This window comes from Colias croceus, chromosome 28, assembly GCF_905220415.1.
Source record: "Colias croceus chromosome 28, ilColCroc2.1".
Taxonomy (NCBI): domain Eukaryota; kingdom Metazoa; phylum Arthropoda; class Insecta; order Lepidoptera; family Pieridae; genus Colias; species Colias croceus.
In genome coordinates, this window is record NC_059564.1 from 4,506,803 (window position 1) to 4,646,096 (window position 139,294).

A 139,294-nucleotide genomic window follows, 5' to 3' on the forward strand; every position below is an offset into this window, starting at 1 on the left:
ATTGAAATTATTTTTATATTTTTTGAAAACTTTACCTACTGCAGCTCTACATTCAGATAAATATTTACTGTTTACCTACTGCTTTCGGTAAAATAGATGTTTTCATTTGATACCTATTGATTATTAATAAGTAAAATGTGATATTTAACAAAAAATTTATATATTTTTTGTTTTGCTAACCTAGCGATGATAACCTAAATATGATATAGGTAAGTATTTACATAAACAAACAGGGAAATAGAGACTTCTTCTTCCATATTGGATTGATTAATAATTTGCATTATATAATATATACCTAACATTAAAGAATACTTTAAAGTGCTGTATCGATTTTGATAAAATACACCTTTAAAATACGAACAAAGTCACAATTAAAACCTAGTCTCAGAGGGTTCAGTAATTAGTACCTACTTTTAGAATGAGAACCATAAAGTAAGATCTATATAAATCTACAAAACAATTATTTCAAAGAAAAAAACTTACCCTTAAAAGAATTAGATGAATTTCGCGAGGGGTTGTTTTTAATTAGTCACTGTCTACTCTCTGTGCTGCGTTTGAACGGGTTAGTGTACTGGCTTGTGAATTTTTACTACCTTATTTAACTTGCAATGTATCTAAGTAATGTACCTAGGTATCAAGGTATGTGCAGATATGTAAATACTAGATTTCCGCCCGCGGCTTCGCCCGCGTTTGCAAAGGAACCCGCATAGTTCCCGTTCCCGTGAGATTTCCGGGATAAAAACTATCCTATGTGTTAATCCAAGTTACACTCTATATGTGTGCTAAATTTCATTGTAATCGGTTCAGTAGTTTTTACGTGAAAGAGTAACAAACATCCATACATCCATACAAACTTTCGCCTTTAAATTTTATAATATAGGTATATTAGATTAGATCTAGGTATACTGAAAATACTCTTTGACCTGTATAAATTTATTTCCCCTCCCCAGTTATTTGCCTCTGTTCCCTTCGTCAATCCTTTCTTTGTCCTCAGATCAATAATTTGTAAAGACGCAAGGGCTGCAAAGAACTTTGTGCCTCAGCAAATGTTCATAGGCGGTGACAGACTTACCACCAGGCGCGTCTTTACCGACGATGCCGAATAAAAGTTGTCTGGAAGAGATAGATCGCTGTATTAGTGATAAGACCGCCTCTTGCATCAGTTTATAGGTACCTAGCTATGTGTATATTTACCTATTTTATCGTTTGGTACACAATAAAGTATTTCTGTGCTTTGTAGTTTTAGGAGAAGACTGCATCTATACTAATATTATAAAGCTGAAGAGTTTGTTTGTTTGAACGCGCTTATCTCAGGAACTACTGGTCTGATTTGAAAAATTTTTTCGGTGTTAGATAGCCTATGTATCGAGGAAAGCTATAGGCTATATATCATAACGCTAAGACCAATAGAAGCGGAGGCATGCGGGTGAAACCGTGGGGCGCAGCTATTAATAATAGAGATGATAACCATAATGTTCATATAATGAATAGTGATATTATATATATATAAAAAAGGAAAAACTGTCAAATTTTTCGCTCCACAGACCATTTTTCATTAACTCTTGTGTTCATGACCAACAACTTTATTACGAAAACTACATTTTAACGACATTATAATATCTACCTATGGCTGGAGAATTTTAGAATGTATCCATTATGTTTCGTGTGATATGTTTAGAGATATTAAAATGAAATGATGCTTTTTTGTATAGGTATATACATATATAACTAGCTGGAGCCCGCGGCTTATATCGTATGGTTACGATTAAAAGTATCAAATACTACCTAGAAGTCCGCCCCGGCTACGCCGGTGTTACCTACATATTTACGTTTTTTTTTTCATAAGAACTATCCTCGTACTTCAAGGAATAGATTCCGCAGCGCACACGATGATAGAATTTTTACTAAGGATTTTTTTACAACTTGGGTTACATTATTGCATTTTTGGTAAGGATCTCTAATTTTTTTAAATTGCAATATAGGTAGCCTATGTTGCTCAGTGAAGATGCATTTCTAATGGTGAATTTGTAAACGGTTGGAACGGATTGGTTTTCACGCATAAACTACTGGTCCAATTTGAAAAAGTATTTCGGTGTTAGATACTTAGCCCATTTAACGAGGAAGACATCGTATAACATCACGCTAAGACCAACAGGAGCGGAGCAATGCGGGTGAAACCGCGGGGCGCGGCTAGTAAATTATAGAAATACACCTCTTTAATAAACAACAAAGCCCCAATAGATTTTATCGTGAGAAGAATTCACAATTACTCACTAATTATAACACAGCAATCTACACTTGAAATAATTTCTAATTAAATATAAATACTAAGCCATAATTAATTTAATTAAATGCTGATAAAAACATGATAATTGTTTAACACATAGTTTAATTATATTTGCTTTCACGAGTCTGTTACATTATCCAAATTAATATTTTATGTTTGTTTGTTGAATCACAAGAACTATGGAGCCGATTTTAATTTTTAAATAATTTTGTTTAAAAATTAATACAACATTTGCTCTATTGATTTTCAATAGATTTATTTTACCCCTATTATTTATGAGAAATTAAAGAATTAATGATTCTAGCGCAAAGACAAATTTTAACCTATTTTGTTTAAAAATGGCACTCAGACATATTTAGGTAGGTACGTAGGTACTTACAGTATTAATAAGTTGATATTTATCACTATAAGTATTCCGCCTGCAGCTTCGCCCGCGTTTTGAAAGGAAAACCCGCACAGTTCCCGTTCCCGTGGGATTTCCTGGATAAAACCTAGCCTATATTACACGTGGATAATGTAGGTACCTAGCTATCGAATGGTGAAAGAATTTTTAAAATCGGTCCAGTAGTATATAAGCCTATTCATAACAATCAAACAAACAAAGTTTTCCTCTATAATATAACTAGCTTACCGCCCGCGGCTTCGCCCGCTTTCTCTACAACGATTTGAGATTTAAACTATCCTATCTCTCAAGTTGGATCGAACTGCTCATGGTGTTTATTACAATCGGTTAAGTGGTTTAGGAGTCCATTGAGGACAAACATTGTGACACGAGATTTATATATATCTATTAAGATATTATTAGCGTAGAAGTGTAGAATGTAGATATAGGTACCTATTTGTAATACCTAATACAGATTTCTACAAGTATTTCTCATAGGTATATAATATATATGTTTAGAATTGTTATTGTGTGTACAAAAGTATGGTCAAAACTTATAATAATTTATACAAATAAGAAAAGTAATTATTTTACTAGATTAGCTTAGCTAAAATATACTACCTAACTAGGTAACTAAGTAATAATATAATAGTTTTAAATCTTAACCCCTTACCGCATACAGAGCCATATATGGACGACGAAGTTTATGAATTTTTTATAGGCTAACTATAAACAATATCTAAAAAAACTACCTTACATCTTAAACAGCATTTCATCGAGAATTGGAATGTAATTAATTTATACAGTGTAAATATTATCCATCAGATATATTATAGATTTAGTCTAGCGCGTGCGACGGTTTGGGTGCGCGGAAAAAACCGTGATTTTCAAATTAAGATTTCAATATCAAAAAGGTGAGTAAAGCCATGAAAAAAAATATTTCTTCATTCTTTAGTCTTTCTAAAATAAGGTAAAACATTTGGTTAGGTTGTTTTTTTGCTTTAATCATGTTTTTTTGTACTTTTCCAAATCTGTCATATTTGGCTTCGTATGCATTCCGTCCAAAATATATTATGTCATATGTGGCTGGGTATGCATTCAAGCACAGCATTCAAGGATACTTTCACTGATTGTTCCAGTATCAATCCTAGACACTTTTATCTCACTATGCTAAGCATGTAAATATTATATCATCATCAATAAATACAGACTCATGCTATATGCCACTGTATGATTTTTAATTAGCCGTTTCAGAGCAAATGCGAAAGTCAGGGAAAGCTCTTATTACCAAAAGACGTGGTCGTCTCTCAAAAACTTAGAAACATCGGCATCTCTGGAGTCTCCTCAGTATTTCTGACTCGCCAATTACCGCAAAAAAGCTACGAAAAACTCCTGCAGGACTTCTAGATTTTCACTTTGATTCTGTACGGTCTGATGGGATTAGTCATTACCGAATTTGGAAGAAGAACGCCCGTCAGCTATGCCTATATTGTTCCAATTTCGTTCCTTCACGTTATGTGAAAAATATAACGTGTTTTTATGTTATAATGACAAACGTAATTGTTTTAAGCAATTTCACGAAGTATAAGTTGGCTGTGATTCTGGGTGTTATTTAGGTATCCATATAAAGTACTAACATTTCGCCCGCGGCCTCGCCCGCGTTTTCAAAGAAAACCCCGCATAGTTCCCGTTCCCGTGGGATTTTCGGGATAAAACCTATCCTATGTGTTAGTCCAAGTTACCCTCTATATTATGTGTGCTAAATTTCATAGAAGTCGGTTCAGTAGTATTTGCGTGAAACAGTAACAAACAAACACATACACATACATCCACCCTCACAAACTTTCGAATTTATAATATAAGTAGGATAGGATTTATGTAAAGTATATGTAGCATATCAGTTGACTAAGCATTCAGGATACAAGCTTAAGTTTAGTTTGGGGCTTAGCAACCGTGTGTGTGAAATTAATCCGGAATATGTTTTTATTTTATTAATTAGTTACTTTTTTCTAATTGCATACGAAGCCATATATGACAGAAAAAATACAACAAACACTGCATACGAGTCCATATATGGCGCCGTTATATATTTTCTATAATATAAGTAAATAATTTTTTTTCTCAATTTGATCTCATAATGTAAGGTCTAATAAACACTTTTTTGCAAAAAAATAATTTTTATTTCATCTCCTTAATAATTCATGCAATAAGGGGTTAAATGTAAACGAGGCATAGATCACCTTACAGCGAAAACATTTAAAAAGTCAAATACCTAAAAGGAGACTGACTTGAAGATTTTTTTAATTAAACTTTATTACGAGTCACTTTTACCTACTTGTTGTCATTGTTACGCAAATTGCGTTCAAAAACTACGTTTGTATCTGAAAATTTTATAAAACTAGCTGTGCCACTCGGTTTTACTTCCAGACGAACCCGCGGGCAAAATCAAGTTTTTCTATAGTTCATGTGAGGTATTAAAAACAGTTTGCAACCTATTTTACACAAAAAGTTTCATAAAAATTGGTCAAGCCGTTTCCAAGGAATAACTTACCACAATGTCTTGATATGAGAATTTGATGAAGCCATAGATAAGTAGATGCTATTTTAATTTTTAGTATGCAGGTTAATAAATGTATTGAAAAATAAACGTTGTTTTATTTAAAACCAACTACATTATTAAACAAGGGTAAAAGTAGTTAGGTACCTACCTATAGTTTTTTAAAGAATACAGAAAAATTGCTCAGAAGTGTCAGAGGAACCGATATTGACGATATTTCCCCTGCCAGGGGAAATATCGTCTGCTGCTGCTGCTGATTTTTTAAACAATAACATAAACATATTAGAAAAAAATTGAATATATACCTAGGTATTTTTATAAAATCATATACCTAGGCACCTACCTACCTAGGTAACTCATAATATTAAAAGTCCTAATAAAAAGGAAGCTTTTGAGGTTTTTATGGAATAAATAAATTCATAAACACTTTAAGTCTAATTGCATAAAAGTACATACCTAGGTAGTTATTAATAACATAATTCGTAATGGAAATCATAATCATAAATAAAATTCATAATAGCTTATTCAATACTTACAAATCACAAGCATGTAAATACACATTACAAAAACCTCCTTTTCTTCTTGTTATCAAGAAATAATTACATAGTGATTAATCTAACTACAATCTGTAAAAAGTACAATCAATACATTATCACATTATTTCTGTTGCAACACGTTGTGTGGCGCCATCTAGCGGTGAGTAGAATACATTAAACAAGACTATTCGCAAAGATAAAAATAAAAATATTTTTTATGCAGAGATAGATCGTTCAGGTTTTTGTTAGCTTTTGAATAATTTTCAATTTTAAATAAACGTTAAATTAAGGAAAAGGAAAAGTTAATTTTTAAATTTACTAAATATCACAATAACAATTTCATAATTCAACATGATAAGAATACTTTAGTCTTTAAACCTTGAGGCTTGCCGCTCTGAATTAATGACAATAAAATATAGCAATATTGAATGATAATTTCATTAATTTTTATTTATTTACCGTAATTACTGCATAATCATTTTGTGTCTATATTTTTTAAGATAGTAAAAAAAATATTTTTTCATATTAGCGCCATCTAGTGATCAGTAGTTGGGCATTTTCACAAAAATGTACCCCCTCCTTGAAAAATATATTTTTTTTTATAGTATTATATTTTAAACTTTTTTTGGTCTCTTTAAAACGGAAATTCAATATACTTCAAGAAAACATATAATATGATGGGTTTAAAATGAGAAAACTGTAAAAATAATAGGACACAATGGAAAGTCTCGCAATTTTATATCAGTTGTGTGACTATATTCAGTAGCTGGAAAAACAGTGCAAAATATAAGAATTTTTAGATATTGTTTATTTATTAACTTAAAATCGTTATTTTGTATATTTTAAACACTCACTATTCCCAACTTTTGGATCTAAGCTAATTAAAAAAAACAATAGTATATTCAGTATTGTGACTCTGGTACTTTAACTGTCATTATTATCTTTACATTTATAATGTTAGATACTTTTTTAGATAAAAGCCAACAAATATTACACTTATGTATTATTCTCCATTAAAGAGACTGATTTGAAGGGCATTAAATGTAATATCTACTGAAATATTTAAAAAATTCAGCTCCGTAATATAGGGACAGTCACACAACCGAATACCCAAAAAGGGAAAGGGTGCGTTTACATGGCGAAAAAAAAGTACGCAGGCACACATAATAAATATAATTATAAACTTAACTTAACTTCAAACTAAATTATCACAATCAGTTCGGGCTTAAGCCATCACATTATTATTATTTATCTAAAGGATAAATTACTATCAAGATTCAAGAATAAGAAGTCTCTTTTATGTTTTATATTGGCACTAATCAAATTAATCAGTCGATAATCAGTCTTCGTGATTCGTTTATAATATTAACCTTAAATAATCTCAATCACCATATTGGATAAAAAATCTTGTTTCAGTGGACGCTGCAAACACGAAGGTTAATCTGTAAATAAAAAAAACCAATGAAAAATATCGTGAAAAAAATTAATTTTTGTTCCCATATTATCTTTAGTACTTACTTATACAAGGCACATTGTCTAGATTCTTAGTTCTGCTGGCTTATTTTGTTTCTTTTTCTGCATAATGCTTCTTTTTTTTCTTCAAAAAAAAATTTTACTTCCTCATGCAAAATGATCAATCAGCTGTTGCGATTTGTATGAGGAAATAATTTTTATTTTTGAAATCTACTTTTTGCCGTAGTTTCCTACTCAGTCAAAAATGTCTTGGAAAAATATTTTTATAGCTCAAGAAAATCGCCATGTAAACATTGCTTTATGTGTTCAGGCATGTTGTGACTTTTCGTTCAGCGTATATGTGACCGCCCAAATAGTCACACAGCGGAAGTCACATTTGATAATCCTCTAGTAATAAAAACGGTTTAAAATATAACCACAACACTTATATTCATCAAAACTTTTGATCAACTTACATATAAAAACATTTAAAACAAAATTAACTAAATACTACAAGATAAATAGATAGAAATAAGCCAAAATATGGTCACATACCTGAATGAAGAATTTGGTCCCTGCGGCTTGCAAACACGCGTGCACTCCTTCTAAGCAGTTTTTTGACCCTGAGGGCTTCTAACCTGATAAGTTGCATAGCAGTAGCTATGGTGTTGACAGTAATGCAAAAATATTTGAACCACAGTAATTTTCTTTTTAGAAAATCGGTGACACAACTGAATGTTCCGGGAAGGACAATTTTTTTGATTTTATTTTTTATTTTTTTATCTTTTATTTTGTTATATAAGGTTATTATATTTTAACTATTATCACAGTAACTTATTATCCTGGACCAAATAAAACCTTAAAAGATGGTACCTTTCTTACAAAAAAGTTAAGAAATAATTTAATAAACGCGTAAAAGTAAGCAGGGGACAGCGTAAAATTACCCTTTTTTCAATTGTTATTTATGATTAACTTAGCTTTATTTTAGATTTTGTCATAGTTTTTGTTAAAAAAACAAAATATTGTATACGTATAATCACTTTGATAACATATATAAATAATTCTGGCAACTACTTCATTATATAGAATTTAATGAATTCGAGGGACAGTTGAAAATCAGGGGGGTATACATTTTTGTGAAAATGCCCAGTTATATTGAGAATTTAGCTATAGAAAATATTTAAATTAAAATATTTTTAATATTAGCGCCATCTAGTGATCAGTAGTATTATTGAATAAGAGAAAATAGAAATAAACTTTTTAATGTTAGCGCCATCTAGTGGCATTTAGTGGCAAGTAGTGATATTAAGTGTTTTATATAAGCGCCATCTATATTTTGCATCATATAACTACAAAGTTTTATAATATAAACTTTGATGCTAGTGTCGCTACTGAATCAGAGATGGCGCTTTAATCAACTTTATTTTAAATACGTTACTCACGACTTTAGTTTCTATTGTACATTTAATCTCTATAAATTAGAACGCTTACCGAAAGTATACTTGTAGTCAGTTATAGGAAATAGGAATGTCATTTGTAATTATGTAATACTTAAAGAGGTCCACGATAAATTATCGTGTGTTCGGTTTAACACAGATGATGTTGATTTAAATAAAAAAATGTTATAATATTTTACTACAGTTTTACATCATGGGTACCTCTATAGTTACTTACCAAATTTCATCAAATATATCTTTTTTCCTCTCATCTTTACAAAGTTCTACAATTTTATTATTTGAGTATTTAAATAATGCTTAATCAACTTCAGTGGATTTTACGTGAGTCAGAAAACAGTCATCCGTACAATCACACATTCATACAAATTTTAATAATATTTGTGGGTAGGTTTTAGGTAGTAAAAATGAAATAAAACTCCATATTATTTATAATCATATTTATTAAAACACAACTTTAATGTAATTCCATCATTAATTGAAAATTTATTTTTCAAGTTAAATCTTAATATATATAAACCTCGTGTCACAATGTTTGTCCTCAATGGACTCCTAAACCACTTAACCGATTATAATAAAATTCGCACACCATGTGCAGTTCGATCCAACTTGAGAGATAGGATAGGTAGTTTAAATCTCAAATCGTTTTAGAGAAAGCGGGCGAAGCCGCGGGCGGTAAGCTAGTACATATATATATTTGCATGTAAAAAATACAAACACTATTTAGCGCAGAACATAAATAATTACCTTCAACAATAGATTTTATTAAAAATATATCATCATCAATGTTTAAAAGCATTATGTGAAGAGCCACAGTATAATATTTTATACTTTATAGTACCATATTACCAATATTACACAATTTTTGAAGTGAAACTTCTTTACGCGCGTTGAGAGTATTATAATAAGGTCGTGTCATGGCAATACCGTCACGTCATTGAGTAAGGCGACGATTTTGGTATTTTTGAAGCTCACCAAAGAAGTTTCACTTCTGACAAGTGTGCTCGGACACACATGCTCTTTTTAGATTATTACATCATTAATTCTGAAAAATTCAATTGTCTTATTAGGTAGTAGGTACCACACGGTGTATGAAATACTTACACCCTGGTGACAGACAAACAACAATCCATACTAATATTATAAATGCGAAAGTAACTCTGTCTGTCTGTCTGTTACTCAATCACGCCTAAACTACTGAACCAATTTCCATGAAATTTGGTATCTATGGGGATATTTTGATACCCGAGAAAGGACATAGGCTATATTTTATTGCGAAATATGTACCACGGGCGAAGCCGGGGCGAACCACTAGTATTAAATATTAACGTAGGTATCCATAAATTCCTGTAAACTTTAACATTGTAATGTAGTGTGTATTGTATGTTAGTAGGATAGTAAGATAAACTAAATAACAGCGAGTTTATTTTTTTAATTAAATAATTTAATTCAAAACAATTGTAATAATAGTAGTTACCAAGTTGTGAAGGCAAAATTAAAGAATTTTATTTAGTACTAGCTTTCCGCCCGCGGCTTCGCCCGCGTTTTCAAAGAAAAACCCGCATAGTTCCCGTTCCCGTGGGATTTCCGGGATAAAACCTAGCCTATGTTACTCGTGGATAATGTAGCTTTCGAATGGTGAAAGAATTTTTAAAATCGGTCCAGTAGTTTATGAGCCTATTCATTACAATCAAACAAACAAACAAAGCTTTCCTCTATATAATATTAGTGTAGATTTAAATTTATAAGGAGCCCTAAACCGCTACATCTGCACATAATATAATCTTTGACGACATTTCGATTGAAACAAATGAAATAAATCAGTTGTTAAACATTTACCGTGCAGGAAAGACGTGTTACAATGTCGAAGGTCAGATTGTTTTTGTATTGATAAATAATATATTATTAGCAAATATTATCTCTATTTACTTTAATAGATAGTATCACTGTATTATGTAATTAATTAGTTCACGTTGTTATATTTAATTTTAATCATATTTGATAAACCGGCCGGATTTTATTATTTTTGTAGTAAATGTAGTAAACTATTGAGTTGGTGTACCTAGTCTAAAATAATATCAATAAGAAGACTAGATATTACATATCCTTCCTATTATCCTATTCTACTCCTACTAATCTATAATAATATAAAATATTATAAAGCTGAAGAGTTTGTTTGTTTGTTTGAACGCGCTAATCTCGGGAACTACTGGTCCGATTGGAAAAATTATTTCGGTGTTAGATAGCCCATTTATCGAGGAAGGTTATAGGTAGGTTATCATCACGCTACGACCAACAGGGGTGGAGCCATCGGGGGTGAAACCGCGTGGAGCAGCTAGTAGATAATATAAATGCGAAAGTTTGTGTGGATGGATGTATGTGTATGTATGTATGTTTGCTTCTCTTTCATGCAAATAGTATTACTGAACCGATTACTATGTAATTGTAACTTGGATTAACACATACTAGGATAGGTTTTATTTTATCCCGGAAATCCCACGTAACGGGAACTATGCGGGTTTTTCTTTGAAATCGCGGGCGAAGCTACGGGCGGAGCTAGTTCAATAATAAGCATTGGAGATAATAAGATAATTTAAATCGATATTTTTAGATAGAATACAAATTAAATACTTAAACGTAATCTATACATAATATAATAAATCTGTAGAAGGGTCAATTCTGTACATTGGAAATATTGAAAAAATAAATAGCAGGGGGTGTTACTGGATCGATACCAAACCTAAATATGTGATTAAAAGAATTTTTGTCTGTCTGTCTGTCTGTCTGTCTGTATGTTCAGGCATCACGTGAAAACTAACGGTTCGATTTCGATGAAACTTGGTATAATTATACCTTATTATCCTGGGCATAAAATAGGATACTTTTTATCCTGGAAAAATACGTAGAAAAAAATAAATTTTAATTTTAAAGCTAGTTTCAAATAAAAATGTATATATACCTAACTCAAGGTTATTTTTTAATACTTACCATTTTTTATGGTTTGCACGACTTCCTTTATCAAGGATCATGTTTATTTTCAAACACGTTGAACTAAATTATTAAAGGCAGTATTAATTAGCAATTTTGAAAATAAATTGCCAAAATGTCGATTTGAAGAATGAAGTAACAATTTTTTATTTTTAGTATGTTCGATTCCCGGTCGAAACAAGTGAATTTTCGGACACCTTTGAATGCAGTTCTATTTCTTTTTAAAAATAAAGGAATGCTTCCTTTCAGAAAAATTTGCTATCTTCAGTATTTCAATTACTTTCCCTCCAGTGCTCATCGAAAATTTCCATACTGTATAGGAATACATATAAATATTAGCAATTTTTTTTTTAATTTCAGGTGAAGATTCCAAACTTCAAGCTGAACAATGGTATGGAGATGCCCGCACTTGGCTACGGAACTTGGCTGGGTTTAAATAAGGAGGTAATTCTTCATTTATCTATGTTTTAGCTATAGTTTACTAGTTTTCTGCCCGTGGCTTCGCTCGCTTTGTCTGAAACATCACAAAATATAATATACCAACCTTCTCATATTATAATTATTCATAATCTACGAATGCAAATTCATGGCAAGTGTAAAAAAGACGTGTGGCACTCGGGGACTGCCGCGGTAAAGCTATTGCATGCTATACCAGATGCCTTCAAGCCACACCTCCGCCCGTCGGAGTGGGGAGCGTGAGGTTTTTTCGTTACGGAATTTTGGGATTCGGTCCCCGCGCTCAAGGCCCGAGATAGAAGCTATGCAATAGCTGGATCGTGTCCATAAACCTGCATTCTAAATTCATGAAAATCGTTGAAGCCGTTTCCGAGTTTCAGAATAAATAATAAATACAAAAATAAGTTGTATCCAAATGCCTTTCTTTTATAGTTTAGTTTTAAAGAATGCAAAACTCGATCTATCAAAAAATATAAACTGTGTATTTTAAAATTATATAATACTAGCTAACCGCCCGCGGCTTTGTCTAAAACCTAATAAATTATATACTAAAACCTTCCTCTTGGATCACTCTATCTATTAAAAAAATCGCATCAAAATCCGTTGCGTAGTTTTAAAGATTTAAGCATACAAAGGGACATAGGGACAAAGAAAGCGACTTTGTTTTATACTATGTATTGATTTTTTCAGATGGAACTGCGCATAGAATACGCCCCGCAGCTTGTCGAGGCAGTGTTGTACGCTATCGACATCGGCTATCGACACTTCGATACGGCACATCTCTATCGTGTAGAACCTGAGTTGGGTTACGCGGTTAGAAAGAAGATAGAGGAAGGTGTTGTTAAACGGGAGGATATTTTTATTACTACTAAGGTTTGTTTTTATAATTATTAATAAACTAATATTATAATGCTGAAGAGTTTGTTTGTTTGTTTGAACGCGCTAATCTCGAGAACCACTGGTCCAATTCTCAAATTTCCATGGGTTAGTAAGAAAGTGCGCGCACATAGCGACACAACTCCCCATAGAGTTGATGGGAGAGACTAATTAGTTGCGGAGACAAAAGTTGCTCTTGCGCGCTAGCTCTAATTAAATAAATAAATATTGAATTGAGCGCCAAAAAAGTGACATTGACATTATAATTTTCAGGTATGGCAACACAACCACCGCCCAGCAGATATCGAAGCGTCGGTTCGCGCGTCCTTGAAACGGATGGGTCTGGATTATGTCGACCAAGTGTTGATACACTGGCCTATGTCTATATCTGTGAGTTTTGTTTGTTCGTGTGTAGGGCCGGAACGGATGGATTAATTTTTGCAAGTTCTTTATTATTGCTCTTTTGCAATAATTATGTACTTCCAAATAAAATACGAGAAAATATTTACATGAAGGATTATTAATTATTATCCCTCTTTATTAAACTGCACCGTTTAACTAACGGCCTGAATAATATCTAGCCGTATCGTATCAATTAAATTTTAATGTCTGATTTATTTTAATTCAAGGCTGTACAGAATACTTACATTCACTTTGTATAGAATATACGTTAGTTATGTTCATATTTTCCTTTACCTCAGCAGTCAGCTAGCCTGGAAGAGATCGCTAATAAGCGATAGGGTGGCCTTTTTCACTACATTAATCTTTCTTTTAATAATTACTAGCTTACCGCCCGTGGCTTCACCCGCTTGATCTAAAACCTAATAAATTATATCTAAAACCTTCCTGTTAAATCACTCTATCTATTTAAAAAAACCGCATCAAAATCCGTTGCATAGTTTTAAAGATTTAAGCATACAAAGGGACATAGGGACAGAGAAAGTGACTTTGTTTTATACTATGTAGTGTAGTGATTATATTTTCAACTCGTATGATACAATATATCAAATTTTATTACAATATTCCAGCAAGATGGCGTCGACGAGAAGATAGATTATCTAGACACATACCGCGGTCTAGAAACAGTTCTAGACAAAGGTCTAACCAGATCCATCGGTGTGTCTAACTTTAATCTGGAACAGATGAAGAGATTGCTAGCGAATTGTACAGTTAAACCTGTTGTTAACCAAATTGAGGTAAGATATTATTATTGACTAGCTGTGCTCTGCGGTTTTACCCGCAGTGCACCGCTCCTGTTCGTCTTACGTGATGATATATAGCCTATAGCCTTCCTCGATAAATGGGCTATCTAACACCAAGAGAATTTTTCAAATCGGACCCTGCTGGTCCGAAGTTGTGAGCAAAAAATATGTTTAAAAGAACATAAAAATATATTAATTTAAAATGATCTTTTGAAGTGAAACTTCTTTATCGGGCATGGAAAAAAAAATGCGTAACATTTTTCGTTACCCGTGACATTTTTCCGTTACGCGCCATCTTTTTCTTATCCCTACCACGCATGATCGACGTATTTCTGTAAAGTTGCATATAGTAAATTATTTTTAGAAAAATAAGGTAATAAAGAAGTTTCACTTCTTACGTGTGTACACTAGTACACGCATACATATTTTTCTTAATATTTTCTCTCATTTCAGGTAAACCTAACCCTGTACCAAACCGAATTAATCAACTACTGCCAATCCCAAGACGTTCTAGTGGTGTCCTTTTCATCATTCGGGTCTATGACCAATAAGATAAAGGATACAGCGCCAGAGCCAAGGTTGGATAGTCCAACTCTTGTGTCTATGGCCAAGAAGTATGGAAAAACTGTGCCGCAAGTTGTGTTGAGGTTTTTGGTAAGTTTATGAAAGAAAAATGTTAAAAGTTAATATATTATTAGGTATATGTGGTAACATTGTGTGGAGGTTTTTGGTAATTTAATTATAGAAATAAATAAATTTTAAAATAGTTTTTATATGGTTATGTCGCGAATAAAATCGCGAGAGAAACTAGTATAGGTTACTTATTCATAATTGTTTATTTTTGCTGTCATAGAAAGCATTAACAACGCCATCTAGTGCTTAAAGAAGCAAAACTTCCAAAATTGAATTAGTTCTGAGAAAAATTCGTAACCAAAAAAAAAAACATTTTTCAATGTTGTGTGTTTCAAATCAGTCAATTATAGACTACAGGCCCGTGTTGAAAAAATTATGGGCCATTTGACCCACCAGGTGACCTATCGTACCTATCGTATGCGTACACGCACACATTTTTTTATTTTTTATTTATCGTTTCTATCAAAATATCCTTAATAAAACTTTCTTTTTCAGTACCAAAAAGGGCTAGCAACCATCCCTAAATCGATAACCAAAAGTCGTATTTTAGAGAACGCCTCCATTTTCGACTTCGAAATTGACAACACCGATGTTGCTACACTAGAAAAATACAATTGTGGTTATCGTTCAGAAACACCTATTTTCTGGCAAAATTATACAAATTATCCTTTTGATAAAGTAAAGGACGCACCTCCTATGGAAATTCCCTTGTCTCTGCGTAAATGGAAAAATGGCGCGAATCTTGACATCGATTAGTAATCTATGGTTAGAAAAGGGCGGGAATTTTGAATTTTGTGTTCTGTGGATTGTTTTATGAATAAAATATTTTAAGCTTGCGTGTGTTTGTTTTATTGTTTATTCTATCAAAAAGATACCTTTAAAAATAACTGACTTTACATTATGATCAATCAGCATACAATATAATTTATAGACATTTTATTTAGATTTATTTTTCTGAACATTACGTTCTGTGGTTTAGAATGTTAGTTATAGGGCAAAGACTCATAATCACAACACAAAACATACTTACTATACACATTTTGGCTTACCTATGAATAAGAATGTAACAAATTAGAACATTGTGTTTTTAATTTTTATTACGTAGAAAGTAATTAATTAACAATTAAAGTAAGTATAATTGATTTAGGCTTAAAAAATGCTCTCTATTTTGTAAAAATATTAAATTAGAAAAGGCAATATTTAGTATTTTTTAGAGGAAGTAGGTAATCTCTGTAATCAATTACAAAAATATCTGGGGAAATTTCACTATATTATATCTGAGAGTCAAAGGTTATAACTATATACCTTATATAACTTATAACCTTTTATTTGTGATTAATGTACCTAGGTACTATAGCCAACATACACAATATGTACCTACTATAGCGAATTAACAATATTGTCAGAATTAAAAATACTTAGGTATAATTAGGTAGAACTACGACTACATACTTATCATTTTAGAGTTTCGATAAAATGATAATTTAATTTAATTAACTAAAATGAATCCTACTGTGTACTTACCTAATATTAATAAATGCGAAAGTTTGTGAGGATGCGTTGTGTTTGTTTGTTACTCTTTCGCACAAATACTATTGAAACGATTACAATGAAATTTAGCACACATATAGAGGGTAACTTGGATTAACACAAAGGATAGGTTCCCGGAAATCCCACGGAAACGGGAACTATGCGGGCTTTTCTTTGAAAACGCGGGCGAAGCTGTGGGCGGAGAGCTAGTGATTTCATAAAACTCTATTTTTATTTGTTTCCTTCAGTTTGCTGCGGTTTTTTTAATAGATAGAGTGATTCAAGAGGAAGGTTTTAGTATATAATTTATTAGGTTTTAGATAAAGCGGGCGATGCCGCGTGCGGTAAGCTAGTTATTAAATAAAGAAATAAATAAAGTGCCTAACTATGCTAAGTCTAGAAAATGCTGCTTAAAAAGTTAAAACCTTTCAAAAATCAAAATACAAACCTATGTGAATAAACGCAAATAACTCGTTTCACACGGTCAATCACGTCTTTTTTACAATTATATTTTCTAATTTAAATACTTAGAATGTATTCATGCAATTAAATTTTTTATGTATAAAAAATATTTGGTAAAGCTGCGTCCACACAGAGGCGAAAGTTTGACAATTGGATTGAATGGAAAATAAGGAGTTGTGCATAATTTGTAGCTTATTCTCTTAGTCTAAAATCCTATAATTATACATAAAATTTTAGGTTTTAGCAAAACAACTATGAATTTCAGGGGAAGCTCTGGACGGATTTTGAAACTACTGTAATATCACTAACTAAATAGTATAAAACAAAGTCGCTTTCATTGTCCCTATATCCCTATGTATGCTTAATTCTTTATAACTAAGTATACAACGTATTAGCTGCGGTTTTTTTAATAGATAGAGTGATTATCGAGGATCATAAAGCTGAAAAGTTTTTTTTGTTTGAACGCGCTGATCTCAGGAACTACTGATCCGTTTTTAAAAATTCTTTCGGTGTTAGATAGCCCATGTATCGAGGAAGGCTATAATATATCATCACCCTAAGACCAACAGGAGCGGATTACTGCAAATAAAACCGCAGGGCACAGCTATTATATTATAATTTATCCCACCAAAAACATAAATGTAAAAATTGGAGCCGAGTTCAATCGTTGACTTAATTTGCCAAAAAAAGAAATGAGATCTAAATGTGTGCCAAGTTCTGCAGACAGTCCAGAAATTTATTTACAAAGATGTATTAAGTTCTTAGGTTGACTGAAAACTCAATTGTTTTATTTTCCCTTAGGGAACAATGTTTATTCCAAAATATAACTTTTTTAATTTGAATAATATAATTATTTTCACAAAGCAAACAACTAATGACCTATTGAACCCCATAATTTGATGAGGCTAGTTTTTAGAACCTCACAAAATATAAACAGTATGTAAAACTAGCCTCATCAAATTATGGGGTTCAATAGGTCATTAGTTGTTTGCTTTGTGAAAATAATTATATTATTCAAATTAAAAAAGTTATATTTTGGAATAAACATTGTTCTCTAAGGGAAAATAAAACAATTGAGTTTTCAGTCAACCTAAGAACTTAATACATCTTTGTAAATAAATTTCTGGACTGTCTGCAGAACTTGGCACACATTTAGATCTCATTTCTTTTTTTGGCAAATTAAGTCAACGATTGAACTCGGCTCCAATTTTTACATTTATGTTTTTGGTGGGATATCATTACTTTTTGTACAGAAAATTACTCTGCGAATTTGATTTACATTATAAATATTTATATACGATTTTTTTTTTCTTGCGGTTTCTCTGTATGGTTTGTTTAGTATTATTTTCTATATTTTCTTGTATGTTATGAATGTCAGCGCACATTGCCCCGTCATTATCTGCAATTTTTTAAACTCGTTTTCTGTTTAAAAGATTACATGATTTTCTAAACATCCAGCGTGAATTTGTACACACACTATTACCAAGATGCAAAGATCGTTGTAGAAGAATCGTCGCCTTACTCCATGACGTTACGGTATTGCCTTGACGCGATCTTGAAATTTTACTCTAAACGCGCCTAAAGATGTTTCACTCATATTAATATTACGCAAATTAAATCATTTCGACCTTCGACGAAGCCTTCTTCCATTACACCATTTATGGTAATTATTTTTGCATGCTTGTATTGGCTAAACATGTTTGTGCTTTATTAATATAATTGTATCACCATTGAATACCATGTTTAAAGCAAAATAAAGATTTTATTTATTTATTTATTTATTTACACTGAAATTAAAACTAATCTAAACACTCATAAATAAAGAATAAATAAATGTGAATTATATGTAAAATTATATATTATTTTCAACTGTATGAGCAATAAAGGCAATACCTATTTTTATTACATTTTTTTTTATTTTACGTCTAATAACAGTTTTGAATAAAGAAATCATGCAATCGAAGTAATCCGCCCTAGCGATACTAGCGCGAGTGAGTGTGATGTCAGAGGCGCTTCGAATCTACAGATATTTCGTCCTAAAATATGTAAACTTCAATAATCTATATCTCAGTCATTTATTGATGGATTTCAAAATTTTTTTCGGCCACTGATTAGTTTTGATCTATTTTTTAAGACTAGTAAGGTGAATATACTATTTTCTTTTTTTTTAAACTTTTCCATTTTTCCATACAAACAAAATTTATGTCATTGAAAAAAAAATTAAATACAAATAAATTCAGTATTTTCTGATTTTTTCCTTTGTACACTCACTATTACCTAGTTGATTACAAAATTTGAACTTTCTAGGTCATCTGGAAGTGGGTTAGGTTTTGTATATGTCTATAAGTCAGTCAGTCTTAAAAATTGCGATTTTTGGATATTAATATCTACGCAACTGTTTAATCTGTATTTATGAAATTTAAGGTTCTTGTTTATCTTGAGGTCCTCTTGATATGTACCAAATTTGGTTTATATAACTTAAATATTTTTCGAGTTATAAGGGGGTGAAAAGTGGCTCGAAATGGTTCGTGTAAATATACACACGGCTGCTGCTCGCCAGTTCTCTTCGCTTGAACTCGGCTTGACACGCTGCCGCGTGTCTAGATTGGGTTTACAAAGCAGGCGAAGCCGCGGATAGCGCTAGTAAGTTATACATCAGAATAACAAATTAACTGTAACTAATAATACTTGGTTTTGGCCGCGTATGAAATTGGGAGGGCTTATTCAATTTAACGCAAGTCAAAATCTCCGCGATCTATTACGATAGATCGCGGCTTGCGTTATCCTTTTACTATGAACAGCATAGGTCCACAGGAGAGCGCCGAGCAACATGTCCTCTCTCTGGAAAGGCTCGCTGCCGACTGATAGGGAAGTGAATAAATAATCGATTATTACTTTAATCGATTATTTTTTTTCCATTTTCGATTTTTTATAATCGATTTTATTAATGGTAAAAATCGATTTTTAATAAATCGATTATAAGAATTACACAGTTTACATCGATTTTTGTAAATAGTGCTATCTGTGCGATGGACGACAAATTATGACACTAAAGTTGACAGACTAAAAATATTAATGATATTTGATGGCAATTAAATTATTATAAAAAAAATGTGTGCGTGTACTAGTGTACTAGTGTACACACGTAAGAAGTGAAACTTCTTTATGACCTTATTTTTCAAAAAATAATTTACTATATTATGCAACTTTACTGAAATACATCGAATCACGCGTGGTAGGGATAAGAAAAAGATCGCGCGTAACGGAAAAATGTCATGCGTAACGAAAAAATGGTACACTACATTTTTTTCCAACCCCGATAAAGAAGTTTCACTTCAAAAAATTAATTTGTGATAAATTTTAAAATTTACACGTGACAGCTAACTTCAGTATTATGAAAAAATTGGTAAGTAAGTTTACTGAACAAGTCGATAAAAAATCAGCGCCATCTGTACTCCATGTATTTGTATATCTATATTCACAAATATATAGGTATATATATTATAAATGCATGGAGTGTTCTGGTACTGGTACATGGTCCGGTATTGGGGCTTTTACCTTACATCGAATAGGTTTTTTCGCATAAAAAGTCGAGGTGAAAAGAAAAATCGATTATTTTTTAAAAAAAAATCGATTTTTCACAAATCGATTTATTTCTAAACAAAAAAAATCGATTATTGAGTAATCGATTTTTCTGAATCGAGGTCACATCCCTACCGACTGATTTTATTCGGGTCGCGCGCAGTGTTTTATTATAGTACTTTAAAAAAAATTGTAGAAAAATAATAGAGGTACCTTAGTTGATTTTTTAAATTTTATCTTATAAGTAAGACGTTCTTTTATTGCAATATATATAAATTATATTCAACTAAGTCAAATATCTTGGTGAAAATAATCATTTTGTCGACTATAATTTCTAAAAAAATTCACATTGTTCGGATTTTAATTTCGTAAGTTAGGAGTCCAAAATAAAAAAAATCTTTTAACTAACTATTTTAATAAGGATTTTTGCAGTTAGTTAAAAAAAAATGTGTGTTAGATCTGTCAGCAATTTCAGATATTTTTAGCTTCGAAATTGACACTAAAAGTGAAATCAAGTAATCATCGGCTCAGTTATCTTGATGGTATCATGGACCCAATAAATATCTAGAGGACTTATCATAGCCATAGTAAACAGCGTAATTCGTTTCTCAGTTCCCAATTTAGTCGATAGATGTCACTCGCAGTATCATTTGGCATTTTTTTATAATTGAATGGTTCTTGTCTCAACTAGATGTCGCTTCTAAAAAAAATCAATGTGCCAAATAGTATCTTGACGTAAAATATAATACGCAAAAAACGTAAACTATAACGTAAAATATAAAACGTAAAATATTATAAAGGCAAGAGGCGGCTCGTGACAAAATTGTACGGGTGTTCAATTATTGAACTAAAACAAAGAAAATACAGTAGCGTAGAAAATTCATAACAAAAAAAATGAGCACCACATTATAAATGTCTATTTAAACACTAAAAATTATAAAGTACAGGCCATTTCAAAACGAATTCAATGATTATCAATTAATAATTAGAAAATCCCCGAATTTGCTTTCGCGAGCGTATTTTTATTGTTTGTTTATAATATAGGAGTGGCAACTGGCAACGTCGCGCGCTTGTCGCGCGCAATTGCTGCTGTCATGCGATGCGGCAACATCGCGGTTTCGCGCAGGACCTCCGCAGGACTCATTGATATTCGTATTGGAGTTTAGGTATACGATAAATTTAATTTTAAATTAAAGATATATTAATTGTTAAATGAATGAGCACAACTTTATTATAATAATTATTTATGAGAGTTCACTGCCCCAGCGCTCCTTAGGATGAACCGCCTATTTTTTCACTTCGATCATCGCTGTTCGAGAGTGACTTCGTGACCACCATCATGGACCACGCTGCTATGAACTGTTTTTATCTAAGAATTACTCGAACAATTAGAGCATAAATTTCAACGTAAGACGTATAAGTGTCTGTAGCTGTATTGACTCAGTCTCGTACTTATAAACTGATGGACGCTGGTTCAAATCATCGCCGTACATCTAGATTTTTTTTTCTTTTCCCGTATTTTTTGCTCATATAAATATGTAATACTGTTTACAAGGGAATAATTAAGAAGAAAAAAGATATAGACATTTTTTTTAACAGAAAATAAAGAATATATTATATACACTACTCTGATCACTATGTCGAATGTTTGTAGTGGGTGTCGAAACCTTATTAAAGGTACTCACTTCCTTAGATGCTCCCTATGTTCTTTAGCGTATGACTTGCAGTGCGCTGGAACCAACGATAAGAGATTTTATGCCATGTTACCTGAAAAGAAGTCTTCTTGGAAATGTCCAGCATGTCTTAGCCAGCGACCCAAACTTGATAACACCAACACAGTCAGTCGCTTACGTCAGTGTGAAGCGTACGTGTTTGATCAAGCGGGTTACAAATTAAATTCAAATCTAATTGAAATAGTATATCTTGTTGGAAGTTTTTATTAGTGGTGCTTAAGTTATCAAAAACAATCTGATTTGTGGACGAATACGCGTTATACATCACGATTTATTATTAAAATTAACATTGGAAACTTTTTGCGTAAAAGTGATAAAAGTGGTTGACGGTATATTAAAAACAAAAGTTACAAAAAAACATTACCCTCCTTCTTTGGCAGTCGGGTAATTAACATTGTCATCTATCGTGACGATTTACCAGATACAATAAGAAACATAATTTCGTTGAAAATTACAAGACATTCGTAGCTCTGTACAAAGTGAACTGGACTTAGAACAGTTAGTAGGAAGATCGATCCTGACAGGGGTCATATTTAATCAGAAATTTATTACTATATTTTTTTTTTCTTAATTACTTAAATTTTCCAATCATTATGAAGTTTGCCTGTTGCAAAGCTACAACAGAAGGCAGCGCTGGGATTTTATCTTGCCCTCATTGTAAACGAAATTATCATATTGCATGTTTGTTCCCAACTGACAAAAAGAAACAATTGACAAGCGAATTTAAAAAAAAATGGTTTTGCCCTGAATGTTCCACTCATCAGTCAAGATCTCTGAATACTGAAAATACCCCAGTACGCTCATGCGCTCAATTATTACAACGAAGTCCTGATAACATTACAACACGTAGAGGTGGCACATCTTCTTTTAAATCCCCTATCGCTGTGAATAATAATGCATTATCAGCTGACTCTATTCGAGAGATTATATCCGAAGAGATGGAAAAGCTGCGGCCGCGGCGCTCACTGGAATCATCAATTATGAATAGGATTTCGTCAGATTTAAATTGTATAAAGCAAGAAATTATTAGTTTAAAAGACAGTATCACATTTATAAACAGCAGATATTATGATGATTTCAGCAAAACTATTTCAACGCTTGAAAAAATTAATAATTCTAATTCGTAATTCTGCACTAAGCCCTGTGAGGAGCATGAACGCTCATAACTAAAAACTAAAATAATTCAAAAACACCGGAGTTTTTAAAACAACGCCCTCTAGATGTAATAATTGAAAATCGATAGTTTGCTGTTTCCATAGTTTTAAAATTGGTCACTAGTGGTGCTTTTAAAGCTGCAAATTAAATAATAAGCTCAAATCAGAGCGCCATCTAGTAATAGTCTGAAATTACGGGGTACGATCTCTAGTATGACCATTACCAGTCCACTAGATTATATTCGTCCATGATGGTATTCACAAATACTGTATTAATTGAAATAAACTCTTAACTAACTATATAGACAATAAAGGAGATTGCCCAAGTGACTATGGCACTTGGTATCGCAATCAAACTTATTGTGTCAAGATGAAATATAGTTCAATTTAAAGCTTGATGTTAGTACTTTTAGAAACGATTAAAGTTTTTATGTAAATAAGCCGCAGTTCACGACAATAAAAATAAAACAAAAGTTTTATTCAACACTTCAAAAAAATACTTTATCGAGTTTAAACTAACCATGAACGTTAAGTTTTACATTTATTACATAGGTAACATTTTAATTTACAAGACAAATGTGAAAAGTAAATAGTAATAAACATTATTTCAAAATAAATTCGTGAGTCGAACACATTCATTCAACATTCATTTCAAATAGAAACTATGACATCTGACGCAGGACGCTTGCAAGAGAGATAGATATATGTGTCAAAACTAAAACTTTTACTTTTATTTCTATTTATTCGGTATAATTACGACTTAATAGTGATAAATATGATCATTATAAATACAAATAGGAATTAACAATATCACGAACACGTGACACAACTAGTATTTTACCGATTCCATACGTGGTCATACATGTTTCAAAACACAAACTTTTAATATTATTTCAATTTATCCGGTATAATTAAGACTTAATAGTGATACATATGATCATTATAAATACAAATAGGAATTAACAATATCACGAATACGTGGCACAACTAAAATTCTACCGATACCACCCGTGGTCATTCTCCTTTCCTAAAATTATTAGTAATTCATATGTTTGTAAGATAAGTGGTTGATGGACAATCTGGTTTGAAAAATCACATATTTGAGCCAAACAGCGCACGGACCGCGTACACGGCCTTATTATTGAAGTTATACTTCTTTTGGCGCGATGGAGAAAATGATGAGAGTGAATTTTTACGATACGCGCGCACACCGACACCTAAATTTAACAGCATGAAGTTGGTTCTAGGTGGTATGAAAATTGATGTTCAAGTTGTATATTCTAGTATTTTTTCCATACGCCAAAGAAGTATAACTTCTAACGCGTGTACACTGTACATAAGTACACACACTCTTTTTTACTATATCTATAAGCTGGGAGCTATGACCTCGACTCGATGTGGACAAAACTTAAACTTCAAGCCTCAAGGCAAAGCAATCACTCAGTACTGTAGCAAACTTTGTGTGATGATGTATTTGGTTTTATTATTTACGTGTTTTATATCAATTGCGGTAAGTTATTGTTTATTTTAAGAAGAAAGTTGATATTTCTCATTAAAAATACAATATTGGGTTAATTATGAATTGATTTCAAAAGAAAAAAAGTTGTAACATGATTTGGCGCCTTTTTGCATCTGTGGTTGTTTGGTTCGCAAATGCATAAAATTTCCATGGTTTCGTTCAAAACAATATGAACGATAAACAACATTTATTTTTATTTTTATTGATATTATCTATATTGCTATTTTTAACAGATTGAGTTTTACTCCAGTCTCATAATATTTTTATTAGATTTTAGTAATTTTTATTACCTTTCCTAAAGGGCAGATTTAGATTTTCGATACTTACCTACCTATTTAAACCTCAGTATACTCAGTTGACTAAAAGAAAAATCGATCAGTGAAACAGATGTATGCATAATGCATCTGCCCCTTACCCCACTACGGGGAAATGGGACTTCACTATACTCAGTTGACAGACTTTTTTTGTATAAAATATATATAAGTATGATATATTTTATGATCATATTGTAACCTAAAGAAAATCAAATACTGTTGAGTAGTTCCCGACTCCCGAGGTTACACCATTAAAACATACAAACTTTTTTTTAGATATGCGACGAAACAGATGGTGGGAAAGCTCCAAGGAATCTCCTCAATGATGGTCACTTAATGCCTGTTCTGGGTTTGGGAACATTTTTAGGTTTCGACGAAGTAAGTTAATTATAATATTTTTTGAAGTGAAACTTCTTTATCGGGGTTGGAAAAAAATTTTGTGTAACATTTTTCCATCTTTTTCTTATCCCTACCATGCGTGATTCGACTTATTTCTGTAAAGTTGCATATAGTAAATTATTTTTTGAAAAAGAAGTTTCACTTCTTACGTGTGTACACGCACACATTTTTTTGGTATCAAGGTTACCTTTTTTCGTTGGTTGCTTGGAAGAGATCAATTTGATAAATTATAGATACTGCTTCCAAGTCATAGTTGGGCGAAGCCGCGGGCGGAAAGCTAGTATACTGTATCTGCAGTTTTATTAGAGACTAGCTTCCGCCCGCGACTCCGTCCGCGCGGAAAAATTAAGATTTATTTTTTTCTACGTATTTTTCCGGGATAAAAAGTATCCTATTTTATGCCCAGGATAATAAGGTATAATTATACCAAGTTTCATCGAAATCGAACCGTTACTTTTCACCTGAACATACAGACAGACAGACAGACAAAAATTTTTTTAATCACATATTTGAGTTTGGTATCGATCCAGTAACACCCCCTGCTATTTATTTTTTCAATATTTTCAATGTACAGAATTGACCCTTCTACAGATTTATTATAATATGTATATAGATTTTCTACCCGACTATTATAAAGAGGAAAGATCCGATTTAAGCTTTATTCCTCTGAACGGGTTTTAAACATTTTATTAGATACTAGTTTTAGACAAAACGGGCGTACCGCTTTGTCTAAAACCTAATAAATTATATACTACCTAAAACCTTCCTCTTGAATCACTCTATCTATTAAAAAAAACCGCATCAAAATCCGTTGCGTAATTTTAGAGATTGCATACGAAGGGACATAGGGACAGAGAAAGCGACTTTGTTTTATACTATGTAGTGATTAATAATAATTATTTATAGCTTATCAAGGATAGGAATACAATAATTTCATGATTTTAGCATCTTTTATAATAGACTAGGTTTCCGCCCGCGGCTTCGCCAGCGTCAAAGAAAAACCCGCATAGTTCCCGTTCCCGTGGGATTTCCGGGATTGCGTCATTTTCCCGGGATAAAAAGTAGCCTATGTCCTTTCTCGGGTATCAAAATATCTCCATACCAAATTTCATGCAAATTGGTTCAGTAGTTTAGGCGTGATTGAGTAACAGACAGACAGACAGACAGAGTTACTTTCGCATTTATAATATTAGTATGGATTATACTATAACAGAGTAGATTTCCGCCCACGGCTTCGCCCGCGTTTGCAAAGGAAACCCGCAAAGTTCCCGTTCCCGTGGGATTTCCGGGATAAAAACTATCCTATGTGTTAATCCAAGTTACCCTCTATATGTGTGCTAAATTTCATTATAATCGGTTCAGTAGTTTTTACGTGAAAGAGTAACAAACATCCATACATCCATACTTACAAACCTTTATAATATAATAATATAGGTATGAGATTCTTCTTTTAGCATCTTTTAATTTTTATTTAATTTTGCATATTACAGAATGGACAAAAAGAAATAAAAGATAATGAAGTAGCAGAACCGGTCACTTGGGCACTTAATGCTGGATACAGGTAAAAAGTTTGTTATAATAAAAGTTTATACATATTAAATACATAATTAAATTTAACTAGCTTTGCCCCGCGAATTTTCCCCCACTGATCCGCTCCTGTTGGTCTTAGCTTGATTATATAGCCTAGCCTTCCTCGATAAATGGGCTATCATAACACCGTAATCATTTTTCAAATCGGACCAGTAGTTCCCGAGATTAGCGCGTTCAAAACTTCAAACAAACAAACTCTTCAACTTTATAATATTAGTATTAAATTCTATATGCATCTAATCTAGATTCTAGGCTGTGTTTTTTCCATAAACTTAATCGGTGTAATATTTTTTCATAAAATATAATAATAATTTATTGTATGTCATTTACGTTACAATTAATTTGTTTGTTCCGGCTAACCTTCAAAACCGTTCCTATACAAAGACCTAAAAAACGTTCCTAAAAAACTCATTAATATTTGTCACGTACAAAATCGGTTCCGATTCCTACTAGCTATGTACATATTATGTGATATAAAAAATTAAATAAGTTTGTTTGTTGGGATGGATGAATGTTTGTAACTCTGTCACGCAAAAACAGCTCATTATATCTGGGTAAAACCACAGATAATATAATATAATACCTACTAGGAAAAACTAAAAACTAAAGAACAATGGAAGAATAATATATAGTTGGTAAAAATGTTAGCGTCTCGAATTATCTATACAAATAATAAATCTGTAGAAGGGTCAATTCTGTACATTGAAAATATTGAAAAAATAAATAGCAGGGGGTGTTACTGGATCGATACCAAACCCAAATATGTGATTAAAAAAATTTTTGTCTGTCTGTCTGTCTGTCTGTCTGTCTGTCTGTCTGTCTGTCTGTATGTGAAGGCATCACGTGAAAACTAGCTGTTCGATTTCGATGAAACTTGGTATAATTATACCTTATTAACCTGGGCGTAAAATAGGATACTTTTTATCCTGGAAAAATACGTAGAAAAAAATTAATCTTAATTTTTCAGTTTTATCCATAGACGTTGTTCCGTAGAACCGCGAACACACGTTGCGTATTATTATAGGCCTAGCCGTATTTGGGAATTGGGTACAATAGATATTTATTATTTATTATTTATTTATTATATATTTATAAGATGTTATTGTCAGAGGTAGGTACCTACTCTAAATGGAGAAATAAACCATCCACGCGAAGACCGACATCCGCGCGGACGGAGTCGCGGGCGGAAGCTAGTATATAATATTATTTAAATAACATTATAATTATAAAGGTTTTAAGATAAAAATCTATTTTAATTAAAGTCATATTATAACAAGACAATAATATAAGAACAGTGTATAGATATTCTTATTTTCAACATAATATTGTTATTTTTAATATTTTACAATCAGGGTTGCCTGGAAGAGACTGCCTTTTCGCCCGTTGTGCCCTGTGTTATTAATTATCTTCACAATGTTTGTCCTCAAATTAGGACTCCTAAACCACTTAACCGATTATAATAAAATTTGCACACCATGTGCAGTTCGATCCAACTTGAAAGATAGGATGAGTTTAAATCTCAAATCGTTTTAGAGATAGCGGGCGAAGCCGCGGGCGGTAAGCTAGTTATTGTATAAAATTATAGTCTAAGTTTGTTTGCTCTGGTATGTAGGATGTACAATAAAGCATAAATAAATAAATATTTTGAGTTAGTAATCTATGTTATTACGAGCGACATATTCGCTTTAATATACGTACTTTATATACCTATTAATTATCTTATTTTTACCCAAAATTAACTAGCTAATTTAATATATTCGTTTCAGTCATCTGGCTGACTCTATTTGATTGAACGACTAGCGCTTTCATTGAATGACGACAGTCGACAGTTGCTTAGAATATTAGATCTCTATGGCGCTAGTCCTTCAATCAAATCAAATCAACGTGATGACGGCGACATATTCAAGCTTTTCTCTATAGCATAATTATTATGTTTTTTAATTATGTAATTAATTTATTTGTATGTTTGTCTCCAGAATGCTAGATACAGCATCAGCATACCACAATGAGGAGCAGGTCGGTGAGGGCATCAGGAAATCTGGTGTTCCTAGAGAAAATGTGTTTATTGTTACTAAGGTAATTTATTGTTCATATTTGTGTTTAGTAGAAAAGATCAACTCTATCTAAGGCTAAGGCTGAAGCTTGGCTGAAGCACTATAAATTCGTTCATTTATTTATGAAACTTGACTTCTTTTGAAAGCTCGACCTTCACTAAAACTTAAATCTTTTATTATCTTATTCTAATATTATAACATCTATATTTCTTTTATAAGCGCTTAATATACTCAAAATTCAAGGTTAATTTAATTTCCTAGAACTTCTTTTAGTCAAACTCAAAAATCCGTACATTCAACTACTTACACTTTTAAAAGGGTTATTTCTCAAACTTAGTCATCAACTAAACTTAATTTGGGATGTAGGCTATGATATATAAAAAAGCTAGATACGTTACCCGCTCTCTATTTTGGCAAGAAAAAACTCAGGTAAGTGCCCGAGTTTCATTTAGTCACGCACCATTCAGCGTCGTGGCTGGACGTTCTTTTTGTATTTTAATCGGCAGTTGTTATTACGAAGTACATGAGTGAGACATGTATTATGTCTCGTGCGTGAGAGTGAAAGAGAGAACAACTGTATTGGTGATAATGCGTTAGTAAGTAGGTATGTATTAATTACGCTGTTTTTTAGTGCAATGATGTTGGCGTATGCCGCGTCTACTAGTATAATAGGTCATTGGATGTAGGTGTGTATTTTACACATTGCCTGTGAAACACCAGGTACTCTATACAATCCCTATGCATTGTATATATCAAGGTAAAGTATGTAATGGAAAAGATTAATAATAAAAAAAATACGTGTGGCACTCGAGGACTGCCGCGGTAAAGCTATTGCATAGCATCTCAATTCTCACCGCTGTGCCGGTTGGAGTGGGGGGTGTTAGGGTTTTCGTTACGGAATTTTTACATTCAGTCGCCGCGCTCAAAGTCTGAGATAAAAGTTATGTATTTCAGACATAGCCTGAACACCCCCGGTATTCTATACATTGCCTAGGTATTGTTTAGGATACCTACCTGGTTAAATAGATTACCGGTAACATATTACCTAAGTCTTAATTTCCCTTACAGCTGGGTCTACATGAACAGAGGAATGTGCTAGATGCCTTGAAGGGATCCTTGCAACGTTTGAATACATCTTATGTTGATTTGTATCTTATACATAATCCTGTCGCTTTGAAGGTAATGAGTAATGACTTAGTTTTAATATTTTGAAAATAAAAGAATAATATTGACTTCTTGACTCTTGTGACTGTTAAAACATTTTACGGCAGTGTTTTGTTATTTTAATAAATGTTAATTTATAACTTTGCTTGTATAAAATACCCACAGAAAATACCGATACATAACATTCAAATCTACAAAAAAACTTGTAACAATATTTTTTTGTTTTATCCCTGGAAATCGGTGTAACAATTTTTTAGGTAGGTACCTATATAAAATTATCAAAATTCTTGGTAAGATTTTTATTTTCTGTTTAAGTGATAAGTAATATCATAAACTAATTGTATTTTAATTTCTAGCCAGACAACTCAGGATTCGACGTGATAGACTACCTAGATACTTGGAAGAGCATGGAAGAAGTGCGAAAACTCGGTCTGGCTAGATCAATCGGTGTGTCTAACTTTAACATCAGCCAGATGGAGAGATTATTGCAAAATTGTCATGTAAAACCCGCTGTTTTGCAAGTTGAGGTAAAGATGATTAAATCCGTTATTTTTTACTAGCTGTGCTCCGTGGTTTCACCTCCGCTCCTGTTGGACTTAGCGTGATATAATAATATAGCCTATATAATAGCCTTCCTCGATAAATGGGCTATCTAACAGAAATAATTTTTCAAATAGGACCAGTAGGTTCTGAGATTAGCTCGTTCAAACAAACAAATAAACTCTCAGCTTTATAATATTAGTAGTATAGATTAGTATAGATTTATTATTTTTGCGCAATGTGACAAACATTTTAAAATATAACATGTTGACAATATGAGTACAAAAGAAATAAATAATAAGTCGCATCCTCGGACGCTATTCAATTATTTTTCTTATTTTACCTTTTTTCATGCTCTATTAGAAAGTGTAGAGTTCCTACTAGGTAGTAGGTTCTTTAACACCAAATAATCTTGTAAAATGGATTAGAAGATTTGATAAATAAACATTCTCACATAGGAACGCGTAACATCGCAACAAAATTCGGCATTTTATACACCTATACTTTTAGTCTTTGAATAATGCTGGTTACGATACATCTGCGTCTATAATTAGATTTCCTTGTATAATTTCTTACTGCTTTACTGTTTATTATACAAATAAAAAACAAAATATATTATAATTCCAGGTGAACCTAAATCTAGCGCAAAACAAATTACTTGAACTAACAAAACGCGAAAACATAGCAGTAATGGCGTATACCCCGTTCGGTTCTCTATTCGCAAATGGCGGCGAACCGGCCCCACGGGTTAACGACCCGGAGTTAGTCAAAATGGCGGGAAAGTATGGGAAAACGGTTCCGCAGATTGTTTTACGGTATTTGGTGAGTATTTAGTTAAATGATGAATACAATTTCAGATATAACGTCATATCTTATTTTGAAGTGAAACTTCTTTAGTCACGTGGAGAGTAAAATAAATACCATTGCGTTGACATGAAGTGAGGCGACGATTTGATATCTTTGAAATGCTTTGAATCTTGCCAAAGAAGTTTCACTTCTGACACGTGTGCTCGACACACGCTCTTTTTTTATGGCAATGAGCAAACACTTTTTGCAAGTGTCAAGTTCAAATGTCAGATCTAATAATCGGTTAAAACTAGTCTTGTCTGCAGTCTGGTCCCAAAAAACAGTCAATGCTGGTTTAGCCTACACATACAATATTATGTAGGTACTTACTACTTATATATTAAGTATTCTGTGCTTGGTTTCTGTTTTTGTCTGCTTTCGAGAATTTAGTTTAAATATTTAAGATTAATTTGCTTTTTTCCTTAATTTTTTCGATATTTTGTTGTTAATTGTATTTTGTGTGTGAAAATCGAAATAAATGGGTATATATTATTTCTTCCTTTTTACAGGTACAAAGAGGCGTTATCCCGATACCAAAGTCAATTCATAAAAACAGAATAGAAGAAAACATTAATATATTTGATTTCGAATTGACTGAAAAAGAAATGATGGAATTAAGTAAGTACATATGTACTTATAATAATTGTTAATTACATTTAATAAGTACCTAGGTGTAGGTACTGTATGTACTTATTATACTTAATAGTACTATGTATTATAATATTACTCCTATCTATAATATAAAAACGAATCGCAAAATTTGTTGGTAAGCGCATAACTCGAGAACGGCTGAACCGATTTCGATAATTCTTTTTTTATTATATTCCTTGAAGTACGAGGATGGTTCTTATGGAGAGAAAACGTAAACATGTACCACGGGCGAAGCCGGGGCGGACCGCTAGTTTTAAATAAAACCAGCCAAGTGCGAGTCGGACTCGCACACCGAGGGCTCCGAACAAACTTACTTTTTATTATTTTAACTTTAAAATGTATGTTTTAGCAATTTTTCCTTTATCTGTGCTATAAGACATTGCTTTTAACAAAATTTTAAGGCTCTGTGTCTGTGTTCATAGGCAGTAGTTACACTGAAGGTTTTGATTCCCTTGCGAATGTCGAAATTTGCGAAAATATGAATATTTTGCAAAAATATAAAATATAAATGTGCTGAAGCACCAACTGCTCCGCGCGGTTTCCCCCCCGTGGCTCCACTCCTGTTAGTCGTAGCGTGATGATATATAAGCCTATAACCTTCCTCGATAAATGAGCTATATAACACCGAAAGAATTTTTCAAATCGGACCAGTAGGTAGTTCCCGAGATTAGCGCATTCAAACAAACAAACTCTTCAGCTTTATAATATTAGTATTATAGTATAGATTTACGGCTGTTTAATTTGATTGTGTTGGCTTATACCTAAGTTTGATTTTTCACAGCATCAAGGGACCGTAGTTGAAAAATCAGCCCTTAGTCGTACCTAATATTAATAAAATTTTGTACCTGCATAAAATAGGTTGATGATTTAATAACACAGTCATAAAATATGATGATTAATATAGTAATTTGACTTTTTTTTACTAAAAGCCCTTAATCACCCTAAACAATGATAATTAAAATTGTTATCTGTTTTGTCCAAGTTTTTTCCCGCTAATCTCTAAAACGGCTTAACCGATTTCGGTGCGGGTTTCTGTAATACACTAATTAATTTGGTAATTTATAATACTTAGCTTACCTACTTATGATTGAATCATATTTTTCAACCAGTTTATAATTTTTTATTTAAGTAGTTAAGTAGCTTTTATTTAAACCTATTCTATGTTCTTTTTCACGTCTCAAACTATCTTTGTCCAATTTTCATCCAAACCAGCTCAGTTGTTTACGCGTCAAGAAGACACAGACAGACAAACAATGATTTTTATAGCTTCGATTCCAAAAATTGAAGTTTCATTTATCATGTGTTTCAATTTTCGTATTGTATGTACCTATGCAGAATAAATATATTTTTTAATCGTGTAACAATAATAATAATTGGTGACCGTGAACAAAAATGTATTAATTTATTTTTTATTTTATTTTATTGATGTTAATAATCTTTTTTTTTCAGGTAAATACAACAAAGACTACAGAGTAGTGTGGCCGAGTTTCTGGCAAGACCATCCTTACTATCCCTTTGAGAAAAAGGATAAACCTGATGCAGACCTTTTTAAGCCGAAACCTAAGGAATAAATTAAATATTAAATTGTAATCAATTGAATTTTAACAAAAAAACAATAAAATTTTTGTCTATCCGTCTATCACAAACCTCCTAAAATGCTGGACGGTTTACCAAACATGTCAATAAAATAAATTTTTAAAACAGAACATTTGTGTTTTTTTGTAGATTATAATTTGCTTACATAATTATATACTTGATTATACAATACTGATACAATATCTTGACGTAATAGATAATTGGGGATAAACAAGGGGATAAACATATAATGTATTTGTCATTTGTGAAATCATTTAAAATTGCGAATTTTTATCAATGACGTCACAATACGTAAGAATCACTTTTTCACCGACTTAAAAAGTATGACGTCATAATAAAGTGATCATCCGATCCGATATCTAAATCAGATACATGTGGTATCGGATAGTAAAAGAGATCCTACTGTGAAATTCCCTGTGGAAATTCCACTACAAAAACTACATACGTATCCCTACACATACCTAAGTACGTAACGATTTTATTTTAAAAGTATAAAAATACATGTTAAAATTAAAAAAGACGTGTGTCACTCGGGGACTGCCGCGGTAAAGCTATTTAATATAATATTTTATGCAGTTATGCTATGCCTTCAAGCCACACCTCCGCCCGTCGGAGTGGGGAGCGTGAGGTTTTTCGTTACGCAATTTCTGGATTCGGTCCCCGCGCTCAAGGCCCGCGATAGAAGCTATGCAATAGCTTAATAAAACTTAATAAATTAAAAATACGGTAATATTTATTTATCTGTGATCTTTAGCATGTGTATGAAACATGAAAAACATTCAACACAGGCAGGTAAGCGTGGAAAATTCTAAATTACTTCCTACTATCGTTACGTATTTAAAATGTGTTCACTAATAAATTGTTATACCTAATCCTATATAATCCCCAACTTATCTTTAGATAAAACCTATTTCTAACGTTTTATGCATGAAATGAAACATAAAAATATACATTTTGTTCGATTAGAATGGATTATCAAACATAATATTACAAACATCCTGGCTAGATTAATTATTTGATGATACTATGTATTATAAAGTTAAGTAATTGGGTTTAGTCAACTAAAAAAGTAATTTGGTTTAGGTATAAAATAAATCGTTAAAATTTGTGTCGTTATTTTCGTATATTTTAATAAATATATATTGCAGATTGCTTCATTCATTTACAATAATAACTTAAAACACAACTAAGTAGGGCACATATTTTAATGAAGAGATTATGCTAGATTATGCTAGAAAGGCTAGAATAATCAAAGTCATAGAATAATAAAAATCTATGCGAATAACGCGAATTTAATTATATTTTTACGATAATGTTGTCATAGCAATAATTAATCCTGTAAGATAACCGATAACAAATTAATTGAATATTTTCTTTTTAAATGATTATTTATCTACAAATAGATAATACTATAAAGTTCAGTAGGTACTTTTCGTTGAACAAAAGCAATTTAATCACAGGTCATAAATTAGGTACAAAGCTTGGCGGAAATTTGTAATTAATAAAAATAATATAATACTAAATTAAAAGTCCCGAGTTCATTCAATTATATAAATATTTATTCGTTGATTTTTATAAAATCGCTCGATATTATTTTTACAAGATTTTTACGTTTTTATTTACAAATAAAGGCATGTTCAAAGCGACATATAAACGTCATTGTTGAAATTTGACACTGACAGTTGGGTTGTTTTCTTTTTTTTTTCTTCTGCGGCCCTGTAAACGGTTAAATAGTATAACGGTTGTAGCGTTCCGTAATTTATCAAATTCAGTGCGTGTTTATTTGTAAACAATGAATTCGGTGCTCAATTCGTCATCTATTTGATCCTCGCATTTAACGTTCGCTTCGAAGTCGCATTGTTGTTTGTATTCGTTGAAGAATAGCCCGTCAGAACAGTATTGCGCTATGGCAACACCTTCTACGCAGCGCCAGTATCTTTGGCAGTCACCGCTGAAACAATTTTGTATTTGATTAAATTTTTGATACATATTTATGTTAAACTACATCTTCGGAAAAAGGAACTGTATTAAACACTCTCATCTAATAACACGAATTCTTACTCTAATCTTCTATTTCCATTTTATAAAAGTTTTTAGAAAACAGCTTGTCTATTACAAATTCAAATTCCATGCCACACACATGCCATATTTAGATGAAAAGCGTTCCAGATTGACAGACACATTGAATTTAAATGTTGTGTTATTGGAATAATATTCCAATTACCATACTATAATATCAAGTCAGTAAAGTGAGGGCACAAATTTAAGATATTGATGCCAAAAAGAACCGCACATCTGAAGCTACAGAGAACGTTTCTTTAACACTAGTTTTCAGTGACGACTGTTAAAGAAAAAAAGTTTAAAGTCACACTCACTTATAAGAGAATCTTCGAGAAGCGACGTTGATGTCGTTACAATTGAGCAGCGTATTTGCTGGCTGTACTTCTGCTAGCTTCTTGACGATTGGCACGAAGGATTCTGAAAAATCATTCCATAGATTAAACACTCCAAAATTACAATTATTTTACATCATTATGTACCAATGTACCAATGAGTAAAAATCAATGATGATGAGCAAAAAATTCAGACATACTAGAATAAACATACCTATACCTACAATGAAAGAATTTCCCTTTACAAAAAAACAACGATAAAATCTCTTATCTATGTATCTATCTTTGTTTTTTTATAATATGTTTTATCATAGACAAATATCTACATAGATGAAGAAATACAATGAAAAGTCAACAAACTCACCGTTGAGAAATTAAAGGCGTTGAGAATATAACGCGATTAATTCATGACATTTTCAGTAAGCGTACAGTTTAAAGGCAGAGCTTTACCGTTTAAAATTTTTAATTTCTAACAGTCTTATCCTTAAAAAAACATTATAGCACATTGAAAGGCTCGCTACAGCATGAATGTTAAAAAATATTAATAAAAGCATTGTAGCACAAAGTTGCTGTATAAACTTATCACTACATCTATATCTATACTAATATTATAAAGAGGAAAGGTTTGTAATTATGTATGTATGTATGTATGGTTTTCACGCATAAACTACTGCACCGATTTTGATGAAATTTGGCACAGACAATCTTTAGACCCTGAGAAAGAACATAGGCTACATTTTATTGCGAAATATGTACCACGGGCGAAGCCGGGGCGGACCGCTAGTCAGTAGTATAAAACCAAAACAAAGTTGCTTCGCTGTCTGTACGTCCCTATGTAGGTATACCTACTTAGATCTATAAAACGATATTTTAAAAGATAGTTTTGTAAGTTTGAGGTAAAGCGGGCAAAGACGCAGGTGGAAAGTTAGTTAAAATATACTTGTAAATATAGCGTGTAATCAGATAAAATAAAACCTACCAGTGTTTGAACTGATGTCAGTGAACTCCTCTTCTCCTGAACCAGACTCGATTTCTACATCATTCCTGTCACGAAGGTAGCATTCAGTCGCCCACGCGTGGTTACAGGACTAAAATAAATTAATGGGAAATAAAATAAACAAGCGAAATAGAAAAGGATACCTACTAGAAAGAGTGTGTACGATCTGAAAAGATATTATAGCTTAAAAATTATTTCGAAATTACAAAAAGGGCGTGTGTGCCGAAATTTCTTTGGCAAGTTTCAAAGATACCAAAATCGTTGCTTTATTCCATGACGTGAGGGTATTACCATGACGCGACCTTGAATCGCGAACCTATCTTTTTATCCGCTAACAAAAGAAACAGTTACGAAATAGGGACGAAATATTGGATACATCGAAAATAAAACATGGAATAAAAATAAGTAGCTGAATAACGAAACTTCGTCTGCTATTAAGATATATTACTAACGATTTTGCAACATTTTTTATTACTAATTAATAGCATTATGCCTTAGGTACTCGATAAAATATAACAAAAAATATTTTTCCTAAATATGTACATGAATTGTTGAAGTTTTAACCTAAGGTTATAACTATAAAAAAAAGTATAAAAAAGCTTAATCGCTAGAAAGCCCTCTCTACCAGGCGAAACCTCTCTCTCTCTCTAAAGTGAGTTATGGATGAGCAAAAACAATTATTAAAAAGAATAGAGCAACAAACCACATTAATTACAATTTTTAAAAATAGGTAAATATAAAATAATATATCTCACAGAGCAAGTTATAGTAAGAGACGGCACTCAGTACTTCGATTTCGAGTTCACGCACACAATATAAGCATGTATTAGTTAGGTTAAATCACAGAACAAATATACTCTAGGGAGGGTTAAATCCACTTAATAAATCTTACCTGGATGGGAAAATCAAACATTGTGTCGCCAGCACAACTCATCTCCACCTCTTGACCGTGGGCACAGATAAAGAATCTGCTACAGTTGGTAAAGTGGGGTAGAAGGAGAAAGGTCTGAAAGTTAACGGTTTAAAATTTAAATAATATGAATATTTGAAATTACATATTTCAACAAAATGTATAAACGATTTTCCACTAAGCCGCTAAAATCGTCAATCTGCAGATAAAAAAATACAAACTGAGGTGATATTTACAATTTTTTTATAGTACAAAGTACATTTTATTTACTTTTAAGATTTCATGATAATATATATGTATGTACCTGTCCTGTTGGATCGCATGATAAGGTGTTCGGATCAACACCATGAAAATCTGCCACGGCACTGCCTAAGAACAGCATAAGAGGTAATATTATTCCTGTAACAATAAACACAAACAATTATTTTCTATTTCAGGTTGGCTTAAATGTATTTCGATAAGATTTCGATAAACATTAAAAAGTGTTTTGATCTCGGTTTTGATTTTACTTTTTTATCTATGTCCACCACTTGTCAGTGTCAAATGTCAGCGATAACGTCAAAAATTACGCGAAACGGCAGCAGTTTGTGTGGTGTACATTTTTAAATTTTAAATTGTTGATTGAGGAAAGTGGTATTAGGTATTCCAACTTGATTTGACGCACTTTTTCAGTCAAAATGTCTTCGTCAGAGTCGGACGATGACTGTTACGGTAACATATCGAAAAAGCTGCAAAACATGAAAAACAAGTACCACGACGATAATATGGATACCGCGAATTTGCTAAACACCTCTACAGAAATCAAGAACGCAGCTCCAAGTGAAACTACTGTAGTTATATGTAATGATAGCGAGACTATTACGTTAGATGATGATGATACGATACTCGATCAAATAATAGCGTTGAATTCTATACAAAAACAGACTACCAGAGGTAGACGCGGTGCAACAAAGTCACCTAGAGGCCGGGGACGATCAAATCGTGGCCGTAGTCGCGGTAAACGAAATACATCCTTAGATATATCCGATAGTTTACTCGATACTAGTCCATCTTCGAACACGAGAAGTGCCGCGAATACAAGTGCAATTACGATAACAGATAGTCCGGTTGGGGGGCAGGCTAGAGGCCAAGCTAGGGGCAGAGCTAGGAGCCGGAGCAGAGCTCGGGGCAATAGAACACCTAGACGAAGCAGGGGCAGCTACATGCACCCCTCCTACCCTACTTATAACGTCGGCAACACAGAAGATTACCCAGATATGTCTGATGATGTCGAATTGTTCACGTCAACGGCGAAAGCGCAAGAAATAATAGATGATATTATTGATGAGAATGAAGAGTTATCAATCAAAGTGTACTGGCAGAGTTCAGATATAATCAAATTCACAATACGCAAGTACCAAAAGCTATCACAGATATTTGATTTCTTTTCGAAACGGGAAAGTGTTGGTATTGATAGATTATTGCTCACTTATAACGATAGGATATTGAAACCTGACGATACTCCAGATAGCATAGATTATAGCATAGCCAAGTTTATAGACGGTGGCATAGTCAACAATCGTGTTCCGATTGTAGAGAATTCTAGTAAAGAAATAAGCGGTATTAAACTCAAGTTCCAATGCCAAAATTTAAAGAAACCGCTAGAGATTATAATTCAACCGGAAGACAAAATGTTACAGGCATTTACAAAATGTGCGGAGCATCTAGAGGTGCCTATGAATAAGTTGAAATTTGAATTTGACGGTGATTGTATTACAGGTAATTTTTTTATGATAATTATATTTTTACAGCTAGCTGTGCCCTGCGGTTTTACCAGAAGTGCTCCACTCCTGTTGGTCTTGACGTGATGATATATAGTCGATATAATATTATTTATAATAAGAGATTAGTGTTTTATGACCGAGTTATCTTTTAGCAATTAAAATGTCCAATATTGTATTGTATTTATAGTTATGAATGTTTGTTTTTATATATTATTATGAGTGCCTAATCAGACATAATGACAGGACGTAAGTGTTAATAAAAAATAATTTTAACAAGCTTATCTTGTCATAGTAATTCCTCTTTTTTACATGCTTTAGCTTTACATGTCTGTTTGTATGTAACCGACTCCTTTAGACTTGTATTTGACCGACTTTAAATGGATAGATGTATTACAAACTGTGTACACTTATCAAGGATCTGTGATAATACAATAATATTATCATAAGTTATTAAAACATGTTTTAAGCTATTGCATAGCTTCTATCGCGGGCCTTGAGCGCGGGGACCTAATCGAGAAATTCCGTAACGAAAAAACCTCACGCTCCCCACTCCGACGGGCTCGGAGGTGTGGCTTGAAAGCATGCTATGCAATAGCTTTACCACGGCAGTCCCCGAGTGCCACACGTCTTTTTATTTCTTTATTTTTTTTAACTAACTTTTTTTGTTTGTTGTAGGTTCGATGACAGCGGAAGAGTTGGAATTAGAAGGTGGAGAATGCATTGATGTTAAAATTATGAGATGATAATTGTTTTTTATTTTAATAATTTGTTAATCTTTCCGAATCTTATTTTTATTGATTCAGCTAATTTAATTTTTTGCAAGAAAAATTAAATGAAATATAGTGTTTTATTGTAATTTGCTGTTTGTTTTATTTGTGTAAATTGATATCTATTTATTTGTTTTCAATATTGTTATTATAGGGTATGTGTATTATCTATATCTATCCTACTAATATTATAAATGCGAAATTTTGTGAGGATACCTATTAAATTTGGCATGTAGGTAGCTGAAAACCCAGAATAAGACATAGGCTACTTTTATCCTGGAAATCCCACAGGAACGAGAACTACGAGGGTGACCTAGCTCGTATGCAATGGCGCAACAAATTTAAATGTATTTTACTAATATTATAAATGCGAAAGTTTGTTCGTTACTCCTTCACGCAAAAACTGTTGAACCGATTTTCATGAAATTGGCACAAACAGGGTAACTTGGATTGGTGTAAAGATATTATTACATAATGCCGAAAATATACTGTAAATTAAAAAAATCTAGATATAATACATATTGGAGTATTTTTAGCAATTGTGTAGAGTCCATACTTCCATAGTTGTTTTTTTTCTTTCTTTCAACTTTCCTTAGTTTGAAACTAGATGGCGCTATTTTTAATATATAAGGCCCAATCACGTTAATTTAAAATATGTTCAAAGTTCAAACTTCAATTATTGAATTAATAAAAGTATAAAATTTATCACTTAGAAGTCAGAGGCATAAAAAGAGTTAACGAATTATTCTCAGATCTATCGAATACATACAATTTCATAAAAATCGATTGAGCCGTTTCGGACAAATGGAATTTTATGTAGGTACTGATGTAAACACGTGATGATGATTCTAGACTAAGGTATTTTTAAATCTAAATACATAGAAATGAATGGTAAATGTTAAAAATGTTTTATGACGATTCAAAAGTGATTCTAGAAGAAGCTTAGAAGTCTAATTAAATAAATAAATGTTTGAGTTTGAAAACCATACTTCATAATTTTGTGTGCCAATCTACACTAATATTAGGTATAAAGAGGAAAACTTTGTTTGTTTGATTGTAATGAATAGGCTCATAAACTACTGGACCGATTTTAAAAATTCTTTCACCATTCGAAAGCTACATTATCCACTCCAGGAAAAAACCACGGGAACGGGAACTAATAGGAACTATACGGGTTTTTCTTTGAAAACGCGGGCGAAGCCGCAGGCGGAAATCTAGTAAATTATAAAGTGCCAATTATTATTATTCTATGTTTAATTCCTAGAGACCTTAATATAATAATAGTAGAGGTAGGAATTTAGGATTATTACAAAATATGATTTAATATGATAACACTATCAACGAAGCGTGATTCTTTGCTGATTTTTTTTTATAATTTGGATGGATTGATAAAAAAATACTCATATACTTAATATAATAATAAATAATAATAATCACTACAACATAGTATAAAACAAAGTCGCTTTCTCTGTCTCTATGTCCCTTTGTATGCTTAAATCTTTAAAACAACGCATCGGATTTTGATGCGGTTTTTTTAATAGATAGAGTGATTCAAGAGGAAGGTTTTAATAGGTAGATATATATAATTTATTACGTTTTAGACAAAGCGGGCGGAAAGCTAGTAGGTATACAATAATATCCAATGCATTTTTTATAAGTACATGATATCAATAATTAATTAAAACTTTTTCGCACATTTATAAAACCGGAAATCGAACCTATTATTTATAATCCTCAAAAGTAAACAAACTTATAAACAAAATTATGGTGAATTAATATTTTAAACTCACCGATCATTTTGTATGTCTGCACTGCACTATCCACAGAATGATTACACACACTAAACTGATTTTGTCGTGTTCTTTAATCCTTTTCTTTTATATAAAGATTAATCTTGATAAGGATATTCTATTGGTTTACACACTGTGTGAGGCGATATCGCGGTGATAATTGTACCTATTTTTGTTGTAGTATTTGCTGGTCATGCAAAATTTATATCCTTTTTTTTTTTTTTTTTTTTTTTTTTATAGTGGGGAAATCTTCTTAGATACCCCCGGCTCCCGGGGATGGAGCCGTGGTTATGTCGGATTTTTACCGACTAAAACCCCACTCTGTTCCATCGCGCTGCTTTGGACGGAACTGCGGGAACGGTTACGACTCTACCGCGTGTCCCGCCCAGCAGATGCCCGTTTCCAGGCCCACCACTAGAACCCCCCTCGCTGGCGGCTGCTGGAACGAAGGCTTACGCCACCAACGCGCAGACAATGGATCTTTCCCCGCTCCATCATCCGCGTTCCCCCGAACCCCCGACCCCAACACCGTCCGGCCGGAGGGTGCACGCCGGAAGGTCCTCCGATGTGTGAAATACACGTCGGGGGACCCTCCGGCGCACTTTTATAGAGATTACCTCGCAGCCCCCACCTCACCAGAGGTGGCGGCCCTCGGTCCGGCCCCACGGACCGGATTCCGAGTTGGCAGACGGCCGTTTTACAGCGGCCGCCGCCCCACACCTCTCTGCAGGAGTCTCCGCGCGTCATCACAATGACGCGTCGGGATCCCGCTTTCCGCTGCACGGCGTGGCTTGCAAAACCAGCGAGCCCGCCGCGCCGCGACCTCTGGCCGCCATCCACCGCCGCATAAAAGCCGGCTCCTCTCTGGTCCACAAACAGGACCTCTGCTGTCGGGTCAGTCGAGGCCTCGCAACCCCGACTGCCGTTCAGCGCCACCTTTGCCTAGCGGACACAGGGTCCGCCAAGCCACGACCTCTGGTCGCCATCCCACGCCGCACACAGCGGCCGCTGGGCCACACCTAGCCCTGGCCGTCGGGCCGGTCGAATCTCCCCGACTCTAGACCAGCCGTTCAGCCCCTCGCTGGTCCAATTTCGCTTCACTCAGAGGGCCATAATTCTGAGCTACTGAGCCCCTCCGCCGCGACAAGGCCTGGACCGTTGGGGGGGAAAAAATTTATTCTTATTCATATTCTTAATACTTACAATTATAAAACTTATTACCTACTCTGTTTTAGAGTAGGTAATAAGTTAATGCTTTAATAGGTACTATGTAGGCGTAGCTGTAGCTATCAAAATAAGTAGGGTAGACTGGGTACGGTTGAAACAAAGGACGGTTGAAACAACACGAATATCTCGCAAACCGTTGGTGGGGGGGTTAGGGGTCCAAGGGGAAAATGAAGCGCACAACTGTTCTAAACACGAACCACAATGTTGCGTCGATCTCCGCGCGCATCAGCTGATTTTATAAGACCCTATTGTGTTTTTATGACCAAAAGTAAGTATTTTTGCTTGGAGATTTTCCAATTATTGGCGTTTCTATTTTAGTGACAGTATTAAGTGTGCGTTTTTGTTTGAAGTGAATCTTGTGGAATATGACATTGTGACTAGTTTTTGTGTATCATTGTTGTTACAATTACTATAACTGTATTTTACCTAAAGTAAGAGTTGGGGACGGTTGAAACATTTTTTTTGGGTACGGTTGAAACATTGTTTTATGTATTTTTTGTATTTTTAAATGCCGATAGTACGTGTAAGAGAGATTTCGGGAAGATAAATAGACTTATCAAAGTACAAAGACGCATATGAGGAAGTGAAAACCGGAGATCATTGCGAAAAGTGGCAGAGAAGCACAATTATTCGCTTCTAAGGTAAATTCGAATGCGAGATGACTCTGGCGAGCAAGAAAATAAAAAAATAGGATATAATAGAGGATATAACAATAGAAGGTACAATAATAGAGGATGAAAACTTAGGAAATCTACTATTTACACTGACACACAAGTTAAGGAAGAGATAAGAAAAAAGCAAGAATTAATATTGAAACGAACTAGAGCTAAGCAAGTGAAGAAGCGATCGGATAGAGGAAAAAGAAAGAAATTTGATGGAGGAAAATGTAAAAGTAACACCGAAGAAGCAAAAAATAAATAAAATACAAGAAGAGATATCATCAGAAGATGAGGAGTAGTTACTTACGTCTTGTTTCTATGTAACCATATTTAGAGAGCAGACCTTATTGTAAAAGAGTTACTTAATTATTGTTAGATTTAAAATAAACAATCAATAAAACATATTTTAATGCTATATTTTGTATTATTCGCATATTTTTCAACTGACCCCAATCACTGTTTCAACCGCCCCTGGTATGGGGACGGTTGAAACAAATCGGATTCATTTTTTTAATTTGATCTATTTTAAAAAATAATACACATGGAACTAAAATCATAGCGCCTATTAGTAGACAGATACATGCTCTTTTATTTAACGTATGTTTTTCATCGCTCGGGTTATAAACAGCAAAGTTATGGTCGTTTTAAGTGAAATTGTTTCAACCGTACCCAGTCTACCCTACGTTAGTCGCAAAATAAACGAAAATTATAGATTGCTCTTGCATATTATGCATGTACAACAGAAAATGGACTGATAGATTGAAGATTTCAATGTTTTTTTTAATATAATTCACTAATCCAACAATTGACAATCGTTATTTCTATCAATCATGAATTTTGGAATTTAAAACGTTTATTTTTAAAGTTCAATCTTTAAATATATTTCGATAATACGATGAAAAGTACGTTAAGTAGGTACCTAATGCAAATGCTTACAGGTAAATAATATTATTATATGATTGAACAAGATTTAATATTTTTGTGTGCTGTGTGGGTGTAAATGAAAATAAATATATATGCATATGCAAGACATTGCTTTATCGATAATGTTACTCTTTGTAGATGCAATGCAGATGATTCATTCATTTATTGGAGTGCATAAAACAGTGATAACAATTAGCACAGTGCGTAAACGCTCTTTGTCGCTAATTCTACATTCCTAAAACTTTTGAATGGAACGCAATATAAATTAATAATCTCAGCCATAAATTTATATGAGGAAGAAATTTTTGTGTAAAAAATATTTTTGCCGCTATCAATTAGTGATAAGCTTAACAATCTATTAATTTGTCAATTGTAAATACATATTTACGCTAAATTATTATAATGTAGTATCACAGACTAATAATAATATACTACGTATACTAGTAGGTACATAGTATATAACAACATCATAGCGTCCATAGACTATATTATACTTATTTTATTTATTTATGCTTTATTGTACATACATACCAGGGCAAACAAACTTAGTCTATAATTTTATACAATAATAACACACGGGCACATATGCACGAAAAGGCGGCCTTATTGCTCAAGAGCAATCTCTTCCAGGCAACCCTGATTGTAAGGAATGTTGAACGAGTACGTGTTGGCGCAAATTCAATGTCTAAATTGATACATTGTACCACAGACTAATAATAATATACTACGTATACAATTGTACTTATTACGATAGCGTCTACATTCTCAAAAATTATAGGTATTTTTTCCCATTTTTCAGTGTTGTTCCGTTCCTATGGTTGACGACGCGGTTTTGGCGACGCGGTTGGCGCAGTGGTAAAGTAACTGCCTACTGAGCCGACGGTCCCGGGTTCGATCCCCGGTCAGGGCAAATATTTGTGTGATGAACTCAATTATTTGTCCTTGGGTCTGGGTGTAACATCTATATATGTATTTATTAAATATTATATTTATCGTCGCCTAGTACCCACAACACAAGCCTTAATTGAGCTTACTGTGGGACTAGGTCGATTTGTGTAATAATTTCCTATAATATTTATTTATTTATTTATTTATTTAAGGTTGTATTCTTTGCTCCTTCCTCTAGAGATGGTTTATGTCGACATCGTAACACAAGATTATGTATATCAGATCGTGTAGTTCCTACTATATTAGTTCGTTCAACTCACAGTTCAACTAATTGCTATGTAGTAACTTACCTTTATTATTTACTAGCTTTCCGCCCGCGGCTTCGCCCGCGTTTGCAAAGTAAAACCCGCATAGTTCCCGTTCCCGTGGGATTTCCGGGATAAAAACTATCCTATGTCATATGTGTTAATCCAAGTTACCCTCTATATGTGTGCTAAATTTCATTGTAATCGGTTCAGTAGTTTTTACGTGAAAGAGTAACAAACATCCATACATCCATACAAACTTTCGCTCCCCAAGCAGACAAAAGCATGAAACCTTAGGGCTTAGATCATTAGTTGGTTTAATGCTCCAAGCATGAAACTATCAAGTTAAAAAAATTCCAAATCTGATCAATACTTCCGGGGATTACCCTGAACATACATACAAATAATCTTTAATGTCGCCGACATCTAAATGAATCATTATTAAATTATATGAGTTATTGCACTTAACCAAACCATTGCACTTCTTATCAAATTCATTTAAAACAATTATCAAGATGTCTTTATTGTATTCATATGAATCAAATTGATTGCAAAATTCCTTCGTCAGCTAGTTTACGCCTGTGACTTTACTCACGTTACCATCTAAGTATATCTTCTATAGTCTATACTATAAAAAATCGTACCTATTTCTATGAAGGTATGTTACGTATGTACATATCATAGTCCTAACCTACTTCCTATCCTACTAATATTATAAATGCGAAAGTTTGTGAGGATGTGTATGTGTGTGTTTGTTACTATTTCACGCAAATACTACTGAACCGACTATATATAAAATGAAATTTAGCACAAATATAGAGGGTAACTTGGATATACATATCCCGAAAATCCCACGGAAACGTGAACTATGCGGGTTTTTCTTTGAAAATGCGGGAGAGCTGCGTGCGGCAAGTATAAAAAGTCTATGCGAGTCGCCTTTTTTACCTGTAAAATTTGTTAAAACTCATTAAAACGAAATATACTTTGCATTATTTTATAGTATGAGTAGGGATACATAACTTTCATATTAATTATTATTATATAGTTTGAATCATACATAGTCGTAGTATATAATTATAGTCTATCTCTACGGTTTGAATTAACAGCTATGACGTCACAACGTGGCGTGCAGTCGATCCTATTTTTAGTGGAATCGTAGTAAGTACAGATAGTACTAAAATAATAACAATTGCTTCATCATTGTTTATCTAATACAAGTAGCGGAAAAATAATAAATTACGTATTAAATAATTCTCTTGCGGATCGAAAATTTACATAGAATTCGGTATCAATAGATTAGGGTTTAAGCAACTATTGATTACTATTATTTATTCGCGTAGATAATTAATTGTTGGCTAGATAAGAATTCTGAAATCCATGTTTTCCGGAATTGTAAAAATAATTAGTTGAAGTCTCATTGTAAAGCTTAGGCCTTAGCATTAGTTGTCCTCTCTCCCGCGCTCCACTTCAAGTATCGCGATGGAACACACATTCGTGAATTCGACACCCGCTTTGTGCTGTGGGAACACGGTATAATCTGAACTTAAACCTACTAATAATATAAATGCGAAAGTTTGTGAGGATGTGTGTGTGTGTGTGTGTTTGTTACTCTTTCACGAAAATACTACTGAACCGATTTCAATGAAATTTAGCACACATATAGAGTAATTTGGATTAACACATAGGATAGGTTTTATCCCAGAAATCCCACGGGAACGGGAACTATGCGGGTTCTTCTTTGAAAACGCGGGCGATGCCGCGGGCGGAAATCTAGTAATATAATAAAGCTGAGAAGCTCAAGAGTTTTTGTAGTAAAACTTCTTGCGGGTTGAGAGTAAAATTTCAATGCCGCGTCATGGCAATACCGTCACGTCATGTAGTAGGCGACGATCTTGGCATCTTTGAATCTTGCCAAAGAAGTTTCACTTCTGACTAACTGATATTTCAGTGTAAGATAGCCAATTTATCGAGGAAGGCGGCGGAAGGGCAAAACGGATAACACCGCGGGAAACCTACAGCTTGTAATTTTGCATTTGTATCAAGCTCAATATTAACTTTCTCTCCATGTTAAATTATCTAGAATCTAGAAAGAACCTAACTACGTAAGTATTCGAATAAAAACTAGTGCCTCCATTTTATTGTTAATTTTTTCGCCAATATTGTAAAAATTCCAGTACTTTTACCATACTTTATTTCGATTATGGAAGTAATCAAATAATAAATTCATAATGTAAAACTATTATGTGTAAAACCAAATGTTTTATTGTTTTACAAATGCTTTTGCATTATTATTGGTATTATAAAAAATAATCAATCAGTTTATTTATATGGCTATAAATTTTAAATGAACATCATTTATATTTATTTGTTGGGCTTTGATAGTCGCCGTTGTCATAACTTTTGACGAACGGATCTTACCGACTAGGATATAGAAAGAAAAAAGAAACTAAGTACCACATAGAAAGAATACACACATGAAAAAAAGGGCGTGTGTGCTGGGCACACGTGTCAGAAGTGAAGAAGTCTTCTTTGGCAAGATTCTAAGATACCAAAATCGTCGCCTTGCTCCAACCTTGCTCCATGACGTGACGGTATTGCCATGACGTTTGTTTTTAGTTACGATGATCTACGACTATCACTACATTATAGGTACTATAATATAGCATAAACAAAGTCTCTTTCCATATTTTTTTTTCGCTGTAACGGTCGACACTGAAAAGTTGAACACCAGTGTACAGAAACTTTTTCAGTAATTTTTACTAACGTGGGGACATTTTTGGCATCATTATAATGTTAAATTTGTATTCTCTATAACGTGTTTATGTTTTGCCAAACGAATGCAATTTGAATTTGTCTGTCTGTCCCTATCTATGCAATTTAAACTACTCGCACAAAACGGATTTTGATGCAATTTAAAAGTTGGGTTCAAGAGGAAGGTTTAGGTACCTACTATTTAACTAAATACATAATTTGTTAAGTTTCAGACAAGGCGGCCGAAGCCAAGGCCGGAAAGCTACGTTATACACGTAGTATATTATTATTAGTCTGTGGTTATACCTACAAATAAAGCCTACTGTTCTACTAATGTTATATTATGTGCTTAGTTAACTATGCATTAAATTTCAATGTCCCCGAACTACTTATTATTCAGGAGATAAAGTCGGTTCTTAATACAAACATTAAAATTTAAAACACAGATATTTGTATTAAGAAATCAACCCTTTTGGCGCGAAAAAATGCATACATTTAAAAATCGAACATCCAATCCAGTCTTCATTAATTGTACAGATACAAAAATATTACTCCACCTTGTACTCCACACTCAAAGATATGGCGTTACAGATGATTAATATTTTTATCGAAGAATATTTATTGTTTGATAATGACCGATTAACTTATTAACACGTCTAATCCGTAGAGATATGATTGAAATGTTGTGAAAACGTTATTTTTATAAGATTGCCAATGATTATGCTTTGTTGCGGGGAAATTTTTATATTGGTTACTACCAATATAAGCCAATATAAATCAGTAGATTGCCGCGGCTTCGCCCGCGTTTTCAAAGAAAACACGCATACCTAGTTCCCGTTCCTGTGGGATTTCCGGGATAAAAAGTAGTCTTAGTCTTAATCTCCAGCTACCTACTCACTAATTTAATTGTTATCGTTTCAGTAGTATTTGCGTGAAAGAGTAACAAACATCCATCCATCCATTCTCAGAAACTTTCGCATTTATAATATTAGTAGGATTTAGAGCATGCAGCCTTAACACATCCATAGCCGCGTAGGACCATAAACATTCTAAGAGTTCAATATATGAATGTAACAACCCATTTAGGATGTTTGGGCCTGCCGCGTTACTGTAGGTGTAGTGCTCCCTTGATGATTATTATATAGGGTAAATGACTTTTATGCAATAATAAGAAAAAGAAAGTCTGTTAACCCCAAGCGCCCCGATTGGTCCACGACACAATAGATTTTCTATTGTGTCTGTGATTCCGGGGCCTGAGTTATTAAGAATTAATGTTGCCCATGGGAAGTGTCTGGGAGTACGGACATCTTATTTTTAACTGTATGTATATTAAAACATAATATGTGAAAAGCAGCCATGAAAAAATATGCAAAGTACTGCTTTTATAAAACTTGATCACCTGATAACTGGAAATTGGCTGATTGACCAAGCTAGCCGGTAGGCGTACGATGGTAGCTCATACAAACACAGTCTGGTAAGACACAGAAGGCTGGTAATATTGCTCAGTGAAACAGCTGTATAATGCATCTGCCCCTTACCCCACATGGGTACATCATACATGGGACTTCTTATATACACAAAAAGTCTTTATTTTACACATACCGCCTATAGGCCTGTGTCCCTGCATTGGGCACAAAATATTCTGACTATGAAGACAAAAATAAACGATTGGTTACATGTTCAAGCTATTTAATGTAAGAGTATCAATCCACTGAGTATTTACTTTGCTAAGTTGTTTACAGTTTTCATTCATTGAACTTAAGTTTTTTCGATATTGTCGTAAATTTTCCAAATATGTCCGCAAGCTGCTATTCAACGCTCGAACAGATTCTATCTCTTGAGTCAATTCCATTGCATTTTTCTGTAAATATAATTAGACAGATTAGAAAATTTAACCACAAATTAAAGTTTGTTTGAAACTTATACAAAATATGATAATTTGAGGCCCAGAGCTGTTTTGATTATATTCTTTTTAACCGACTTCAAAAAAAGGAGGAGGTTATCAATTCGGCCGGTATGTTTTTTTTTATGTATGTACACCGATTACTCCTAGGTTTCTGAACCGATTTACGTGATTCTTTTTTTGTTCGATGGGGGATAGTGTCGAATTGGTCCCATAAAAATTTTATTCGGATAGGCCGAGTAGTTTTTATTTTATGAGCATTTTTGTCTGTATTTGTAAATGTTGCAAGCGCGCGTCGGTTGTTTTTAACGCAGTTATCACTTGTAAATAACAGTAACTATAAATTTATACAACTTATTCTTTGATTATTAATTTAGTAGATACATAATTAAAATACCTATATAACTTTTTTAATTAATATACATAATTACATGAACATTCCTAAACTTTTATACTTTCACTTTGATGTAAAATTATACATACCTCCCGTTTAGATGACGTTAAGGAAACATTTGAAGCAGGCATTATTATTTACTTATTTAATTAGTTCAAAAATCGTGTGAACAATTTAATTGCAGTAAAAATAAAAATACAAACAAAAACCCGCAAAAACCGGTCAAGTTTAAATTTTTGAATTTGACAAGCGCTGTCATCTTTTGAAGTATATTATCTATGACAATTATCGTTTAGAAATAGGTAATATAAATATGAATAATTTCGAATTAAAGAATTAATACTGTGATTAATACCTTTTTAAAAATTATTACATTTAGTATAAAATATTGATCTCGTAGAATTCGTATAAAATGGGCACAGAATACTTTTATAATATATGGATGCACCCCAATCCTACGAAATACATTACTTTTCGATATTTAAATATAAATAATATGAACATAATATTTTATGTCTTTAAAATATCAGAAAATAGGGTACCGTATGATTTATAATATTTTACTCATTTATAAAGAAACACCTGCTCACCCCCGCTTCAATTATTCTTTTACTTCAATTATTTCAGTCAGCAAAATTGCACTCTTATAAAAGCGAGTAAGGAACTAGCAAACCCGGCAAACTCCGTTTCGCCACCGTGTTTAAATACTTACCAAACGAAATGTTACTTAGGGCGCTCTATCTGAAAAATGATTTTCCCGGTTTTCCCGCTTTTCTTTAGAAATGTTTCCTGAATTTTCATTGCTACAAACCTCACGGAGCCAGAGACCTTTCCAACGAATGCAAATCCGTGGAAATCGGTTCGTGCGTTCTGGAGTTATAGCGTCAGGAAGGAAAACCCGACTTATTTTTATATAGTAAATACTAAATATTGATTTTGTACTAAAATCAAGGTGCAACCGGTGCGATATTAATTTATGTTTTATATGGTTAATCTTTATATACTCTTCATGATACATTGAGTACATATACATATTATGTTATGAATTAAATAGTTGATAATAAAACATTGAATACCTAATAATTCTAAAACAGTCATTCAAATCGCATGCGCTTGGTGTAGCGCCATCTGTGTGATTATTTGGAAACACGTCATTCGATGTAAAAGGAACGCCGCCATTTTGACATTTGTTTAGCTTTGTGTTCTGCAATATAAAATTAACATCAAATTAAACCAATTGTTAGCCGTATGCTTTTGTTTCCGTCATATAATTATTTGTCTGGTTAGAGTGAATAAAATCATACGCATCGGTGATTTAAATTTCCCTTTCCCAGCGCATAAATCAATACTGTGCTAGTGCCGCTTTTTTTTTATTTTTGCGATTACAATATCGCAATAATTCTGAACTTATAGTGATTTAAAACATAGTTGTTGGTGTTTTTATATTATTTAATGCACTTGTGAAGTAATAAATTTCCTAAAGTTTATAAATAATGTTGTGAAAAGTGAAAGAAAAAAGGGCGCGAAGCATCGCGCGCCGAAGCGCTCGCACAGCCGAGACGAAAATTATTTTGTAGTTTCTTTTGGTTCGTGATGTATAAATATTTACGTTTATATCACATAAATATTTTAAAGGACACTATCTAACACTACAAATCATGTAAGTGCAAAATCAAGTACGAATCCTATATAAAAAACATTTTCGAATTGGTATAAAAAAAAAAATAAACAATTGAATTAATGTGAATTGTGAAACATATTTCAGATAAATTGAAACCATATCATTGCGATGCGGTTAAGAAGTAAGAAGCGGGAGCAGCGGCTCTCAAAGCGAATTTCACAAAAAGTAACGAAAGTAAAACAAAAATCACTGAATCAAACATTCGTTAAGAAGAAGTGGAAAGAGATATTGAATGATGATAACATCCTATCATCAGATTCCGTTATACACTGCACTCGTTCGAAACGTAATGCACTAGGAGTTAAAACACGTCCAGTCAGAACAAAAATCGTCAAAATGGAGAAACCAGTAGAGTCGAAAAAGAGGGAGGAGGTAAAGAAACCAGTGTTTCAAACTGTCGTCCGCAGTTCCAACAAGGACACAGTATCATCAACAACTGTTAAGCTTAAGGAAAAAGCCACAACATCCAAAAATAAGATCAAAGATGTTCGCACAACTCGCAGTGTTCAACTGCGGCAGAGTTCTTTAAACCGAGAACTGAGAAAGACTGAATCCGTGTCGTCAGCTTTGAGTTCCCCGCGGAAAACTAGACGTATGGATAAAACGGAGAAATCTGCGTCTTTAAACAGTTCCCCAATTCGTAAAGTAAGACAGTTGGGTACACCAACACCACGGCTGAACAAAATCGCCATAAGTTCGACAAACGAGAGCCCTAAAAAGAAAATAAAACCAAAAGCACCCATAGTGCCAGAAGTTAGTTACTCTGAAGACAACGATGTAACAATGTACGAGCCTCACACCACAACAGTTGATTTTCCCAAAGAAGAATCTGATACAGACACACATGTTGAATCAACGGAACTATGCCTGCCTAACGATTGCCTCAACGATTTCATGGCTTTGGACTGCGTTCAGTTGATCAATGGGGGTATTTCCACAGAGGAAGATATTAACTTGCTAGCGGATAAAGCAGCCAGGGTCATGACAACGGAGAAGGAGGATGTGCAACGGAAAGTGTCGACGGATAAACGATTAACGAAACGCAGGAAGTCGAGCAATGATTTAGAAATGTATCAGCCTACGTCAACGACTGATGATTTGGATGTGTGTACTGACTTCTTGAGTACAGATGAAAAATATGCTCAGGTATATCTTATTTTAGTTTTTATGAGTGCTTTTTGTATTGTTAATTTTGTACTTTGCAATTTTTAAATGTTAAAAACCTTGAAACTAACAAAAGGCTATTTATACAAAACTACTCCTTTTAAACAAATAAATTTTAACAATATTAGTTTCTTAAATACACAACTTTCCCCATTCCTTCTTTTTCAACAACACTTTTGCAGAGCAAATATAATTGTAAACATACTGTTGGGGGTTGGGATAAATTACATAGACATTAACATAAAAATACTATATTTCAAAGTGAATATAAAATATCTTTAACATGAAACTTACATTTTTTTATCTATTAAAAACGTTAAAAAAAGTTAACAATTTAATTCCCTTATCGGTAATTGCAGCTAACTTTATGTTTCAACCAATTTCAATGATTTCTTATAATATCACAACATTTCTTACCAAAAATAATAACACCCAACAGCCTGACTTTGTGTCCCTCCTGGAACAAGAGACATACGTCCACGACTCAGAGTGCGAGATATCGTCAACATGTGACCAAGGAACGGCCATCGAGAGTCTAGAAGCGTTATCTGCTAGGAGCCCCAGTAGTGGCTTCCTCGCTGAGATCAGTCAAAGTTTGGCTGCGGAGGCTGGTGGATGGGTGAGTTAGAAAATCGAAATAACTCATGTTTAATAAAGTATTTGGTATTTTATATTGGTTGGAATGATTACCAGTACCTTTATTCAAACTAAGATTTTGAGAATGTGTTTTAAAAACTACCTAACACTTTGGTTTGTTCGTAATTTTTTTTCAATGTGACATTTTATTTATCAATTTATCAATTAAAAACAGTAGTTCTAGATTCAATCTTACATGACGTTAGCAAGTCTTATCTTTCTAATTTTATACTACACATTTTTGTTTACTGTTTATTTGAATTTATAATTTAATTTCAGAGCGCTGACATAGTAACAGATGAAAATTCATTGACATGTCACGATGAAATAACACCAGATATTGAGGTAAGTCCTATATTAATATCTTACTTTGCAGAATAATTATTTGGTCTATTATTTTAATGCAATATAATATTTTCGTAGTTTTATAGCGTTCAATGAAATGCCATTTTCGTTGAAGTTGGCGGTGTTATCCCTGTAGGGTGTATCGGTGTATCCCACGCTGATGAGAATTCTTAAAACAACAGATTTTTGTAAGCAAGAATGATTATTTTATTAAAAAAAACTTACATAAATTATTTTTTAATACTACGTCTTTACTATATATGTTCCTACTTACTAAAATAAATTTTCATTTTACTTACAACAGTATATAATATAGTAGTACTGCCGCGCGGTTTCCATCGCTGACTAAAATCAATTTCTATGTGTTATTCTGAATTTTATTACATATATTACTAGCTGCTACGCGCGATTTCACCCCCGTGGCTCCGCTCCTGTTGGTCGTAGCGTGATAATATATAGCCTTCCTCGGTAAATGAGCTATCTAATACTGAAAGAATTTTTCAAATCGGACTAGTAGTTCCCGATATTAGCACGTTCAAACAAACAAACTCTTCAGCTTTATAATATTAGTATAGATTACCTATACCTAGTACTGTAATGTTTCATCTAAATCCGTCAAGTTTTTGAGACAATTCATTACAAACACACTAATAAACAAATTTATCTATTACTTGTTTAAAATTATTGTTTTAAAGAAAAACTCGCATAGTTCCCGTTCCCGTGGAATTTCCGGGATAAAACCTATCCTATATTACTCGTGGATAATGTAGCTTTCGAATGGTGAAAGAATTTTTAAAATCGGTCTAGTAGTTTTAGTTTTAAGTTTTTCATTACAATCAAACAAACAAACAAAGTTTTCCTCTTTATAATATTATTAGTGTAGATAATAATATAATGTTTATGTTTATTTAGGAAGAAGCGGTGGACGTAATAACATCATGCAGTACCAGAGTGGACGCAGAACAGATTTCATCATGGGCCGAGGCGTTTGATCCATATCTGTTTATTAAACAGGTAAGGGACAAAATATTCTAAGATTATATAAGAACTGTTGTGATGTTGAATTTTATATTTTAGTGTTATCGCATTCATAAATTTAAAAAAATGGAGATAATTCGATCACGAGGCGGGATTCGAACCCGCGTCTTCTGAACGTGTGATGTGATATAATTGTGGCAAGTTTTTCCAATTGAAAATAAATGTTAAAATAAAATACATTATTGTTAATATACTAATTTAATTTTATTCATTTGTCATTTAGTATGCTTAGCTAACGTGTAACTGTGATACATTTTTTTTTTTTACTTTTCTGATGTGATATTTGACTTAACAGAAGAATGATGTAACATATTATTACAATCATAATATGTATCAATTAACATCAGTTTTATGAAGGACTAGGTTTCAAAGAAAAACCCGTTCCTGTGGGATTTCCGGGGTAGCTTATGTCTTATTCTGGGTCTTAAGCAACCTAAACCTAAATTTCATTGTAATCAGTTCAGTAGTATTTGCGTGAAAGAGTAACAAACATTCATCCATCCATACTTACACACTTTCGTGTTTATAATATTAGGTAGTAGGACAGTAGTGAATTTAAATCTATACATATAATAAATCTGTAGAAGGGTCAATTCCGTACATTGAAAATATTGAAAAAATAAATAGCAGGGGGTGTTACTGGATCGATACCAAACCCAAATATGTGATTAAAAAAATTTTTGTCTGTCTGTCTGTATGTTCAGGCATCACGTGAAAACTAACGGTTCGATTTCGATGAAACTTGGTATAATTATACTTTATTATCCTGGGCATAAAATAGGATACTTTTTATCCCGGAAAAATACGTAGAATAATAAATCTTAATTTTTCCGCGCGGACGGAGTCGCGGGCGGAAGCTAGTTAATTAATAAACAAATAAATATATTTCAGTTACCACCCCTAGAGAGCGTGGCTACAGGAGCTCTAAGAGCTAGATATCCAGCATTACCTTTGAAGACTAGAACCAGCCCTGATTTTAGCTTGGTAAGTTTATCGAAATTTAAAATCATCCATCTGGTAATTTAGCAAAACGATTTAAGAAAATAAAATGGGAATGTGTGTCCAAAAAAAAAACTTATTAATAATCAAATAATTGACTAAAAATATTTTTGGAAGATCATCATTTATTGACAAGTAACAATAAACAATAATTTATAAAATTTGACGTGACAACGTCTTATAATTCAATAAAGCTGGCTGCACGCACGAAAAAACATGACTCATGCGGCGTTACCTCGCTCTGAGGCGTTCCATGTAAGGCTTGAAGTGCGAGCGAGAGCGCGGAACGAGCGACAAAGAAGCACAATCGGACGTTGTCACGTTCAACTATCGTCAGTAAACCGACTTTACAGACAACCAATATTTTTTTGTATATAATTAAGCTCTTAAATTATTATATCGTATTCATAGAAATCTATACATATAATAAATCTGTAGAAGGGTCAATTCTGTACATTGAAAATATTGAAAAAATAAATAGCAGGGGGTGTTACTGGATCGAAACCAAGCCCAAATATGTGATTAAAAAAAATTTTGTCTGTCTGTCTCTCTGTCTGTCTGTATGTTCAGGCATCACGTGAAAACTAACGGTTCGATTTCGATGAAACTTGGTATAATTATACCTTATTATCCTGGCCATAAAATAGGATACTTTTTATCCCGGAAAAATACGTAGAAAAAAAAAATCTTAATTTTTCTTAATTTTTCCGCGCGGACGGAGTCGCGGGCGGAAGCTAGTTTCTAATAATTGGATACAGTTTATTCTCTTTATGAGATAAACTGATAATGAAAAACTAGACACCTTATAAACTATGTTACACCATACCATAAAATAATATTCAAGACGAAATACCTAGCTCTAAACAACCATATCCACTTATATATCAGAATAATGAAATTCTAATTACTAAGGAAAAATAAAATAAAAAATTATATTTTCACAGGTTTTAGATTTAGACGAGACACTAGTGCATTGTTCGCTTCAAGAGTTGCCAGACGCAAGTTTCCATTTCCCAGTACTGTTTCAAGATTGTCGATACACGGTAAGAATGTAATGCTACTAGCTGTGCCGCTCGGTTTCACCCGCGTGGCTCCGCTCCTGTTGGTCTTAGCGTGATAATATATAGCCTATATTACTCGTGGATAATGTAGCTTTCGAATGGTGAAAGAATTTTTAAAATCGGTCCAGTAGTTTATGAGCCTATTCATTACAATCAAACAAACAAACAAACAAAGTTTTCCTCTTTATAATATTAGTGTAGATAAGTTATACATATACAGTGTGGAAATTTTCTATGGGCCCCGGAGAGAAAGTACTAGAAATACTGGAGATAGCAAATTTTGCTGAAAGGAAACAATCCTTTATTAAATTGAAACTTCTTTTTCGGGGTTGGAAAAACATTTAGTGTAACATTTTTTCGTTACGCGTGACATTTAACCGTTACACGCCATCTTTTTCCTATCCCTACCACGCGTGATTCGACGTATTTCTGTAAAGTTGCATATAGTAAGTTATTTTTTGAAAAGTAAGATCATAAAGAAGTTTCACTTCTTACGTGTGTACACTAGTACACGTACACATATTTTTTTTAAAGTGTAACATTCCTTTATTTTTGAAGTTAAAATTTATATTAGTTAAAATTTAGATTTATAAGTAAAACTAGCTGGTGCGTTGTGCGCGGGCTGCAAGCAGCCCGCGAGCCCCTTTTGCCCCTGGGTTGAAGCAATAGGGCAGTCATTAGAAAATGTGTTAGAATTCCCAGTCCATTTGTAATTTTCTGCTAACAGCGATCCCACAGTCAGTCGGTAATGCTTATAAATTCCCCATTCAAGTATTTTCCACTCCGGGAGGCTGTCCACCTTCGAGAGAGCTTAGTGCGCGGGCTGCAAGCAGCCCGCGAAGCATCCCAGGACAGAAATCTTCAGTCATATGAAAATGCATTAAAATTCCCCGTCAATTTGCTATTATCTGCAAACAGCGATTCCACAGTCAATCGGAAGTGCTTATAAATTTCAAATTCAAATATTTTCTATTCCGGGGGGCGGTTCACCTTCGAGGGTGCATGGTGCGCGAGCTGCAAGCAGCTCGCGGCTCATCCCAGGGCAGAAAGCTTCAGTCATTTGAAAATGCATTCAAATTTCCTATCCATTTGTTACATCTCCTAACAGCGATTCTACAGTCAGTCGGTAATGCTTATAAATTCCCTTTTCAAGTATTTTCCACTCCGGGAGGCTGTCCACCTTCGAGGGAGCGTAGTGCGCGGGCTGCAAGCAGCCCGCGAAGCATCCCAGGGCAGAAATCTTCAGTCATATGAAAATGCATTAAAATTCCCCGTCAATTTGCTTTTATCTGCTAACAGCGATTCTACAGTCAGTCGTTAATGCTTATAAATTCCCCATTCAAGTATTTTACACTCCGGGAGGCTGTCCACCTTCGAGGGAGCGTAGTGCGCGGGCTGCAAGCAGCCCGCGAAGCATCCCAGGGCAGAAATCTTCAGTCATTTGAAAATGCATTCTAATTTCGTATCCATTTGTTATTACATCTCCTAACAGCGATTCTACAGTCAGTCGGTAATGCTTATAAATTCCCCATTCAAATATTTTCTATTCCGGGGGGCTGTCCACCTTCGAGGTTGCGTGGTGAGCTCGCGGCTCATCCCAGGGCAGAAATCTTCAGTCATTTGAAAATGCATTCAAATTTCCTTTCCATTTGTAACATCTGCTAACAGCGATTCTACAGTCAGTCGAAACTGCTTATAAATTACTTATTCAAATGTTGTTAAATTTTTGAAACGTCTTATCGATAGTGGGCAGTGACTTTTCATAATAAACTGTTCAAGAGTTAACCTAACACGCTCGTCGCTTCGCTCCTCGCTACCTATTTGAATATTTAGGCCGGCCGCTGCCGCAACTCGCTCGCTTCGCTCGCTTGGCTCGTGCGGTAGGTAGTTCATAAGTTAACCTAACACGCTCGTCGCTTCGCTCCTCGCTACCTATTTGAATATTTAGGCCGGCCATTGACGCGACTCGCTCGCTTCGCTCGCTTGGCTCGTGCGGTAAGTAGTTCAAAAGTTAACCTAACTCGCTCGTCACTTCGCTCCTCGCTACTTCTTTGAATATTTACGCCAGCCACTGACGTGACTTGCTCGCTTCGCTCGCTTGGCTAGTGCTGTAGTTAGAAATTTAACCTAACTCGCTCGTCGCTTCGCTCCTCGCTACTTCTTTCAATATTTACGCCGGCCGCTGCCGTGACTCGCTCGCTTCGCTCGCTTGGCTCGTGTGGTAGGTAGTTCATAAGTTAACCTTACACGCTCGTCGCTTCGCTCCTCGCTACCTATTTGAATATTTACGCCGGCCGCTGCCGTGACTCGATCGCTTCGCTCGCTTGGTTCGTGCGGTAGTTCAAAAGTTAATAAATATTTTCTACTCCGGGAGGCTGTCGACCCTCGAGGTTGCGCGGTGCACGGGCAGCAAGCAGCCCGCGGTGCCGTCTTTTGCCGATGCTATTCCTATTACCCTTTCTACTATGGAAATTTCCATACAAAATTTTCGAAAAAAAAAATTTCGCGTTTTACCAAAACTTCTTATATCCCTGGAAGCGGACCAGGTTTTGAAGCATTTTTTACTTCAGCGACCCCGACCTAAGTGCCACCGGTTCAGAGAGCCGTTGAATTTCGTGATGTATGGAAAATGGAAACCAGGGGTCGGAGAGAGATTCTGAGTATGCAGTTTTGTGAATATGGCCGATAAGAGCACAAAAGTCAATTTTCAGACCGATCGTGAAGAAACCGGCGCCACCATCTTGCTTTGAAAAATTGGCCATTTTTGAAAAAAAAATTGCGTCCAATTTGAAATTTCTCGATTGCCCTGGTAGCGCCCCATCTTCCTTATCATTTTTTAGTTCTACACACCCCACCTATCTCGCGCCGTTTCGGAGAGCCGTCGAATTTCGCGTTGTATGAAACTCGGAAACCAGCTGTGGAAACTCAATTATGACTATTCTATCTTAATTTGCGGCTCGACTAAAGCCCCTGTGCCAAGTTTCAGCGCGATCGGACCAGAGATGGCCATTTTAGAATTTGTATGGCGGCGGCCATTTTTTCCGCCATTTTGAATTTTTTTCACTATCTGTGGTAATTGCTCAAGGTCTACTACAAGTTTAGTTTGAGCACCCCGGATGTAGCTGCTACCGTTTGCGCGGGCCGTTGACCGTCTTCGAGAGATGAGGGAAAGTTTAAGATTTCGTATTTTTCTGGATATCCTGGGAGCTGGGCGAGTACGAATGCATCATTGGTGTATTTCTCCGTTGCGCCACCTCGTCTAAATTTACGTTTTTATGTTTGCGCCAAAAATGGAAAAATTCCAAAATCGAGCGTCCCACTATGGCTCCCTGGTAGCGTCCCAGGGTGGTGATCATTTTTAGTTCCGACACCCCCCACCCAACTCGCACCGTTTCCGCGGGCCGTTGGAGTTTACGTTGTATGGAAGTTGGAAACGGGGGCCCAGAGCCACTCGAACGGGGCACCGATCGATTCGCCGGCTCGAACAGAGCACGTGAGCCAAATTTGAGACGTAAGGATTCATAAACGGCGATTTTGGCAAAGTACGGCGGCCATCTTGTTTTCGCGAAAATCCCCATTTTTCCACCTCCCCTGGTAATCGCCACCAGTTCCGAGCATTTTTTGTTCAGACACCCCCCCTCCAGGTGGCACCGTTTCTGCGCACCTCCAGGGGTCCACTCTCTTGTCCAGGGTGTTGGAGATGTCAATATTTTTCCGGTGGTCACTCGGCGCACCTCTACACGGTCACGTCGAAATCCCCCCAACTTTCCGCGTAGTTTCCGAGAAACCCGATGTCAGTCAGTCAGTGAGTGAGTGAGTGGTAGTGTAGCTTTATATATTATAATATTTACATATTTTTTAGTTTTCTCATAGATCTCAACGTAAAAAAAATAATTTAGATGTAAGATACCTATCACTGTTTTTTTTTTTATTTTTTTTTTCCAATTAATCCTTGTATTGTCATAACATGTAACCGTTTTATTTCGCATGTGGTGTTAGCCTATAAGTAGTTATTACATTTATGTAAGTTATTTTGTAATCTTTTTTTCTGTATGTTTGCATTGATGTAAATAACTGTTGGCTAAAATAAATAAATAAATATTTTATCAACAGGTATTCGTCCGTACTCGGCCACACTTCGCCCATTTCCTATCACGTGTGTCCCGCCTCTACGAAGTGATATTATTTACTGCGAGCAAGCGAGTGTATGCAGATCGGCTTCTAGATCTTTTGGATCCGAGACGTCGCTGGATTAAGTACCGGTAAGTGACTATATGTGAGCACCAAGTGACTAAAAGTGACTATAAGTAGGCACCAAGTGACTATAAGTCTCTACCAAGTGACTAAAAGTCGCTTCCAAATGACTAAAAGTCGCTACCAAGTGACTAAGTGACGCTCATGTGACTATAGCTGACTCCTACTGGCTATACACAATTCTCTATAGTCTATAGTATCCGCATAGTGACCGCATAGTTATTATAACGCGTGTGATAGCATTACGCAGTGATATTATTTACGGCGAGTAAGCGTGTGTATGCCGATCGGCTTCTAGATCTTTTGGATCCGAGACGGCGCTGGATTAAGTACCGGTAAGTTAAAAAAAAATGACTATAAGTTAGCACCAAGTGACTATAAGTGTGCATTAAGTGATTATAGCTTATCCCCAACAGACTATAAGTCTGCGTCTAGTTACTACACGACCCCCGAGTAACTAGCTGTTCTAAAATGCACATTTTAGAGGACTCTAACTAGTGATAACTGCGTTAAAAACAACCGACTTCAAACTTGTACTTGCAATATTTACAAATACAGACAAAAATGATCATAAGATAAAAACTACTGGGCCTAAAATTTTTATGGGACCAATTCGACGCCATCCCGCATCGAACAAAAAAAGAATCACGTAAATCGGTTCAGAAACCTTGGAGTAATCGGTGTACATACATAACAAAAAACATACCGGCCGAATTGATAAACTCCTCCTTTTTTTGAAGTCGGTTAAAAAAAAGTGAAGTCCCATGTCCCCTAGAGGGGTAAGGGGCAGATGCATTATACATCTGTTTCACTGATCGATATTCTTTAGAGACAAGTAGGTGATCAGCCTTCTGTGTCCTACCAGACCGAGACATTGTTTTTTCTTCGTCTCCACCGGGAATCGAACCCAGAACCCTTCGGTTCTACGCTCACGCGTCAATCACTGTACCAAGGAGGCGGTCAAACGGAAAATGTCCATAAACAAGAGTGGGTTAAACCGCGCAATTACTATGAACTATCACGCGAGTCGTGAGATATTTACGGATTATAACCATCGATGTTAAAAAATTGACCAATGAAAAACTCTGCCTTGGTGTGTCTTGGGCAGACTTTATTTTTTATTTATTAAAAAGGTTCATCACCAGTTTGTTACATATTATGTATCATTCTCGTTTAACAGGGATTTACACATTATTATGCACAACTATTACAGATGAACACTACATTCACAGAAATCATCATAATATAATAAATCTGTAGAAGGGTCAATTCTGTACATTGAAAATATTGAAAAAATAAATAGCAGGCGGTGTTACTGGATCGATACCAAACTAAATATGTGATTAAAAAAATTTTTGTCTGTCTGTCTGTCTGTCTGTCTGTCTGTCTGTATGTTCAGGCATCACGTGAAAACTAACGGTTCGATTTCGATGAAACTTGGTATAATTATACCTTATTATCCTGGGCATAAAATTGGATACTTTTTATCCCCGAAAAATACATAGAAAAAAAGTAAATCTTAATTTTTCCGCGCGGACGGATGCGCGGGCGGAAGCTAGTTAATAATAAATTAGGCGATATCTATATACAATACAAATTAAACAAAAAAGAAATGTGTGTGCTCTTAACATTAAAGAGTTCTGATTAACTACAACAGGAAATATTAAAAAAGTTATTACATTAAATATTTAATCTATATATTACAGATTACAGACATACTGACAATTGAGTATTTGAATAAAAAATTTTTTTGTGCTAAATGGAAAGATTATATATTAGTTTTATAACAAAACAATTTTTTTAAATTTTTTTTTTTTGCAATAATTCAAAAGTTATTTCAAAATAAAAATTAGTCTTTGAATCCAGTACCGAAAACACACCGACAACTCCCGAAGCGTCACCCGGACGCGTGTGACGTCATAATGTTAGTTTTCACACATTGCAGTTGGTACAAAAACGTATACAACTATAACATTTTGACGTCACATCTATGGTGACCAGTCATGGCGCGTTTATAGTCACGTGATTTTAATTTAAATTTCATCAATTTTTAATTGCTTATAATTAATTGAAAAACATTTTTTTTTTGAGTTTTTTGCATTAAATATCAATATTATTAATAATAAAGTTTTAAAATACATGCAAAAAATCAATAATTTTTTTTTATTCAAATACTCAATTATAATATGTGAATTTGAAAAAGACTTTGAACATTACATCCACGAAATAAAGTATTAATGAATGGTTTAAAACCACTTTTAATATACGATTTAAATAGCACCAATAATATTTTATTATTTTAAAACCATAATTAAATTTATATAAAAATCTTCCAGATTGTTCCGTGAGCACTGTCTCCTCGTGAACGGCAACTATGTGAAGGATCTATCGATCCTCGGCCGTGATCTACGCAAGACTGTCATCGTTGATAATAGCCCGCAGGTAAGAAATAAAATAAAATAAGACGCTCATATAAAATCGTTAATTCTCGCGGATTTTGTTTGCAACAACAATCTTTATGAGACAAAATATTTAAAAAAAATGTGTGCGTGTACTAGTGTACACACGTAAGAAGTGAAACTTCTTTATGACCTTATTTTTCAAAAAAATAATTTATGCAACTTTACAGTAATACGTCGAATCACGCGTGGTAGGGATAAGAAAAAGATGGCGCGTAACGGAAAAATGTCACGCGTAACGAAAAAATGTTACACTAAATTTTTTTCCAACCCCGATAAAGAAGTTTCACTTAAAAAATAAATGATTTTTAATAATAATAATGAATATAATTTGCAGGCATTCGGCTATCAACTTGAAAACGGCATACCAATAGACAGTTGGTTCGTGGATAAGAGTGACAACGAGTTGCTCAAACTGATCCCCTTCCTTGAACATTTGGCTACTGTGAGTTTTTATTTCCTAGCTTTTTAATGTTTAATACATTTTTAATTTTTATATATAAATTATTATAATAAATGCAAAAGTAAATCTGTCTGTCTCTTCTTCACGCAATCATTGAACAGATTTAGATGAAGTTTGGTACAATGTTAGTTTGTGACCTAAGTAAGTACATGGGATAGATACTTATAAACGCGAATGTTTGTTAAAACATACACATAAAATTAGGAGACTAACTGTGCCCCGCGGTTTTACCCGCAGTGCTCCGCTCCTGTTGGTCTTAGCGTGACCATATAGCCTATAGCCTTCCTCGATAAATGGGCTATCTAACACCGAAAGAATTTTTCAAATTGGACCAGTAGGTCCTGAGATTATCGCGTTCAAACAAACTCCTCAGCTTTATAATATTAGTATAGATTTATAAACTTCAAAACTAGTTACAATTAATATCATATTAGCTGTGCCGCGTAGATCGAGAACGAACCCGCGGGCAAAAGCAAGTAAATGTATAAATTATGTCATTCTGGTATATAAGCTACATCTCTGCCAAGTATTATCAAAATCCGTTCCGTGGTTTTCGCGTGAGAGAGTCACAAACTTACATACATACTTTCGTATAATATCACATAATTTGTTGGTTATATCAAGCATGATATTCGAAGGGATCTAAAACTGAAATAAAAGTCAGAAATTACTAGATCGATTTTGATATTTCTCTTACAAAAGTAATGTCTACGAAATACATTAAGTAACTAGAAAAAAATATATTATTGAATAGAATAAGACTTTAATTTGTTTCTATGTTCGTTTGTGTCCATATATAAAATGAATATATATCTTTGTTCACAGAAAGACGACGTACGGCCGTACATACGGGATAAATACAAGCTCTTCAGTTATTTACCTCCTGATTAAATATATAATAGATATTCATATATTTTCAAAAAAAAAATGTGTTTGGACACAAAAAATAAAAATAAATAACAATTTAAACCTTTACAAAGGTTTATTCTACCATCTATGTGAAATTAAAAGAATTGTATAAAAAATAAATGAATACTTAAAAATGAAAAAGGTCAAGCGTGTGTCTGGACACATTTTTTTTAATTAAAAATTTTAATAAAAATCACGTTAAATTTTAGACGATACAAAATAAATTAATTATTAAATTGGCATTTAAAAGTATTATATTGGTGGAGTTTTTGATAATCTGTGATTATTTGTATGTTGTTTTTTTTATTTTTTATTTTATAGCGTATGTTGGTGTGTGTGTACAGTCGGTGGAAAAAGGTTTTTTTTTTTTCAGTTTAAATTACTAAAAATGTGTCTTTTGTGAATAAATATTTAAGATTTGTGTAATTTTAAAAGAAATAATGTTTAAACTGGGTTAAACGTAATTGTTTTGTATAAAAATTATAATTATTTGTTAAAAATTATATGAATCTTAAATTTTGCATTTTTTATTGATTCAAACAATTCTTTCGCCATTGAAATAAAATAGTTTCTTTCTGTAGTCGGTTAAAAAACGACAAAAAGTTACCAGACTTAACATTTTTTTTTACACTAAATACTTTTTTTCATCGTCTGTACCGTCGCAGGTTTTTAGTTTAAGAGCTATATACATTTTTATGTTCTTTATTTTATTTTTAGTTTTTATTATTAATAAATATGGAGGAACATATAATTTTATCCTATATTTTTAACGTCCAGTTTTTATTTTTAAGATTCTATTATTATTGTGACGATATTACAAAAATTACGCGTATTCTCATAGTGATAGCAATAATCTAATGTTTTATTAATATACAGGGTTACTTGTAAAACACCGGCAACCTCGCAGGACAAGATAGCTAACATCATAAGTAACAACATTTGTTCTACGACTTTTGATAATTTGTTAGATTTTATTTTCATACAAAAATAAATATTCATTTAATTTTCCGTTTGAATATTATAAACTCTACGCCTCCCAAAAATTACGTAAACAAGAAGCGAACGAGAGGGGGAAGGGGGCGTCGCGTCGTCCATCCGATAATGAATAGAATATAGACTTACAAATGTTAGGAGAGTACAATATAAGTTTAAAAAATCATTTAAAAATAATTTATTGCGTTATGCCAAAAGTCGTAGAACAAATGTTGTTACTTACGATGTTAGCTATCTTGTCCTGCGAGGTTGCTGGTGTTTTACAAGTAACCCTGTATATTTTGGTTCGGGGTGTAAAGTTGAAACTAGCATAAATAGCATATTCTAAGAAATAACACGCGAGGCCGGGTTAAATATTAGTTTGAATGTAATAAGAATGTACTGCGATTCTACACAGCTACCTAATTGATGTAGGTAGTTGATAACAAAACGCAGCAAGTCAACGACTATTAGCTAAGTGAAGGCTATGATATATAAAAGAGCTAGATACGTTACCCGCTCTCTATTTTGGCAAGAAAAAACTCAGGTAAGTGCCCGAGTTTCACTTAGTCACGCACCATTCAGCGTCGTGGCTGGACGTTCTTTTTGTATTTTAATCGGCAGTTGTTATTACGAAGTACATGAGTGAGACATGTATTATGTCTCGTGCGTGAGAGTGAAAGAGAGAACAATTGTATTGGTGATAATGCGTTAGTAAGTAGGTATGTATTAATTACGCTGTTTTTTAGTGCAATGATGTGTTGCTATGTTGACAACTATTCATCCACAAAAATATTAAATCAAAAGTTACGTCTAACAATATATATATATAGTATACTAGCTCTGCCCCGCGGTTTTACCCGCATTGCTCCGCTCCTGTTGGTCTTAGCGTGATGATATATAGCCTATAGCCTTCCTCGATACATAGGCTGTCTAACACCGAAAGAATTTTTCAAATCGGACCAGTTTCTGAGATTAGCGCGTTCAAACAAACAAACTCTTCAGCTTTATAATGTCATGAAAGTTTTGAACTCTATTATTTTAATTGAAATTAGTTAGTATTAAATATGCATAACTCCTCAGAAATAGTTAAATCGCATCAAAATCTGTAGCGTGAATTAAGAGATATAGAAAATAAACAGACAAACCCCAAGTTTTATACTTCTATTATATAAAATAACCATAGTTTTAGTGAATTTCAAGTTTCCCAGTCTATCATTATGCCTAATTCCATCCAAAATTGTTCAGCCGTTGCACCGTAATTTAATTAAAAATATTAACAGTTAATATTATTTTTTTAAAACCAGTGTTTACAACTTTATACCCCGACTTTGGCTATTCTATCATTAAATAACTACTAGAAGTTAGAAAATGTTTTATTATTAAAAATAATTAAATATAGAGGCTTATGGAAATTACGATTAATAAGAATAATAATGTCTTTTTTTACTGCATCGATTATGATTGAGTTTTATATTTTTAGAAGTTCTTTTTCAATTCACTATTGGATTACCGCCTATTTTTAGGTTAGAATGTCTTTAAATGCAGTTTTTTTATTATTTAAATATTTTACTGCATTTAAAAATGGTCGAACAAACATTTTTAATAATATTAGTGACTAGCTTCCGCCCGCGACTCCGTCCGCGCGGATGTCGGTCTTCGCGTGGATTGTTTATTTCTCCATTTTGAGTAACTCTGACAATGACATCTTATAAAAAGTGTACACACGTAAGAAGTGAAACTTCTTTATGACCTTATTTTTCAAAAAATAATTTACAACTTCACAGACATACGCCGAATCACGCGTGGTAGGGATAAGAAAAAGATGGCGCGTAACGGAAAAATGTCACGCGTAAGGGTGTATTCAGAAAGAAAGCTTGAAACTTATAAGCGCTTATCGTTGCTTGTCAATGCTGGTTTTGACAAGCTTGTCAATGCTGGTTTTGACAAGCTTGTCAATGCTGGTTTTGACAAGCTGGTTTGAGCATTGACAAGCGCCGATAAGCGCTTATAAGTTTCAAGCTTTCTTTCTGAATACACCCTAACGAACAAATCTACTAAATCTTTTATCAACCCCGATAAAGAAGTTTCACTTCAAAAATTTTTAATCACATATTTGGATTTGGTATCGATCCAGTAACACTGGTATTTATTTTTTCAATATTTTCAATGTACAGAATTGACCCTTCTACAGATTTATTATATGTATAGATAATATTATTATTATTATAATAGAAATATGAACACCATCGCACTGTTAAAATATTGATTTTTTTTTATATGTTGTATTTACAGTCATATTTTGATAAAAATGTAAAAATGAACCTTACAGTTACTTACTGAAAAATATAGTGTATTTCTTGAATGTCAGACCGTTTTTTCTAAAATTTAAATCAATATATGAAAAACTAATGAAAATCTAAGAAATTTTCTAGGTCTAAATTACGTTTTTTTGTATATTTTATGTCAAATGAACAAAGAATTATTTATCATTATCAAATTCTGACTGAAAATATAATTCTATTGCATTTTCAAGAGCATTGGCAGCTATTAACAGCTAAAGTCCTATCAGAAATGGTTTAATAATTAACATTTATAATTACATCTAATGTAAAAACATTTTTCCATACATCCCTTATTAATTTGTTGTTTTATATTGAGACGATTAAAAGTTATTTAAATTAAAATTATTAATATAATGTATAGATTTCAATCATTTTCTAATTTTTTCGTAAAAAATATATCTTTGTGGGATAACATTGGAATCCCATAAAACAGTATTTATTATATATTTAATAATTTTATTAAAAAATCGTTTATTTTTCGTTTTATATTAGAATTATAATTAAAAAATAAATCACATTATACTAATAGCACAAAAAATAAACGTAATTTTGTCCTTACAGTAATAAGAAAAAGCCTAAATATTTATTTCAGCCTAATTTTTGCAAAAAACTACATAATATGTACTTCAAAAATATTTTAGGGGCAGTTATATTATCATTTACTAGGTATTGGTGTTTCATTTAAAAAAAATTGTTAAAAAAACGGATTTAAATCGTGAAAAAAGGCAGCTCACAATAAATTACCTTAAAAATCACACAAAGCTTCCTTCCTTAATATGAAGGGTTGCCTGGTAGAGATCGCTACCCAGCGATAAGGCCGCCTTTTGCTTATTTTATATTATGTGTTGTGTGCTTTTCCACTTGTATTTATCTATTTATAAGCAATAAAGAATATTCATTCATTCATTCATTCATTCATTCATTCAAAGCTTAAAATTTTATTTATAAGTATAAAACATAATCACGATTTAAATAATTTAATTTTAAATTTTTTATATCTTATAGACTATCAATTGTTATTAAAAATAGTTTATTTTTGTATTAGACTTGACAATAAACCAGTGTTACATTATTATTTATTGTATCATGTCATATTATTTAGTTATAAATATTTAATGTTATGGAAAAATGTAAAAAATGAAGAAAATCACAAATCTCATTATATTTTTTATGTTCGCGAATTAACTTACAGATTAAAAAACATCTTCTTCTTCTTCTCATAAGATCATGATAGTCAGTTAATAAAATATAATAACATTGACAAAAAATCAATCAATTAATCAATAAAGAAATCAGTGATTTTGCGTTTTTTATAAACACTAATAAAACGAGAATTTTTCTGATTTTTCATAGTTTTGTTTCTATACATAACGATTTGTTATTTTTAATTTTTAAATACTGCTCCTATAAATAAGAAAAAGGCTCTAAAAACAATACCTACATTTTAAAAATTAAAAAAATTCAAATAAAAGTTTCTTGTAAAAACCATCTCATGTCTTTAGAAATAATATTATGCCCAGTTTAATAACTTTTGTGCTATGTTCTGTTTAGTTTATCTGCCAGTTAAAATCATACATAATGTATGAAATATAAGTCGAAAAGTATGAAATAGTATATCGGAGACTTTATCAACAATTTATGAAACGCTCTATGATATCTAAGAAGTACATTAGTTTTTATAAAATTTCCTGTCTTGTTTGATTTATATTGTGTTTTGATCCGACTTCAAAAAACGAAGTATAAATTTTTTAGATTCATATATATTTATCTTTTTATTTTAATGATATGAGATGGTTTACAAATAACTTTTATTTGATAAAAGGCAGTTATCTTTAAGTTCACAATTCGGATGTATGGTGCCTAATTCATGTGTAGTTTAAGATTGTAGTTAGCGCTGTAGGTAGCTGTAGTGTCGTTATAATCGTTTATTATAATAAAATATGTACTTGAATTTGTGTTTTATTTATACCCTAGAAAATGCAGGTGCTTTATTTTGACCCAATTGACCCAAAAACTACAGAAGTTGCAATGCATAGTTTTAGAAATTAAAGATATGAACGGATTTTAAACGCGATTTATTCACTATATTATTATCCCGACGGCCGACGTTTCGCACACCTTGCATAACAAAGACACACACACACACACTTTTAATCGCGTAAAATCAAACACAAAAAACTACTATCGTTTAATTTTTTTAACAATATCACATATTATACTAATATAATATACCTACTGATCTCATATATATTTGCTTCATTTGAGAAAACTATAAAGCATTTATTCTAAAATCCGAACCTTTTAAGTACTCGAGACTATAAAATTACCTACTCATTTTGAATAGCTTTTAGATAGAAATATTATCTCATATACCGTGTTTTTGCTAACATTATTTCTGGAGAATCAACAGCTTGACACTAAGTACAAAAGATACTGTAAGTATAAGAAAAGTTTGTACCAATATAATCATTTATTATATTCAAATATAAAAAAAACACTCTTATTGTATTGTCCAATCCTTGATAAGTTTACAAAGTTTGGGTTAAATATTCTATCCGTTGGAAAATGGTCAAAATCGAGTCTAAAGGTGTCGGTTTTATACAATAATATTAGATAACATACAGGGACGAGTTACGTGTGATAAACGAATACAATATGAGAAATCATAAAAAATGCTGTAAGATTCGTTTGAGCGTAAGCCATAGAACTAAAGTCAGAACTATAAAAATTAAAATTGTCCATGGATAGCCATAGGTTAAAATATGAAAGTTATTATTTCTTATCGTCTTCGTTTGGCAGTGAATCATTACTATGCACACAGAACTATATTATCTCGATATAGTTCTGTGACTATGCACACACTAGCTATTTTTTTTTTTTTTTTCAATCGATAAGCAGACGCGATCGAGATAGTTAATCTGATATATTGTTTTGTCATTTTACTGAAAACTAATATTATGTAAAAAAAGAATTTAACCTGTCCTGACAAGCATATACCACATGTACCTACCTATTTATGTGCTATTTACCTACCTTGGTATTTGTTTCAAAAACTATTGATACCTACCTAAGATTTTGTGACAATAACAAATATGTAATTTGAATCACATGCGACATTCAATCACCTGCATTATTTACAAAACTTTTTACCGACGTTATAATCAAATTCCTATGATAAAATATAATATCATATTGTCTTGATTGAAGATGAAGATGCGACGAAATAGGTATATAAATTCCAATAGATGGCGCTGTATTAAGAATGGGACATACAGTATGACCTAAGAGGACCTAATTTTCTTTGAACACGTCCGATGGAAGTTGGAACATTTAAATTTCACGTAACGTTTCCAAGCAAAGCTAAAAAAGCATATTACCTAGCTGACTATGAGTATAAAGTTAGGTTTTGTAATATGTAGCTATAGGCTATAGCAGTCACTAATTTTCGATGTAGGATAATTTATAGTAACTACTTAAGTAGTTACTTAGTACATATTATTTGCATTTTTATTTGTATTATGTTAATTGAATTTAGAGCTGTTATGAAATAAGCATAGATCATCAAGAATCATCCAAATTCAAGGATGATTTATTGATATGTGTCTTACGTCGACACTAGACGTGATGACATACCTAAGTAGGTAATTTACGAGACAGTAGCGAGTTATAGTCTATACCTAATTGAAAGTGTGGTGCATTGTGAAGTAATATAATTTTTATGCCATCTAGGTATTTATGCTTTAGGAATCTGATGCAATAGAATAGGTACTTTTGGTTTCAAGAAATTTTAGGTTCAAAACCAATTAGATCTATGCATTATTCTAAAATGCTACCCTACCTACTACTGCAGTCTGCATGTATGTCTAATTTGCTGTCTTTGCATCTTAGTGAAATGAATGAAAGAAAAATGAAAGTGACTCCGAGATATATTTAAGTATAGCTCCCTACTCTTATTTCATAGGTAAAAGTATTTATTATTAGGGATTAAATAAAAAACAGTGTCATGAAATAAAATTTTAATAAAATAATCCAATAATAATTAATAAAAAATTGTGGTTCAAATTAAAATTAAATATACATTATTATAAATTAAAATTATTGAATACATTAAATTATTTATAATTGTTGTGTCGCTTCTTCAGTCAAAGTAGGTTCTGTAGGTCCAGCCTTCACAGCTTTTTCTGTAAAAAGAAAATACTCGAATTAGATATGTATCACAAAAAAGTTACAATTGTACAGTTCATTAGTCATTACACAAATATTTTTCCTCGGTAGGAATCGAACACACGACCTTCCTTGAAAGGATGGTCACTACCAACTGAGCCAACCGGTCAGTCAAGTTCATCTCTTCCAGACATTCACAATATCTTAACAGAGGGTATATACTATGTATAGGAACGTGTATAATATTTTTTTTTTACTAGCTTTCCGCCCGCGGCTTCGCCCGCCTTTTCATAGGAAACCCGCATAGTTCCCATTCCCGTGGGATTTCCGGGATAAAACATATCCTATGTCCTTTCTCGGGTATCAAAATATCTCTATACCAAATTTCATGCAAATTGGTTCAGTAGTTAAGGCGTGATTGAGTAACAGACAGACAGACAGACAGAGTTACTTTCGCATTTATAATATTATAGTATGGTTTTGACCGTCCGCCTCGGTACAGTGGTTGACGCGAGAGCGTAGCACCGAGGGGTCCTGGGTTCGAATCCCGGTGGAGACGAAGAAAAAAAATGTCTCGGTCTGGCAGGACACAGAAGGCTGATTACCTACTTGTCCCAAAAGAAAATCGATCAGTGAAACAGATGTATAATGCATCTGCCCCTTACCCCACTTGGGGACATGGGACTTCACTTTATAATATTTACTTTTTGACGTGACAACGTCTTAAATTAGGTTGCGGCTGGGAGTCACTTATGGAAAAGTGTAACGCTCGGTAACGTTACGATGAGTCACCGAAAGAGGCACGCGGGCATGGTTAGCCCGCCTAAGAGCGAGAGAGACAGACATAAAAAGTCGTTGTCACGTAAAACTTTCGCCCGTATACCGACTTTACAGGCAACCAATTTTTTTAACTAATACTAGCTGTGCCGCGCGGGATCACCCGCATTACTCGGCTCCTGTTAGTATGATGATATATTACTCGTGGATAGTATGTAGTAGTAGTTATAGTAGAGCCATTTTCATAGGCAACATTTGACAGTTCAACAAAATTCAACAACGTAACCTAGTAACGACGACATAGAATAACATGATATTTCGTTTTGTTAGAACTGCACATTTGCTTAACTTTTTTCAATTACGATTACATATTTATAATAATAATGACCGATACAAGTAATTTTAGGATTTGATTTTACTGATAAACCATTCTAAACAAAATAAACAATTTCTGATTTAAAGAACTGACGTCGCTACAATTTTGTGTCAATAAACCTTTTTTCTTTTTAAATACCAGAGATGTTACTCTAAAAATCGAAATCCGACATCTAGAATCGAATGCATTGATTGCTTGTGAATAAAAATCATTATAAATTTAATAAATTCGATTGACAAATGTTTCAAATCCGTATCGATTAATACACTTTAATCGATGTTTTTAAGCAGGTTACCTCTCTTCGAAGATAAAATTGATAGACGTCAAATGTTGCCTATTAAATTGGCTCGACTATAATACTAGCTGTGCCGCGCGGGATCACCCGCATTACTCGGCTCCTGTTAGCATGATGATATATTACTCGTGGATAGTATGTAGTAGTAGTTAGATAATGTATGTAGTTAGATATAAGTTTCATATATTGTAATATTTACATGATGTTAAAAGAGCAACTATGGAGTTTCTTGCCGATTCTTCTCCATAGATACTGCTTTCCGAATCGGTGGTAAATGTTAAAAATACTTACCTATGTAATGACGATTCGAAAGTGCTACTAAATAGTAGTCTAATTGAATAAATGAATGTTTGAGTTTGAGTTTGAGTTTGATAATGTAGCTTACGAATGGTGAAAGAATTTTTAAAATTCAGTAGTTTATGGGCCTATTCATTACAATCAAACAAACAAACAAAGTTTCTTTATAATATTAGTGTAGACACTTACCGATAGCACAAACAGAGTACTGCGGTGTATCACATTTCATCCCGTACACGAGACCAGTGAGATGTGCTTCCCGGTCCAGGTTGAGACAGGCGTTGGATGCTGACCACTCTTCACTCAACCATGGGGGTATCTAAACGTTGTTGTTTCGGTTTAAAGAACTTTATTAATCTCATAAACAAGAACAATACAATATGATCTTTTACAAATATGAGAAACTAGCTTTCCGCCCGCGGCTTCGCCCGCGTTTTCAAAGAAAAACCCGCATAGTTCCCGTTCCCGTGGGATTTCAGGGATAAAACCTAGCCTATGTTACTCGTGGATAATGTAGCTTTCGAATGGTGAAAGAATTTTTCAAATCTGCCAAGTAGTTTCGGAGCCTATTCAATTCATACAAACAAACAAACAAACAAAAAATCAAACCTTTCCTCTTTATAATATTTGTATAGATGTATAGATAACAATTTTGCATTTAGTATAACCAAGAGTATAACACAATCAGCTATCGAAATTAGTTAAGTATGTCTTTAATTTATTTTTAAAAATATTTATTGATGAGGATTCTTTAATTGCTTTAGGCAAGCTATTGTACAATTGTGCTCCCTCAAATCTTAAGTTTCTCTTACCGTATAAAGTTCTTATAAATGGTAATTCAAGGTTATCACTCTTTCGTGTGTGGTATTTGTGGGATTTTTTGTTTAGTGTTATTTGTGTTTTTATATTATTAGATAGAATATTTTTAATCAGTATACAAGTGTGATATTTATATAATTTATTTAAATCAAACAATTTGGTACGGAAGTATAGATCCTTAGTTGGCGTTAAAAAATTAAAGTTAAAAAGGATTTTTACTAGTTTGTTTTGCGTAATTTGTAGTTTTTTTAAATTACATTTTATAAATAATAAAACAATGATAATTCGACAAAAAGAAAATCTTAATACCACGGAAGATGTGTAAATGCGAGAAACAATTTATATTTTAGAATAGAATAGAATAAGTATTTATTCGCAGTAAAAATCAAATACAAACAAAAAAAAATACACAAGAAAAAATAACAGTTTACTACGAAAAGGCTATGAACTCAGCATATGGTGGAAACAATGACTAAAAGGCCAGTGCATTCACCATTTTGCTACACTTTAAAATTTTTCGATATTCATAAATTTTATGTTATTTTTATTATTTGCTTTGTGTTAATTTTTTTGTGGCATTTTACACATTTTTATCCCAAATACAGTGTTTTAACATGGATTATTACATTTTTACCCCGAGTATTGCATTTTTAGCGTATTCATAGCATATTTTATTAATTTTTTGCATTTTTAATCACATAATTTTTACCACATTGTAATGTATAATCATTATATAAAAAAATGGAACAATTTACGAAAAAATAAAACAAATTCTTTTCTAATTTTTTTTGTCATTTTTTTCCTTTTTCCCCATTCCCATACTCACATACAAAGCGTCTGCACTCTTGGGGCCGGGTATAATCTTGCCCGTGCTGGGGTTGTACCACGTGTAAGTGAGCTCATCACTCGTGTCACGTGTCACATTCAAACGACCCGATACCCAGATGTGTTCTACCGCTGAAATTATAGGAAATATCTATAATTAATAATAATCTATACTAATATTATAAAGCCGAATAGTTTGTTTGTTTGTTTGAACGCGCTAATCTAGGGAACTAATGGTCCGATGTGAAAAATTCTTTCAGTGTTAGATAGCCCATTTATCGAGGAAGGTTATAGGCTATATATCATCACGCTACGACCACCAGGGGTGGAGCCACGCGGGTGAAACCGCGCGGAGCAGCTAGTACTTAATATAATATTATGAATATTTAGTGTGAAATAATACTTAGGTGATTTGAAAAAAAAAGCTGAAGAGTTTGTTTGTTTGTTTGAACGCGCTAATCTCGGGAACTACTGTTCCGATGTGAAAAATTCTTTCGGTGTTAGAAAGTTCATTTATCGAGGAAGGCTATAGGCTATATTATAAATACGCTCAGACCAACAGGAGCGGAGCCACGCGGATGAAACCGCGAAACGCAGCTAGTGCATGCATAAACATATAAATTACTAGATTTCCGCCCGCGGCTTCGCCCGCGTTTTGAAAGGAAAACCCGTAGTTTCAGTTCCCGTGGGATTTCCGGGATGAAACCTATCCTAAGTTACCCTCTATATATGTGCTGAATTTCATTGTAATCGGTTCAGTAGAGCGTGAAAGAGTAACAAACACACACACACACACACATCCTCATTAGTAGGAAGTAAAAAACTCACGTTCATCCCTATTCTCTCCCATAGCCAACAACAACTCAATCATAACTTCTTGACTGTCCAACCCGGCCAACGTCCCGTTCATTGCCTTGCAGTTATCGAACGCGTGTTGCCAAGTGAACATTTGGCGGACCAACACGTAGTAGTAGTTGTCGTCGCTGAGCGGGGGGATTGTTGTTCTGCGAGCTGGCAATACTGAGTGGAAGGCTGCAACAACAGAATGTGTTTTGCTGTTTTCTCGAATTTTGACATATAATTTACCTAAATTTGCAAATCAAATTTTTCTATTCGATGCATTTACCTAACTGCATCGAAAAAAAAAATTATCTTGAATAAATTGATCAAAATATGTACCAAAACTATAAAGAAATATGCATTGTTGGGTACGTGACAATTTATTTTTAATACAATGGTGACATAGAAAACATTTTATTTACTAGTTTACGCATAATATTATGATTTAATAGAATGCTGTTAAAGGCACTTTAGTTCACGAACCTTTGTAGCAGATAAATTGCATTCTCCGTTCGCATCTTGCTTCCATGAAAATAGGGGATTTTGTTTCGTGTCTATCGATTTGCAGACAACCGCTCTGCTTTACATTTGACGCGTCTCTGTCGAATTTATCAAGAAAATCAAATAAATACTGATTATTACATACCTTTTATTCAGATATTCACAAATACATATTGTGAATCAAATAAATTCTTAATAAAATAAATGTATAAATTTTTATTGTAATAATTTAGCTATCTAAGCAAAACAATAAATAATTCCATGAGTAACACCACGTAAACATATTGCCATATTTTGCAAATAAAATTAATTCCAATTCATTAAAAATTTAATTTTACATCAATTTAAATTAAACTCATTTCATTTATTGAATAATTCATACTATTTAGCTCATTTCATTTAATAAATCTTAACAATTCAATTCATTCAATTAATTGCATTAATTCATTTATTTCAGGCAACAAATGTAGTTACAGTTTTAAAGATCTTAAATATAACAAATACTAAATTAATATTTAATACCCTCACCTCATGGGCGGCCACACTCCATAGTCCCCTTGAGTGAGGTCACTCGACTCAAAGATACTCCTCGCTGTATCGAGCCACTCCCAGCGACCCTCACTACCGCGGGCCCCGACCCATGCGCCCTCTATACCTAAGTAAGTATACATATACTTAGGTTTTAACTCAAGTAATTACTCAAAAATTAATCAGATGCTAAATCAGAATTAAAAAAGAGCGTGTGTCAGAAGTGAAACTTCTTAGGCAAGTTTCAAAGATACCAAAAGTGACGGCATTGCCATGACGTGACAGTATTGCTATGACACGACCTTGAAATTTAACTACGCCTAAAGAAGTTTAATTTAAAAAAAGATGGCAATTGAAAAGCTAAAACAAGTGATAACTGCGTTAAAAACAACCGACTTCAAACTTGCACTTGCAACATTTACAAATACAGACAAAAATGCTCATAAAATAAAAACTACATGGGGCCTATCCGAATAAAATTTTTATGGGACCAATAAGACACCATCCCGCATCGAAAAAAAAAAGAATCACGTAAATCGGTTCAGAAACCTCGGAGTAATCGGTGTACATACATAAAAAAAAACATACCGGCCGAATTGATAACCTCCTCCTTTTTTTTGAAGTCGGTTAGTGAATGTTAACTCAAATGCTGATTGAAATGCTGAGACAAATGCTAATTCAAATGCTGAGACAAATGCTAATTCAAATGCTGAGACAAATAATAATTTAAATGCTGAGACAAATGCTAATTCAAATGTTGAGACAAATGCTAATTAAAATGCTGAGACAAATGCTAATTATTCGAATGCTGAGACAAATGCTAATTCAAATGTTGAGACAAATGCTAATTCAAATGCTGAGACAAATGCTAATTTAAATACTAATTCAAATGCTGAGACAAATGCTTACTCAAACTTGTCAGCATTTGAATTAGTTTTGAGTTAGAGGGAGACAAAATGTTAATTTAAGTCATTATAAAAATGATAACTCAATCTTACCGACAATAATTAATGTAGTATGAAAATAAGTTAACTAGTGGGTTATTGTAAGTTATTATACGTACTTGGTCGTGCTTTCAACATAGTCAGTCCCAATTTTTTCAAACACTTCATAGATCCAATATTTGCTAATCTGAAAATCAAAACGAAAAATTAATTTCACTATTCATTCACTATCACACCATTCATTCATTAAACTATCTAAATGTAAATTAGTTGCGTTGAGTACAACACATTAAACATGAAATAGTTACGTCGAGTAATTTGAACCTGTAATTAAGTTTTTAATAAGTTGGTAAATAAATGCGAAATTACATGAAGCATACTTTTTTTGTTAAACAGTTATTAATTTTGGTCATATCGATAATATTTGTATTTTTTTTATTCAATACTCACGTCATCCTATTCATAACGCAGAAAGCGGCCGCTTGGTGCCAATCGAGTCGTCCCCCGAACACGCGGTACGCACCGCCGCCGCACCGCACTGTGCCCGCTTCGCGAACGCGCACTTGCGTTTGTGCGTCTGTAGTGAGATACATATATCTGTGTATGTACTTGTGTAACAATGTAAGCTATGTCCTGTTGTGTATATTGTGTAAGTAAGAGACTATTTATCATAGAAAGAGACCGCTTTATGCCAGTCAAGTCAACCCCAAACACGTGGTATGCACCGCTGCCACACCGCACTGTGCCCGCTTCGCGAACGCGCACTTGCGTTTGTGCGTCTGTAGTGAGATACATATATCTGTGTATGTACTTGTGTAACAATGTAAGCTATGTCCTGTTGTGTATATTGTGTAAGTAAGAGACTATTTATCATAGAAAGAGACCGCTTTATGCCAGTCAAGTCAACCCCAAACACGTGGTATGCACCGCTGCCACACCGCACTGTGCCCGCTTCGCGAACGCGCACTTGCGTTTGTGCGTCTGTAGTGAGATACATATATCTGTGTATGTACTTGTGTAACAATGTAAGCTATGTCCTGTTGTGTATATTGTGTAAGTAAGAGACTATTTATCATAGAAAGAGACCGCTTTATGCCAGTCAAGTCAACCCCAAACACGTGGTATGCACCGCTGCCACACCGCACTGTGCCCGCTTCGCGAACGCGCACTTGCGTTTGTGCGTCTGTAGTGAGATACATATATCTGTGTATGTACTTGTGTAACAATGTAAGCTATGTCCTGTTGTGTATATTGTGTAAGTAAGAGACTATTTATCATAGAAAGAGACCGCTTTATGCCAGTCAAGTCAACCCCAAACACGTGGTATGCACCGCTGCCACACCGCACTGTGCCCGCTTCGCGAACGCGCACTTGCGTTTGTGCGTCTGTAGTGAGATACATATATCTGTGTATGTACTTGTGTAACAATGTAAGCTATGTCCTGTTGTGTATATTGTGTAAGTAAGAGACTATTTATCATAGAAAGAGACCGCTTTATGCCAGTCAAGTCAACCCCAAACACGTGGTATGCACCGCTGCCACACCGCACTGTGCCCGCTTCGCGAACGCGCACTTGCGTTTGTGCGTCTGTAGTGAGATACATATATCTGTGTATGTACTTGTGTAACAATGTAAGCTATGTCCTGTTGTGTATATTGTGTAAGTAAGAGACTATTTATCATAGAAAGAGACCGCTTTATGCCAGTCAAGTCAACCCCAAACACGTGGTATGCACCGCTGCCACACCGCACTGTGCCCGCTTCGCGAACGCGCACTTGCGTTTGTGCGTCTGTAGTGATATACATATATCTGTGTATGTACTTGTGTAACAATGTTGTGTAACAAAGCTATGTGTTGTGTATATTTTGTAGAAGATTTCATGTTTCACTTTCGATATGATCATCTGGACATGTAAAGGAATAACTGTAGCGTATAACAGATAACTTACGTTTTATCGTACACTGTTCAGTGTACAATTAGAATGCCTTAGCAAATGTTCGCCATGATTACTTAAGGCCGTGTACGCGGTCCGTGCGCTGTTTGGCTCAAATATGTGATTTTTCAAACCAGATTGTCCATCAACCACTTATCTTACAAACATAAGAATTACTAATAATTTTAGGAAATTTTATTGTCTATATAGTTAGTTAAGAGTTTTTTTCAATTAATACAGTATTTGTGAATACCATCAAGATAACTGAGCCGATGATTACTTGATTTCACATTTAGTGTCAATTTCGAAGCTAAAAATATCTGAAATTGCTGACAGATCTAACACACATTTTTTTTTAACTAACTGCAAAAATCCTTATTAAAATAGTTAGTTAAAAGATTTTTTTATTTTGGACTCCTAACTTACAAAATTAAAATCCGAACAATGTGAATTTTTTTAGAAATTATAGTCGACAAAATGATTATTTTCACCAAGATATTTGACTTAGTTGAATATAATTTATACATATTGCAATAACAGAACGTATTACTTATAAGATAAAATTTAAAAAATCAACTAAGGTACCTCTATTAGTTTTCTACAATTTTTTTTAAAGTACTATAAAACACTGAGCGCGACCCGATTAAAATCAGTCGGCAGCGAGCCTTTCCAGAGAGAGGACATGTTGCTCGGCGCTCTCCTGTGGACCTATGCTGTTCATAGTAAAAGGATAGCGCAAGCCGCGATCTATCGTAATAGATCGCGGAGATTTTGACTTGCGTTAAATTGAATAAGCCCTCTTAAATGGCCATAACTTTTTATTTATGAACCGATTGACATGAAATAAACACTAAATGTTAAATGAAGATTGCCACAATATATTAGTGAAAACCGCAGCTATTTTGCATCATGAAAGAAAGGCACGCAAGTATAAAAATTTATATCATCTATGCCAAATGAAATGAATGCGAATGAAAGAAAAAACCTAAACTTCATCGTTTTAAGCAAAATCTATGTATGTAAAAATAAAATAAAAATAAAATTAAGTAAAAAATGTTTTTTGTGAGAGGATAAATTGCAATTATTTTAACTACGATTTTTATAATTAATATAAAATATATATGTCTAAAGTTGTTCACGAAATCAATAAGACCTTACCTTTTTCGCACACAAAAGGCCTTTCCAGATTGCAAGGCAGGTCCAAAAACACAGGCTTGTCGTGATTGACCCTTTCCAACGCGACGCAATCCGCGCCCCCTTCGGGCACTGGTATACGTGTGCGGTTTAGCCACTGAAGGAAAATAATAAAATCTATACTTAATATTATAAAGCTGAAGAGTTTGTTTGTTTGAACGCACTAATCTCAGGAACTACTGGCCCGATTTGAAAAATTCTTTCGCTGTTAGATAGCCTTCACCGAGGTAGTCTATAGGCTATAATATAACTATCATCACGCTAAGACCAACAGGAGTGGAGCCACGCGGGTAAAACCGCTGAGCGCAGCTAGTAAATGAATATTTCAGGACAATTTTCACACACTGCATGATCTGATCCCATACCAAGCTTTCGCTTGTGTTATGGAAACCAGATGGCTCATAAACATACATTTATAACTTTAATAAATACTTATATAGATATTTAACACCCAGACACAGCACACATCTATGTTCATCACACAAATAATATTTGCCCCGGGTGAGAATCGAACCCACGACCTCTGGCTTGGAAGGCAGGGGCACTACCAACAAAGCCAACCAGTCAGTCACTGAAGGATTAAGGAAAGATAATTTTCACCATCAGAAAAGCTTATCACAAATCTTTAAAAGTATTATTTGAGTGTATGTGTGTATTATCAAAACAAAACTTGGTAACGGCTAATATATTATTTACATACGTCAGTCAGTCAGTCACTAAGTATATGTGTGTGCGTTAGTGAGTAGGTATACAAGTCAGTGAGAAATTATATGTATAAGCGACTGAGTGAGAATATACGCGACTGAGTGAGAATATACGCGACTGAGTGAGAATATACGCGAGTGAGTGATTATATGTATAAGCGAGTGAGTGAGTTTATAAGCGCGTGAGTGAGTTTATAAGCGCGTGAGTGAGTTTATAAGCGAGTGAGCGAGTTTATAAGCGAGTGAGTGGGTTTATAAGCGAGTGAGTGAGTTTATAAGCGAGTGAGTTTATAAGCGCGTGAGTGAGTTTATAAGCACGTGAGTGAGTTTATAAGCGAGTGAGTGAGTTTATAAGCGAGTGAGTGGGTTTATAAGCGCGTGAGTGAGTTTATAAGCGCGTGAGTGAGTTTATAAGCGAATGAGTGGGTTTATAAGCGCGTGAGTGAGTTTATAAGCGCGTGAGTGAGTTTATAAGCGAGTGAGTGAGTTTATAAGCGAGTGAGTGAGTTTATAAGCGAGTGAGTGTGTTTATATCGAGTGAGTGCGTTTATAAGCGAGTGAGTGAGTGACTTTAAAAGTGCGTGAGTGAGTATATAAGTGAGTGAGTATATTATTGAGTGAGTATATAAGTGAGTGAATGAGTGTCAGTCAGTCCCCACTTACCACAGGAAACCGTCCATCATCAGCGGCGTCCAGCTCCGAGTGCAGCACGTCAGCAGATGTACGACGCAACTCCACGCCGTGTCCCCAGCGGTACCCCTCCGGGTCGTCCGCGGAGGCACGACGTGCGCCCACCCATACGGATTCTATGGCTACAATGTAACTCAATTATTATGCAGTTCTAACTGCATAAATAACTGACTTAGGGCTGTTTTTTCAATCGTTGGTTAAATCTTATCCGTCCAATAAAGTATTACACATTAATATATACAGATGTCACCTAAAAACTGTCAAAAAGTGGGCAAGCGACACATTTTTAAAGTGGTTGTTTAGTTCGATATTCGATGAACAAGTTTTAACTAAGGATTGAAAAATCGGCCCTAAATAATGAATTTTAATTGATAGCTTTGTTACGAAGTTTTGCGTAGTAGGTGCCTAAATAGTTGTCAAAAAAATATAAGCGACTTTTTTTCAAGTTTTAAATGAAAATTGAAAAGACATCTGGGATCATAATTTAAGGAAATACATTACGTCTAATTAAACTAGTTATTTAAAAAAAAATAATTGATGGTATAAACTATATGTGTAAACTAGCCGTCGGCCCCCGCTTCGCCCGTGGTACATATTTCGCAATAAAAGGTATGTTCTATGCCTATGTTCTTTCTCAGGGTCTTAAGATTGTCTGTGCCAAATTTCATCAAAATCGGTCGGGAAAGCGTAACAGACAGACAGACTAGAGTTACTTTCGCATTTATAATATTACTAGCTCTCCAGCCGCAGCTTCGCCCGCGCAGTCAAAGAAAAATCCGCATAGTTCCCGTTCCCGTGGGATTTCCGGGATAAAACCTAACCTATTTCCCGGGGTAAAAAGTAGCCTATGTCCTTACTCGGGTATCAAAATATCTCTATACCAAATTTCAGGCAAATTGGTTCGGTAGTTAAGGCGTGATTGAGTAACAGACAGACAGACAGAGTTACTTTCGCATTTATAATATTAAAGTAGGGATTGTTTAGGAAATGTGAATGTAAAATAAATAAATAACAAATATTAAAAAAAAAAACTTACGAAACTGCAATTCAGACAGGGCTTCAGCAAGGAATTCCGCTTTTTCCCTCGTGTCGATGATTGCGAGTGTCCCATTGTGATGGCCTCTGCGATTAAAAAAAATATTTACAACTAGATCATAGAAAATTATAATGACTTTCACTGCATATAACAAAAATTTAAACAATGGATAAATTTCTACCATTTTCTACCATAGCTGTGTCCTGCTCTTGCTCACATGAAACGTCAATCATAAAAACAAGACAGGTTATTGCAATAACTAATCCATTGCATAGCGAATGGGTAACATTTTATTAGTTAGACCGTAATATTCTAAATCTATACTAATATTATAAAGCTGAAGAGTTTGTTTGTTTGAACGCGCTAATCTCAGGAACTAGGTACTGGTCCGATTTTAAAAATGCTTTCGGTGTTAGATAGTCCATTTATCGAGGAAGGCTATAGGCTAGGGTAATTGCGCCAGTTCGCGTCCACTTAGTGCAGTTGGAAAGTCTGAAGGAGAAAATAAAAATGTTCCAGAACAAATTTCAACGCAAAATTTATGTAACGTGTTCATTACATAGTCTATTTTAAGATTTACTTTCAATTGTGTTGGAAATATCATGTGGTTTTTATTTATCTAGACAAATAGCAGAATTTGGCGTTTTACCCAGTTCGCGTCCAAAAATGCCTTTTTGCGTCCACCCGTGGACCAGTTCGCGTCCACCAGCTTAGAAAAGGAATTAAGAATGTATTGGGTGATATTTTATCAGATAAATGCAAATAAAAATTAGATTTTAATAAATTATTTATTTACGAATAGAGTTATTAAATAAAAACCGGCCAAATGCGAGTGGGACTCGCATACCGAGGGTTCCGTATTAACCTGTCTTTTTTTATATGTTTTAACTGTAAATGATTATTTTTTCAATGTTTCCCTTATTTGTGCTATAAGACGTTGCTTCGCACCAAACTTCAAGTGTCTGTGTTCACGTAAAGTACCCTGTAGGTTTTGATTCCCTTGCGAATGTCGAAATTTGCGAAAATTGGCAGCATAAACGGCTGTATCTTTTGATTGCTTTGGCTTATAAGTTTGATTTTTTCACTGCTTCAAGGGACCGTAGACTTGAGTATTCAAAATAAATTTCAGCTTTATACCTCTACGCGTTACTGAGAAAAAGGGTCTTGACAGAAAGACAGACCGGCAGACGGACATACAGACGGACGGATATCAAAGTGATCCTACAAGGATTCCGGTTTTTCCTTTCTAGGTTCGGAACTTCGGAACCCTAAAATCAACATTATTATTAATATAATTCACTGTGTAAGGAAACTGGAAAAACTTAATTATATTTATCTTCTCATCATTATTAGAACCAAAAATTAACAAAAAACAAAGTTACGTTATGTAAATAAATAATAATCAGTTCTATTAAGATTACCTACCTACCCTATTTTTTAGTTTCTAAAGAATTAAATTTCTCTTTTGTATATTATTTTCTTAACCACAGACTCTCATTCTCAAAAATACTAGTCTCATTCTTAGAATACCCATTTTAAAATGAAAAAATAGCATAAAAATTTGCTAATTTGAATGAAAATTTAAATTATCAACTTGTGGTCTTAGTCAAAAATTTACAATCTATTTTAAATTACATATTTTAACAAACAATTCATTGCTACGTAATGAAAAACAATGTGGACGCAATATGTTCTATTGTTATGCACTACAGGTATAGTTTGCGCCCACCGTGGACGCAAAATGGAAGTTGTACAAATTCGGTGTAGTAATTCGCGTCCACCTTATTTTAGCTATTAATTGTAAAAGAAATAAGCTTATTTATAATCCATACTATTCCATGTTTTGTTAGCAAAGCAAAGAAACAGTTACATATTCAAAAATTCACATTTAACAATAAGATGCTTACCGTCAAACGCGACCCTGCGCACTATTTTTTTCTCAAAATCCCGCGCGTTTTAGCTCTCTCGTTTAATAGCCAAAATTAAATATTTTTTTTAAATAGGATAGGCGGTGCGCAGGCATATTTTGAATATGTGTGCATGTCTCTTATACATTGAGGTATTATCGGAAATTTTTCTTATTACAATTTTACATAAAGTATACTTATTTTCGTGAATTTTCTAAAAGATATCCGCAAAATGGACGCGAATAGGCAGGTGGACGCGAACAGGCGCAATGACCCTATATATCATCACTCTAGGACCAACAGGAGCTTAGCCACGGGGGTGAAACCGCGCGGAGCAGCTAGTAATATTATAAAGCTGACGAGTTTGTTTGTTTGAATGCGCTAATCTCGGGAACTAGGTACTGGTCCGATTTGAAAAATTCTTTCAGTGTTAGATAGCCCATACATCGAGGAAGGCTATTAAAAAAACTGCATCAAAATCCGTGGCGTAGTTTTAAATATTTAAGCATACATACGGACATAGGGACAGAGAGAGCGACTTTGTTTTATACTACCTATGTAGTGATGATACACGAAAAAATAGGTAGTAGTATCTACTGAACTATGTATATAAATAATATATTTACAATATCACACTATATGCAGTTTTCCGCCCGGAAAAGCAAACAAATTTCATATGAAATTTATCACATTATGAACACGAATCTCTACAATTGTAATTAATTGAATTAAAAAAATAAAACTGACACTAATTATCAAACGTGCAAATATACAGAAGTATAATATCAAATAGCTTAATGTGAGAAATAATTATTACCTAATGAAAATTTACACGAACCTAAACTTTAATAAAAATATACATACACGTACCTATTAGAATAAAAAAAAAACACTTACCGGCACAAAATATTAGCATTCTCCCATACAACTGGCAGATTTTGTACAATATATTCTCTATCATCAAATATATAACTTTCCCACCGATCCGAAACCGCGTATGGAACTGAAAAAACAAAATCAATTTGTAAAACAAGATGGCGGCTGGCGGCATTCTATCGTGAAAAAAAAAGCCATGCGCTCGTTTTTTTTTTTTTTTTTATTAATGGAGCAGACTTATTTGTAATAATAGAATATTAATAAACTGCATAAAATGCAATTTATTAGTAAAAAAAATATTTATAATTCCCTGTGTCTAAATAACAAAAAAGCATTATATTTTATATTGACCGACGACCGTTAAATAATTTTGATATTAAAATTATTGGAATACCTGGTTTCTAAATACTGAAATAATTTTAGCATAAAATATGTAGATAAGTACTTAGTACCTTTGACACGTGGCACATACTTTCTTTGACTTTAATCGAAAATTCTAGCCCCTTCCCCCTATTTTAATTAGATTAATTCATAATATCATACATTCGATAAATCAATATATTTATTGAAAGTACCATAATAAGTAAATTTTCAAAATGGTATGTTTCAAATTAAATAATAAATATCGGTATAAATATACAATTTTAACAAATAATCACGCATATTATTGATATAATACAAAACTATTGATTCTAAACTCGTTATTTTGCCAATGTGGTTAACGGCACGTGGTCGAGACGATATCATAATTTAAAATTTAAAATTATTTCAATTTATATTTTAACACAGTAATTATTATAATTATATTATATTAAATTAATAAAAATATAAATACCTCTGTATTGTTCATTGTAACTGGCCAGGCAGGAGACAAAAAGAATAAACGACGTCAGCACTTTTAAAAAATATGATTTGGCGGGAAACATCTTGACTCGAGCAGCGCGAACGGTAAAATGAAGTTGTTAATTGGAATAAAATGAATGTCCGTTTTTTCAATGCATGACAAATGTTTTTGATATACCCACGATTATTTTAATAACATTTCTAGCCCTATGGCTATTGTTTTTTGTTTTGAAATAGGGAGATGATTAATTTAAATACGCAAAGATGTATTTTTAGAATTCTTCTATTTGTCATACAATCGTGAGTTTTAAGTATATTTTAATTTTTAATAAAAATTTAATTCTTAAGTCTGCAACATTTTTTATCTGTGATAGATAAAAAAATACTGGCCTTCTCGTGTAAAAAAAATTGGCGCGACTTTAAGAAAAAATAACTTTATTTTTGAAAAGGTTATGTATAAATAGAAAGTAAATAATGATTCTAAATCATCAATTTTTATTATTTATCTAATATTGTTCTATGAAATATGAATAATGGACGTAGCAATGCAAAAATGTGACAAGAGGTGTGCCAACAAAAGTATGTAAGTGAATTTATTATGTATTATAACTACATAGTACCTACCTATATAACAAAGTCGCTTTCTCTGTCCCTATATCCCTTTGTATGCTTAAATCTTTAAAACTACGCAACGGATTTTATTGCGGATTTTAATAGATACAGTTATTCATAGTATAATATAATTTATTAGGTTTTAGAGAAAGAAGAAGCCGCGGGCGGAAAGCTAATACCTACCTAATATGATGTATATATGTACTTATATTTTTTAAGTATGCACCTACTTAAAATGCATTCCATAATGTCCTTAAAGATCATAATAATGTACTAAATCAAACGTTAGTACTTATAGTTTAATAATATTATGTCATGAAATAGATTGGGCTATTTGATTAATTTACTAATTAATTATTCAATAATTTTTCAGTGTTCTGGATGTGATACAGGCACAATGGATTTAAAACGGATGGAGAGATTTAATTTTAATTTTTCTATTTGCAAGTTAAAGTTTAATAATGAAAATTGTACTGGAAATAGAAACATTCACCTTATTATCTGGAGATAATATTACAATTTATAGGTAAGATTCATAAATTTTAGTTAACGATCGTTTAGTTTCAGGATAATTTTATACACTTACTATTTGATTATCGGGAATCTAATTTATCCATAATATCATGTGTTTATAAAACAACATTTATGGCCCCGCGAAACGGGCTGTGCGCCTGTGCCTAGTGCGGGGTCCGCTGTCGTAAATATCTACCTACTTATTTTAATAACCTTCTTTTAACAAATAAATATAGTTTTACTTTTTTTATTTAAATATGTATATTTCGTTTTCAAACCAAAATAGCCCAACAGATTTCGATAGTATAGAGAGAAGATATCTTTCACGCTTAAACAAAATTAAGATATTGTGATATAAATAAAGTAGAAAGGAGAATGCCCATTTTTGGTACTGATTTTTCTCATGCATCAAGACAACAATACTATTAAAAAAAATCTCGGCAATTTAGAGGCCTTCTTACCATCGGAAAATGTATTTTGAACAGGGAATGTTTTGTAAAATCTAATAAGACATGTAATTGTTTAGATCCGTTATTATATAGATTTAGTGTCCATTACCGTTTACATTTTTGATACAGGTTTTTCTCATGCATCAAGATAAAAATACTATTATAAAAAATCTCGGCAATTTAGAGGCCTTCTTACTATCGGAAAATATAATATTTTGATCAGGGAATGTTTTGTAAAATCTAATAAGACATGTAATTGTTTAGATCCTTTACCATAGATTTAGTATCCATTATCGGTTACCACGGTAACCAAGCGGTAACTATTATGACATTTACTATGGTAAATAGCTAAATGTATTAATATCGATTATTGTTTTCATTGAATTACAAAAAAATCAATTAACATAAAATCACTCTGTAAGGTATTGTATAAACACTGTAGGTTGTTTTAACATAGATAGTGAAGTAAAATAATATAAATATCTATATATAAAAAAATATTATTGTGACATAGCTTGGTAGGTAACCAGTTATTTCTTATTTGTTTCTTTCTTCGAATATGTAGTGAAAAAATGATTCAAACAACAACAACAATATGTTAACCGAATAAAAACTCTATTGACATTTTTAAAATATATATTCAGGTTTTCTTGAAATCCGTCCCGGAAGATTTCTGGTGCCTACCTACACTATAACACTAGCCGATGAACAGATAGACTTTGTCTGAAAGCATAAGCTCTACGCATAGATTAAATAATATGTTAAACGAAAAATAACCTTCAGACGATAAAATACTACCTAAATCACACATAAACCTAACTAAATCGGGTATATTTAAGTTTTGAGGTTAATTCACATTTTTCTCAATATCTTGAAAACCCCTGTTTTTATCACAAAAAAATCAATTGGTAAAAATCTTTTGAATATCGAAGGACCCTCCAAAACCACTCTGGCATTGACGCAACACTATACTGTGGTCCATACTTTCATGGGCATTCTCCTTTGTATGGTTAATCTATATACTAATATTATAAAGCTGAAGCCTTTGTTTGTTTGTTTAAACGCGCTAATCTCAAGAACTGGTCCGATTTGAAAAATTATTTCGGTATTAGATAGCCCATTTATTGAGGAAGGCTATAATAGGGTTATACTTTAGCATTACGCTAAGACAGGAGCCGAGACACGCGAGTAAAACCGCTTAGCGCAGCTAGTAAAAAATATAATGATAATAAAAGTACTGTTACTTCACAATGTTGCATACCGCCACCCAATTTATAGGACGGTAGTAAGATAAATGATTTTTAATATTGGCAACCGCATGGTGCGTTATTTTTGTAACTTGCAACGTAGTATAGTAAGGTTCCATTTTTGCTAGTAAGTAGGTACTTATTATATTTTGTCCTACCTCCTACTAAAATTATAATTTTGTAAGTATTCTCTTTGTTTGATATTTTAATACTCTTTCACGGGAAACCACTGAACGGATTTGATGTAACTTGGCAATAATATAGATTATCTATTACTGTTTTTTTAATATGATAAAGCTGAAGAGTTTTTATGTTTGAATGAGCTAATCTCATGAACTACTGGAAATATCAATTTATTACATGGACGCTCGCCTGACAGTTTACGCCGTGAATTGAACTGACTGGCAAATTCATATTATGATCGCAATAACCATCCATGGCTAAAACTAAAGCTTAGTTAATAAGCTAAATAAGAGGTCATAATACGGCCCCTGGTCTCGAACCCCGGACTTACTTATCGAATATGTTTTATACTATGTAGTGACGCAGAATATTTCTATTCCCAAATTCTTAGGTAACCAAATTCTAACCAAGTGTACCCTGGTGACTGGATTAGTTCATTAAGAGGCATATCGCGATCTTAGGTTTAATTACAAAAACCAAACCGCTATGCGTTCGCGATATCGTGGACAGAGGTGGAGTGGAGTCGCTGTTGTTTAGACTTTCTTTTGTAGTATATTTAAAGTATAGCAATATTTTATGGTCACGTATGTTACAAAAGGTATATAATATTCTCATGAGTTTTGCAAGGCTAGAGTGAAATTTATTAGAAACAAGCCAGCTTAACTAATAATATAATGCCAATTGCCAATATGTTATACGTATACCTATTGATACAGCTATACGTCGCTCTAGGTATAATATATTTAATCCTCTGTATATTAAAGGAAAACTGACTTATCAACACAGAACATTTCACAGTAATATCTAGAAATTTTGCACCACGTTTTCTTTTATAGGTTACCTATTATAATGCCTCCTTAAATCACTGGATTAAAAAGAGGCTTATGTTTGTATGCAAACGTGTGGATTCAAATTCAATGTGTGGATTCAAAACGTGTGGAATAAACGGTGTGGATTTTGAAGCTCTGTCTTACCACAAAAATCTTTAGACAGGGTTTAACTTTAAGCGCTGGTTTAAAGTAAGACTGTGTTTAAATTGTTTTGTGGTAATACCAAAAATATTTTGGAAATTAAATAAATCGGGTCAATTTTCTTCCAATGAAAAGAAAATTTCTTACCTGTCGCCACTATAATTTTCATTCACAATATCGGTTCATACCCATATAGAAATGATAGTACCATAATTCACACTTATTTTCTTTATACGAGTATTATGTATTTTCATATGCATTCAATTTTAAAATACAATTTATTATTTCAATACACATATGAAGCAGGAAGCTGTGGATATTCTGTGTAATTCTAATTACTGACAAAAAAATGTAGTACCAACATTGTCCCGCCACTCCATAGCTCCTCTGTTCCACCCCGCCCACCTGTTACAAGCCCAACAGGTACATAAGCGGCTGAGAGACCCGCGCGACTACACTCTGGTACAGCGGCGGTAACAGCATCATCAGGTGAGCTGTTTTTTTTTTAATTTGTCAAGGCAAAGGCTTTTGTGAAAAAAAAGTTAATTGAAAGGGCGGGAAAATTTTTGTAGAAAAAAAATACGAATTTTCACGAAAGTTTTTGACGGTGAAAATATTGCATGATAAGTACTTAAAATAATGTTAAAATTCAGTTTTTTGTTAAAATAAAGCTTCAATTTTATTAGAAAAAGACTCGATAAGTATGTATAGATTTAAAAAGGTTTGGAAATTCGGTAAAATTCAGTGATTATTATCTAAATGGGATAATTTAAAAAATAGGTAATTATGATTTTACTAAAAGCTCCATTAATTGATAGTAAAATTTTATTACAAACAAAATTAAATATAACGGAAAAATAAAAAACCCATTTATTATTATTTAGTTTTTGAGAAAATATAGGTAGTTACTATGTAGGTATATCAAAGACAAAGGATTCAATAGAACTTTTGAATGTATCAGTCTCACCCTAATTGTTAATTAAATAATTAGTTACCTGTTTATAAAATAGTATCTTCAAGTTTGTTTATAAATTTAATACAAATATTAAAATTTCACACAACACTAAGTCTAGTGTTGTGTGTCTAGTAACCTAACCCAACATAAATTCGGAATTCTAATGTTTATCCAAAAAGTCTTGGTTCATACCTACAGGCATTTTTTTGTAATTATTGTTTGTACTTGACTTACCATATCACTTTTATACTATATGACATATCACTTTCAGTTTACTTTACAAACTGAAAATATAAAAAAGCTTCCGTGTATCAAATAATATCAAGTTTTTTAACAATATTTTGTAATAAATTATGTTTTTTACATACTACAGTCCTGCAAATCAGGAAGAATATATTATATATACCTATGTGAATATTTTTAAAATAATTTTAAACAAGCCTCTTTCAGGAATAATGTATCTTTCTTTCTTCCTTTTGTAGTTTTTCAGTTAATTCTGTGATTTTAAAGTGTGATTTTGATTTTTGCTCAATAATTATTTGTCTGGTTTTGCGTCTATTACCCGAAGAATTCCAGCTATGAATGAATGAATGAAAAATTCTTTATTGCACATAAAAATACAGGATTACAAAATAAGAGCGATACAAGTTAAAATATGTACAGAGGGCTGTCTTATCACTGTAAGCGATTTCTGCCAGACAACCTGCAAAACCTTTATGCATTTAATTTATTCAAACTTCTAATAATCCAAATACTGTTTAAAAAAACCGCTTCCAAATCCGTTGCGTAGTTTTAAATATTTAAGCATACAAAGGGACATAGGGACAGAAAATTCGACTATGTTTTATACTATGTAGTGAAGAGCGACTTAAAACTGATAACTTTTAGGCTCAAGTTTCCACTAAATAAATACCAAAACTTAAATCAAACATTCGGGAAAATTAATAAATAAAATATGTTAAGAAAAATTCTTAGGTCAACAACTAGTTAACTACATAAACTTATTAAAACTCATACTAAGCATGTTTAAAAACTTTACAAAACTCGCGTTACCAAAAGAAATAAAAATATTTCTTACAACGTAACTTAACATTTTGTATTTTGCGATTACACTACCTACTTAGGCTATACATATAATAAATCTGTAGAAGGGTCAATTCTGTACATTGAAAATATTGAAAAAATAAATAGCAGGGGGTGTTACTGGATCGATACCAAACCCAAATATGTGATTAAAAAAATTTTTGTCTGTCTGTCTGTATGTTCAGGCATCACGTGAAAACTAACGGTTCGATTTCGATGAAACTTGGTATAATTATACCTTATTATCCTGGGTATAAAATAGGATACTTTTTATCCCGGAAAAATACGTAGAAAAAAATAAATCTTAATATTTCCGCGCGGACGGAGTCGCGGGCGGAAGCTAGTTGTAATATATTTTAGTTCAAATAATTTTTGACTGTGAAAAGTCAAAAGCAAATGCATAAAACTTCGTTAATATTTCGTTCTGTAAAGTTGCAAAGTTTTGTCTATTTCCAACTTTGGTGATGCATTTTGTGAATTGTAGAAGTTTTCGTCTAAAAATAGTTAAATGCCATAAATCTATACTAATATTATAAAGCTGAAGAGTTTGTTTGTTTGTTTCTTTGAACGCGCTAATTTCAGGAACTACTAGTCCGATTTCAAAAAAATTTCAGTATTAGATAGGTAGCCTATTTATCGAGGAAGGTTATACATCATCATGTTAAGGCCAACAGATGCTAGCAATGGGGGTAAAACCGTGGGGCACAGCTAGTAACTTATAAGGTGTCGTTGAAATCATCAGAATTTTGCTAATGACATCGGCAACATAAATTAGCAGTTGCATCAAATAATAATAATTTTCTTATGAAAATATTTTCCGGCATTTAGCGATCTGAAGAAATTATTTGATTTGCGAACAAAAAAATTATTGCGAACAGCATTAGATGATATTATCACAGTTAAGAGTAATAAATAAAAACATGAGGGTACTTGAATATTTTTATGTTGAAGAAATATACTCATACCTACCTACTTAAACGAATTAAATATATTATCAAAGAATTTTTAATATTAGAATCCAAAACCAACATAAGATTTAAATTAATTAACTGTAAAAGAAAAACATGTTTCTCAGTTTTTAGTTGTTCACGCTAATCTCAGGAACTAAGTAGCTACTAATTCAAATTTTTATTTGTGTTGGATAGATATTCAATCAAAAAATCAAGGAAGGCTATTTTTCATCACCCTTTTTACTTCAAATGAATAAACAGCTATTTTAAAAAAGTGCGTGTGTGCCGAGCACACGTGTCAGAAGTGAAACTTCCCTTGCAAGATTCAATACCAAATTCGTCGCCTTACTCCATGACTTGACGGTATTGCCATATACTTGAAATTTTACTCTCAACGCGCCTAAAGAAGTTTCACTTCAAATGTAAAAGTAGATTACTAGTGTAAGGTAACGGCACCAGTGGTGGACAAGCATCCAGTAATGGACAAAATAAATATAAAATTTAAATAATAAGACCAAAATAAACGTTATGTAATTTGGCAATACTTAAAATAAAAGTTTGGTTCATAAACTATCAAAATACGACACTTCGTCTTATTCGGTCAAAATGTTTGAAGATGGCATAACTTTGTGTTTAGTTGCTGCGACTCGTTTCTTAGAAGTCCGTTTTTACTAAGGAAATCCTTAAGGAAGTGAGGACACAATTTTGTTTTTAAGAATTTTTGTATAAATCTTAACAAAATTTGACATTACTTTTATTTATAGTAGTTAAGTGTACGAAATATTACACGATTTAGTATCATGATAGGTTAAGTTGTTTAAATAAAATTCGTCAGTGTCCATAACTGGATTTAATTCTATGGATATATCCATTTATGGACAAATGTCGAAACTAAACTTTTTTTAAAGATATTAATTACATGCGCTTTTCTATATTGTCTTTTCTTTCTGATTAATAATATACCTATCACGACCATTTCGAACACAGGGTTCCAATATTGTACAACAATTGTCCATGACTGGATTTGCTTTGGTTCCTATAATGGACATTGATATTTTTTGTTAAAATTACACTCCCCGACAAATTGGTAATGCAATCAATGCCCTAATAATGGGGATAAAGTAACAAAAGCCGCTGAAGGATTTGAAGTGCCAAGAATAATTTTGCACAATAAACTATCAGTTAAAAGTCCTAAGGTCTGCTCAATGGGTCCAACAACATAATAGATATCTGAACATGAAGAATATATTTTAGAACAATGGGTCATTATGTGCTGTGCGACTCGTTCTCGCTTCATCCTTTATCACTGCGTAGATAAATCGCATCCATAAGCGCATTGTAACGCATCTATCATCTCTGATGAACTGTTTGGATAGCGATCCATATCAATTTAGCAGCAGACAGCGGTCTGCTGCTAAATTCCACCACCATACAGCGCACACGCTTAAATTTAATCCACACCATCCTGACAACAGTTTAAAAGAAGCTTTTTGCCTCGTGCTACAATTTGGAATCCATATCGATGGATCGATCAGACCAGAGCTGCTATTGGCGGTTCACTTCACGAGTGTAGCGGAATGCCAGGAAACAGAGAGATATGGTGGAACATCGTGAAGCGGGTAACATGTACCCTTCAAACCTCATGTTGACCACCCTTCACTCTGACTAGAGTGATACGACGAAGAAGAAGAGTTCCCAAAATGGATGGATGTGTGGCAGTACTTTTTTTAGTTATATTTTTCATCCCTGACTTATTGAGTAATAATAGAAAACCCATATTGTTTTTTCTTAACAGACACAACTCTTATTTACGATGCATTTGTCCAATTTTTTCCTAGAAAATGGAAATTAAGACTGTTTAAAATATTATATAAGTATGCAAAATAATTAATAAATACTATTTTTTATAAATACATCCCAGATTTATTGTATTCCAATCATCATTTGCAACATTTTATTGATAACTATAAGTCTTCTCCAAGTGTAAATAACTGGAGAAACAACTTTAGGTACAGTCCATAAATGGGTGTTCATAACTGGATGTTGTCCAAAACTGGGTGTCCATCATTAGATTTTAACTGTCCAACACTGGTGCAAAAACGTGGTTTTTTAATTTATTAATAACTTCATTATTTATGCATTGTAATCTTTTTTCTAACAATGGTTATGTTAAACTAACATTGAACTAAAGGTATTCAAAAACAATATCCAATAAAATTAAAAAACCTATGAGAAATTTGCAAAAAACTTGAATTTTTTCCTTAATCTGTACAAGACTGGTGCCGTTACGTTAAGTACTTAATCTACTTTTACATTTTAAGTCAACATCTTTTACCAACATTCAATCAAACTAAAGTTATTTTAGACACAAAGCACTATCGAAATTAATCGAACTCTTAATGAAATTAAATAATAATATTTCACGTCGGATCTCAAATGTAAAGAGTGCTCAATAAAGCTTCAAAATACATTTATTATCAAATGACAATGAGACTCCATTTTAACGAAACTGTCAAAGAATGCTTATGATCAAATGTACTTTCTACAATGACCATTATGTGTCCAAATAATTTATTAGATTCGAATTGTATCAGTTAAGATCTTTTCTTTTGATTTATATGAGGTAAATGTGTATAAAAGGGTTTTTTGTGGTCTATTCTTTATAGATATCGGACAATACTGTAGGTTTTTTAATAGATTTGTGTCAAATTGTCTCATGTCTTGTTGGACGAATTTTATTATCTATATCACGCTTCTATAGCTTCAGCTGTATGACTGTATCTATACTAATATTATAAAGCTGAACAGTTTGTTTGTTTGTTTGAACGCGCTAATCTCGGGAACTACTGGTCCGATTTCAAAAATTCTTTCGGTGTTAGATAGCTCATTTATCGAGGAAGGTTATAGGGTATATAATATATCATCCCGCTACGACCAACAGGAGTGGAGCCACGGGGGTGAAACCGCGCGAAGCAGCTATATATGATACATTCGACTCCTTTTAATACCTACTCCAGTCTTATCAAGGATCGATGAAAAATGAAAATACATTAATTGCATCTTATTAAAGCATGTTTTTAATTTTTTTGAACATTTAGGTATTGTATTAGTGGTATCGATTTAATTATAAATATCTTTTCGCAAAAGCAATTCGAAATCAAACTTTAATTCAATTGTTTTTTGTAAATAAATGTTAATCACAACTTAATAGGCTATAATTAGAATTTTCAACAACTTTTAAAAAGACAGGAGGGTCCAAATTGATATTGAAATTTTTATTTAATTATATTGTAGACATATGATTATTAATAATATGAACAAGACATAACTATAGAATCCAAATAAATAAAATAAATTAATAAATAAACAGGTGTTGTCTTAAATTTGACAATAATTACTTTATATTAGGATAACTTCATGTAAGTTAATGCAAATCTAACCCTCCTTCTGGCTCGTCCGGTAAATCCCCTAATTCTAATGGATTTACAATGAACATTATCTGGCAACACAGTCGTTAAAAATAATTGGTGATTCACCAATTGGGTATAAATCAAGTTGAGACTATAAAGTTAAGTTGCTTAGGATTAACTTAATTGTAATTAAGTCGATGTATATAAGTTGGTAGGTAACTACCTACATATAAATACTATTATCTTTTTTAAAGACGTGTTGATCGAGTTGAATGTAATGTTTATAGTTATGTTATACTTAACATTTAATTGACTATTCAGACTTATAAAAAGTTTATATTGTATCAAAATAATAGTTTTGAGCTCGAGTTGAAAATCCGTTTAAAATGTCGTGCCGCCAAGATGATAATATAATATTTTTATTTTATATTTCAAGCTAGTGGTCCGCCCCGGCTTCGCTCGTGTTATATATTTCGCAATAAAAGGTAGCCTATGTCCTTTCTCGGGTATCAAAATATCTCCATACCAAATTTCATGCAAATTGGTTCCGTAGTTTAGGCGTGATTGAGTAACAGACAGACAGACAGAGTAACTTTCGCATTTATATTATTAGTATGGATTTGAACTGATATTTTGAATATTTAAGTACTTAAGTATAGAATTTAATTCCCACTAGTAATATTCATCTGACTGTAGCCTGACAAAAAAATTTTAATAAATAAAAAAAAATCAAGTTGTATTCCGTGTGCGTCCGTTTGTATTAATTTTAATCCAGTCCAATTAAGAATTAACAATAAACAACAATAAACAATAACTTTATTTCCAAATTATAAGATAGGTACATATAGAAATTGAAAACCCTTGCTCCCACACTAGGATTCCCTGTGTCGTGGGAACAAGTTTAACTTCGAGATAAAACAAAAATATTTAAAATGCTACAAATATCGTATTCACCCACAATAACAATTAAACTACAGAAACTTGCAAAGAAAATTATAAACTTTAAAACTACTGTCACGTTTCTCGTTATGTGTTGCCATGCGTGAAAACAATATCCGACGCGGACTGAATTCCCGCCTTTGAGTTGGCAACATTATTTAACATGCAAAATGCGAACACGAATTTTACTAAATTCACACACCATAGATGGATTTCGTAATTAATATATTCTAATTAGGTTTATTACTGCGTTGTTTTAAAAATATGATGCTATCCTTAGATGTAATAATTAAGGTGAATTTTTAAATAGGAATCTGTGATATATATTTGCATCAAAAATGCTGAATAACTACAGTTTCTATTATTATTTTATTTTATTTTTTGAATCTTATACCTTTAAAAGCTTAAAAACTTTCTTAATAGGTATTTCTGATACTAGATAGTTACATCATACAATATTTCAACACTATTTTACTAGAATCATAGACAATTTGAACCTTTTTTTATTTCACACCACAGAGTTTTTTAGGATTTGATATTATAGGAAAAAATCAAGTTTGTTCACGTAAACAGTCTATGTCTGCTAGCTTCTCTTAATAATGAGATATTTTTCCAGGAAAGACAATATTTGTAGACCGTACGTAATTATTAAAATGTAAGCCCTAGGGACTGTACGTTATCTGAATCCTTTACACTTTACAGTAATTAAGCAATAACATAATAAATACTAATAAATTTATATTTTGTATTGTTTAATTTCAACAAATATTTGAAGTAAGCTCGCCTACGATTTTTATTTTTAAGTAACTTTTTTTAAGGTAAACGCAGGTATTAACGACCCCTCTAAGGCGATTTCAAAATCAACCATATTTTTTAAGTATACTGGTTCTTCTAAAGATTTATAATTTCATTTTATATGCCTAGTGTTATGTATAAAAAATGTATTTATTGAAGCAAATACATTCTAATAAAGGATTATCTTGTAAAAAATAATTTACAATGTGACTTAGTCGATTGTTGCTATTACCGACCCATAAAAACGGCTGTGAAGCTATTAACGATTTTTATGCAGCTATTCCCGATCGTATGTGAGAGGAAGCCTTTTTCCAGCAATGGAATGTATAGAAGCTAGTGATGATGATGATTACCGATCTTAATAAAATGAAATAAAAATGCAAATATATTCGTATTTTTTTATTGTAGTTATATTTAATAAAACAAATGAGTACTTTTTAGTAATGAACTAAATAATTATAAACTTTTAAATTAATCAACATAATACTATTAATGTACATATATTAAATTAAGGATTTCAAACTCTAGGATATTTCGTTATGCTATTTGATTGATTGCTTCGGCGAGTTGTGTTTTACTGAATACTTTTCGCCGCTTTCGTGGCTCCATATTTCTGGAAAAAATATACCTAATTATATGTTTTATGTTAATTTAACCTAAAAAAATATAATTTTTAATAGGCACCTATTATGTCATAAAAGTAATAAAAATATATTTGCACGCTCAATTACGAGCAGAATGTTTAAGGATCAATATTATCTGTATATACAAACATCTTTATTCTACATTCTGCAAATAAAGCAATTTGAATTTGAATTTGTAGATGAGAAACTAAACAATCTATATTCGATCGGTAATAGCTTCCTATAGTTGCTATTGCCGACCCACATGGGTCGGTAATAAAGTATGTAAGTATAAACCTAAATTGTTTTACCGACCCATAAAAAAATGGTTATTTTAATTCATTTGACCATCAGACTATAAAATAGATTATAATTGATTAATGTCATACAAAATATGAACAAATGCATATTGTTTAAACAAAAAAAAAACAATGATTTACTACTGTAACTATTCGATAGGGATCCTCGAAAATATCATAATTTTGTATAAATTGACAACGCTAAAAGACACAACACTAGACAAAAAAGTTTAGTCGCTAATAGATTTTTATGAAGACTCATAGCTTAGATTTAAACTGGTCCATAAAACCACTTGTGTTAGTGTGATATAATAACATAAAAGAAAATAAAACAAAAAGTTACGTTGCTGCCATTGCCGACTTACGGGTCGTTGATACCTGCCACGACTTAAACTGGTGAAGCTAACACCGTCCCATTTTAATTTAAAGTTTTATCGTTTCAAATTACTTTTTATTAATAAAATGTTGTAAGAAATGAAAAGTTGACACTTAAATGCATTGACATTTAGTAATATAAATTAAAGTATAGATGTCATTTGTTTGTAAATGTCTTAAAAAGATACTCACAGTACTTACCCGAAGGAACAACGGAACAGTACGACACGTCCTGCTTCCACGCTACCCCGCAGCAACTTACGCATTTTAACTCTTTTTTGCTCAGTTACTCACTCTAACGTAAAAGTATACGATGCTCAAGTAATACATTCGTGTATAACTTTGCCTACCTATAGCTAGAATAGTTCTGGAAACGTTTAAATTTCGAATTACTTTTATAGGTCGGTAATACCTTCAGATTTTCGATGGGTCGTTGATAGCTGCGTTTACCCTATTTTTTATGTAAGTACAATATAGTTATCTACTTTTAAGTTATTACTCTGAAAATAGATGGACCGATTTTATGAAATTTTATTAATTATAATATTATGCAGATCGTACCAATAGCTAGATATTAATCATATAACGTAGGTAAGTGATACTGTCGTCCGTAGAATAACGGAGGACCTCGAGTAAGTTTCAAAAAATAAGTAATATAGAAAATCAGTCAATATATTTGAAAGTGTAAGTAATTATAGACATTATTTAATCAGCATTCATAGTATGACCGATATCGCACACACATAATATTTACAGCCAGTTTTACTATATGTAGGTAGTTATATTAAAAACCGCATTATACGAGTAAGTATATAAAATTTCTTGCAATTTGCAAACTGACCAAAAGTCCAATTTAAAAATAACCCACCTAACATAAATTCGAGTTCATAGTACGCAAGTCTATTTTCGGAATTATTTAATACACATATTCATATCTCAATTTTATATTTAACAATGCAAGTTTACATAAAAGAAAACACGCTGCATTGGCATTAATCTATAACAATGAAGCAATCGGTACATTTTGATTACATACTATACAAGTACATATACTTTACAGTATGCTTATAGTGCCTACCTACGCGTTGTGAGGCGTCAAATCGGATAGGGATGGGCTGGTATTTATCGATAGTTCGATATCGATATTTTTTGTGAAGTGAACTTCTTTAGGCGCGTTGAGAGAAAATTTCAAGGTCGCGTCGTGGAAATGCCGTCATGTCATGGAGTAAGGAGACGATTTTATTATCTTGAATCTTGCCAAAGAAGTTCCACTTCTGACACGTGTGCTCGGCACACACGCTCTTTTTCTTGTACATTAAATTTATAGGAAAAACCCGTTGTTTATTTTAAAACAAAATCGTTCATAAAATAATGCCTGTCAGCCAACGCTTGTCTTTAGTGCCTCTTTTAAATTACAAAATTTGATGTCCATAATCGAACTTGTTAAAAGCTCAAAAATATCTGATGAGAAAAAGAAATTATTACATAAAAAACAAAAAAAATATTATTGAACTTATTACACGTCAATTTATCGTATGTACAATAATATTACCCACACATAAAGCCAACAAAATGATTTCACAGTAATTTTATTACCTGCAGCTTTAACAAAATGTATTTGAAAGTAATTTTTTAAATTCTAAACGATACAATTGCAAAAATTGCTTGCGCTAAATTGTCGATTATCGATAAACACATCACTAGAACGGTAAACTGTTCATAACAACGACGATTTATAGGAAGGGGAGCATCCGTTTATCGGTGAAAAATAAAACATTATCTTGTATTTCCGAACGATAACATTATATAATTTAACAATTTTCTTTTTATTATTCTATGGTTTACAGGTTTATTTTTGTTTTATCTGTAGCAGATTATTACGTATGTACTTCTAACTACTTATTGAAACTCATTTTTAGAATTCTGATTGCAAATCAAATTAAGATTTCTTATTTTTTTTTTTTAATAATTATCTGTATTTATAAAAATTAAACCCGTTTCGCGTTGTCAAGGCATCACGTGTGAACGGCTGAACCGATTTCGATAGTTCTTTGGAAGTCCAAGGATGGTTCTTATGTAGAGAAAGCGTAAATAAGTACCACGGGCGAAGCCGGGGCCGACCTCTAGTTAGTTATATATTACATACGAAAATTGTTATTTTAATTGTAAGTATTTCCTTAAAAAATATTATATACCTAGGTACTTACCTTCTTACCTGTAATTTTCTCTTTTAATTTAGGTTTTCGTTGGTCGTCAAAATAACAAACTTCTAATGATTACCCATAATTTTCGACTCCATTGAATAAACTAATTAATACTAATACATCTATATAAATATTAAGCTGCTTTTTGTTACAATTTTCGCAGTTATTATCCTAATGTACCTAAACAGAGAAAAATAAAAACGAACAAAATACAAAAAAGTCATAATTTATTCAGTCGTTCTCACTTATAAGTGGTGTTATATTAAGTTAAGTAAAGTCGTGTTTCTTTATGTTTCTAACTAGCTGCTCCGCGCGGTTTCACCCCCGTGGCTCGACTCCTGATGCCCGTGATGAAATATAGCCTTATAACCTTCCTCGATAAATGGGCTATCTAACACCGAAATAATTTTTCAAATCGGACCAGTAGTTCCCGAGATTAATGCGTTCAAACAAACAAACAAACTCTTCAGCTTTATAATATTAGTATAGATTAATTTTAACCATAACCTATATCTCGACCATATTGCATTACACCAAAAACAATAAATCTAAAGTAAATAGCCATAGGCAGTAGGTACACCCACTTTACCCCCCACATGTGATTTAGTAATAGGTACGTGTTTCGTATCGTAAATCAGGAAAAATAACACTAGTATTAACCGACGACTTTGAACGTTTAGTAGGTGTAAGTATTCACCTTTTTTGTAAGTGTGGAAATCTTGCATAGATAACGTATTCGTAATACCAACGAACGTTAATACGTTAACGAAATAATCAAAATTGTCTGGTTTTCAAGAGAAGATAATTGTTTCTTTTTATGGATTTTGAGTAAATTTTATTTGATGGTAAAATCTGCAGCACATGTCACTATCAGTATACATTAATATCTTTAAAACAACATATCGGAATTTGATGCGGTTTTTTAACAGATAGAGTGGTTCTCATGTTTTAGTAGTAGTAAGTAGTAGTAGTAAAAAGTTAGGTTTTGGACAAAGGGAAGCCTCGGGCGGAAAGATAGGTATAGTAGGTATAGTAGCTAGTGGGTACTAAAATCTTTAAAACACAGCGGATATTGATGTTGTTTTTTGACGTGACAACGTCTTATAATTCGATAGAGCCGGCTGCACGCCCGAAAAAACATGACTCATGCGGCGTTACCTCGCTCTGAGGCGTTCCAGTGCAAGCGAGAGCGCGGAATGAGCGACAAAGAAGGACAATCGTTGTCACGTTCAACTATCGTCAATAAACCGACTTTACAGACAACCAATTTTTTTTATACAGTGAAACTCAAGGAAGGTTCCAATACACAATTTGCTAAATGGCGGTAAGCTATTAACTACTCGACAAGAATATGCTGAACCTAGATTTCCGCCCGCGGCTTCGCCCACGTTTGCAAAGGAAAACCCGCATAGTTCCCGTTCCCGTGGGATTTCCGGGATAGAAACTATCCTATGTGTTAATCCAAGTTACCCCCTATATGTGTGCTAAATTTCATTGTAATCGGTTCAGTAGTTTTTACGTGAAAGTGTTACAAACATCCATACACATCCATGCATCCATACTTACAAACTTTCGCCTTTATAATATAAATATTAAGATATTAAGATTTAGACAAAGCGAACTCGGGTTGAAAACTAGCACCACAAGAGTACTTAGCCCACATTAAAATGACAATATTAAAATTATAAACAAACGAATCGGCTCGTTTGACGCTCTGCATTGTTTGTCAAGCCCTCGATGCACTATCACTTTAGTGAAAACTGCCTGCCTATTTATAGCGTTTATTAGTTAATGCATTTAGAGTGCTTGTGGTCATTTTATGGATGTTGACAGGGGCTTAATGGCAAACGAGAAATTACATCATTTCTAAACGGTGATTGATAAAATTTAAATAGATAGGAGCGAACCATATTAATTACTAGCTGTGCCCTGCGGTTTTACCCGCCATGCTTCACTCCTGTTGGTCTTAGCGTGATGATATATAGCCTATAGCCATCCTCGATAAATGGGCTATCTAATACCGATAGAATTTTTCAAATCGGACCAGTATTTCCTGAGATTAGCGCGTTCAAACAAACAAACTCTTCAGCTTTATAGTATTAGTATAGATAATTTGAGTAAATCACCAATAACCTAAAATTTAAAGTGAATAATTATTAACGATTTTATAATCTAGGTATCTCTCCTCAATAAATAACAATTCAACACAGGAATAATTTTTTTATTCGACCTATTACTTCTACTTAAGTAAGTAGAGATGCAAAAAAATATAAAATCTATTAGGTATTTCCATCGAACAAATTATTTCGATACACATTTTTATCGAACTATGGTTTATATTCTTAGCATCCTGTATACAAATTCTTCTAAAAATCAGTATAGGTAATAGCGAAAAGCCATGCCACGACAAATTATTACGTTTGAAAAAGATTAAAAAAGACCATAGACTCGACGATTTACGACGAAGAATATAAACTAGAGCTGCATTTAAAACAAAACTTCTTTATTCATAACCTGTCAAAGATACCAACACTACCTATAATATTATGATACTGGATACATCGCCATATAAACGCAGCTTTAACAGAAGTTTCCAGACGAACCGGCGCGCAAAAGATAGTTAATTAAAATGCGTATAAAGAGAAGATCGTAATTAAGTTTAAGCCAGCGTTAACTGGCTGTTAAAACTTAACCACGCTTTAGATAGGGGCGGATGTTTATCAAACATACTTCAAAGAAGTGGGACTTAGAAATATGACTGTTTGAACTATAATTTGCACGGGTTTTATTTTATACTAGCTCTCCGCCTGCGGCTTCGCCCGTGTTTTCAAAGAAAAACCCGCATAGTTCCCGTTCCCGTGGGATTTCCGGGATAAAACCTAGCCTGTATTGTAGCTTTCAAATGGTGAAAGAATTTTTAAAATCAGTCCAGTAGTGGTCCAGTAGTTTATGAGCCTATTCATTACAATCAAACAAACAAACAAACAAAGTTTTCCTCTTTACAATATTAGTGTAGACTAGCTGCGCTCCGCGGTTTCACGCGCGTGGTTCCGCTTCTGTTGGTCTTAGCGTCATGATATATGTAGCCTATAGCCTTACTCGATAAATGGGCTATCTAACACCGAAAGAATTTTTCAAATCAGACCAGTAGTTCCCGAGATTAGCGCGTTCAAACGACAACAAACAAACAAACTCTTCAGCTTTAAAATATTAAGTATAGCTGCAGACTATAGACTAAAAACAGACACTCCAATTTTATGGTGACGACTAGTTGGTTCATGTGACTATGTCTGCGTTAAACAGGGGAGAATATTTACGCGCCACTGAGCCATAAAAGCTATAATAATACGAAGATCTATATGTTCGACGTACCTGCTTTTACATAAAATAAGAATTTAAAAAACACACGTGACAGTGAAGAAGGTTTTTCTAATCAAGATCAATATATCACTTCTAAATCCTTGGGTTATAGATTTCGGAATATGTAAGAAATTTCGATTTCAATGTATTTTTTATTTGGCTTATCTGTATTATTTTTAATAGTTCCTTCATCATCTTATAAATGGCTGGACAGATTTTGCTAGCAGCATACTAAGTTGACTGTCTGACGGTCTGACTGACCGGTTGGCTTGGTTGGTAGTGGCCCTGCCTTACAAGCTAGAAGTCGTGGGTTCGATTCCCACTCGGGGCAAATATTTGTGTGATGAACATAGATGTTTGCTCTGTGTCTGGGTGTTAATTATCTATATAAGTATTTATTTAAAATTATATATATGTATGTATGTTTATCAGCCATCTGGTTTCCATAACACAAGCGAAAGCTTAGTATAGTGTGTAGAGTATAAACTATAGGATCAGATCGTGCCGTGTGTGAAAATTGTCCCGAAATATTTATTTAGTTATAAAAAGTAGGTAACTAATATTAAAATCTGGCAGTTAGGTTCATATGTATTTACAATATATTTTACAACCGTTTTGAAGACAATTTATAGGTATTTCCTACATTGTTATCACAATTTGAATATTAATAAAATTTCCGCTAAAGATATAGGAATGCCGGTCCGTTAAAAAACCGATTACGCTATTAATAACTATTCAGGACTTTGGTATCGGGATTTTTGAGGTCAAATTATTTAGATAATATCTAATCTATGGGCTTTTGGAGGCTTAAATAATATGTTGCCTAATTGAATAAAAATATTACAAAGTAACTTTTACTGATTTATAAATAAAAATTAGGTAGTTTGATATTTAATTTTATAGCATTCAGATGCTTCTTTAATAAAATTTCATAAATATAAATTTTAAGAGAAAATCGATCACGAAACGGGGTGCGAACCCGCGTCTTTCGCTATGCCGTAATTACGGCTGGCCAAGAGAACGAATTTAAAAAAAAAAATAGTTTTCCAGAAATGTCTTAAATGCTAGGTAGGTATACCCAGTTCTTTTTGCATGGAATTTTTTATACGGCTTTTTCGAGCTTTGCATAGTTATAAATAAGTGTAGTAAGTACTGAAGTCCGTATGGGGATGATAATAACAAAAAAATAATTGTAATGCTAGATTGAGAATATTTTTTTTCCACCGGGAATAAAACCCGAGTTTTAAACGCTCGGTTATAGTAGCTCTACGCTCGAGCGTAGAACCTCAGTTCTACATGGCTCTACGCTCAAGCGTAGGCGCTCCATGGTAATGAATGGAATTGTGTTAATAATCAAGATAATCATGTAGTAACTTCATAAATGTACTATTATTATTTATTATTGACAGAAGTCTAATACAAATTACAATGGCATTAGGTACGCTTATGTAACCTACTTGATACATGCTACAGACTTGCGAAAATTACTAAAATTGTTAATTATCATCCATTGCAGCCATGCGGAGCGTAGTCGCCATCTTGTTGTTGTCCGCCATTTTGTGCGCAACACTCGCGCAGTACCCGCGCCCGAGGCGGCCGGAACGCTTCGATACTGCGGAACAGATATCCAACTATTTGAAGGAACTACAGGAGTATTATTCTGTACACGGCCGTGGACGGTGAGTCGTCTTTTTTTTAATCTATTTATTTAATTTTGTAAAGCCTACTCACGTACCTGCAGCAGGGTCAATATTGCACCCATAATAGGCTCCTTAATTGTAATGTGTATAGCAGCAGCAGCAATTTAGGGAACAGCTGAAATTGCTCCGACCACCGTGCAACCGAGATTGTTCCAATATTGCCCCTGCGGCTGGTACGTGAGTAGCCGGCTTTAATCCAAAATCACAGTTTAATAATTATGATAACAACAATAGGTATAATTTAACAAATTGCCACACATTGAGCATGTGTGCGGAGCACACGTGCGCTTTTTTCTGAATGTGTATGTTGTGTGTGAAAGGGTTGAATGTGGAAATTCAGAATAATGTTGCAGTAATATCATTTAAGTATTGTCCTATCCTACTATCCTACTTCCTACTAATATTATAAATGCGAAAGTTTGTGAGGATGGATGTGTGTGTGTATGTTTGTTACTCTTTCACGCAAATACTACTGAACATTACAATGAAATTTAGCACACATATAGATGGTAACTTAGAATAACACATAGGATAGGAATATCCTAGAAGGAATTGTCTATGTATATATAATATATGTTATACGATCGCGAAAAAGTTGTTTTAAAGTTGACATTAAAATTTTACAATAACAATTTCATTTTTCAGATATGGCAAACGACAAATGCACATAGCAGATGCTTCTGTTATCTTCAAGGAAATGCCGTTTTTCGACCACAACGCAAACGAAGATATACTATTCAAAAATTTCCCCTATAATAACTAACATAAGTACCTATCTAAATAAAAATTGGACGACAGGCTTGATAAACGCGTATTTTAATCTATTACATGGTAGCAATTAATTAATGAAATTAATTTAATTCCTACTAATATTGTAGACTATTGTTGTAATTTTGATAATCTACCTTTAATATGGCAACATCAGACATCGTTTTTGCCGCGTAAATTTTTATTTTTTATTTCAATGGCGGCAAAGTGACAGTTATTACGTTTTTTTTGTGAAATACTTAACTAACCGTATGATTTTATTTAATAGGGCCTAATCTAGTCAATTCGATATCCGTCTTCTGTCTAGTCAAATAATGTTGCGAAAAATAAAATAATTTTCAGGCTGGGTGGAAATTATTTTTAGCATTGTAAGTAATTGTGTTATCTGTGAAATTATAATCATGTGATTATCAGGTGAATTAATAAACTATTTTAAAATGCTATTGTGTTGTTATTTACATACTTTCCTACTATTAGTATAGTATAATATCATCTATGCTAGGTACTTAATTAAAATTAAAGTTAATCTCATAAATATTCAATTATAACAAAGTTAGTTTGTATTGTATTTATTTGATAACAAATCTAAAATTAAACTGTTCATTGAATAAGATTAGTCATTTGTTGCTATGGATACCTAGTACCTACCTACTTTACTACGATCTGTGTTTGAATTTAGGCATAAAATAGATCTTAGATTATGTTAGTGCATTGGTCATTCATGTATTTATATTAGCTTACTAGGTACGACCCGACAGACGTGAATATTAACAGTCAAATAAGTTTTATAAAATGTTCATACGCAACTTTCTTGAGAATGGGCAGGAATTTAAACACGATTGATCAAAAATTTCGTATATTTAGAAAAATTAATAGGTAGGAAAAAAGAATTAAAAATTAAATGTTTGTATTTTTAACATAGCGCCATCTATTGAATACTTACTGAATCTGGTCACAGCTATGTCGCCATAATATTATACTATTTATTATTCTGTGCATAATATTATGATAATATGTAAGAATCCTCTAACTCTAAAGCTAGTAAAAAATAGACAAATAATTTACAATAAAAAAATATAGCGACTATAAACTGAGATGTAACCTATCCTATCTTAGAAATCATAAGTTTATTTATTTATTTAGTTATATCAAACTGCGCCAATCAAATTTAGAATCGGTTCGGTAATTTTGGAGTCAAATATTGCTACGTTCTTTTTATGTAATAAGAAGGTATAAAGATTACTGTGTTATCGTGCGACAGTTATTCGTTTGGTATTTTTAACAAAGTTTTCAACGTTTAATCTATCTTTGTAACAAATATCATCATAATTGATTCAGGCTAAAAGCCTACTAAGTAAAATATTAATTTATTATTCATCTCATATTTAGAAATCGATTGTCTAGTTTATGTTACCAAGTAACTATGTTTTATTTTTTACCTTTGATTTTTGCACTTTTTGATTGATTGAAAAAGCATTGAAAAAGTGTGATTTAAAATTTTAAATACAGCTAAGCCAATTTTTACCTACGTAGTTACCTTGAGAAAAAATGTTTGGTTGAAAACGCATTTAAAAGTGTTCAATACAGCTTAGTCAATTATGATAGGGTAGAAACAAAGAATAACAGAAAAAATAACTTGTATCAAATAATTTTATTATACCAAATGTTAATCCAAAATAACCTACATATGAAAATTCGCATTTATTTCAAGTTGATCACAAACTCAATAGTTTATACACATTCACATACAAATAAAACACAGGTAGTTAAAAACTATTTTATTATAATACTAGGGACATTTTCTTTCCAATTGACCTTTGCCCCCTTCATCATATTCTTGTGACGAGATCCACATCTGCTGGAAGGAGCCGATTGACGCCAATATCGAACCACCTGGTAAAAAAACAATAAAATATATTTAAATAAATAAAGAAACAAAATAAAATCGTGAATCTGTGCGTTTAAAGTCGAAATCGAGTCTAAAGGAGTCGGTTACATACAAACATACAGGTAAAAATCTCTATAATAACGAATTCTTAACAGAAATTAGCCACATATCATCACAGAGAAATAATATTAATGCGCCGTCCGCAGTCCACACTCCTTCACAGCGTCTTCTATAGATAGCCAGAACGCAAATTTAGGAAACTGCTCGTGTATATTTTGTAATGCTGTTTTTAAGTCTGTGATTACAATATATACACGAATTTTGCGTACTGATCGTGTATACTTTATACTGCGGACGCTTGCGTCTTCATTTCAAACTATACTACACAACTTCGCTTGAACGAAATATTTTAAAAGGCTTATACAGCTATGTATTTTTCTTGATTATTATCGATTCAGTAAATGCGGAATAAAAATATTATAAGGTAAGCTTAGGTAAATAAATAACAGATAAAGGGGGTGGGTTAGGTAAGGTTCGTTTTTTTATATATGTTACCGGAAATGTATGAAATCAAGGAATTGTATACAATTCCTAGGAAATGTGTACAATTCCGATACCATTTAGGAAATGTATAAAATATTGTTTAAAAAACTATTTAATGCATGCATATCCTAGGAAATGTATAATCTTCCTAGGAATTGTATACAATGACGGATTACATACATTTCCGGTAACATATACATAAAAATAGGAGCTCCGCGAAGCGGGGCTCCGTTGCCCGCAACCGACCGCTTCTTCTGGACTTATAAGATTTTTAGCACTATTGTCAAGTATAAGTAAGTCGTGTAGTATATTCAGGAACGAAAACAAGCATCTCCGATATGGGCTCGCAGCACAGCTATTCCCCGCTCCAGTCGGTGCGCGTTACAGCACAATGTACGCCCCGCTCGAGCCGGCCCGTTACACACACAGCACACAGCACACAGCCCGCAGCCCACAGCACACAGCACACATCCCTCAGTACATAGCACATAACACACAGCACACAGCACATAGCCCACAGCACACAGCACATAGCCCACAGCACACAGCACACTGCACACAGCCCGCAGCACATAGCACACCGCACACAGTACACAGCACACAGCCCACAGCACACAGCACATAGCCCACAGCACACAGCACAAGGCTCACAGCACACAGCACACAGCCCACACACACAGACCACAGCACACAGCACACAGCACATAGCCCACAGCACACAGCACACGTCACACAGCCCACAGCACACAGCCCGCACACACAGCCCACAGCACACAGCACATAGCCCACAGCACACAGCACACAGGACATAGCCCAAGGCACACAGCACACAGCACATAGCCCACAGCACACAGCCCACAGCACACAGCACACAGCACACAGCACACAGCACACAGCACACAGCACACAGCACACAGCACACACACACTCACCGATCCAGGCGGCGAAGCGTCGCTCGCTGTGCTGCGGCGCGGCGCTGGTCTTGAGGCGGTGCGAGGAGGGCGCGCTACAGCACACAGCACACAGCACACAGCACACAGCACACAGCACACAGCACACAGCACACAGCACACAGCACACAGCACACAGCACACAGCACACAGCACACACACACTCACCGATCCAGGCGGCGAAGCGTCGCTCGCTGTGCTGCGGCGCGGCGCTGGTCTTGAGGCGGTGCGAGGAGGGCGCGCTACAGCACACAGCACACAGCACACAGCACACAGCACACAGCACACAGCACACACACACTCACCGATCCAGGCGGCGAAGCGTCGCTCGCTGTGCTGCGGCGCGGCGCTGGTCTTGAGGCGGTGCGAGGAGGGCGCGCTACAGCACACAGCACACAGCACACAGCACACAGCACACAGCACACAGCACACAGCACACAGCACACACACACTCACCGATCCAGGCGGCGAAGCGTCGCTCGCTGTGCTGCGGCGCGGCGCTGGTCTTGAGGCGGTGCGAGGAGGGCGCGCTACAGCACACAGCACACAGCACACAGCACACAGCACACAGCACACAGCACACAGCACACAGCACACAGCACACAGCACACAGCACACAGCACACAGCACACAGCACACACACACTCACCGATCCAGGCGGCGAAGCGTCGCTCGCTGTGCTGCGGCGCGGCGCTGGTCTTGAGGCGGTGCGAGGAGGGCGCGCTACAGCACACAGCACACAGCACACAGCACACAGCACACAGCACACAGCACACAGCACACAGCACACAGCACACAGCACACAGCACACAGCACACAGCACACACACACTCACCGCTCCAGGCGGCGGCGCGTCGCCCGCTGTGCTGCGGCGCGGCGCTGGTCTTGAGGCGGTGCGAGGAGGGCGCGCTACAGCACACAGCACACAGCACACAGCACACAGCACACAGCACACAGCACACACACACTCACCGATCCAGGCGGCGAAGCGTCGCTCGCTGTGCTGCGGCGCGGCGCTGGTCTTGAGGCGGTGCGAGGAGGGCGCGCTACAGCACACAGCACACAGCACACAGCACACAGCACACAGCACACAGCACACACACACTCACCGATCCAGGCGGCGAAGCGTCGCTCGCTGTGCTGCGGCGCGGCGCTGGTCTTGAGGCGGTGCGAGGAGGGCGCGCTACAGCACACAGCACACAGCACACAGCACACAGCACACAGCACACAGCACACAGCACACAGCACACACACACTCACCGATCCAGGCGGCGAAGCGTCGCTCGCTGTGCTGCGGCGCGGCGCTGGTCTTGAGGCGGTGCGAGGAGGGCGCGCTACAGCACACAGCACACAGCACACAGCACACAGCACACAGCACACAGCACACAGCACACACACACTCACCGATCCAGGCGGCGAAGCGTCGCTCGCTGTGCTGCGGCGCGGCGCTGGTCTTGAGGCGGTGCGAGGAGGGCGCGCTACAGCACACAGCACACAGCACACAGCACACAGCACACAGCACACAGCACACAGCACACAGCACACAGCACACACACACTCACCGATCCAGGCGGCGAAGCGGCGCTCGCTGTGCTGCGGCGCGGCGCTGGGCTTGAGGCGGTGCGAGGAGGGCGCGCTACAGCACACAGCACACAGCACACAGCACACAGCACACAGCACACAGCACACAGCACACAGCACACAGCACACAGCACACAGCACACAGCACACAGCACACAGCACACACACACTCACCGATCCAGGCGGCGAAGCGTCGCTCGCTGTGCTGCGGCGCGGCGCTGGTCTTGAGGCGGTGCGAGGAGGGCGCGCTACAGCACACAGCACACAGCACACAGCACACAGCACACAGCACACAGCACACAGCACACAGCACACAGCACACAGCACACAGCACACAGCACACAGCACACAGCACACAGCACACAGCACACAGCACACAGCACACACACACTCACCGATCCAGGCGGCGAAGCGTCGCTCGCTGTGCTGCGGCGCGGCGCTGGTCTTGAGGCGGTGCGAGGAGGGCGCGCTACAGCACACAGCACACAGCACACAGCACACAGCACACAGCACACAGCACACAGCACACAGCACACAGCACACAGCACACAGCACACAGCACACAGCACACAGCACACACACACTCACCGATCCAGGCGGCGAAGCGTCGCTCGCTGTGCTGCGGCGCGGCGCTGGTCTTGAGGCGGTGCGAGGAGGGCGCGCTACAGCACACAGCACACAGCACACAGCACACAGCACACAGCACACAGCACACAGCACACACACACTCACCGATCCAGGCGGCGAAGCGTCGCTCGCTGTGCTGCGGCGCGGCGCTGGTCTTGAGGCGGTGCGAGGAGGGCGCGCTACAGCACACAGCACACAGCACACAGCACACAGCACACAGCACACAGCACACAGCACACACACCCTCACCGACCCAGGCGGCGAAGCGTCGCTCGCTGTGCTGCGGCGCGGCGCTGGTCTTGAGGCGGTGCGAGGAGGGCGCGCTACAGCACACAGCACACAGCACACAGCACACAGCACACAGCACACAGCACACACACACTCACCGATCCAGGCGGCGAAGCGTCGCTCGCTGTGCTGCGGCGCGGCGCTGGTCTTGAGGCGGTGCGAGGAGGGCGCGCTACAGCACACAGCACACAGCACACAGCACACAGCACACAGCACACAGCACACAGCACACACACACTCACCGATCCAGGCGGCGAAGCGTCGCTCGCTGTGCTGCGGCGCGGCGCTGGTCTTGAGGCGGTGCGAGGAGGGCGCGCTACAGCACACAGCACACAGCACACAGCACACAGCACACAGCACACAGCACACAGCACACAGCACACAGCACACAGCACACAGCACACAGCACACAGCACACAGCACACAGCACACACACACTCACCGATCCAGGCGGCGAAGCGTCGCTCGCTGTGCTGCGGCGCGGCGCTGGTCTTGAGGCGGTGCGAGGAGGGCGCGCTACAGCACACAGCACACAGCACACAGCACACAGCACACAGCACACAGCACACAGCACACAGCACACAGCACACAGCACACAGCACACAGCACACAGCACACACACACTCACCGATCCAGGCGGCGAAGCGTCGCTCGCTGTGCTGCGGCGCGGCGCTGGTCTTGAGGCGGTGCGAGGAGGGCGCGCTACAGCACACAGCACACAGCACACAGCACACAGCACACAGCACACAGCACACAGCACACAGCACACAGCACACAGCACACACACACTCACCGATCCAGGCGGCGAAGCGTCGCTCGCTGTGCTGCGGCGCGGCGCTGGTCTTGAGGCGGTGCGAGGAGGGCGCGCTACAGCACACAGCACACAGCACACAGCACACAGCACACAGCACACAGCACACAGCACACAGCACACAGCACACACACACTCACCGATCCAGGCGGCGAAGCGTCGCTCGCTGTGCTGCGGCGCGGCGCTGGTCTTGAGGCGGTGCGAGGAGGGCGCGCTACAGCACACAGCACACAGCACACAGCACACAGCACACAGCACACAGCACACAGCACACAGCACACAGCACACACACACTCACCGATCCAGGCGGCGAAGCGTCGCTCGCTGTGCTGCGGCGCGGCGCTGGTCTTGAGGCGGTGCGAGGAGGGCGCGCTACAGCACACAGCACACAGCACACAGCACACAGCACACAGCACACAGCACACAGCACACAGCACACAGCACACAGCACACAGCACACAGCACACAGCACACAGCACACAGCACACAGCACACAGCACACAGCACACAGCACACAGCACACAGCACACACACACTCACCGATCCAGGCGGCGAAGCGTCGCTCGCTGTGCTGCGGCGCGGCGCTGGTCTTGAGGCGGTGCGAGGAGGGCGCGCTACAGCACACAGCACACAGCACACAGCACACAGCACACAGCACACAGCACACAGCACACACACACTCACCGATCCAGGCGGCGAAGCGTCGCTCGCTGTGCTGCGGCGCGGCGCTGGTCTTGAGGCGGTGCGAGGAGGGCGCGCTACAGCACTCAGCACACAGCACACAGCACACAGCACACAGCACACAGCACACAGCACACACACACTCACCGATCCAGGCGGCGAAGCGTCGCTCGCTGTGCTGCGGCGCGGCGCTGGTCTTGAGGCGGTGCGAGGAGGGCGCGCGCGCGGCGAGGTCCCGCGCGAGGCGCTCGAGCCAGCCCGCGCCGCCCGCCCCGCCGCACGCCACCACGCCGCCCCACAGCGCCACGCGCGCGTCCGCGTCGCACGCGCCCACCGCCGCGCACACTACACACCACACAGACACAATCAACACCAGTAGACCAGGGTCGATAATTTTTGAAACAAAAAAAAATAGTAGTAGGATGAAAGCCATTAGAAAAGGAGGGGAATGTGATAAAAATTAAAGGAAAAATAAATTACAGACAATCCGAGTTCGGGAAGTGGGAGGGGGGAGACTTCTAAGGCTAAAAAACTTAGTTTCTTGAATTTTTCACCTAAATTTTGAGGTTATGTGAAAAAATTTGACTTTTAGTTTTGTCGGAATTTAAGAGAAACCATTTTTTAGCCTTAAAAGCTCCCAATTCCCGAGCTCGGATTGTCTGTAATTTATTTTTCCTTTAATTTTTATCACATTCCCCTCCTTTTCTTATGGGTTTCATCCTACTACTATTTTTTTTAGGTTTTTATCATTTTGGAAGGGATTGGCCCTGGTGTATAATTAAATCTATTATAAAACTCAAAGGTGACTGATATAGTGATCTATCAACACACAACCCAAACCACTGGACGTATCGGGCTGAAATTTGGCATGCAGGTAGATGTTAGGACATCCGCTAAGAAAGGATTTCCCGAAATTCTTACGGGAACGGGGAAAAACGGGGATGCACGTACAAAGTCGTGGGCGGAAGCTAGTATACAATATACAGATACGACCAGTAAGGAAACTTCATACGAACGTTCGAAATGGCTCACACACACAAGCAAGCGTGTTTACGTGAATCGTAAGGTATTATGACAATTGACAGATCTATCATCTAACATAAATTAATAAATACGCTGTGTTTATAATAAAACCGAATTTTATTTATTATCCTTTTAATCAAGTTCGATTGACGTGTGTGGGCTGTGTGCTGTGTTTGTGTGCTGTGGGCTGTGTGCTGTATGTTGTGTGCTGTGTGCTGTGTGTTGGTTGCTGTGTGCTGTGGGCTGTGTGCTTTGTGCTGTGTGCTGTGTGCTGTGTGTTGTGTGCTTTGTGCTGTGGGCTGTGTGCTGTGGGCTGTGGGCTGTTTGTTGTGTGCTGTGTGCTGTGTGTTGGTTGCTGTGTGCTGTGGGCTGTGTGCTGTGGGCTGTGTGCTGTGTGCTGTGTGCTGTGTGTTGTGTGCTTTGTGCTATGGGCTGTGTGCTGTGGGCTGTGTGCTGTGTGCTGTGTGTTGTAGGTTGTGTGCTGTGGGCTGTGTGTTGTGAGCTATGTGCTGTGTGCCGTGGGCTGTGGGCTATGTGCTGTGTGCTGTGGGCTGTGTGTGTGGGCTGTGTGTGTGGGCTATGTGCTGTGTGCTGTGGGCTATGCGCTGTGTGCTGTGTGTGTGGGCTGTGTGCTGTGGGCTGTGTGCTGTGTGCATAGGGCTATGTGCTGTGTGCTGTGGGCTGTGTGTGTGGGCTGTGTGCTGTGTGCTGTGGGCTGTGTGCTGTAGCGCGCCCTCCTCGCACCGCCTCAAGACCAGCGCCGCGCCGCAGCACAGCGAGCGACGCTTCGCCGCCTGGATCGGTGAGTGTGTGTGTGCTGTGTGCTGTGTGTTGTGTGCTGTGGGCTGTGTGCTGTGGGCTGTGTGCTGTGTGCTGTTGGTTGTGTGCTGTGTGCTGTTGGTTGTGTGCTGTGTGCTGTGTGTTGGTTGCTGTGTGCTGTGGGCTGTGTGCTGTGTGCTGTGTGTTGTGTGCTTTGTGCTGTGGGCTGTGTGCTGTGGGCTGTGTGCTGTGTGCTGTGTGTTGTGTGTTGTGTGCTGTGGGCTGTGTGTTGTGAGCGGTGTGCTGTGTGCCGTGGGCTGTGGGCTGTGTGCTGTGGGCTGTGTGCTGTGGGCTGTGTGCTGTGTGCTGTGGGCTGTGTGCTGTATGTTGTGTGCTGTATGTTGTGTGCTGTGTGCTGTGTGTTGGTTGCTGTGATTGACAAATGTTTCAAGTCCGTATCGATTAATTTACTTTAATCGATATTTTTAAGCAGGTTACCCCTCTTCGAAGATAAAATTGGGTTGACTATAGAAAAAGCAAAAAATACATTTTTATCTAGTTTTCATTAATATAAAAAATAACTACTATATAGTAGTAGTAGTTACATATATAACAATTATAAGTCAATCGTTATTATATAATAACGGTTGACTTATAATTGTTATATATGTAACTATTTAAGTTTGTCTAAGATCTGAATTGATTGAATTCATGAATAAAAATATTTGAATTTGAATTTGAAATACAATATATTGTTAATACTATACTGTCCTACTATCTACAAAACGATAACTCACCCAAATGAGCAGCTCCCAGGGTTGGATCGAACAGACATTCAGTCAATTTAAACCGTTCGGGACCAAAGTCCTGATGGTATCCCCCGGGGAACTCGTAGTGCACCCCGGGCACGGCCGCAGCCGTTCTCTCGTCGTACGGGGACTCGGATACCTTAAAAAATATAATTATATAGTTAAATAATGATTTAATGAAGAAATTTCTGTAAAAATAGCAAAAAATATAAGCTTAAAATTAAATTTATAGCATTCACAATGCTTTATAAATTAGACTTTTGAAGTGAAACTTCTTTAAAGGGGGTTGGAAAAAAATTTAGTGTAACATTTTTTCGTTACGCGTGACATTTTTCCGTTACGCGCCATCTTTTTCTTAACCCTACCACGCGTGATTCGACGTATTTCTGTAAAGTTGCATTTAGTAAATTATTTTTTGAAAAATAAGTTCATACAGAAGTTTCACTTCTTACGTGTGTACACTAGTACATGCAGACATTTTTTTGAAGTGAAACTTCGTTAGGCGCGTTGCGAGTGAAATGTCAAGGTCACGTTATGGCAATACCGTCACGTCATTGAGTTAAAGGCAATTAATTTTGGCATCTTTGAATCTTGCCAAAGATATTTCACGTCTGGTTTTTTTTTTAATAGAAATATTCAATTACAATCGAATTTTCACATGATTGAATTTTTTCTATTCTTTAAAAAGACATTGTTATCAAACTTATCAATGCACTAGATTTCCGCCCGCGTTTTCAAAGAAAAACCCACATAGTTCCCGTTCCCGTGGGATTCCCAGGATAAAACCAAACCTACGTGTTAATCCAAGTTACCCTCTATATGAGTGCTTAATTTCATTGTAATCGGTTCAGTAGTATTTGCGTGAAAGAGTTACAAACACACACATACACATCCTCACAAACTAGGATATTCCAATATCGGAAACACAACGATCAAACTATGGACAATGATAATTTTTGGGTAAGTTTTGTTTGTATTATGTCAATAATTATCTTCACATTTATTTATAGAGATTGCAATAAATTTGTTGGGTGTCATTTATATATACTAATAATATTTTTATTAGTTTGTCCTCAATGGACTCCTAAAACACTTAACCGATTATAATAAAATTCGCACACCATGTGCAGTTCGATCCAACTTGTGACTTCGATTGAACTTGATAGATAGGCTAGTTTAATTAATCTCAAATCGTTTTAGAGAAAGCGGGCGAAGCCGCGGGCGGTAAGCTAGTAATATTATAAAGCTGAAGTGTTTGTTTGTTTGTTTGAACGCGCTTATCTCGGGAACTACTGGTCCGATTTGAAAAATTCTTTCAGTGTTAGATAGCTCATTTATCGAGGAAGGCTATATAATTATCATCACGCTACGATCAACAGGAGTGGAGCCACGGGGGTGAAACCGCGCGGAGCAGCTAGTCATTAATATAGATATAGATAATATAAATCTAGCTAATTAAAAAAATATAGATGTCTTAAAAGTCAACCAAACCGAGTTAAGATTAAAACACAATATAACATGGATATAAATAACTACAATTTATGTTACAATATTATAAATAAATAAATAAATAAATATTTCGGGACAATTTTCACACACGGCACGATCTGATCCCATACTAAGCTTTTCGCTTGTGTTATGGAAACCAGATGGCTGATAAATATACATATATAATTTTAAATAAATACTTATATAGATAATTAACACCCAGACACGGAGCAAACATCTTTGTTCATCACACAAATATTTGCCCCGGGTGGGAATCGAACCCACGACCTCTGGCTTGGAAGGCAGGGCCACTACCAACCAAGACAAGGTCAGTCAGTTATAAAAAATAACTTTGTATTTTCCTATGACTTTACAGTTTACCCTCACCTGAGCTACACAATGCACAAAATCTTCATATTGTCGCTTCAGCATATATTGCTGCCATGATTGTGTGAGACCAGCTGGCAACGTCTTGAGTGTGTATCGCGCTCTCTCTCTCTCTCTTATCACCTCTTTGCTCTGTGGAAAAGAGATAGATGCAGGTTTGTTTTAGTTGTTTTAGGGGATTTACATATAAAGTATTATTAAAATGTTTTGATAAATTTTATGAGGGCAGAAATGAAACCATTATTGATACATAATTATTTAAAAATTGGGAAATTCTGAATACTTTTGTGACAGAGTAATTAAATCTTGATTACAAAAATTAAATTGAATAATATCATAACAAAATATAATATACATATAAAGTCACTTTCAGCGGTCTGTCCGTTTTTGTGCTTAGATCTATTAAATTACGCAACAGATTTTGACAGAGTTTCTTTAAATAGATAGAGCGATTCAAGCGGAAGTTTTTACTGTCTAATTTATTAGGTTTTATACAAAGCGGACGAAGCCGCGTGCGGAAAGCTAGCATATATTATAAATCTCAAAAAAAAGCTTTTGTCCATCTACCCACCTGTATACTATAAATGGGTAACATCTGTATGTGCATGTTGTTCAACATGATTTTAGCTTGAGCTGCCAAATGGTCCCCACCTATTGGCGAACGAACTGCGGCACTTGCTAACGCGTATCTGTAAGTAAATAATTACTTGTAAAGAAAACAATAAAATATACAAAAATGTTTAAAAAATTGACACTGAATTTGAAGAAAACTATGAAGAATAAAAAATAGCATAATTTCATTTGTTACGAAGTCCCATGTCCCAAAATTAAATTTATTGCATTCAAAGTGCTTTATAAAATAGACTTTTTTTGAAGTGAAACTTCTTTAGGCGCATTGAGAGTAAAATGTCAAGGTCGCATCATGGCAATACCGTCACGTCCTGGAGTAAGGTGACGATTTTGGTATCTTTGAATCTTGCCAAAGAAGTTTCACTTCTGACACGTGTGCTCGGCACACACGCTCTATTTTTAATCTAACGAGGAGCGAAAAAACTAATATAGTTTTATGTCTTACCCGTCAATAACAGGCACTGCTGAAGTCTGACTAGCCCCTGCATCAACAACCAACGCTGTCGACTTCCCATTAGCGAACGCAGCTAACACCGCATTCTTGACCAGAAAGAATGCTGGCGCTTGATACTTCTCAAACAACAGTTCGGCTAATTTCTCTCGAGCTGGCCGAGTTGTCCATACTGCTTCTGTGAATAACGCTGGGTGGTGCTCTGATGGGGAACGGATTACCTGAAATTTTTATAGATTTGCTGATATTGTGTTTTGGTGTTAGGGACATAGCGAAGCTGCAAAATGGTTAATGAAAACTTTTAAATATGTAATTAAAAAAATTTTTGTCTGTCTGTCTGTATATTTAGGCATCACGTGAAAAGTAACGGTTCGATTTCGATGAAACTTGGTATAATTATACCTTATTATCCCGGGCATAAAATAGGATACTTAATATCCAGGAAAAATACGTAGAAAAAAAATAAATCTTAATTTTTCTGTTTTATTCATAGACGTTGTTCTGTAGAACCGCGAACACACGTTGCGTTAGAAACGTCTTACAAGTTCAAAATGGAGAATTAAACCATGCGAAGACCGACATACGTGAGTAAGGAGTCGCGGGCGGAAGCTAGTTATTATAACAAAAATCAATTTCGCATTTTTTTAGCTATTGCATAGCTTCTATCGCGGGCCTTGAGCGCGAGGACCGAATCGAGAAATTCCGTAACGAAAAAACCTCACGCTCCCCACTCCGACGGGCGGAGGTGTGGCTTGAAGGCATGCTATGCAATAGCTTTACCGCGGCAGTCCCCGGGTGCCACATGTCTTTTTTTGGTTTACCTTATAACCAATATTTAAAAAAACCTACAGCATTAAACTTCAAACTAACAACTATATAAATAAATCAACCAATTCCCACATTACCTTATTATAACAATAATCCAGCATCTTTTCGAACAGATCCCAGTTGTCAATCTGTCCGTCCTTCATGTACGTCTGCACCTCCATGTGTGGCCGGGGCACATGTAACTCAGTGACGTCTATGTAGTAGCGTAGCTCGTTTGTTTTCGACGCTGTGAAATAGTAGTAATGAATATAAAAAGTAGTTGTTTTTTATGTAATACTAGCTTTCCGTCTGCGGCTTTGCCCGCTGTTTCAATGAAAAACCCGCATAGTTCCTGTTCCCGTGAGATTTCCGAGATAAAATCTATCCTATATTTCAATCGATTCCCTCTGTATGTGTGCTAAATTTTATTGTTTTGGTTCAGTAGTATATTCGTGAAAGAGTAACAAACACACACACATCCATCCTCACAAACTTTCGCATTTATAATATTAGTTGGATTAAATACAATCCGTGCCCTGCAATTTTACCTGCATTGCTCTGCTCCTATTGGTCTTAGCGTGATGATATATAGCCTATAACCTTCCTCGATAAATGGGCTATCTAATACCGAAAGAATTTTTCAAATCGGACCAGTAGTTCCCGACATCAGCGCCTTCAAACAGACAAACTCATACTAAACTTACAATATTAGTATGGATTATATTTGAAAGACAGAAAGAAGTAATTTATAGCCAAAACACTTTAATTTTTACAAAATTTATGCAAAAACAAGACAGTGCTGATTTTCAGGCTAATCTGGTGACTACAGTTTGTCTTAACAAAACATTGAACACATAAACATATTTATTATCTTTATATTTGATTAAATATCTACAGAATTATAGTAGAACTAATAACATAATTCAAATAGATTTAGATACAAGCTATGTGAACTACTATATATCTCAATCTCAATACTATTATAAAGGCGAAAGTTTGTAAGTATGGATGTATGGATGTATGTTACTCTTTCACGTAAAAACTACTGATCCGATTACAATGAAATTTAGCACACATATAGAGGGTAACTTGGATTAACACATAGGATAGGTTTTATCCCGGAAATCCCACGGGAACGGGAACTATGCGGGTTTTCCTTTGAAAACGCGGGCGAAGCCGCTGGCGGAAATCTAGTAACTATTTAAAACAAAACAATGAAACAAAGTTTCTTGAAAAGTATTAATCACTCAGATTATGTTGTGGTAAATATACATTTGATTGTTGGAAATTTGCCTATCATGATCAAATAATTCTTAATATAATTATATTTAGGTCCTAATAAAGAAACTTTATTATGTTTCTGTGATAAATACTTTCCCGGCAAAAATTACATTTTTCGTAACTCCTGCGTAATTAATCTATATTACATACCGCTCTGTGTAACAGTGCCATCAGGAACCTTTTCTTCGGCATCAGGTATATGAGTAGCCGGTCCTACACCAATAACCGCCGGAATATCTGCTTTTGGAGTATCTTCCTGTGCGTAACCAACTCGCAAGGAATGATGGCCAGGATCGAACACTAATGCGCCTATTTCATCGCCACCATACAACATCCCGTTCGGGCCACTCATTTTCACTTATTTTTCACCAAAAATGTGTTTTTCATTGGCGTCGTTTCAACAATCAACACTGTGTGACAATTTCACAATTACAGACTTTGACAAAATGTTAAATGACAAGAGTGACGCTACTTTTGACAGTTCTTTCTTGGCTTTACCGTGATCGTAAAATGCTAAGAGCAATTAACCTATAGAGTACTTGTATCGAGCGTATACAATTTACATATATTTGTTTCTCTCTATCTAAAGAAAACGTCGTATGAAAGAATGAGACAGCTATAGACAACAAGCTACGTTTCAACATAGTCATGGCACCATTTTTACTATAGGTACGTATTTAGATAGATAGAAGGTGATAGTGATGGGATGTGCTTCAATCGATAAAATCGTGAATGTATTTTGCATTTACGGTTTCGTGAAATAATAAATAATAAAAAAAACAAAACTTATAATTAATTTCAGTTGAATACATTATTTGTTTAATCCTACGTATATAATAAATGCGAAATTATGTGAGAAGGGATGTTACTCTTTCACTGCGGAACCGATTACAATGAAATTTTGTACATACACACATAGGTTAGGTTTTATCCCGGAAATCCCACGTGAACGGGAACTGTGCAGGATTTTCTTTAAAAACGCGGGCGGAAAGTTAGTACATTATAAAAGAAATTTTAAAACTTGAAATGTAATTTAAAATAAAGAAGGAAATGATGATAAAGTTAAAGGAGTGAGGAGAAAGGCACAGTCAGCATGAAGGAATCATGCAGCATTTTAACAAGTTAATAAAAGGACAGTCCTAATGAAAACATTTTCCTAACATCCTACTAATAAATCGAAAGTTTGTGAGGATGGATGTTTGTTACTCTTTCACGCGAATACTACTAAACCGATTACAATGAAATTTGGAAAAATTACTTTTGATCCCGTAAATCCAACAGGAATGGGAACTATGCGGGTTTTTCTTTGAAAACGCATGTATATTAAGTATGTATTTCAATAGTAGTTTCTCATCTATGAGAACTGTCATTTAATCAACCGTTTAATTTTCACATAGTTACACATTTAAAGTAGGTAACTTATGTGTAAAAAATTTCAAAATAAAAATTCACTCTCTTTAATCAAATGTATTTATTATCTACAGGAACAAAAAAAAAACGTAAGCGTAAGATTGCACAATTCTTCTAGAGTATCCATCTTGATAACACGTAGGCTCGAAATGCAGTGAACACAATATTGCAAATTGTGGCGGCGTCCAATCAACTCATGTCTCACGTTTTATACCCATTTTTATTTAGCTCTGGAAATCTAAAACAAAATGAATTTATTAATAATCTGAAAGAGAAATTAATAAACAACAAACGAAAACTAAAACACATAGGGCAAATAAAACAACCACGTGGTATGTTTTATTTTCCTGCGGTAAAAAATTTACATCTATTATTTGCAACAACAACTACATATAAATCTGATTTATGAAACAAAATAAATAAATCAACGTTAATATGAAATAGATTTTTTGTCATAAATCGATAACATACGCTAGATGTGTTACAACACTACGGTGGTAAACAAAATGCCAAACGTGATATTATTGTGACGTTTTTTAAAAATTATTTCATTATTTTATATTCCACAACCCCATAAAGTGGGTAAATGTTACAGTTACAACATAAAATTACAAAAAAGTGCTTGATAAAACCTTCAAATAGGTTTAAAACATAAATATTTATCAATTTGCTGAAAATCACTTACCGATGGAAAGATATTTTTACATTGTTTTTATCCAAAACTCCCATTTGACTAGTGATAGCCGGTTGCTAAACATACAATAGTTATTTTAGCACACTGACAAATAAAAAGAAACACTGTACACTTTATATTTTCTAAATATTTCGTTAAAAACACTTGACGCACTGAGCCCACCAGCTGGTTGGAAAACAAACTGACTGCCGGCGCGCTACGTTTGAAGACAGTGCAGATACTCTATCGCTATCTCAATCTGGCTTATGCTGTTATTGACTAAGAGTAAGTAGATTAGAAAATATGTATTTTGTTCTGTCTTAATACAAGAACTCTATAGGTTAATTGCTCTTAGGTAAAATGGAACGTCGAATATCTAAATTATAAAATTAATTCTATAAACGAAAGGGTATGCAATAATATGGTATGCAAATTACTAGGTAAGCGCACAATTTTACGTCTTTTGTCTTTTATATGTATTTTCTAAACCAATTCCAAATGAAAGTAATATAGTAACAAAAAGCTGTTTGTTTGAACTCGTTTATCTCAGGAACTGCAGGACCGATTTCAAAAATTATTTCCCGATCGGATATTATGTACGTGATCCCTAGTACTAGCTTTCTATCTTAAGCCCGGCATTCACTACACGCACCGCGAGCCGAGCCCCGAGCCGTACCAATCCGTGGACAAATCCGTCATCGCCCACACACTACACGTCTATCACCTTCTATCACTCTCCGTCTCCAGACGGCGAGCGCCGCGCCGAGCCGCGAGCCGCGCACAACTACACATACACACGCAGATTTGTCCGCGGACTTGTCGCCAGCTACAAATCCAGCGGATGGGTGCGCCTGTGAATGGTACCCTTTACTAATACTAGTTTACTATCCTAGCCTCGTGTATCCCGGGCATAAGTTGCGAAAGGTTGATAATAATATGTACCACGGGCGAAAAATAAAAACACATTTCCACAGCATTTGTTTATTACAACACAAATAATTGAGAAACTACAAAACACCAAGAGACAAATGTGACAAACCTATTGTAAAATTTTATTCTATGCATTTCTAGAACATTTACGATACCCTCAAAAATAGGTACTTATTCTTACATATTCTGGCTACGCTATTACATCATAATATTTTAAATGAAAAATGAAAACTTTTTATTATTCATTTCATACAATACAATATGGAGTAGTAGGGCCCTCCTAGTAAGTTTAATATAAAACCTGTGTCAGGAGGGCTTATATTTGCTTATATTTGCTTGGGAAGTCGTTGGATTTTAATCATTCTTAATTAAATTATTAAGAGAGGAAGTAAATTGTAAAACTAAGAAGAACTTGCAATAATATGTATTCAATATAAATTCTGCATAGTACTGAGTATTATAAAATGCAACACAAAAATATCGCAATAATTCATTTTTTGTATTGACTATTGAAGTTCAATTTATTTAACTATTAAAATAAGTTATGCTACAGACTAGAAATAACGGTTATGCTATTTCATATTTGGAGTTGAGAACTGCGTGTTACATGTGATTTTCACAGTTACTTAAAAGTAACAGATTGTAACGTGATATAACTGCGAAAGCCAATGAAAAATCATACGTTAAAATATTAATAATAATTATGGAGTACCAAGTTCATTAATATTTTATAATTGAACTATCAAATGTAATTTATTATTATTTGCTGTTAATTTGTGTATTTGACGGAATTTGTTCTAAAATTTTATTGCTTCAATAATTTTTGAAATTCCTATGTGTGCTTGTGTTTTTAATTTCTCAAAATATTTCTTATGTTTGGCTAAAATTTTTAAATACATACATATATTCTGTCATCGTAAAGTATTCAAATACGCAATACAAAATTTACATTTACTTAAAAATAGTGCTTACATAATAAAGCTAAATTTCGTAAAATAACTCGCATACTTAGGAACATAGTATTACATATTTAAGTATCGTCTATATAAAAATGGAAATTTTTTGTCTATATAATAAGTATTTATATTATAATACATATACAAAAGTAAAAATTAGTTTATTAGCGAGTAGCTGACCTGTTATAATTTTTTGGTAAGAGAACGATTATAATGTACCTATATTACAAGACAATTTGTACTTAAAGTTTGAAAAAGCGTCAATAATATAACGGTTTTACATTACAATAAAACCGATATTATGTGCCGAAAAGGAAAACATACAGCATTGTTATGGAAGAAGCAATGTATACTCAACCATAGATACGGAATGATTTCCATAGACTACATACAAACTCTAGTTCCAATTTATTCCGCTAGAGGTCGTCGCTGTCACCAGCAAGGTGATGGGGGAACCAAATTCATTTTTCGAATCATAGTCTTCACCAGGAAGGACTTCCTGCAATGCTGTATGTTTTCCTTTTCGGCACATAATATCGGTTTTATTGTAATGTAAAACCGTTATATTAATGTGCCTCTGGAAAACATACAGCATTGTTATGAAGACGTGTTTGTTATCTGCTGGTGAAATAAAAAGACACAACGCTATGATGAATATAAAATATACAAAATAAAAGTCATATATAATATTCAAACAATATATTATAGCATTTTTAATATTTCCTTACTTGTAATCATTAAATCATTTCACATAATTAATATGCACAATATTTTATGTTTAGACCAAATTAAAATAATATACTATTTTAAGTAGCCTTTAACTTTTAATCAATATTCAATCAATATAAAAATATTAACGTTAAAAATCTATATTCTATGATAATGAAAAAGTATTAAAAATCAAATTTCGATTATTTTCATTAGATAGCTCAATTTCACGACAATAATGTTTAAAAAATGTATCGGAGGATTTCCAATTTCCTCGTGATAATATTTCATCTATAGGCTGATTCTCCAGCCATCCTAATGATGCTACCGCCGATCTACAGCTGCCTGGAGAAGCATTTATTCCGCTGTCTCTGAGTACAGAGCGTACCCAATTCCCAATCACTGTACGGGAAGCAGCTTTAGTTTTGTTACCGAATGTTATGAATAGGTTTTTTAAATTATTAGCTTCACTACGTTTTGAATAACTCTTTTGTATTAAAAGCCGTACAAAAGTGACTGGACAGATGTTTTTATCCGGATGTTTCGTAAGTTTCCAAGCTGATTGACGAGAACTATGAGTATCTGTTTTTGAACCAAAAGCTGGTATTAGGTAGATGTTTTCACCATTATCAAAGAAACTATTATCCGATATATTTAACAAAGTAAGATCATGAACCCGTCGTCCTGAAGCTAGTAATAATATCGTAGCTGCTCTACGAGAAATATCAAATAGGGTATCCTTTAGCGGGTTAGACGAGAGCCACTCAAGAACAGTTCTCGGATCCCATATAATCAACGGTCTAACAGCCTTAGGGTTACAGGCGCCAATTGCTTTAAGGGTATGTTTAATAATAAAATTTGAAAATGACTCTTTTTCTATATGAGGACCGCAGAATGTTAAAATAGCTGATTTATGGACCAGTATCGTGCTGTATGATAATTTTTCATTTACGTTAAGATGTATTAAAAAACGGGCGATATCCGCTGGCTTTGGACACTTTGGATTTACTGAACAATTGACACACCAGGATAGCCATCTTCTGAGGGCTGGCGTATACGTTGATAATGTGGAAACTCGCCAGCTTCTCTTTAACAGGTTCTTTTCCTGCTCTGACCAATCTTTTATTAGTTCGCCCCACCCCCAATCCTCCAAACTTTCAGGGTTAATGTCTGCACTTGTGGTGGGGGTAACAGTGTCGTTACATCTATCAGCACTTCTGGCAGGTTCATGATCTGGTACGGGTGTTCCAGTGCTCTGACCTTCAGGTCCTGGAGCCAAAACGCCTTCGGCCATTCTGGGACTACTACAAGATACGTTCCCGTTGCACTGTTTAGATGTGCTAGCACCCGTGGTATGAGGCTTGGCGGTGGGAATACCCATGCTAGCTGATACTTCCATGGCCTGCTGAAGGCGTCTATATAACTTGCTGATAGATCTCTGCAGTCTATGGACACGTATTCCTGTACTACTGCAGACTTTCTTGTAGCAAACAGGTCGATCTGGGGTTGTCCCCACTTCTGGAACACTTTCGCTGTTGCTCTTGGTAATAGATGCCACTCTGCTGGACGTTTTCCTCGTGATAGCCTGTCCGCTATTATATTGTACCGTCCCGGTGGGTAATATGCGCTCACCGTTATCTTGTAGCGGTCCACTATCTGTAACAACCTGGAAGTTAGTGTTAACAAGGCTATCGATCTCGTCCCCCCTTCTTTTCGAATATAAGCAATCAGTGTCCTGTTTTCTGACTGAATTAGAACGTGTGCATTGCGCAACAGTTCTACATTCTCCTCTATAGCCGTTACTACGGCGTATAGCTCTTTTTTGTTGAAATGCCACCTTCTCTGACGGACTGACCAGACTCCTGACATAGTCTTCCCATTCAATTGGGCTCCCCAACCAAAGTCCGAAGCATCCGTCGCCAGGAAATGGGTGGCAGGTTTTTTGTGTATTGGCATGCTGTGCCGGGTAGCTCCGCGCCACCACGTCATCTCTTGTGCCACAATGGCTGGGATTGGCAGTTTCTGTCGCGATCTCTTCTTGTTGAAGCGACGCAGAAAGATCTGCATTCTGCGACAATGTAATCGGCCCCGCGGGATAACGAAATTCGCAAAATTCAGTTGACCCAAAAGGCATTGTAGTTCTCGAAGGTTTACCTGTTGTTTCTTCAGAACCTGAGCTATGGCGTTGTCCAGCTTGTCCCTCCTTTTCTCTGGTAGTGACATAACATTTTTTGCAGTCTGCCATCGTATGCCTAAATATTCCAAGTCTTGAGTGGGGGTCAAAACCGATTTTTGGTAGTTTATCTGCCATCCCAGATATTCCAAGTGCCGCACGGCTTCCGCAGCCTGACGACATAACTTGGACTGGTCCTGATTGACCAGAAGGTAGTCGTCTAGATACACTAGAACTCGACAACCTTTTGCACGCAGGGTCTCCGCGACCCAACATGTTACTGAAGAGAAAAGGTACGGCGCTGACGCTAGGCCAAAGGGTAGGCACGTCATTTCGTAAAGTTGGAGCTGGTAACTTATTCTCATAAAAGGCCGGTGAGACTTGGCGCAGGCCAGGTGAAAATAGGCTGACGAGATGTCTAGCTTTACCATCCAGTCCCCTGGCTGGAGAAACTCGGGAACCGTGGAGTGCGAAATCAGGCGAAAATGCTTTGCATTTATAAATTTGTTCAGTTCCCGCAGGTCGAATATCGGACGCATAGTGCCGTCGCTTTTCTTCCTCAGAAAAAGCTTTGAAATAAAACTGGGAGTTCTTTTGGTGACGATCTTCAGTACACCTTGATCCAGAAGCTCCTGTATTGATTGAGACATTGCAGGGGACGGGGTTGTTGAATATTGTTTCATAATTTCCTTTGTTGGCATTATTAATGGTGGTTTTTTTACCAGGGGTAATCGAAAGTGCGCTATTGCCGAAATTATAAACTTGTTCGCGCCCAATGCTTGCCAACGGCTCTTGAAAGCTTTTAAACAACCCCCCCTGAAGTGTGTCGGATAGTCACTTCCTATCTTCTTTGTTTCGAAAGGAATTATTTTTAGTTTGTTTAAAATTATTTGTCTTTTTAAAATTACTTTGCGAATTTTTAAATGTATCTCGAGTAACGTTTTTATTCGAACGGTATTGAGCCTTGGAAGTAGAAGGTATCGAATCCTTGTACTTCTTTTTAAGTGGTTCCGTTTTTTTATAAATTTGTGATTGTGAGGGCAGTAACCAAAAGTGAGGGCCGCCTAGCGATTGTATAAACGTTAAGAGTTTAGTCTTATTAAATAAATGTTCTTCGCTCGGAGGGATATTCCTAAGCGCGCTTTGAATATTTTTATCCATAATTCCGTCTAATAATCTTTTTCTCCTAATTTCGATACACTCGGATCTTTTACCGCACACAATTTGTAATGTTTGTTCCGATAGCTTATATGACGGAGATGAAGTACCAAACGCGTCAGAAATTTTTTTAAAAAGATTATCTGGATTAAGTTCTGATTGACAATTGTGGGCCCAATTAATGAGCTCCTGTAAGCCCTATTGTAATAATGCATTTGTAACCGCGGCCATAATTTCTTCGGTTGATGCTAAGAAATCTTTACCTTTGTTTAAAGAACACATTTCGTCGTTAATTTTTAAACTACAAAAACCTGGCGCGGCTAGCATGTCCGTTAATGCTTTGGAATAGCGAATATGAGGCCACGTTGGCGAATTAAATTGTTGAAGCTCGATTAATTGACGTAATAATTTTTCATTCGCGGGTTTAAGAACTTTTTTCTCGTCAAAAACCGTTTTACAAACTCCTAAATCTATTGATTTGCTTGTACTCGTTGATGGATTCGACAAAAATTCGATATTTTCGGTTGCGGGTACTTCAACAGTATTATTAGACTCTTTTATATTTTGAGCACTTTGTTGCTGCATTAAATAATTTGTAAGAAAACTGACCTGGGCATATAGTACGTCGATCCGAGGATCGGCGGTTACCTCAGTACTCGATTTTTGTTTCTTGGTCGTCGGCACGTCGACCTCCGGGTCCGAGTCGCTATCACTCGAACTTGAAGTACATTTCTTCCGTTTGTTGTCGCCCCGGCTTGCTGACGAGGGCGAAGCAGCAGAACAATGACCTTCTGAGCCCCTCGGGGCCCCAGAAGGCTCCTCGAAGTCGTCGTTAGGTGGCGAATTCATTGCGAACAGTAACGGTTGACTTTGAAAAATTATTAAATTATTCACACACTAGCACTTTAAACTTTTGAACACTTGTACACTAGTAATGCTTATTGAAACGACCGCCTATGGCGAGAGTACACAACGCTATGATTCGAAAAATGAATTTGGTTCCCCCATCACCTTGCTGGTGACAGCGACGACCTCTAGCGGAATAAATTGGAACTAGAGTTTGTATGTAGTCTATGGAAATCATTCCGTATCTATGGTTGAGTATACATTGCTTCTTCCATAACAATGCTGTATGTTTTCAGAGGCACATTAATACACAAATAGCATAACTACGTCTGATAATAATCCTCTTTCATTAATATAAAATTACTAAAATAACACTGAGTAAACACTATGAAATACTACATGGTATGGAACGCTTCATAGAATTATTATTTACTACATATATTTTACTTTCGACTATAAGTAACTAGAAGTATCAGAATAGTATACTTAGCAAAAGTTCTCTCATAGAAACAGGAAATATTACTGACTACTGAGATCTATAAAAATTATTTTACTGTTATTTTTATCGTGTTGAATCTTCGATGAACGTTTTATTTATTATAATGTTTAATCTATACTAATATTATAAAGAGGAAAGGTTTGTATGTATGTATGTATGGTTTTCACGCATAAACTACTGAACGGATTACAATGAAATTTAGCATATATATAGAGGGTAACTTGGATTAACACATAGGATAGGTTTTATCCAGGAAATCCTACGGGAACGGGAACTATGCGGGTTTTTCTTCGAAAACGCGGGCGAAGCCGCGGGCGCAAAGCTAGTGTCTTATAAACTCCAATACCTTTCATTTCTGTAACTGAAAACATCTTGGGAATAATTTTTATAGATCTCAGTAAAGAATGTACACCTTCATCTCCCGTTAATTTTACACTATATCTCTTATAAGACACGTCAGTCTTTCTATCATTTTCCAGAGGCCTTTTCCACAATTGCACTAAATTTATCCTAAGACATCATATTAAACATAAAAAAAGTACTTTGATATTTCAAAATTCGGAAGATTATTTAAAATTTATCCTACAATCTACACCTACCGTTCGACTGTTGTCTGTCAAAAGTAGTAAGGGCTAGCGCGCAAGAGCAACTTTGTCTCTCCCATCAACTCTATAGGCTAGTAAGAAAGTGCGCGCACGTAGCGACCATGGAGTTGATGGGAGAGACAAAAGTTGCTCTTGCGCGCTAGCTGTAAGACGTTTAGGTACGACACACATATAATATATTCCAATACATAAAATCCTAAATTATTTAGTAATATAAATGCCACGACATTACAACACGACAATATTTTTATACTAATAATACAATCTCTACAAAATATACATTTAATTCATGAATTTAATACTAATATCCTTACATATTACGAATATCTTTATAGAAAAGTGTAAAACGTACATAATAATAATTAGGTATAAGGGTGTAGTAAAGGGGTATAATTCGTGTTTAGAGCGTTGGATGCAAACTAAATAATATAAGGTTCGAGTTAAAACGTGTAAATAAATAGTATTTTACATAGTAAAGTATACAGTTTTGTTCACAACACTTATCGTAGACAATTTTAAAAGATCTGAGTAATAATAGTTAACTACTAGTGTTTTCTTTTTTTTATTTTATTACAGCTGAAAAACATTTTGTGCACAAGTAATGCTTTTATATATTAGAGACTGTTAAACCTATTGAAGCTACTCCCTTTTTTGATTTTTTTTTTCAAATACACGATGAGATCATAATAGTCCACATAATTACCACTTTCTAATTTAATATAATATCATATATAATAAATGACTAGATAAACACCGCCCGTTATTTTCACTGTTATTTATCACAGTGATTTATAGCATATCACTGTCACAGTATAACAATTCTTAAATATTGTAATACTGTGTCACTGTTCCCTTCTGTACTCACATCTCGACAAACTTTCCTCTTTTCAAGTTGGTATGCGATTTTTGTATAAAAGTAAGAAATTGGATTGCACTCTCCGAAATAAGCCACTTCGTTCACCAATTCTATCACTATGAGGCCTCCAGTACACTAAGTGAGTAAGTGACGATAAAAACGCGGCAAAATAAAAAAGTTAAGTAGCTAACTGTCAAAAAACCGCGCTTTTTTGTGACAACTGTCAAATATTTGAATACCTAAGTATATAATAAAGCGATAGAAATACTATTAGATTTTTTCTTCACATTCACATAAAATATATTGTGTTTTTCTTGTGAATTGTCCCAAGAATTAAATTTTCATAACTGCATTCAAAACGTTTCAAATTTTAGCCGAAATTTATCGTATTTAGTGGTCTAGAGGCCTCCATCCATAAACCTATGTAGACAAAATATATATTTAGTACTATTTTTAATTTGGCAATAGCACTAAAGCTTTGTAGAGTGTTTTTAGAAGGTGAGTCTCGGCCCAAATTTAGGGCTAGAAAAAATGTCAGTTAAGGTACCATAGGATTCAAATAAGCTTGGGATCGATTTGTGACGTCATAGGAAACCGTTCAAACAAATTAATTTTCTTGGAGAAAAGGAATAACGGTTTTTCGTTTTCTATTTTTTATATAAAATTTATTATATATTGAAATACAAAAAGGATTTTTTTAAGTAAATTGTATTTTTCAAATAGACACAAAGGTCGTTAACGTTCCTATTTTTAATTGAATCGTGCAGTACATAATTATGTAGTACCTACATAACATTAATTATCCGACATTGTAATCGCATTTTGGTGACTGCAACTTACAACTTTTTGTAGTAATGTACTCATTTCGATATTTTATAACCATAGAAATTTTTCTTTTTATGAATAAACTATAGATAGATGTTAAAAATTACAAAGACGCGCACTCAGCGTACACGCACGTTCATTTAATAGCATAAGAGCTAAGCAAATAGTTGATTTCGTTTTTATTCTATTGCATTGGAGTGTTTGCGAATGTAGCTTTATTTATAAACTTTTATTTAAAATGTGATAACATCAGTTCAATTAAAAATTGATATCGTGCGTATTTCAATTAAATTAAACTTAAATATTGATTTTTCTCTGAAACGTTAGTAAATCATTCCATGTCCGTTAAAAAATCACAATGAATGATCATCATTCGACCCGTTTGATTGCAAATTAAGAATCTGTTTCCAAATGACGTTAAAATATGACAGATTAACATCAAATTCTGACAGGTTAACGTTAAATTATGACAGGTTGACGTCATCTACTCGAATGATTCGATTCAAACTCGAATAATTAGATTCTGACAAATTCAAGATGTATATTGTACATGTACATGCTAACTATATAGATATTAGATAAACACATAACATCGAAAGATCTCCGAAAAACTTCAAAGGAGGAACATTCGAAAAATGAATTTGGTTCCCCCATCACCTTGCTGGTGACAGCGACGACCTCTAGCGGAATAAATTGGAACTAGAGTTTGTATGTAGTCTATGGAAATCATTCCGTATCTATGGTTGAGTATACATTGCTTCTTCCATAACAATGCTGTATGTTTTCAGAGGCACATTAATACACAAATAGCATAACTACGTCTGATAATAATCCTCTTTCATTAATATAAAATTACTAAAATAACACTGAGTAAACACTATGAAATACTACATGGTATGGAACGCTTCATAGAATTATTATTTACTACATATATTTTACTTTCGACTATAAGTAACTAGAAGTATCAGAATAGTATACTTAGCAAAAGTTCTCTCATAGAAACAGGAAATATTACTGACTACTGAGATCTATAAAAATTATTTTACTGTTATTTTTATCGTGTTGAATCTTCGATGAACGTTTTATTTATTATAATGTTTAATCTATACTAATATTATAAAGAGGAAAGGTTTGTATGTATGTATGTATGGTTTTCACGCATAAACTACTGAACGGATTACAATGAAATTTAGCATATATATAGAGGGTAACTTGGATTAACACATAGGATAGGTTTTATCCAGGAAATCCTACGGGAACGGGAACTATGCGGGTTTTTCTTCGAAAACGCGGGCGAAGCCGCGGGCGCAAAGCTAGTGTCTTATAAACTCCAATACCTTTCATTTCTGTAACTGAAAACATCTTGGGAATAATTTTTATAGATCTCAGTAAAGAATGTACACCTTCATCTCCCGTTAATTTTACACTATATCTCTTATAAGACACGTCAGTCTTTCTATCATTTTCCAGAGGCCTTTTCCACAATTGCACTAAATTTATCCTAAGACATCATATTAAACATAAAAAAAGTACTTTGATATTTCAAAATTCGGAAGATTATTTAAAATTTATCCTACAATCTACACCTACCGTTCGACTGTTGTCTGTCAAAAGTAGTAAGGGCTAGCGCGCAAGAGCAACTTTGTCTCTCCCATCAACTCTATAGGCTAGTAAGAAAGTGCGCGCACGTAGCGACCATGGAGTTGATGGGA

The 139,294-nt window shown here is 34.7% G+C and overlaps 8 protein-coding genes across 9 annotated transcripts; 5 read left to right on the forward strand and 3 right to left on the reverse strand.

Moving 5' to 3' along the window:
- Nucleotides 1-10,502: 10,502 nt before the first annotated feature.
- Nucleotides 10,503-15,659, forward strand: LOC123704113 (aldo-keto reductase AKR2E4-like). Its single transcript, XM_045652402.1, has 7 exons — nt 10,503-10,538; nt 12,017-12,100; nt 12,803-12,985; nt 13,262-13,378; nt 14,017-14,184; nt 14,644-14,844; nt 15,319-15,659. The coding sequence occupies exons 1-7, from the start codon at nt 10,530-10,532 to the stop codon at nt 15,577-15,579; spliced, it is 1,023 nt and encodes a 340-aa protein (XP_045508358.1). The 5' UTR covers nt 10,503-10,529; the 3' UTR covers nt 15,580-15,659.
- An 8,991-nt stretch (nt 15,660-24,650) lies between these two features.
- LOC123704112 (aldo-keto reductase AKR2E4-like) lies at nt 24,651-34,067 on the forward strand. Its single transcript, XM_045652401.1, has 9 exons — nt 24,651-24,794; nt 25,394-25,495; nt 27,007-27,077; nt 29,083-29,182; nt 30,229-30,339; nt 30,681-30,851; nt 31,492-31,686; nt 32,220-32,328; nt 33,811-34,067. The coding sequence occupies exons 1-9, from the start codon at nt 24,666-24,668 to the stop codon at nt 33,930-33,932; spliced, it is 1,110 nt and encodes a 369-aa protein (XP_045508357.1). The 5' UTR covers nt 24,651-24,665; the 3' UTR covers nt 33,933-34,067.
- A 1,427-nt stretch (nt 34,068-35,494) lies between these two features.
- LOC123704124 (probable chitinase 10) lies at nt 35,495-42,638 on the reverse strand. The gene is made up of 6 exons (XM_045652418.1): nt 42,578-42,638; nt 38,562-38,656; nt 38,240-38,353; nt 37,330-37,438; nt 36,333-36,435; nt 35,495-35,908 (listed from the first exon to the last, which is right to left on the reverse strand). Exons 1-6 carry the CDS (start codon nt 42,582-42,584, stop codon nt 35,737-35,739), a joined length of 600 nt encoding a protein of 199 aa, XP_045508374.1. The 5' UTR covers nt 42,585-42,638; the 3' UTR covers nt 35,495-35,736.
- On the forward strand, nt 38,800-40,855 carry LOC123704111. Its single transcript, XM_045652400.1, has 2 exons — nt 38,800-40,015; nt 40,696-40,855. The coding sequence occupies exons 1-2, from the start codon at nt 38,935-38,937 to the stop codon at nt 40,761-40,763; spliced, it is 1,149 nt and encodes a 382-aa protein (XP_045508356.1). The 5' UTR covers nt 38,800-38,934; the 3' UTR covers nt 40,764-40,855.
- Nucleotides 42,639-52,783: 10,145 nt separating the features above from the next.
- Nucleotides 52,784-66,643, forward strand: LOC123704102. 2 transcript variants are annotated; one of them, XM_045652375.1, is made up of 11 exons: nt 52,784-53,288; nt 53,394-54,455; nt 54,913-55,092; nt 55,389-55,454; nt 56,367-56,468; nt 57,384-57,476; nt 58,436-58,534; nt 62,666-62,814; nt 65,143-65,248; nt 65,603-65,710; nt 66,554-66,643. In XM_045652375.1, exons 2-11 carry the CDS (start codon nt 53,418-53,420, stop codon nt 66,617-66,619), a joined length of 2,007 nt encoding a protein of 668 aa, XP_045508331.1. In that variant the 5' UTR covers nt 52,784-53,288; nt 53,394-53,417; the 3' UTR covers nt 66,620-66,643. The 2 variants fall into 2 exon arrangements, with proteins under 2 accessions (XP_045508331.1, XP_045508332.1); XM_045652376.1 differs by lacking the exon at nt 55,389-55,454.
- A 7,334-nt stretch (nt 66,644-73,977) lies between these two features.
- On the reverse strand, nt 73,978-89,630 carry LOC123704105. The gene is made up of 13 exons (XM_045652393.1): nt 89,496-89,630; nt 88,682-88,787; nt 85,878-85,963; nt 84,815-84,963; nt 83,412-83,544; nt 80,771-80,897; nt 80,440-80,507; nt 79,377-79,503; nt 78,831-78,946; nt 78,336-78,539; nt 77,509-77,639; nt 76,053-76,182; nt 73,978-74,135 (listed from the first exon to the last, which is right to left on the reverse strand). Exons 1-13 carry the CDS (start codon nt 89,584-89,586, stop codon nt 74,071-74,073), a joined length of 1,533 nt encoding a protein of 510 aa, XP_045508349.1. The 5' UTR covers nt 89,587-89,630; the 3' UTR covers nt 73,978-74,070.
- A 20,357-nt stretch (nt 89,631-109,987) lies between these two features.
- Nucleotides 109,988-111,380, forward strand: LOC123704125 (pro-neuropeptide Y-like). Its single transcript, XM_045652419.1, has 2 exons — nt 109,988-110,150; nt 110,817-111,380. Exons 1-2 carry the CDS (start codon nt 109,990-109,992, stop codon nt 110,932-110,934), a joined length of 279 nt encoding a protein of 92 aa, XP_045508375.1. The 5' UTR covers nt 109,988-109,989; the 3' UTR covers nt 110,935-111,380.
- Nucleotides 111,381-112,571: 1,191 nt separating this feature from the next.
- Nucleotides 112,572-126,361, reverse strand: LOC123704110 (actin-like protein 6A). The gene is made up of 8 exons (XM_045652398.1): nt 126,094-126,361; nt 124,761-124,909; nt 123,850-124,076; nt 123,346-123,463; nt 122,775-122,906; nt 120,888-121,038; nt 118,456-118,653; nt 112,572-112,832 (listed from the first exon to the last, which is right to left on the reverse strand). Exons 1-8 carry the CDS (start codon nt 126,293-126,295, stop codon nt 112,729-112,731), a joined length of 1,281 nt encoding a protein of 426 aa, XP_045508354.1. The 5' UTR covers nt 126,296-126,361; the 3' UTR covers nt 112,572-112,728.
- Between the last annotated feature and the right edge of the window lie 12,933 nt (nt 126,362-139,294).

Coding starts and splice junctions, on each gene's coding strand:
- LOC123704113 (XM_045652402.1), top strand. Junction 12,101..12,802: donor GGCTGGGTTTAAATAAGGAG/GTAATTCTTCAT, acceptor TGATTTTTTCAG/ATGGAACTGCGCATAGAATA. Junction 12,986..13,261: donor ATATTTTTATTACTACTAAG/GTTTGTTTTTAT, acceptor TATAATTTTCAG/GTATGGCAACACAACCACCG.
- LOC123704112 (XM_045652401.1), top strand. CDS start 24,666: ATGACCTCGACTCGATGTGGACAAAACTTAAACTTCAAGCCTCAAGGC. Junction 30,852..31,491: donor CCGCTGTTTTGCAAGTTGAG/GTAAAGATGATT, acceptor TTATAATTCCAG/GTGAACCTAAATCTAGCGCA. Junction 32,329..33,810: donor AAAAGAAATGATGGAATTAA/GTAAGTACATAT, acceptor TTTTTTTTTCAG/GTAAATACAACAAAGACTAC.
- LOC123704111 (XM_045652400.1), top strand. CDS start 38,935: ATGTCTTCGTCAGAGTCGGACGATGACTGTTACGGTAACATATCGAAA. Junction 40,016..40,695: donor TGACGGTGATTGTATTACAG/GTAATTTTTTTA, acceptor TGTTTGTTGTAG/GTTCGATGACAGCGGAAGAG.
- LOC123704124 (XM_045652418.1), bottom strand. Junction 38,354..38,561: donor CATGCGATCCAACAGGACAG/GTACATACATAT, acceptor GTTAACTTTCAG/ACCTTTCTCCTTCTACCCCA. Junction 37,439..38,239: donor TGTTTGATTTTCCCATCCAG/GTAAGATTTATT, acceptor AATTTATTTTAG/TCCTGTAACCACGCGTGGGC.
- LOC123704102 (XM_045652375.1), top strand. CDS start 53,418: ATGCGGTTAAGAAGTAAGAAGCGGGAGCAGCGGCTCTCAAAGCGAATT. Junction 55,093..55,388: donor CTGCGGAGGCTGGTGGATGG/GTGAGTTAGAAA, acceptor ATTTAATTTCAG/AGCGCTGACATAGTAACAGA. Junction 65,711..66,553: donor TCCTTGAACATTTGGCTACT/GTGAGTTTTTAT, acceptor CTTTGTTCACAG/AAAGACGACGTACGGCCGTA.
- LOC123704105 (XM_045652393.1), bottom strand. CDS start 89,586: ATGTTTCCCGCCAAATCATATTTTTTAAAAGTGCTGACGTCGTTTATT. Junction 84,964..85,877: donor CCTGTCTGAATTGCAGTTTC/GTAAGTTTTTTT, acceptor GTTACATTGTAG/CCATAGAATCCGTATGGGTG. Junction 74,136..76,052: donor GTACTCTGTTTGTGCTATCG/GTAAGTGTCTAC, acceptor TTCTTTTTACAG/AAAAAGCTGTGAAGGCTGGA.
- LOC123704125 (XM_045652419.1), top strand. CDS start 109,990: ATGCGGAGCGTAGTCGCCATCTTGTTGTTGTCCGCCATTTTGTGCGCA. Junction 110,151..110,816: donor TCTGTACACGGCCGTGGACG/GTGAGTCGTCTT, acceptor TTCATTTTTCAG/ATATGGCAAACGACAAATGC.
- LOC123704110 (XM_045652398.1), bottom strand. CDS start 126,295: ATGAGTGGCCCGAACGGGATGTTGTATGGTGGCGATGAAATAGGCGCA. Junction 123,464..123,849: donor GCAGTGCCTGTTATTGACGG/GTAAGACATAAA, acceptor ATTTACTTACAG/ATACGCGTTAGCAAGTGCCG. Junction 112,833..118,455: donor ACGCTTCGCCGCCTGGATCG/GTGAGTGTGTGT, acceptor TTTTTTTACCAG/GTGGTTCGATATTGGCGTCA.